The sequence below is a fragment of the Corvus moneduloides genome, chromosome 26, assembly GCF_009650955.1.
Source record: "Corvus moneduloides isolate bCorMon1 chromosome 26, bCorMon1.pri, whole genome shotgun sequence".
NCBI classification, from domain to species: Eukaryota; Metazoa; Chordata; class Aves; order Passeriformes; family Corvidae; genus Corvus; species Corvus moneduloides.
In genome coordinates this window covers 3,079,462-3,188,092 of record NC_045501.1, presented here as the reverse complement: position 1 = coordinate 3,188,092, position 108,631 = coordinate 3,079,462, and the positions used below count along the sequence as shown (strand labels likewise).

The window sequence follows — 108,631 nt, the reverse complement described above, 5'->3', positions numbered from 1 at the left end:
CTCGGGCAGGGGAATAGGTCCTCTCCTGTTCCCAATCTGCAGCCAGCCTGGCCTGAAACCAGAAGGCTTCTGTTCCACAATAGGCGCCCACTGCAGCTCCCCAGCGTTATCAGGGTGACATTTCTGGGCTGCAGGTGCCAGTGCCAGCCTTCACTTTGAGGAACCGCCACAATCAGGGAACATAACCCATTTCTCGCCTACATTTGGCTGCCAGAAAGAATACAGGGGACTGTGTAATCACTTCCCTCAGAATTAGATCACGAATCAAAGCCCTGCTCAGCTCCAGGCTCCGCCAAGCCCTGCCAGGAATTGTCCATTCTGATCCCGGAGCTCGGGGCAGGATCACAGAGGGGCCAGGATGGGTCTGGACAAAGGGGGATGCACAGCTGGGGCAGCACAGCACAGGGTGCCTGTCCCAGGAGGGGTCCAGGGACCCCCAGGTCTTGTTCCACAGCTGGCTTCACCACCCCATACTCATGGGAGCTCCGTGGTGTCTCTCACCTTAACTCACATGAGTTCAGGGAGGCAAAGACGGCACCCAAACCTCAGCTGTGGCTGTAACCCTGGGCAGATCACTGCAAGGATTTCCTCAGCCCAGAGGCACAGATGGGACCCACCTGCACGTTTATCCCAACATATAAATTTATCAAACTGAAACAGTTCTTGCTCCTAAGCAGCTGCATTAAATAAAACATCTCTCGGAATTTTTCCTCCCTGACCAGTGGGATCCGAGTGTGCCTCGCCTGATAGTGCCTTATCTTGGCACCAGCCCCTCTGAGCTCTGCCTCGCCCTGGCCAGCGAGCCCTAATCACCACGGCCAGACGTGGCAAGGGCCTCTGAGGGGCCACAGGCTGGAGGACGGGGCTGCGCCAGCCCCCCCGAAACCACCCTGAGCCACCTCCTCCAGCTCCTCAGAGCTGCGTGGCTGGGCTGGGCAGCACCTCCACAGAGGGACATCTGCTCCCTCCAGGGCAGCAGCACCAGCTGCCAGGACCCATCCCACAGCCTCAGCAGTGACACCTCGCTGCAGTGGCACTGCCCAGCCTGGGGAAGCTGGTCCCACAGGGCCCTCACAGGCACGGCTGGATGCGGCCTCTGGTAACCAGCCCAGAGGGTGTGGAAAAGGAATTTTACACCACATCCATTCTGCAGAGGGGACATACTCTTCCTCCTCCTCCTCCTCCTCCTTCCCCCCCTCACTGAGTAAGCAACTAAATAGGAAGCTGAAAAAGAGACGGGAATTGCTGCCAGGAGTGCCTTGGAATGAAAAGCTGGTTTTAGGCTTATCTAATGTCACATCAGCCATTTCCTAAGAAGGGAGCAAATTTAATTAAGAACACAGACTCCCTCAAGGACAGCCAGGTTACATATGGCACTCCCAGCTTGGAACACAGTGCTGGGAGGTCAGCATCGTGCACACAGGCAGCAAGAACAGACACTCCGGGCCCGGCTGCTGAAGGCTCATTGTTTGGGATCAAATGCAGGAGCCTTCAGGCACAGCACCCCAGCTCTCTGCAGGGGTACAAGAGCAGCAGAGCAGACAGAGCAACCATGGAGGGAAGGGGCAATGTGGGTGGCATGGGGAGGAAAGAGGAGGCAGATCCTGAACACTGAAACAAACCCAGGGCAGACACTTGGTAGCATATGAATCCTATACAGAGATCTTGGTGGCTGCAGACATGAGGGAGGATCCCTGATGGAGCAGTGAGTTTGGGGCTGGGCAGAGCCTGTGCCCGTTGTGGGGACAGAGGCACTGCAGGGCTCATGGCACATGCTGTGGCACAGCCTTTGCTGCTGGGCTTCCTCAGCACCGTCAGTGCACAGCAGGACCATGACAGAGCTGTAGGGATGATGGTCAGAAAGGAGACCACACCAGCCCACTGTGTCAGGGACTTATCACAAGCACTGCTGGTGCCTTTCTTCAGCAGAGAAGTGCTGGCACTCAGGAATTCCTCCACAGCACTGCTGGGCCTGGCACGGGGACCAAGCCTGGGCTCCAGCCACAGCTCCAGAGCAACGTGCCCACACCAGGGCAGCACATCCCACCAAGTTCAGGTCAATGGTCTCCTGCTACAAAACAAATTTTTAAATTTCACAGCCCCTAGACTCCAGCATCTCACCTACACTGAGAATTCCTCAATGCTGACATCAGCTGCCAGCACAGCTGAGCCAGTGCCAGGTTATCCCCAAGGACAGGGAATGCCAGACACACTGCTCAGGGGCAGACAGTGGCAGCCTGTGGGGTGCAAGCACCATCTGCTCCGCTGGACCCCCAGAATGACCACGTTGGTCTGACCAGAGGTCACTCCAGCGCTGCCCCCAACCTCTGCCAGCGACATGCACAGAACAATCAGGGAAAGGTGATCCTGCCCCAGCACAGCCATCTGCTTCCCCAGGACTGACAGGGTCAGGGACTGTACCTGGGCCACACTTTCTGACAAGCTGGGAACTTTGTTATCAGCACTGAGAGCCTAAAGCTGAGTCATCCCTCTCCCAGCCACGGTGGTACAGAGCTTACCCCATCATCTCTGCACACACCCAGGGGCTTCCAGCAGGCTGCACATGCAAAATTAAAGTAAATGTTGTCCTGAGAAGGACAGCGAGGACCCCCACAGGCCACAACTCTGCCAAGTGGAGAAAAGCACTTGTGCTGCTGCTTCGCACCCTGGAACCACGGGATTCCTCTGGGGCAGCAAGGAAATATGACTGAAGGGCAAAAATCTGGTACAGTGCTCTGTTTTGTTTCTGATGGAAAAATAAAGATAGATGAAAACACCCAGGCTGCTCTATAAATACATCTCATTTTAATCACCTGAAATTAGTTCTCTGGCTTCCCCCAGCCTGCTTGGCAGCAAGTGCATTTCCTTCTGCCACTGAGGGCTTCCACAGCGTAGCAATAACGGCCAGTCCCCTGCTCCTGCCTCACCCCCTGGCACCACAGCAGGACTGCAGGACCCAGGCACGTGGCTGGCAGGGATACAGGGGGGCCCTTTGAGGCCAAGCTTGACCAGCCAGCTGGGACTGCTTCGAGGCCATCACAGGAACAGGGACCAGCTGCAGCCCCCAGTTTCACTTCTGGGCGGTCCCTCTCAGAACTGCCTAGAGCAGCTTTAGCCTCTCAAACACATCAACAGGGAGAACAGACAGACAGAGGATCTCGGAATATTCCTAAGTCTTTGGAAGGGTTCGCAGACTCATCTTGCCCCAAGAAATCCCGAGATGCAGCTACTTGCAGTCACAGTTTTGAAGCCAGGCCCAGAGAGCGACTCTTGGCAGCGAAACCTGAGACTGCAGTGGGGAAGGGGAGGAGGCTCCTGTCAGAAGAACTTGACACCTCTGCCGTCATCCAGCGTGATGATTTCAGCCTTGTGCTCCTGCTGCAAGGCTTGCAGGGCACGGAGCAGCATAGCCTCATCCAAGCCGTGAAACTCTAGGGAAGGACAAAGATCCCCATCGAAAAATAAAAATATAATAAATAAATAAAAATAGAAAAATAACATCAGGAAACAAACAGGCTGGTGAGCTCCAGGGACTGGGGTCAGCAATGCTGAGGGCTCTGAAGAGCACCATAACACTACAGCAAACCCAGAGTCATGGCTACACTGACAGGCTCATCTCTACATCGCTGCTTTGGGAACAGAGCCTGAAAGTCATCAGACAGCAGGGATGAATCACAGCAGCCTGTAATGCAGTGCAGGAGCTTGGCTTGAAAACAAAACACCCCTTACCACACCAGGTAAAATGCTGGGCACTGGGGAAGTGAAAATGCAATTACAGAGGGGGACGTTCCTGCGAAGTCATAAAAGCCTTTGGAGCAGCACGTGCTAATGGTGGGAAAAGGTGAGTTTGCATTTGAGACTTCAAAATATTTAATCTACAAAACTGTAATCTGACAATCAAGTGTTTACGTGCTCCAATCCAATGAGCTCCGAAAACCTGCTCCAGAACATGAACTTTACCTTCATTCTCTGTATCATCTCCGCTGGCCAGTTCATACAGTGTGAACACAGAGTTGGTCAGGCCATTCCTCGACACCTGGAAACACGAAGGCAATCTAGCAAATTTCGTCCCTGTGGCTGACCATCCTTGTCCGATCTCTCATACATCCCAGAGCGTGTAACATGGAGTGTGCACAACACTTGATAAGCAGAAGCCCCCTGGACACACACTGGGGGAGAAGGATCAGGAAGTGCAGCCTGAGGGAATGAAGATGGTTCCTCTCCTGCCGCTCTGCTCTTCCTGCCTGTGTGTTTCACAGTGAGGACTCAGGACATAGAGAGGCCAGGCAGCGACGCTGCCCTGTCCTCCCCACGGAACAGCCAATGGCACCGAGGGTGGACAGCAACACCCACCGCTCACACTGCGGCTCACAGCAAGTGACAAGCTGCTAATAAGTCCTCATCTCTCTGCAACAGAGAGAAATGGAAGGAGAAAGGTAAAAGTAGTGAGGAAGCAAGCAGTGGTCTTTCCCAAACGGCAGCCAGGGCCCCCCGTCCTCATGGACACAGCCTGGTCTGGGTGTGCAGCCCCCATGCTCTCACCCATTGATAGATGAGCTTTCCCCATTCTTCTGGTCTCTTCCACATGATCAGAAAGCTGGTTTTGTTCTTATCTAACCATTCCAGGTTCCCTAGAAACAACATGGAACAGGGATTGAAGCAGAGCACAAGTCACAAGTAAGGATCCAACATGCAGATTTCGGTACAAGAGCCAGACACTGCACCCAGAGGAGACCCCACGGACCAGCCCCTCCCCTGCAGTTCGCACCCACTTCAAAAATACTGCTGTGTCTACAGAAAGAGATTTTTCTGTCGAGCCCTCTCTTCCCCACGCAGCCAAATCTGCCTGCAAAGGCAGGGCTGGGTCCCGCGGAGCCGCGAGCAGCCCCGGACGGAGGCACAGCCCACACCCGTGGCATGGGCAAGCCCCGGGCCGGAGCTGCCCCGTGGCTGCTGCCCTCCCTGCCCCGCGGTCTGTGGGTCGGGCACAGGCCGCGGACGGGAGCACGGACGGACGAATGGACGAGGCACCCACCGTTCTTGCGGAGCTCCTCCAACACCACCTGGATGGATTCCAGCGGCAGCTTCCCTGGGCGCGGGTTAAGGAGGCGCTGGTGGAGGCGGGGGGTGGGGGCTAGAGGGGCACGGGCGACGGGGCCGCGGGCAGCGGGCCCAAAGGATACGCTGGAGGCGGTGGTTGGCGAAGAGCGGAATGTCCTGAGCCTCCCGCACCGTCATGGCGGGCAGCCGGTGCTGCTGGCTGTAGGCGAGCGCCAGCGCGCACCAGGCCGAGAGCTGCTTCTGCCGCGTCTCGCCGTTGGGCTGCAGCCTGCGGGGTCGGGTCAGCACGGCGGCGGAGAGACACCGGCAGCCCCGGCCCGCGTCCCGACTCCCGCGCTCCCCGCCCCGACCCTCCCAGCCCCAGCCCCAGCCCCGGCCCCAGCCGCGCTCACGTGAAGAAGGGCGGGAAGCTGTACTGCCAGGGCCACACGAAGCTCATCGCCGCCACCGCCGGAACCGCCGCCACTGCCGCCGCCGCCACTGCCGCCGCCGGAACCACCGCCGCCGCCGCCTTCCGCCCCGCCCCGCTTCCGGCCCGGCCGCGGGCCCCGCCCCGCCACAAGCCCCGCCCGCCACCTTCGGGCCGCGCCCCCCGCGCGCCGCGCCCGCCCCACTCAAGGCCCGCCCCTCCCCATGGCCCCGCCCCCTCCGCCCCTCCCGGACGGCGCCGGCTCCGGTTCTGGTGCCCGGTGCTGGTCCCGGTGTCCCGCCGGGCGCGTTCTCCACGGCAAGAAGCTGCCGCCAGGCCTGTGCCGGAGACCCGGGCCGGGACCATGGAGGGATCGAGCGGCCGAAGAACCAGCGCCAGGCGTGGGGGGAGAAGCGTTTAATCCCGGGCCGCGGGGCGGGGGAAGGCGCAGGGGGAACCGGCCGCCTCAGCAGCGCGGGTTGGTGGCCCCGAGAGCCCACCGGGCGCTTCGGGTGGTCGGGCAGCCCCGCAGCCGGGGGTCCGTGCCCCGACGCGGGACGGGACGGCAGCTTTAGGCCTGTGCCTTGCCGTCCTTGCTGCGCCAGATGACCAGGGTGACGAGGAAGGGGATGAGGCAGATGGGTGCGATGATCATGGCCAGGAGCACATCTTCGGGCGGGTCGAAGTACACTGGGTGCTCCAGGGTGCAGTTGTGGAAGTAGAGATGATGGCTCTGGAAGATGTACTGCTCTGCCAGTGCATTGGGGTAGCTGTAGTTCAGGTGGTCGGCCCAGGACTCCAGGCAGTTCTGCAGCTCGCTGTAGGGCCTGGGAAGAGAGCCGGGACACTGGCAGGGGATGGGACATCAGAGGCACAGATCCCAGACCAGCACTACCCCTCTGGATTGCCCAGCCCCTGCACCCTGCTACTGGTGGGGAAGGTCCTGCTGCCCCATACCTGCTGATGACTTTCCACTCGCACAACTCTGCCGTCGTCACATTCCTCATCAGGTCGACGAAGTAATCCCAGCACTTCTGTGTGATGTAGGTGTAATTCCTCTCTGTGAAGAAAGGGTCTGAGCATGGGCAGCATGCCTCTGCCCGCAGTGCATCCCTGCCTGCCCCTGCTGCCAGGTGATACCTGACATCTGGAGCCCTGCCCAAGCGAGCAGGAGAGACATCAGCACAGTGAGGAATGGACCCTGCAGCAGCCCTGGGGTGCTGCCTGGAGCCTGCAGCAGCACAGAGCAATGCCAGGGGGACAGAGGGAGGGCAAGCTGCTGCTGGCTGCCCCCGCTGTGGGCAGTGGCAGGGAGAGCTTCGTGGCACTGGCCAGCTATTTTTGGGATGACTAGGGGAAAGGAGGGGTCATTCTGTGGCACAGGGGCAGCCCAGGCCAGTTCACCATTTTCCCTACAGTTCTGCCTGGCCCTCGCTGAACCCCAACACTCACCCATGGGCTGGGCTGTCCCATTGGACATGGCTGTGGGTGGGCTTGTCCCAGCATTCTGGCCGAAGCTCGTTGTCACGGCGTCCGTGTGACAAAGGCCGGTCCCCAGGAGCACTGCAGAGGGAGGGACACAGGGTAAGAGGAGACATAGGGTCTGGGGGGTGTAGGAGTGCTGACAGGGCTCCATGCGCAGGAGCTGCCCGGGCAGAGGGTGGGTCTACAGGAGATACCTGCTTTTGGGTGTCCCTCAGGGGACAATGGAGCTGGCATGTGGGGCACAGGGAGCTGCCCAGAGCCTGGCACATGGTGGGGCTAGGGTATCCGGCCCCCCGTATGGCAGGAGCTGTGGGGAGGGGCTAGCCAGGCTGCAGGCAGCTGTCCAAAGGTTTGGAGGGGCTGTTTAGGGGCTATGGACCCTGGGCCATAGTCACAGTACAGGAGCAAACTGGGACCCCCACCCATGGGGAGTCAACGTGGTGCTGTGTTGCAGCCGGACAGGGCTGGGGCAGGAAGAGGAAGCACTGGCCACAGCACAGAACTGCTGAAGAGTCCCTCCGCCTGCCGTCAGTCCCACACCCAGCACAGCTTGCCAAGGGCGTGGGGCACGTCTCGCCTGGCCCACGGGAGCCCCATGGCTCAAGGAAACTGCCCGATCCATCTTCTGCCCTTGGCTGAGGGCCTGCAGCATGGGGCACTGATGCTGGCTCCGCGCTGAACTGCCCGAGTGGGCCCTGCCTGGGCTGCTCATGGAGAGCTCCGGCACAGCTGGGCACTGGCCACGGGGAGCTCCTGGGCTGGTACGCTGGCTGTGGTAAGGGCAGCCCACCCTGTCCCAATCTCTGTCCCTGACGGCCCCATTCGGCCCCTCTGCCTGGACATGTGTGGTGCTACAACTCCTGTCCCAGCCCGGGTCTTTGCAGGGCTCCCTGCCGGATCGTGGATGAGCGTGGTGGGAGCTGCCCCACAGCACCTGGTGCTCAACTGCCGCTGCCCCCGGCCATGCTCGCAATGGCTGCCCCAGCTCAGCCCAGCTGCCGGGCTGGTCCCATGTTGGGGTAGGGCAGTGGGTCGGGCTGAGTCAAGACCCCGGCCTCAGGCCCCACGAGTGGGAGGGCGGCCGTGTGCGGGGTGGTTCGGGGTGCGGAGCCCCCGGGGCGGCCCCCTGCGCACTTACCCCAGAGCAGCAGGAGCCCTTGGGAGAGACGGCCGGAGCTCATGTGCGCGCGCGGTGCCATCCTGCCAAAGCCTGCCGGCTAACGACCGGGACAAGGATTTCAATGGAAATAACAGGAAGCAACTCCTTTCCTCTGACAGGGGCAGTTTGACTACAGGAGACGTGTGAAAAATGAGATTGCTCAGTGCTGTTCTGAAGCGGCTCTCCCGGCGGGACCCTGCGCTGTCCCGTGCGGTGCCGGCCCCCGCGGGCATCGCTCCCGCACCCCGGCACCCACGAAGCCCGCGCCTTACCCACCGGCCTGGAGGATCCACTCCCTGCACGGCACGTCCAGCGTTACGAGGCCGCGATTTGTTTACTTGTGTATTTCTCTTTAATCCTGTCTGGGCTGGGTTGTGAAATCCCTCGTCTCCTGCGTGGAGGGCAGGCAGCCCAGCAGCGGGGGGAGTGGACGGGAAAGCATAATGTCCCCGGACGGGCGCTGCCGCCCGGGAATGGGGGCGGCAGGGGGACCCACGGCCCCAAAACCGCAGTTTCTGGTTCACCCGGGCACCTGCCCCACAGGCAGCACTGCCGGGGCAGCCCCAGCTCCTACCCGCGGCCAAGGAGGGAAGGTTGATGACACAACCTACCCCCAGGCACGAGGCCGAGGAGGTGGGGAGAGGGCAGACACTTGGCCGACTCTGCCAGTCCTTGGCCCCAGTGCCTTCCCCCTGCACTGTCCAGCCTGGCGCCTGCTTTACTCTGCCAGAGCCCCCGTTCCTGGAGCAGTTCCTGCCCAGGGGCCCATGTCCCCCCCACTGAGGGTGACTTCAGCCCGCGGGTCTGCGGCATTCCCACACAGGACCTGGCTGAGGCTGGGTGAGGTCGTCCTTTCACGCCTGGCCGGGGCAGAGCGCAGCCCAAAGCCTCCCCTTTAACAGCTGCCTGCAGACACGCAGAGCAGGGACTGGAGTGCAATCACGGCCAGCTCAGAGGGACCCTCCCTGCTGTGGACCGCACTGGGCTTCAGCTCCCCAGCAAAGGTCCTGGCAGAGCTGTCTGATGCTTCCCGGCCTGCAGCAGCCACCTTCTGCAGGCGAGTGGCCACATCTGGAAGTCATCCCCAGCACTCCAGTGGCTGCAGGGCTGGAGCCCCTGGTCCCTCTTTCTGGTGGAGCCGGCGGAGCCTCCAGCCGGGTGGCAGGAGCCTCTGCCAAGGAGACACCCAATGATCTCAGAGCGGCCCCAGGGTTGGGACGGAGTGGGGCGTCCGGAGGGGATGGGCAGGAACAGGACAGTGGCTGCCTGCCAAGGGCCTGGGCTCCCCACCCAGCCTGGCATCCCCGGCACTCCCTGCCAGCCTCCACCCGGGGTGTTGAGGAAGGGGCTTGGCCCGTGCAGGGTCATTTTCCTGGGACTTTTTTCCCAGTGTTTCTCCCAGGCAAATGCAGGCATCTGGAGCCCTGTGCCCAGCCTCTCCTTGTGCCATGGGACCCACTCCAACCCCAGGGAATCCCAAACTCCCCATCCATGCTCTGCCCTGTCACCCTCACCCTCAGTCCTCTCCTCCCACTCATTAGTTGCCAGGACTGGGAGGGAAGTGGGCTGTCGCTGGTCCCTCACAGACATGGAGGAACGCAGGAGATGGGCAGCTTCTCCCTGGGATTTGAGCCCCTTTCCAGGCTCTGCTGAGTTCCAGGGCAGCTGCAAGGGGAACGAGGCAGCTAAGCCCCAAGGCCACAGCCACAGTGGGCGACCACCTGCCCAGTTCAGGGAGCCTGGCTTCTGTGCAGCTGGTGAAGTATTCAGCATGGACCCGCAGGAAGAAGGTACAGAGGATGGCCCCAGACCAGGGCAGGAGAGCAGCTGGGCCAGCAGCTCGGTGCAGCTGGAGAGCTCGCTGTAGGTGCTGCGGAGGGGACAGCATGAGGCCAGCCTGCAGGGCTAGGGACACATCCCTGTGATGGCCCTGCTCCGAGTGTGCATGTGGCACACTGGGGATGATGCTGACCCACCTGCTGATCTGCTCCCAGTGGCAGTGACTTCCCTTGGGGATGGCCATGAAGGTGGCATGGAAAGGGGCCCAGCAGTAGAGGGAGATCCAGCCCTGGTAGGTGTCCTGGCAGTGGGCTGGCCCCCCCAGCACCTCCAGAAGTCCTGCAGAGCACCAGACAGACCCTGGGATATTGCCCCACTCCCAGCTCTCTCCCTTGGTGTGGTTTCAGGAGGGCTGTTTGGGGTCACCCCTGGACTCTGCCCAGGATGGGGCAGGCACTCAGTTTGTTGTGCAGTTCAACACACAGCCCTGGGGGTCCCACACTAGGGCTGCCAGGGCTGCCTGTGGGGCCCCATGGGCTCAGCCAAGCCAGGAGTGAGCCTCTGAGGCTCTTGTGAGCCCCAGCACAGATTGCATGGGTCTCACCGAGGTCTGCGGCAGATGGGAAGGACAGCCAGGATGGCAAGAGGGAAGCTCTACTCACCATCCTCATTCAGGTACAAGTAGTCACCTGGAAGGACAGACTGTGCCACTGCTGGTGGTAGGACCTGTGGGACCATGTGAGGTCCAAGGGGTGCTGGACATTGCCCTGCCAGTGGTAGAGCCCCCACTATAGCATTGCTGCACAAGCCGGGGCTGGAGCCACACTGGGATATGGCACCAGGGTATTACCTTCATCCTTGAGATCCCCACGCTCAGTGTCCCCGTGCCCTGCAGCAAGGAGACACAGGATGCCAGGGCTGCACAGCCAGGAACAGCCCCAGTGCCCAGTCAGTGGTCCCAGCACAGCAGAGACCCCTCCTCCTCCTCCTCCTCCTCCTCCTCCTCCTCCTCCTCCTCCTCTTCCCAGGCTGAGCTGAGCACAGTAGAGGTGAAAGGGCTAAGGGAGCAGGGGCCTCCTGGCTCTGCCTTGGCCCTTGAAGCCTGGAAGAGAAGTTTCTGAGCCAACACCAGCTCCTGGGCGCAGAGAAGTGTGTGGCAAACCCTGCTCAGAGATCCTCTGAAAGAAGGCCAGGAGGGGCCTGGAGAGCACAGCTGCACTGGGACAGAGGAGAGAAACAGGCCAGGAGCCCTGTGGGGACTCGCTGTCTGCCAGACCCTGTGCCCAACCCCCTGGGGCCTCCGTGCAGCACCCCCAGCTGCCTCTGCCGCACCGCAGCAGTCCCGGCGGCAGGTCGGGCTACCCCCACCCCGCGAGAGCAGAGACAGGAGCAGAGACAGGAGCAGGCAGCAGAGCAGCCATAGCCCGGAGAGCATCCTCATCCTCCCGACAGTGCGACCGCTGCACCCGGGCTGGGGGCCCCCTGGGCATCTATCCCGTACCCCGGCCCGTCCCAGCGCTGTCCGCCCGCTGCCGAGCCAATGCCCGGGAAGGTCGGGGGACGCCGGGCCCCCGCCCCACCTGACTCAGCGGAGCTCCCACATGCAGGCGGGATGCACGGCTGCGGGCGCGGGCCGGCCCTGCTCGTCGCCCGCAGTCACTCGCCGGAGCCGCGGGGAAAGGGTGCCCCGGGGCAGCCGGCGCTCCGCACCGCGGACGAGGGACGGACGGGGCCCCCGCCGGGGCAGGAGCCAGCTCCGTCCGCTCCCCAGCGCCGGGGCCCCCGGGACAGGAAAGCGGCCGCCAGCAGCCGCTTCCTGCCCGGCGCCGCCACAGGGAGGCCCAGCGGTGGGGCCAGAGGGACCCGGGACCACCGGGGCGACTCGTCGGGGAGCGTGGCCACGCCGGGCAAGGCTGTCCCGGGGCCCGGAGGGAGGCGGAACCGGGCGGGAGCGCCGCTGTCCCACCAAGCGCTTCCCGCGGGACCAGGCCGGGCCCGCAATAGGGGCCGGGAGGGCCCGCGGAGAGACAAGACCAGGCACACCGAGAATGGGCGGACACGACACCGAGCCGCCGCCCTTAACCCGATCCCCGCAGCCGACAGGGGCGTTCTCCAGGCCAGAACGGGTCCTCTCCGCCGGGGCAGCCCATGCGGGCCGGCTCCACCGGTACCGGCAGCGGCGGCGCGGGGCGGGTGCTGAGGGCGTGAGGGGCGGGGCGGGCCTGAGGCGGGGCGGGGCCTGAGGCGGGGCGGGCCTGAGGAGGGGCGGGCCTGAGGCGGGGCGGGGCCTGAGGCGGGGCGGGCCTGAGGCGGGGCGGGCCTGAGGCGGGGCGGGGCCTGAGGCGGGGCGGGGCCCGAGGCGGGGCGGGCCTGAGGCGGGGCGGGGCCCGAGGCGGGGCGGGCCTGAGGCGGGGCGGGGCCCGAGGCGGGGCGGGGCCTGAGGCGGGGCGGGCCTGAGGCGGGGCGGGGCGGGCCTGAGGCGGGGCGGGCCTGAGGCGGGGCGGGCCTGAGGCGGGGCGGGGCCCGAGGCGGGGCGGGGCCTGAGGCGGGGCGGGCCTGAGGCGGGGCGGGGCGGGCCTGAGGCGGGGCGGGCCTGAGGCGGGGCGGGCCTGAGGCGGGGCGGGGCGGGGCGCGGGGCGGGCCTGAGGCGGGGCGCGGGGCGGGCCTGAGGCGGGGCGGGGCCTGAGGCGGGGCGGGCCTGAGGCGGGGCGGGCCTGAGGCGGGGCGCGGGGCGGGCCTGAGGCGGGGCGGGCCTGAGGCGGGGCGGGCCTGAGGCGGGGCGCGGGGCGGGCCTGAGGCGGGGCGGGCCTGAGGCGGGGCGGGCCTGAGGCGGGGCGGGCCTGAGGCGGGGCGGGCCTGAGGCGGGGCGGGGCGCGGGGCGGGCCTGGGGCGGGGCGGGGCCTGAGGCGGGGCGGGGCGCGGGGCGGGCCGGCGCGCGCGCAGTGTCGCGGGGGCGCGCGGCCTCCCCCTGTCGCGATGGCCGAGCAGTGAGTGCGGGCGGGGCCGGGGGGTCCCGGGGGGCAGCGGGTCCCCGTGGTACCGGCCGGGCCCCGGGGGGCAGCGGGTCCCCGTGGTACCGGCCGGGCCCCGCGGGCGGGGAGTTGGCGGCTCGGACCCGCTCCCCCGGCCCGGCGGCGCCGCCGGCCTCGGCTCGCTCCGGTTCTTGTCGCCGGGCGCGGGGAGCGCTCGGGCTCGGCCGGAGCGGCAGGGAGGGCGGCTGGAGTGGACCCGCGGCTCTCCGGCGGCGTGTACCGGGAGAGGGCGGGCACCCCAGCAACCCCCGGGCTCAGGTGCTGCGCCGGGGGCTCGGGGGACAGGAGCGGCCGGTTCTGGTCAGCACCACCCCTCGCTGCTGTCCCGGGCCTGTCCGTGCGCTTTGGCTGTGGGTGTTCCGCAGTCAGCAGCGCTGCAGAGCGACGCCGTTATTTTGTTTGGTTTAAGTCTATGATGCATAGAGTGTTTTTCCCATCCACAGGGATGTTATTCTAATATCACTTGTTTTGGGGTTGAGCTCTCCATTATTTAATGTTTATTCTTTCTGTATTGTTATAGAAAAATGGAAATTACCGCTCCTCCGACATCCAAGTGTATCATGTACTGGAAAAGGAAAGTCAAGTCCGAGTACATGCGTCTGCGGCAGCTCAAGAGGTTCCAGGCGAACATGGGAGCAAAGGTACAGCCACAGCAAGGACTGGGCTGAGATGTCCCCAGAAAGGCTTCATTTCAGCTCAGAGTGTCCAAGTTGTGCCAGAGGGTGTCAGCAAGGTGAATTGATAAGCTGTGCTTGACTTGCAAGCTGGATAAATGGGAAGAGATGCCACTTCTCCTCGTGCTCTGTCTTGAGCCGTGTGGGCAGCAGCTGTCACACACACAAAGGCGTTGAACAAGTGCTGGTGTAACTGCAGCAGGAGAGCTCCTTCCCAGTTGGTTTTTACAGGATCTCCCTGCTGAACCCTTTCAGTGCTGTGGGAGTTCTCAATGGGTTTTCTTAAATTTTGAGAGCTCCTTTCTCTCCTTTCAGGCTCTCTTTGTGGCCAACTTTGCAAAGGTTCATGAAAAGACTCAAATCCTTAATGAAGACTGGAAGAAGCTTCGAGTGCAGCCAGTGCAGTTGATGAAGCCAGTCAGCGGGCACCCATTCCTGAAACAGGTGTGCAGAGCAACAGCAAGTGGGGGCTGGAACCAGGACTCTGCAGGGAGCTGTGGGGATATGGGATGAGTTTTTGTCTGTGTTGCCGTAGGTCAGTGTCAGGCCATGCCTCTCGTTTCTGGAATGCAGAAATGGACAAAAAATACCCCCAAGGCATTTTCCTGTGATGGAGTCCACAGAGTGGATGTGGGGCTTCTATGTTTGTCCTGGATTCAGTTTTCCTCAGGCTGTGGCAGCCTCCCAGAGTGGTTCCTCACCGACCTTCTCTGTACTTGTATTCCAGTGCACTGTTGAGAGCATTTTCCCAGGATTTTCAAGTCAGACACTGTACATGAGGACCCTGAACACAGTGGCATTGGTGCCCATCATGTACTCCTGGTCCCCTCTTCAGCAGAATTTCATGGTACGTGGGAAGCGTGGGGTCTCAGTGAGGTCAGTGTCTGACTGTTACACAGTTGGGAAGTGGTTCTTCATCCCAGTTGTTTCAGGCAACATCTGCTTGAGGGATGATGGAAAGTGTTGCTTTAGTTGCTTGTTTTGTAGAATCCCATAAGCCAGCCTTGTGTCCACGCTACCTCACCCAGACAGTCTCCTTTACACGTGACTCCTTGACAGAGTCACCATTTCTTCACAGGATTCAAGGAGTAAATATAGTTTTTGGGGGGGTTTTGTTTGTTTGTGTTTTTTCCTAAGATTTTTATTTCCTTTTATATGAAAAGTTTTATTTCTTAGGCAGGTCCTTTCCTTTGTGAATGGGTTACAGTGGGATAGCACTGATGTGTCAGTGATGAGACATCTGAACCTTTGCTGTGCATGATGTTGTTGGCAGGTCTGAGGGACCAGAGCAGCCTTGGGCACAGCCCTGCTGGGGTCAGCAAACACTGCTTTTTCTGAGTTGTGTCTGATCTCTCTTCAGGTGGAGGATGAAACGGTTCTGTGCAATATCCCTTACATGGGCGACGAGGTGAAGGAAGAAGATGAAACTTTCATCGAAGAACTTATTAATAACTATGATGGGAAAGTTCACGGAGAGGAAGGTAACCTGGGAGCAACTAGCTATGTCCACTCAAGGCCAGGTTGGATGGGACTTGGAGCAACCTGGTCTAGTGGCCTGTCCATGGCAGGGATGGAACAAGATGAGCTTTAAGATCCCTTCCAACCCAAACCTTCCTGTGGTTCTGTGATTCAGTCTCTTGCAAATCACATATCCAAGTAGTTCAGAAGTCAAAAGGTGGCAGCAGTAACCAGCTTTTCTGTGAGAGCTCTCAGAGCAGGGAAACAGGATGGTGTGTGCTGTTCTCCTTTGCATGGGCACATTCCTGCCTTTGGATACCTCACTTCGTTTTAACACCTGGAGTGCTCTGGAGCCAGTGCTCCTGTGTACAGGGATTCACAGGCGTTCTCTGGGATGCTGAAGATGTGCTGGAGGGCAGGAGGAGCTCAGCAACCCTGTTCTGCTTGTTGCCTTAGCCAAGAGTTTAATCAATGAAAAGCGCTGCCTGCCTCATCATAAAATTGCCCAGGAGGAAGACAGGGAAAACTGGTGTGGCCTGTCCCCAGATTGCTGAAAATGATACAACACTACTGACTCCAGTGCTAAAATCCCACCTACCCGAACAAAACTGAGAGAAGGGCACTGGTTGGTAGCAGAGCACATTGGCTTGTGGTTTGCCATGGTGAGAAATGAGAAAGATGGTGGCACTCCCACTTCTGTGTGTTTCAGAAATGATCTCAGGGTCAGTCCTCATCAGTGATGCTGTGTTCCTGGAGCTAGTGAATGCTCTGAATCAGTACTCGGATGAGGAAGAGGAAGGACACAATGATTCTGAGGTGAAACAGGAGGATGGGAAAGAGGAGCTGCCAGTGACAAGGAAAAGAAAGCGAATTGCAGTGGAAGGTGGGTTTGGCCCCCGGAGAAGTGGGGGTTATGTTGGTCATGTTTCCATCCTGCCCTGCCTGAGCACTGGGCACTGCTCTCCTGCCATCAGTGGGTTGTTAATGTGCCGCCAAGAGTAGTTCCAGCTTGACAAGTTCTGTAGCAGAAGGGAAATGGTTTGCTCTCACTGTCCGCTGTGGACAGGAGAAGAAATCACCAGCTTAGAGTGTGGTGAGGAGTAATTTAGATGCGTCATCTGGAAACCCACTTCCTGGTAAGATTAGCAAAGCTGGGTGTTATCTGAGAGGTTGTGGGAACTCTGCTGGTGGAGGTTTTCAAGTGCTGGTCTGGCAAGCACCTGTCAGGGAGGTGTAGGTGGATCTGTTTCTGTGGGAGGCAGGAAGATGGACCTTTTCAAATCCCTTCCAGACCTGCTTTCCATGTATTAGTGTTCCTCTTCCCTCTCCTGTGCCACCTGGAGCTCTTGTTGCTTAGAGGAAGCTCTGGTTTGTGGGATTTTCATGTGTCCTGGATGACCTTCTGAATGCTGATGGGTAATTTTGTCTTTGTCCTTAATCTGTAGGGATGCAGGTGGCACAAACACCAAGACTTTTGTGGATGTAGAAAAGCATTGTCTGCAAGTTCTGTCCTGGCAGAAATAAATAGTAATAGCACTTAAGAAGAGTTGGTACTTCCAGCAGTACATTGTGCTATGCTGAAAGTGGCCTAGCGCTGCTTCTGGAAATGCCTTAGCCTGGTTGCAGGACACAAGGTTTATCTGTTGTGCATGGGATTACATTTCTGTGATAAAATACAATCCTGAGCATCTCTGGAATTGCTCTGTGCAAGAAGGAAAGACCCATTCACATCAGCTTGGGTGAGGAATTGTGTCTTCTTTTTGCAGGTAACAAGAAGTGTTCCAAGAAGAGGTTCCCCAATGACATGATATTCACTGCTATTTCTTCCATGTTTCCTGAGTATGGCTTCCCAGAGGATATGAAAGAAAGGTAGAAAATCCCTGCTCTGGTTGTCTGTTACCTTTCTTAGCAAGATTTAAAATCTTTATTTCTGAGACCATCACTGTGGGCTGGCTGGGCCACAAAGCTCGGTGCCTGCAGGCTCCACAGGCAGAGTGTGTTTTGAGTGTTACAAACTGCAGTTTGGCCTTGAGGTACCTGGGCCAGAGCCCGATGGGCCCAGATAGTGATGTAGGCATGTAAAGCTGTCGCAGGCGGTGGGGAAAGCGTGCACATCCCTGGGTGTTTGTGTTTGTCACCAGGTACCGGGAGCTCACGGAGGTGTCAGACCCGAACGTGCTGCCGCCGCAGTGCACTCCCAACATCGACGGGCCGTGCGCCAAGTCGGTGCAGCGGGAGCAGTCCCTGCACTCCTTCCACACCCTCTTCTGCCGCCGCTGCTTCAAATACGACTGCTTTCTGCATCGTAAGTGCCATCTCAGCCGGACGCTTCCCTAGAGCCCTTTCTCCTCAGTTTTCCTCTGCACACCTTGTTTAGTTCCGTGCTGGAGTCTCTGGAGGGTGGTGCCTCATGAGTTTGCAGTGGGGCCTTAGGAGCTGACAGGTGCCCAGAAGCCTTTTGTACAGACGGCTCCGCTCTTTGCTCCCACGGATGGCAGACCGACACGCGTGGCCGTGCCCTCTCCGCGCTCAGCACGCCGCGTCCGAGCTCCCGGCAGCTTGTGCAGTAGTCCTGCCGCCACCAGACTTTGCTCTTGCTTTGCAGAAGCTCGTCAGTGAAAGGCATGAATGTTTCACTGCCAAAGTCTGGACATGCCCCTGTGTTTTGTTGCCTCACTGGAACTTACGGCTTCGTCTTAGTCATGTTCCTGCGGTTGGCCCCTGCCAAAGCCTTTTGGATACTGATTAGCTGCTGGACCTGCTGTTCTCCAGGTCTAAGGGCTTCTTTGGGAAGTCACAGGACTTTTTCCAGTGAATTATTTATTAAAAGATATAATATTGAGATCACGTGGTCTTTTTGTTTCAGTGTGAAAGCGGATCCTTTTCCTCTGGCCTCTCCTTCCCAAGCTGCCTAGTCCCCGTTGTGGGTTGGAGCAGGGCTACGCCACGGGTCTGGTCGCCTCAGGCCCCACTGCCAGGGGAACCCTCAGGCACACAGGCTCCTGCTTCCTGTCCCTTGCAGAGTGGGGGGAGACTCTTGGAGAATGCTAATAGTAAAGATAATTGTTACTTTTTCAGCTTTTCATGCTACTCCTAATGTGTACAAACGAAAGAATAGAGAGACCAAGATTGAGCCAGATCCTTGCGGCGCAGACTGTTTCCTCTGGCTGGTATGTTTCTGTGTCACTGCTTTAGCAACCATGAGAGAAGTGCCCTGGCCAGCTCTGCTCTGCAGAGCTCTGTGGATCCTTTTCACAACTTGGATGATTTTTTCAGAATTAGTTCTGGTCCTTGTTGGATTCAAAGGAGCATGAATGCAAATGCAGACCTTACCAGATGCATATTATAGTAGATCTCCAACAAAGACTAATTCCAGAGCTAGCAGATGGGAAATTGTGTGACAAATGATTTCTGTAGACTCAATGCAGTGTTAGAGAAATTAAGCCCATGTTAAAAAGGAGCAGAGTGAGAAACCAGGAGTATCCAGAGGAGTGGGCTGGGGTTCAGGGCCAGGGATCCTCTGCTGACCAGGCAGAGATGCCGAAGGGAACAAAGTGGGAATCTGCAGGACAGGCAGCTGGCAGGGTTTGGCACTTGCTGAAGGGACCGCACGTGGCCGGCCTCTTCTACCTGCTCTTGGTGGTGGCAGGACAGGGCTTGTCCCAGGGCCTGTGGAAAAGCCTTCCTGCATTCACTGGTCATCTGCCACCTCTCTTGTCTTCTGCTCTGCTTGCAGGAAGGAGCCAAGGAGTTTGCTGCACTGCACAACCCCCGATCCAAGTGCTCGGGCCGTCGCCGCCGGCGGCACCACGTGGTGGGCGCATCGTGCTCCAACACCCCGGCTGTCACTGAGACCAGGGAGGGCGACAGCGACCGGGACACAGGCAACGAGTGGGCCTCTAGCTCCTCGGGTATGGTGCCAGTCCTGAGACACCCCACTCCTCTCTGTGTGGGCAGTGAGGGCAGGCAGCTCCTCACAGCTGGAGCACTCCCGGGCTCCCCTCTACTTCCTGCACAGCTGGAGAATTTGGAGTTAGCAGTCAGTGTTCCCAGCAAACCTGAGGGACACCGGCTCTGCCCTTGCTGCTGTGGGATTCACTGTCCTCTCCCAGGAAGGAGGAATGTTGCCAGGCAAAGCAAGAGCTTTGCTGGGACCTGCAAAGGCCAGAGCGAGCCCTTGGCTCCTGAGCACCGTGCCTGGCCAGAAGCAGGAGTGTGTGGCTGGGAGTGCAGTGCAGGGTTGCAGGGCACTAGGGGGTGACCACTGCCCCCAGAACCATGATGGCCAGGTGCCTTCTTTCAGGCTTAATATCTGCCTTTCCTGCCAGAGGCCAACTCCCGCTGCCAAACCCCCACTAAGCAGAAGCTGAGCCCGGCCTCCTCCCAGCTGTTTGCGGTGGAGACGCCGCAGGAGCCCGTGGAGTGGACAGGAGCCGAGGAGTCACTGTTCCGCGTCTTCCATGGGACCTACTTCAACAACTTCTGCTCAATTGCCAGGCTGCTGGGGACAAAGACCTGCAAGCAGGTGGGTGCCCAGAGCACGCAATGCAGCAGCAAGAGAGGGGCCCAGGCCAGAGCCAGTGCCTGTTGGTTTTATTTCTCTGCCACAAACCTCCCTTTGGAAAGTGCCACATCTACGCTTCTGGAGTTCAGGGTGTTACTCTGCAGCAGTGCTGCTGTTGGCAGAGTGAGCCGTGTGTGCCTGTGTCCCTCCCATGTGCAGTGTCACACCAGGTGTGCAGGCACTCATTTTTCAGGCAGGAGGAGCAACGGTGCCTGTAGACAGGAAAATGGGCCAGAGATGCTGCTCTCTGGGCCCAGGCCTGGGAGCCTTGCTGTGCTTAGTCACACTCTCCTTATGCTTCTGATAAAACAACATGAGTGCACTGAACTTGTTTCTTACTTTTGCTTGTGTTCTTCACTAGGTCTTTCAGTTTGCAGTAAAGGAATCGCTTATAACAAAACTGCCAACAAACGAGTTAATGAATCCATCCCAGAAGAAGAAAAGGAAGCACAGGCAAGTGTTGGACAAGCTTGTTTTGTTCTTAAAATGCAACCAGATCCGCTGCTTTTTGTGCCAACGCATTCCTGGTAATCCCCATCTGGCTCCCATCTGTGCGCATGTCCTGCTGTCACATGGGGCTGCTGCTGCTGCTGCTGCTGGGCGCTGGCCCTGGCCCAGCTCCAGGGCTGCTGCTCTGGCTGGGGGCTCCGTGGCCCTGCAGCCCCAGGCTCGGCTTGAGGACAGGGCAGCACTGGCTGCTGGTCCCGGTGCCACTTCCCTAACAGCAGCCTCAGCTCCCTGACTTGTCACCTACTTTGTGTGTTGATCCCAATGTGTCCAGTGTTATTCTGGCTCTGGTGTTTGGCTTAAAGAGCTTCTGCTGCAGCTGCATCACTCTCATCTCTCTCTACTCTATGGTGGCTGCTGATCATTAATGCATGAATCTGCCAGGCCCATCTCTGCTGTGCTGGCCGCTGGTGCCGAGCGGCCCTGGCCGGCTCTCCCTGATGGCTAACGCATCCCCTCAACCCTCTCTGCTCCTTTTCCAGGCTGTGGGCTGCACACTGCAGGAAGATCCAGCTGAAGAAAGGTAGCGTTGGCCGTGGCTGTGTCATGGGAGGTTTGCGAGGGTTGAGTTCTCCAGCTCCGACTGCCGCAGCGGGATGGCCACGTCCTGCTCACCAGCCTGGCAGGTCCAGCAGCGTGGAGGGGAGTGACTACCCCTGACCAGGCTCCTTGGGGTGCTGGGGGCATTGTGGCCGTGCCAGTGCCCGCCGAGGCTGCATGTGCAGCGGGGTTTGCTGCAGCCAGGGGAGGCTGAGGGCTGGTGTGCAGCCCTGCAGTGGACTGGGCTGTGGTCAGTGGGCACAGCCATGTGTGTGCCTGTGGGAGCTGGGTGCTGCCAGGCTCCCTGTGCAGTGCAGGCAGATGGGCAGCTTGCACCTTCTCGGCTCCAGCACCCTGCATGTGCTGCCTTGAAAAGGTTCCTGCAACATGCAGCTTTTGATCTTGGCATCTCTCTTCTTGTTCTAGATAATTCACCGACCCAGGTGTACAACTATCAGCCCTGTGACCACCCTGAGCATCCCTGTGACAGCTCCTGCCCTTGCATCATGACTCAGAATTTCTGTGAGAAGTTCTGCCAGTGCAACCCTGACTGTAAGGAGAGGTCAAGGACTATCGGGCAGGAAAGCAGCCAGCTCTCCTGGCACAGAGCACAGGGAGGGTGCAGAGCTGGGGCTTGCTGGAGGCCTGCTTTAATCCTGCACTCGCTGCTCTGTCCGTCTGCAGCTGTTCTGTTAGCAGCCTGCAAAAGTCCAAAGGGAATTGGTTCCGTGCTGCCCTGCAGCTCTTGGCAGCCGAGATGCTCCTGTTAGTGCTTGTCCCTGTGTCTGTATCCTGCAGGTGCTGCTGCTGGTCCCCTGTGAGCAGGATGTGCCTCCAGCAGTTCGGGTGGGCGTTGGTTGGGTCACTGCTCTGCCATGTTTGTTTTTCCTGTCTGGGCTTCCATTCCCAGCTCTGCAATGGAGATAACAGCCAGACGTTCTGTCCCTGCCCAAGGCCTGCCAGGGCGAGATCTGGCTGGGGAGGAGCATCTGGGGCAGAGACCCTGCATGGCCCCTCTGTTCTGTGCCAAACCTCACAGTGCAAACCCATGGTCTGTGTTGCTACAGGTCAGAACCGCTTCCCAGGCTGCCGCTGTAAGACCCAGTGCAACACCAAGCAGTGCCCCTGCTACCTGGCTGTGCGGGAGTGCGACCCAGACCTCTGCCTGACCTGCGGCGCTTCAGAGCACTGGGACTGCAAGGTGGTCTCCTGCAAGAACTGCAGCATCCAGCGAGGCCTCAAAAAGGTATTGACAGCAGTGTGGCGGGGGCTGCCTCAGGGCAGAGCTGATACCCAGCTGCTGCTGCTATGTGGAGGGAGGGGAATAACTTCCCTGCAGCTGCCAAAGTGGAAAAGAATCTGCTCTGCCCCGGGCCTCTGCAGCACTTACTCTGGAGTAGGGATTGTGGATGTGAAAATCAGGAGATGGGAGTTACGTGAGGAATGGTGAGAGCAAGGGAATGTATAAAGTGACTCCAGAGAAAGATTTAGTCTTGGATTCTGCTGGTCAGAGCAAGGAATTGCACATTAAAAAAAAGAGAAATTCAGAGAAAGTTCCAGATTAGTGTGTGTCAAGTCCTGTGCAGCTCCACGTAATGGTGTAAGTCTGTAGGGAGCTGTGTGTCACCATAACAAGGGGATGCTGGGTGGACACCGTCTCCCCTCTGCCCCCATGATCTGTGTGCTGGGAGGTGCTGTACCTGCCAGCTGTCCCCATCTCCTTCCATTTTCATTCCAGCATTTGTTGCTGGCCCCATCAGACGTGGCTGGCTGGGGGACTTTCATCAAGGAGGCTGTGCAGAAGAACGAGTTCATCTCTGAGTACTGTGGGGAGGTCAGTGCTGCTGCCTGTGCTGGGGCTGCACGCCAGGCACACGGGGGCTGCGGGTGCTGGGAGAGCTTCCTTTGCCTGTGCGGTCAGCTGCCTTCCCTGGCTCGGCTGCGCCCGTGGGCTCACTCTGACCACATTTGGAGATCGAGCCCTTTGCTGTCTGGGGACACGTCTCAGTGGCCCTCCAGTGTGGAGGAGCGTGTTGTGTGTGTGCTGCTACCTGAGAGCCCTGCTCTGGCCTCTGCCCCATCCCTGGGAGCCCCGGCAAGCTCCTGCCCATGAGGTGGGAGGGAGAGCAGGAGGGTGTTTCCAGGAGGCAGGTGAGCACCTGGCTCAGCCCTCAGCTGCTGAGTCTCTCAAGGTGTTCTCCCTCCACAGCTCATTTCACAGGATGAGGCTGACAGGCGAGGAAAGGTCTACGACAAGTACATGTCCAGCTTCCTCTTCAACCTCAACAATGGTAACTTCCTGAGGTGTTCAGGGGTGAGAGGCCAGAGCTGCTGGCCAGGTGGGCAGGCTCAGCCCACCTCTTGCCTGGGTGATGGGCCTGGCCTTACATCAGGTTTTGTTTGGGTTTTTGTTTTTTTTTTTTGGTAATAGATTTTGTTGTTGACGCTACTCGCAAAGGAAATAAAATCCGCTTTGCCAACCACTCGGTGAACCCCAATTGCTATGCGAAAGGTGAGGTTCTGCTGCCCAGCCAGGACAGATGGGGCTCAGTGCTGCAAGAGCTCTGGCCCAGGCTGGGGCTGCAAATCTCTGATGTTGCATCTCTGGTTGCAGTTGTGATGGTGAACGGAGACCACCGGATCGGTATCTTCGCCAAGAGAGCCATCCAGGCAGGAGAGGAGCTCTTCTTTGACTACAGGTACCTTGGCCAGCAGGGACTTTGGGCTGCAGGGACCTTGGGCTGCAGGGTCAACCCCACCTTCTGTGTGGGAGGTCATTGCTGCAGCCATGACTTGCTGTCCTGTAGGTACAGCCAGGCAGATGCCCTGAAGTATGTTGGCATAGAGAGGGAGACGGACATCATCTAAGCTCCAGGGTGGTCCTGGCACACCTTGCTGCTGCACCTTGTAAGCAATGCCATGTTTGCTTCACGCTGACATGACTGCTGCTGTTCCTGCTGCTGTGTGTGTCACAAGCGCTACTTTCCATCTAGACACCAGAGAGACTCGGGGCAGGAGTGTACGCAGTCCCTGGGCCATGGCTGCTGTCCCAGGGTGGTTTCTCCTCTGCCCCAGCTGGCTGGGAAACAGGGACTGCCCAGGTGTGGCTGGAGTGGCACCAAGGGATGCCTGGGGATGGGAGAGCAGCACTATGCAACACAATACTTTGAGTAGGGGTGCCACTGAGCTGAGTAGAGGACGATGTTACAGTCACTGCCTGTGGTGACCTAGGGGAGGCTCCGCAGAAACCTTCCTTGGGCTTTGTGACCCCCTGGCCCTGGGAATAAAGAGGAAGTATTCTCTGGCAGGGTGAGGTTTAGCCTTGGCACCCCATGCAAAAAGGAAAGAAAAAAGCACTTTAAACTAATCCTCAGCTGGTGGCTGGGCCCTGTATTTGCGCTGGGGTGGAGGGACTGCAGGCGTCCCAGGTGTCCTGCCTCCATCAGCACCTTTGCTGGGGTGTTGCTCCAGGCCTGGGACACGGCAGGCTGGCTGGGATCTCGAGTGACCTGAAGGTTGGGGCTGTCCCCTGAGAGCCACATATGCCACCAGCTGCCTGCCTGGCCTGGTGCTGGGTGCTGGGCTGTGCTCCCAATGTCCAGGGCTGGGTTCCCAGGATGACAGGGGGAGCTTGGCTGACCCCTGACGTGACTCCAGGGCCCCAGCCCCTTCCCAGCTGTTTAGTCCAGGAACACACAGAGGTGCTGGGTTTGCCTGGGAGCCAGGGCCTCCCTGGCCCAGCCCTCACCACGCTTTCCCAGTCCCCTGCCATGGCAGGCCAGGCTCTCTGTCCTTCCCATTGTCCATGATGGCCCTGTGGAGCCTGGAGGTGTTTAGGTCTGTCTGGAGCAGTGCTTGTATCCCAGCACCTGCCTGAGCCTTGCTCCCTGCCACCTCCATCCACCCAGCTCCTGCCAACCCTGCTCTTGCCTAAGCGTCTTCTGCCACTTTGGCCATATCTGCACTATGCCAGGCTTGTGTCTGTGGTTTGTTGACGGTGAATAATGGTAATAATAATGCACTTTAAATAACATGGCTTGTAGCCTTTGTCATAATAAAGTGGTAGCAAAGACCCTCCCCTGCTTGCTGGCCTCTGTTACCCTGGGGAGCAGCTGGCAGCAGCCTGTTCCCTGACTGTCCCCTGCCTGCTGGGCTCAGCCCAGCTGTCCTCGACAGTCTGGGGGGAATCACGAGTGACCCGGTGCCGCCGGCTGCCTGAATCACACCGGCTCAGGGTGGGAAGGAGGCCGAGGTGCGTGGTGGGGAGAGCAGGACGTGATGTGTGTATGCAGCAGCAGCTGAGCTGCCTCTAGCCCGGGCTCCTACACCCTGCATCTCACTCCGGGACCAGGAATTGCTGTTGTCAGTCTGGTCCCTCCCTTGGTGCAGGCTGAGCCGGGATAGGAGGAGAGGATCTGCCCAGGCTGCCAAGGTGAAGGCTGGGGAGTGTCAAACGCCATCATTCTGCCTTTATTTGATTATCTTCACATCTCATTCAAAAGAACAGGTTTTTTAAAAATAAAGTGCCCAGTGGAGCCAGGCCTTTGGGTAAATAAATGCATATCTGTAACATCGTCTTACCACAACACAGCAAGTGAACAGGAGCTTTCCCTGGGCTGGAGGTAATCGGCAGGACTGGCACTTCGTACAGAGAAGTAGCAAACTACAGACCACGTACCATGACACGCGGGACGTCACGCCCGCGGGAGCTTCCGTTTGGTTTTTTATACAAACCGATAGAATAAAAAAACCGGAGTGTAGTAGAATATCCAGCAACAAAAATGGTAGAAAGGATCTGTACCTGATCTTATGAAAGCAGCATCTCAGCAAGGTGCGGTGGCGGCATGCGCGGCGCCGGAGTGGAGTATTGCTTGGCTCCCCGGCTGTGCGGGGCCGGTGCTCGTGGCTCGGCGTGGTGCTGGCGAAGCGAGCAAAGCAGCGGGTCATCTACGCGGGCAGCACTAACGGGCGGCAGCAGCAGCCGGGTGGCCCCGGCCGCAGGGAGGGTGGGCGCCGGGCCCGGGGCTCCCCGACAGAGGCCAGGCAGGATTTGGCAGCTGTAGAGGCAGCAGCCTGCCTCCGGCATGGGGGCTGTCGGCGTGTCCGGGGCGAGCGAGGCTGGGGCTCGGCGGATCTCGGCCGCACTCCGGGGCCGGTCGGTGGCGGCTCTGGGGAGGAGGTGGCGCTCGGTCCGGTCCGGTCCGGTCAGTCTGAAGGCGGGTGGTGGCAGTTCAGGTGTGCTCGGCCTTTTGGTCCCGCGATGCTTGCTCATTCCCGGGCGGCTCCCGGGGCTGCGGGGGCTGTGAGAGCCCATCCCACCCCCCCGGCCCCGCTAGTCCCCTCTCGGCTCCTCCAGGATCTGGGGCAGGTTCTGGTCCTTGCGTGCCGATGGCGGTTTGGCGGCACCGCCGTAATCCTGGATGGCCTTGGGCTCATTGGTGTGGTAAGAGCCCTTGTAGCGGTGGTGGTAGAAGTAGAGCAGCGCCAGCAGCCCTGCCAGCAGCAGGAGCAGGAAGATCACGACTGCAGGGAAGAGACAGCAGTGAGGGACTGGGGAGGGGCTGCGGGGCCGTGCCAGTGTGGAGTACCAGCCAGAGGCTTCACTTACACCCGATGATGATCCCAATCCAGCCATCGTCGTGCACGTGGGGGAACTCTGCAGAGACAGAGTAGGCAGCTGAGACCAGGCTGCAGCAAAGTCTCATGCCAGAGCTTCCCTTCTGCAGCTGCTGCTTGACGAGGGCTCCATCCCCACCAGGGTCCCACCACAGCACTCACCTGTTGCCATGTACCAGGGGTCCATCTCAGGAGGGATAAGGACTGTGCTGAGGGGGAGCATTGAGGCACAGCTGGACTCCACCAGCTCCCCCCGGATGCTGTAGGGCCGCAGGGCACTGGTAGGGTGGAAGATGGCTTTGAGGGGCACGATGGTGTTGAATTTCACCCCTGAGAGGCAGCCTGAGAAGCCAGGTGTGTTGTAGCGCTGGATCTCGGGGTCAATCACGCCAGTCTCTGTGGGGCCACAGAAGGAGATTACTCTTCCTCCTCAGAGGGCAAGGACCATGCTGTGCAGGGCAGACCCCGGAGACCCCAGCATGGGAGCCCAGCTGAGGGCAGGACCCAGCTCACCCATCACACGCCCCAGGTACAGGTTTTTGGGCGAGTCCAGCTTGCTGTCCACAAACAGGGAAAACTGCTGCTCCATGACGGGGAGATAGTCCACCTGCAAGATAGGTGCACAGCGTCAGTGCCCACAGAGCCACCCTGCCCATGCCCCCTCCCAGCCTGACCTGAAGCCCTCAGACCCTGCTGGGAGGGTGCCCCAGCTCATACCTGGGTGTACAGTGTGCGGTGCAGGCGGGTGATGTTGACACGGTGGGGCCGTCCATCCGTCACTGGCTTGTTGGTGAGAGTGAAGACATAGGGGCTGGTGCCCAGCTGGTAGCGCAGCTGTAGGCTCCCTGTGGGCAGCACAGGGCCGTCAGCAGGGCTGGACCTCTCAGTGGGTACATCCAGCCCGTCTATAGGGTTGGAAAGTGGCATCCACAGAGAAGAGCATCCTATGCAAGGCCCAGCCCGACAGGCTCTGGGTGAGCCCCAGGGCTGGGGGCCCTGCCCTCACCATCATCCTTGATGAGCACGGCCATATAGTCCTTGACAAAGGTGCTGACGTAGAGCAGCACGGCGGGTGCTGAGGTGGTGCTGAAGCTGAAGCTGACCTCCTCGCTGGTGAGGTTGTAGCCAGGCAGGGGCTGCCAGGGGCTGCTCACAATGCTGGCGAACTCGCGGGCGGCGTACAGCGACATGGGCAGGATGTTGTACCGCACCCAGGTGCCCTCCTCGAAGTAGCCACCGATGTCTGTGGGAGGGCTTAAGGTGAGGGAAGCGCCGGCTCCTCGGCCCCTCCCACCCTGCAGGGCACAGCCACTCACCGTGGTTGCAGAAGGGCCCGGTGAAGGCGGAGATGCTGCAGTTGCAGGTGTAGTGGCTGTAGCGCTCGACGCAGAGCCCACTGTTCTGGCAGGGCACCGGCGGGTCCTGGCAGTAGCCGGTGCAGTTGACCCGCACGCCCTCTGTCTCGTTGGCTTTGCCCTCCAGGTTGAGCGTCACCCCGTTCATCCGCAGTGCCCGCAGGCACCCCAGGAACGGGCGCATCTTGTGCTCTGCTGCGCCTGCAGCGGGGCCAAGACTGAGTGCCCTGTGGCACATGGGGATCTGGGGGTGCAGGGACGTGGCCAGGGGCTCTCACCGACGTAGAGGGGCCTGTCAAAGTCCAGGCGGACGAAGCTCTGTGGGGGGAATGGCCGCACCACCCAGGGCAGCTTGTCCACCCGCAGCCGCGCCAGCTTGACGTTGAGCTCCGCCTTCACCTGGTGCCACTCATCGTCATTCCAGGGTACCACCGACCGCACCGTCAGGTTCTCGTCCCCATTCCCAATGTCGAATATAAACACCACGTCCCTAGTGGCTGCAAGGATGTGGTGTTGAGAAGGGGTCCCAGCCCTACTGCCCCTGAGAGCCCTGCACCCTCTGCCCTCCCGTACTGTTGAGCTCAATGCGGATGTAGTGTCGGTAGCCTGGGTTCTCCAGGAAGACTCCAGACAGGGCAGTGGTCTTGAAGTAGAAGGAGATGTCAAGGCTGTAGTTGGCCTGGAAGGTGGGGAAGATCAGGGCTGCGCCCCTGTTGAAGGAGACGGTGTTCCAGGTGTTGCCTGCGGGGAACAGGAGGGGCAGTGAGGGATGGGTGGGGTCCCTCCATATGGGACACCACAGGCTGGTGTAGGCACTCTGCAGTCAGGGGATGTTCTGTGGGGCCGGTCACTTACGGTCTCCATAGCACCGTAGGGGCCCCAGCACGAACTGGGCTTCAGAGCCAGAGCGGTTGGTGTCTCCAACCACAACCTGGGTGACGGGCAGGTGGTCCACAAAGGTCAGCAGACCCTTGTCTGTCCTCCTGCAAATGTGAGTGCATCAGAGGGGCCATGAGGTGTTTCTCTCCCTTTGCCAGCTCGTAGCCCTGTTACCCCCATCTGAGCGCCCCAGAGTCTGTGCCCCCATGACTGCAGCCCCCACCCCACAGCTCCTGTTCCGCAGCCCCAGCCACTGACCAAATTGCATGGTCAGCATCGCAATTGCAGAAGTACTGGGGGTCAGCACAGTTCTTGTCCAGCCCGCAGGCGCAGCGCTGGATGCCCGGTCGTGAGCCCCCCCAGTAGTAGTGCCGCTCATCGTTCCGACCCATCCAGAAGCTGAAGGGCAGCCCAGCTGCAGGCACAGAGGAAGGTCAGGACATGGTCCCACATCACGGACAGCCACGCAGCGCAGCCCCCATTCCCCCGGCACTCACAGGGGGTGTTGAGCAGGCGGGAGTTGTAGCAGTGGAGCTCAATGCGCTGCTCGCAGTACTCAGAGGCATTGGCCAGGGCTGAGACCTCGGCCCAGGAGGCGTTCCAGTAGTCCACGGCCCCCAGGTAGGGCTGGTCCACACTGGAGCCCGTCACCCGTGTAGCGTAGTGACGGTTGTGCCGGATGATGGTCCATGCTCGGTCCTCTGCAGTGAAAGGGGAGCTTTAGGACTTGTCCCCTAGGACACCCCTGCTCCCTCTATCCTGTTCCAGCTCCAATACACAGGCAAGGACTGGTTCCCAGGGGTACCAGGCAGAGGGACCCCCCTGCCCTCCTGCTACCCCCACCTCGGATGTCACAGTACACCGTGAAGGGCTTGAGCGGCCCACTGCCATCTGGGTCAATGGTGTAGTTGCCCGAGGTCTTCCCGCTGACCCGGTAAGCATCACATGTTTCCTTGTAAAGGGCTGGAAGAGAAGAGCCAGGTGGAGGTCAGTGCAAGGCAGGCACCAGGCAGCAGTAGGGGCCACAGGTGCCCATATTGTCCCTGACCCATGAGGCTCCAGGCTCACATTTGTGGCAGGTCTCCCCCTTGTACCCCGTCAGGTCACAGATGCACATGAAGTCATCCCAGGATTGGATACAGCGGCTGTCATGCTCACACAGGTTGGGGGTGCACCTGAGGGTACAGACGGCTCCTGTCCCAGCACCAGCACAGCCCCCCCGTGCCCCCCACTCCCAGGCAGCACCCTTGTCCCAGTCAATACCTGTCCGTGATCCCACAGACATTGAAGAACACGTTGTGGTACTGCGCCAGCCGGTGCTGTGCCAGCAGCTCCACGTCCACAGGCTGCATGTCTACGTTCAGCATCTGCAGGCAGCCGTGGAAAGCCGTCTGGTTTGACCGGCAGCCAGTGATTGAGGCCGGCTTGGGGCAGCCTGTAAGACAGATCAGGGTGAGCAGCCCTCAGGCACCCAGTGCCCCCCAACCCTGCCCTGCTGCCCACCTCCAAAGAAGTACTGGCTGCCAGTGCGTAGCTGGAAGGGGTGCACCACCCGAAACTCAGAGCCATCATCATCATCAATGGTCACCACAGCTGAACCCTCCCGTGCCACCAGGTGCACCGAGTGCCAGAAGCCATCATTCAGGTGATGCCCTGTGTGGAGAGGAAGGTGCATGGGGAGGCTCTGCTGCCAGATTGGCCCCCCGCCCTGTTCTGGCTCCCAGCCCACCTGCAGCAAACTCCAGCTTCTTCTTGCCAGGCTGGGCAATGGAGACATTGACCTGCCCCTCACTCAGCACCATCTCGAGGGAGCCCAGGCGGTCAGCAAAGCCGGTGTAGAGCAGGAGGCCAACAGTGTCCCAGGAGCGGAAGCGGAAGCTGACAGCCAGGCGGTTCCTCCGTGGGATCCCCGGCACTCGCACGTAGTTATTGATGCCAGCGAAGGTGATGGGGGTGTTCAGCTGGTCCTGGCAGTAGTGGCCCACATTGCCCTGGGAGTGACCATGGGAAGGGGTGAGGAAGGGAATGTTCCCATGGAGGGGAGGCCCTCTCATCCCCACAGTCCTGACCTCAATTATGCCCAATTGATCCCAATGCCTGGCAGAGCCAGGCGGGCGCCCCAGGCCAGGGACAACCTTGCATGGTCAATCCGGCGCCGCTTGGCTGAGCAAGGCCCCTGCCTGGCCCTGCATCACCCCGCAGTGGGCAGGGAACCTGACCCCAGGGAAGGGGTCACCCCGCAGTGGGGCTAAGGACCCACAGGAAAGGGGTTCCCCCACAGCAGGCAGAGGACTCCCAGAGAAGGGGCCACCCCCCAGGCTGGACCTCAAAGCGAATGTTGGGTCTCCGGTGCCGGGCCAGGTCGGCGATGTTGACCCCGTTGAACATGATGTTCTCCACGCAGCCCCGGAAGTTCTGCCGGTAGGTCAGGTGCTGCTTGTCGTGGTCAATCACACCTCCAAAGAATACCTGGGAGGCAGAAGGACGGTGTCGGCCCCTCTCTGGAGGACACCGCAGCTCAACATCCTGGCAGCCCCCTGCCCACTGCACCCACCTCAGTTTCGAGGTCAAGCTGGTCAAAGGTGCCACGGCAGCGGAAGCGCTTGACCTCCCCGTCCAGTGTCAGGTTGATGTAGTGGCCGAGACGCTCAATGTGCAATGAGTGCCAGTGCTGGTCATCCAGGAGGCTGCCCACCGCCACCGTTGTGTGGCCCTCACTGGCGTGCAGTGGGCTGCTGCCTGGGGAGGACCAGCATCAGCCGGTGGCCCCCTGGCCCCACGCGCCCGGCCCCTGGCCCCGGCTCACCTAAGCTGATGTGCAGGAGGAGCTGGGCCTGTTTGAGCTCCACTGTGATGTAGTCACCCTGTGAGCCCTCCCCATGCATCAGCACTCCATCCTGCTCCAGCGTCTTGAAGTTGAAGGAGATGTCATCCTCAAAGGTACTGACCCTCTTGGCTCGGAAACGGTAGGAGATGGCATCATCCCCATCAAAGTAGAGCACGTGGGACCCTGGGGAAAGCAGAGCAGCCCCAGCCATGTCACTGCCTGCAGCAGCAGGTGCCCTGGCACAGGGAACACTCCCTTCTGCTATGGTCTATGCCATGGCTGCAGACTGCTTGGGCACAACACCCTCTGAGAGAGTTTTCCAGGTGTGCCAGAGCCAGGATCCCGCCACGCAGGGCTGGTGGAGCCCCTGGCCAGGTACTCACGGTAGGGACAGCCATAGAGGCCCAGGCGCAGTCCAATCTTCCCGCGTGGGTTCCAGGCCACCGGAATGATGCGAATGTATCGTGCCAGGATGGGGTAATGCAGGTCATGCCGCACCACCCCGCTCTCATTCACGTTCCCAAAGAATGTCTGGGGATGAAGGGTCACCGTCAACCCCTTGCTCCAGGCCAGGGGTCTCTACTCCCCTCAGAGGAGCCCCCTCTCACAGGGAACCCCGGGCTCCCCCCTACCCAGTTGCTGCCCTGCTGGAAGAAGGGTTTCCAGCTCGTAGGGTGGTCTCCATAGAGCACAATGTAGCGTGTAAGCCAGTCATAGGTGTTGAAGGTTCCCTGCGTGGCCACTGCGTTGATCCGGTGCTTTTGCATCAGGTCGATCTGGAGCCAGGGCTGCTTGTCCCGGGGGTCGGGGGACCAGCCGCTGGTGCCTGCGGGGGGAGCGGCTCAGCTGGCCCCACAGCCCGACACCCATCGGCTCCCGACCGGGCGGCGGCTGCTTTCTCGGCCCCACCACAGCACCTGACTGGACCCCTCAGCCTCGCGAGAGGCAAAACCCGGCCGGGGACACCCCCAGCCCACGTCCCCTGCCCCGCCTGCATCCCAGTTCCGCGGGGGGACTCACTGTGCAGACGGGCGAAGCTGGCCGAGTAGAAGATGTTGTATCTGGAGGAGGCACCGATGGAGTAGGAGTAAAGGGGAGCAACGAGCTCATCATAGCAGGGTCCTGAGGGGAGAACGGAGCTGGGGGCGGCCTCGGGGAACTGAGCTGGGCAGTGTCTCTGTGGGAGCTCCCCCGTCCCAGCCCTGCAGACCCTGAGGGTTCTGGGCACCCCGCGGCTCCCTCGGGCCGGCGGAGCGGCGGGCCCACTTTGCTCTCCCCTCCCACTGCAGCGGAGCTGACACACCTCTGCGGGCCCCGGCGCCGGCACCAGCCGCCTCCGCACTGACGTGGGCGACGGGACCCCCCGCTCTGCCCCGCCCCGGCGGGGAAAGATCCCGCGTGGGAGCCCGGGGGATCCCGTGCAAACCCTCGCGGCACCGGCAAAAGACCCTCCAGAGGGGCCGGGGTCTCGAATCTCTTGAAGGGTCCCCTACTGGGTCGGACGGAGTCCGGGGAACCCAGAAGCATCCCCAGCTCTCACTGCAGGAACCGTGCTGCATCACCCCCCGGTCCACCGCCTCCCGACTCTACCACCCCCGGTCCCACCGCCCCCCGCCTCGATGCTACTTTGCCCCGGCCCTGGGGAAGGGGCCCCGGCTCAGGGGGTCGCGGGGAGCTGCCCGGTGCGACCAGGGCCTCGGCGATTCCCGTTCCCGAGCGGCTGCCCCCAGCCCCGGTACCGGGTCGGGCCCGGTGCAGCCCCGCGGCGGGGCCAGCCCGGCGGGTGGCGGCGCTGGCCGAGGTGCTGGCGGAGCCCGGCCGGTCCCGCGGGGCGGCCCCGCTCTCCTCGGCATTCCCGGGTATTCCAGATTCTCGGGGCGTCCCGGTTCCCTCGGGTCCCCAGAGGCTGCGGCCGGGCGCGGGGCCGCCGGCGGCGGGGGGGGGGGGGGCTGCGGCGGGGCCGCCCCGGGCGGGGCGCGGTCGCGGGGAGAGCCCGGACGCCCGTGTCCGGCAGTGACCTTGGGAACGATGCGAACAGGGGCAGCGGAGGATACCGAGGGATGCCGGGGGATGCCCGGGGGAGAAGGGGGGATGCCCGAGAGAACGGAGGATGCGGGGACCGCTCGGGGATGCGGGGACGGGGCGGCGGGCGCGGTCCCGCAGTGCGGAGCGGCCGCTCCCGGGACTGCGGCCCCACTTACGTGCGAGGCAGCCGGGGCCGGGGCACAGGAAGCCGGCGCAGGCAGCGAGCAGGAGCCCGAGGAGGCGGCGGGCGCCCATGCTGCGCGCCCCGAGCGCCCTCGGCGCCGCCGCTCCCGATGCTGCAGCCGCGCGGCGGAGCGGGGCCGGCGGCTCCGCCCACAGGGCGGGGGGGAAGCCGGGCCGGGCCGGGCCGGGCGCGGCGCAGAGCCCCGGCCAGCCCCCGCGGCACCCGCTGCCGCGCCCCTGGGAGATGCTCCGGCCGTGCGCCCGATTCCCCCGGTCCTCGGCACGGCGAGTTGTCGGTCGCCCCGGGCTGCACCGGGACGCGGCTCTTGGGGGTGCGGGTACGGGGGCACAGTGAGGCCGTGCAGGAGCTCCCCGGGCACACCCGGTCGGTTCCTATGCGTTGCCTGGTCCTCGCCGAACGCCGAGCCTCCGCCGTCCCTGCCGCTCTGCAGCCCCCGTGCAGGGAGGGTCGGAGCGGTGCCCGCAGCCCCCCCGCAGCAGATGTGGCGGCGGTTTGTAATCAAGCCGTGGATTAAGGCCTGCGGGTCTCGGGGTTGCTGCTCTCTCCAGTGGTGCAGAAGAAGGGATTTAGCTTATATCTGTTCTCAGCCACCCCCAGATGCCCACAGAGGGGCTTGGGGGGCTAGCGCCTGCGTGCCCTACATACACCTACAGACCCGCGATGCCCCTTGTCCCCTGGCTCTGCAAGAGCAGGAGACCTGCTCTCCCAGGGGCCTCGAGCAGTCCCGAGAGACGGGGATGCCCCAGCAGCGGCTCGGTCCAGGCTGGCTCCAAGCGAAGAGCAGGAGCCCGGCCAGGCTGTGCCCGGTGCAGGCAGCTCCACACCGGTGGCTCTAGACCCGTGCCGGGCCTGGCTGCCGCGGGCAGGGCAGCACAGCCGTCACTGCAGGCAGCCGGTGCTAAACCTGCTCCCTGCCCAGGCAGAGCCCAGACCGCGGCTGGGGAGTGAAAGAGCGAACAGAAAGCCCCAGGTGTGGCAGGGACGCCTGGCAGTGCACCAGGAGTTCTGCTACCAGGAGCTGGAACCACATGCTGAGGACATTGGCACCCGCCCTCCTGTCCCCCAGACCCTGGCAGTGCCTGCAGGTCCATCCCCAGGAGAGGCACAGCCCACCTGACCGTATCCTGACACCCCGGGGGTGCTGCCTGCTCTGGCCACAGCCGCACGTCCTGAGCCTGTGTGGGGTCAGATCTATGACAGCCCCAAAGGGGACATGCAGAGTCCCTGCTCTGCACCCACAGTTGGCTGTAGGGCCAGCATTGGCCCCAGAACCCTCCTCCCTTCCCTTCCCCCAGGATGCAGGGTGCAGGAAGGCACCCCCAGAGCCAGCACAGGGCAGAGATCTGCAGCTAGCATCCCTGCACTGCAGAAAGACCAGGAGAAGGGGAAGAGACCCTCCAGCTAAGAACCCTGGGGACTCCGTGGAGGCTGGGGGGCATCTGTCCCACTGTTCTTCATCCAGGGTGCGGCAGCCCCACAGCCCCACAGCGAGCACCCAGGATCCTGTCCCCGTCTGGAGGCAGCAGGAGGGCCGAGGGCAGAGCTGAGATAAGCCACGGCAAAGACAGCTGTAGCTGGGAGAAAGGGGGATTGAGGGATTATGGCCAGGAGCCCGTTAAAGCTAGGGATCAATTTTCTCCCCCCTGGAGAGAGGAAAGTGGGGCCTCTGCCCCACAGGAACTAATCTGCTTCTTAGTGAGAAGCTGGGAATTTTGTTGTCAACAACCAGCAACACGCGTGCCCAGCACTGTGGGGATGCAGCGCCGGGTTGGGGCCCCTGGGTGAGGGGTATGCCCTGCACCAGCAGCCACCCCAACTTCTGGAACCACCATGTCTGCCATCGGGAAAAGACAATCCTAGACCAGACAGGGCTTTGCATCCTGCCTGTGCCCAGCTCAGTGCCAGCCCACAGCAGCCCCTACTCCATTCCTTGGCCCCATTCCCTCTGGTCCTTCAGGAGCCAACAGTAGCCCTGGAGAGGGCTGGGGTTTCCTGCATGTGCTGGATGCCCTCGCCAGACTCTGCTCCGCTGGCTGGATGTTCCTGGGTTTGGCCTGCACACCCGCATGACAGAGACTGAGCAGAGCTGCTATTTCTGTCCCCAGCATGCAGATGTAAAAGATGGACCAAATAAAAGATTCAGGACAGGCTCCAAAGTGGGGTCACACCTGCCACCTTGCCTTCCTCCCCGGGGCTGGGCCTGTGCTCTGCACCGTTTTCAGTATCAGGAGCAGCACGTGGTCAAACCACAAGTAACAGCATTGAGACACCAACAGCTTCAGACCCACCAGCCAGGGGAAAGGCTCTGCTGTGCAATGACGGAGCAGGTGAGGGGGCTGCAGGGTGAGGGGTTTGCTGGGAGCCAGGCAGGACCCTCCATCACTGGCTTTTCTTAGCTTTTTAGGTCGTTTTCTTGTGAGCTCTGTGGGTTTGGGCTGAAAGGCCAAAACCCTGGGGAATCAGAGCAGTGCCTGGTGGTCCAGGGCCCGGGGGGCCGGAGCAGGAAAGGGGCTAGAGGAACTGCTGGAGAGTCAACCTGCCGTGGCACTGGGTTCTGATCCCACCTGTGGCCCCGGAGCACCTGGGGGTCTCAGGCCCAATTGTCTGGGCTTGCTGACAGGGACCAGAGTGAAATTGCTGTTGTGAAGCTGCTCTGAGTCAGAGCATGTCAGATCCTGGTCTCCAGGGCAGTGGGGTCCTGACTGAGCAGTACTAGGCTGCAGCACTGTCCTGCTGTCCCAGAGCAGGGCTGAGCAGCTGGGAGGTGGGAGCACTGTGCTCAGCTGCCTGCAACCTGTGTGAGGCAGCAGGATGTCCCAGGACTTTCCTATCTGGGAGCAGGACCAGGCAGTGCAAGGCTGTACCCATACTGGCGTCCCCAGGGTGGTGCATGGGTGTGTGGGTGCTTTGGGCACCCGGGGATGCTGGTGTGGAGACCCAAAACTCGATTGCCCAGGGCGGCTGGGGCGGTAGGCTGGGTGCTGAGCCCCAGAGCAGCTCCGCTGGCAGGTGCAGGGTTAGTTCGTGGGACACGGTGCTGTGCTAGGGACGCCGTGACTGGGGTCATGTCCCTCCACCAGCTCTGCATTGCAGGCGGCTGCACGGGAAGTGTGTGGTCACTCTTGCAATGACTGAGCACAGTTAACATCCCGCTGCTGCGGGATGGGTGTGAGATGGAAACAACCCCGCACGTGGGGACAGGGACCGGTGGCTGCGGCACACGCGGGCTCCCAGAGGCGGGGCTGGGTGGAGAAGGGCTGCCCTGGGTGTGGTTCTCCATCCCGTGGCTGGGCCACCACTGCTAAGCCGTTCTCACTCAGCCTCCCTCTGCACAGGTGACCCCCAGCCCCATCTCAACAGAGCTGATGGCCACCACTGACTTCTACCCCTGGGAGGATGGGTACTCGGGCGAGGCTGGCATGTTGCCTGAGCTCTGTGAGAAGCAGGCAGTACAGGGTTTCGCCCGCACCTTCCAGCCTGCAGTGTATCTGCTGCTCTCACTGCTGGGCACAGTGGGGAATGGGCTGGTGCTGCTCACGCACACCCGCTACCGCCAGGCACACAGTGTCACCGATGTCTGCCTCCTGCACCTCGCCCTATCCGACCTCCTGCTGCTCCTGACGCTGCCCTTCGCCATCACCGACACGCTGCAGGGCTGGTCCCCAGGCACAGCCGCCTGCAAAGTGGTGCAGGGCCTCTACGCCCTCAATTTCTACAGCGGCTTCCTCTTCCTCACCTGCATCAGCGTGGATCGCTATGTGGCCATCGTGCAGGTGCCGGCTGCCTGCCGCCGGCGCCCACGAGCTCGCCGCCACGGTTGGCTGACGGCGGGGCTGGCCTGGCTGCTGGCCATGCTGCTAGCACTGCCCCAGTTCATCTACAGCCAGGCAGAGCAGCACCAGGATCTCTGGCTCTGTCGTGTCGTCTTCCCCCGTGTGGTCTCACGGGCAGCACGGGGGGCCACCAACCTGGTGCAGGTGGTGCTTGGCTTCGCGGTGCCCTTCCTGGTGATGGCAAGCTGCTACGCAGCTGTGGCACGGACACTGCTGGCGGCCCGCGGTGCCCAGCCCCACCGGGCGCTGCGAGTGCTGCTGGCCCTCGTGCTGGTGTTTGTGGCCCTGCAGCTGCCCCACAGCCTGATGGTGCTGCTGGACGCGGCCGAGCTGCTGGCCAGCTGGGAGATGAGCTGCGCCCAGAGCCGCCGCAAGGACCTGGCACTGCTGGTCACCGGCGGGCTGGCGTACCTGCGCTGCTGCCTCAACCCCCTGCTCTACGCCTTCCTCGGCCAGCGCTTCCGCCGGGAGCTGTGGCTGCTCGCCAGCGACGCCGGCTGCGTGGGGTCCCTCGACCCGCGCTGCCCCGGCTGCCCCAGTCCCCGCCGGCGGACATCGCTCTCCAGCTGCATGGACGTGATGTAGGAGCACAGTGCCCGCGGCCGGGGCAGGGACCTGCGCCCTGGGGTTCGGTCCCTCCGCGACTCCCCGGGGACAGCCCCATCCGTGCATGGACCTGCCCCAGTGAGCAGCTGGGCACGGGCAGCACCAGACAATCCGCACGGCGCCTGCACACGCCTGGGCAGAGGGAAGAGCAGCCCCACAGCGCCTGCTTGCCCTGCGAGTGCCTTCACTGCCCGGCGATCTGCCGGGCTGGGGTTCCCGCAATGTCACGCGTGTTGCAGGGGAACCCTGCAATGTCACGCGCGTCGCGGGGCGTGCAAAGTTACGCGTGCTCTGGGGATCCGTGCGGTGCCGGTGAGCCGGCTCGGTGGGTGCAACAGGCAGCTGGTTCCTATTCTCACAATAAACCCCGAACGAGTCCCGGTGGGCGAGAGCAGTCTCCGTCCTGGCCGGCGCTGCCCCGGGGGGTTTGTGGGGCCGGGGGCGGCTCCTTGGCCACCGGCGCTGGCGGGCGTTGCCTGCAGGAGGCAGCAGAACCTCGCGCTTCCTGGCCGCCCTCTGCTCGTCCCCGCCGCTGGAGGGACAGGGAGCTCCCGGACTGGGGACAGCAGAGACGCTCCGGAAAAACCCTCCTTGGGTCCTTCCCCGTAGGGCGGGGGCAGAGGGACGTTTCTCTCCCCTTCTTACTCCTCCCACGAGCTCCTCTGCCACGGCACATCCCGGCCCGGAGGCTCCCCGGCACCAGGGTGCTGCGCTGGGGCTGGCCCGGCCCGGACACGTGGCGACCGACACATGACCACGGGCTGGGACATGGCGACCGACACATGTCCCGCGGGCTGCCACACGGTGCCACGGGCCCGCAGCGCCGGGGCCGTGCGGTGTCCCACTCACCAGGCCTGGCTAAAGCGCTGCACAGTGCCGGGAACAGGATTGGGCTTGACTGTGGTGCAGCTGGTCATGGAGTCTCCCAGTGGAGCTGGGCATGCAGAGAAGCACCTCCCGGTCCTGCCGGGGCTGGAGGCTACCTCCCGTTCACCCCTGCTCTGCTGGGGATTAGCCCAGGGCTCGACTGGAAGAAGCCATTCCAGAACATTCACCTACTGCTGGGCCAGAAACAGGTTATTGCTGACTCAGCAGCCGCAGAGGCACGGTGATGGGTCTCTGTCCCCCGCAGCCCTCAGTGAGGATCAAGGGCCAGATTCGCGCAGTTCTTGGCCAGACAGCACAGCTGCCCCCGCTGCCCACCCAGCCTGTGGTCTCGGGTGGTCCCGCTCCAGTCCTCCACTGCCTCCATAGCTGGTCGGCTCTGCTCGATGCCCGTGACTGCCCTGGCTGCACAGCCGGCCCCACACCGGCGGCTCAGCCCCAGGCACAATCCGGAGCAGGCTGCGTGGGAGGGGAACTGGCAGCCGGAGCTTCCTGCCTGCGCATCCCAGCACCCAGGCTCCCAGGGACGGCGGTGACCCAACAGCTGTAGCAAAGGCAGAGCCTTAACTCCTGGGGCTTCCGGAGTGGGGCCAGGGCCTGGACGCTGCCGCGGCACCCACGGCTCGAGGGTGCCGCAGACCCTCTGCCACTGGGCAGAGCCCGGGGCTGAGCTGAGCCACATAGTTGTGGCAGCGGGTGTGACCGCACCACGAACGCCCTTCACCAGCTCCTTTGGGGAAAAGCGCTATGAGGGCCTGCAGGACAGGCCTGCCCGGGCACGGTGTCCTCCTGCCCACGGTGCCCTCCTGCCCAAGCACAGAGCCCATGAAGCTGCCCGCTGGAACACACTTGGCACCGCACCGGGCTGAGTCGCCATGCTGGGACAGGCGCCAGCGTTGCCGCACGCAGGAGCCAGGGCAGCACATGATGCGGGTGCCGCGGGGCAGGGCAGGGGCCCGTCCCCGGTGTCGGTGCCCACACCGGGTGCGGGCACTGCTCAGTGACGGTGCCCCGTCAGGTGCCGGGCGTACCCGGTGCACCCCAGGTACCGCGGCGGCTCCGGGAGCACCGGCCCTACCGCAGCCCGGCCCCGCGCTGCCCCCGCCCCGCAGCTGACGCAGCGGCGGCCCCGCCGCCCCGGGCAGGAGCTCCGCCCCGGGCCGCGCGCGGCGATTGGCGGCGGCCGGTGACGCGCAGCCCGGCCCGCCCGGGGCGGCGGCGGGGCCGGCGGCCGGTGCGCGGGGCTGGGCGGCGGGCCGGTCCCGTCGCGTCCCGGTGCCGTCCCGTCGGTGTCGGCGGGGCGATGCCGTTCCCGGGCGGGCTGTGGTGGTTGCTGTGCTGTCGACGGGGCTTCACGCTGCTGCGGCGGGACTACGGCGAGGCGGAGCGGGAAGCGGACGGCGAGGCCGAAGAGGAGGAGGAGGCGTCCTTCGAGCTCCGCGCCCAGGGAGACCAGGTGGGGCCGGCACCGGCTCTGGGACAGCCACCGGGACGAGCACAGACGCCGCTGCCCGGGCGGTCCCGCTCCGGGGTGGGTTGTTCCGGCGGGTGCGGGAGAGCTGCAGCTCAGGGAAGCCTCCGGGCGGGCGCGGAGGTCCCGGGCCCGTGGGGCAGGGCCGGCCGTCGCGGGAGCCGCTGCCGGCTGGGTGCAGCCGGAGCCGGGCTCTGCCTGCTCCTGCCTGCTTCGGCCCGCGCTGCCCGCTCCTTAGGACAGGGGCCGCGGGGCTACCGTGCCGGACCCGCGGCGGCCCGGTGCGCGGAGGGGCCCCGGACTGCCCCGCCGGAGCGGGCCGGGACTGTCCCGGGAGCACGTGCCGGGCGCGGAGAGCGGGCCTGGATCTCCCCTCTCCGGCTGCTTCCTCTCTGGAGGGAAACGGAGTGGCGGAAACCGGTGCTTCCTCTGGCCGGGCTGCTTTTGCGACGGCTGATAGCGCGGGGTGCGGGGGGAACCCCGGCTCCCGGGGGCCTCCTGGCTGTCCCGGCGGTCTCCTGCACCGAGGGCCGTGGGGCCGAGTCCCAGCCCGGACTCAGTGGGTGGTGACAGCCTGGTCCCGCTTGCTGTGGCCCCTCTCCCCTGCCCACTGTGGGGGCTGCAGCACGGCCCTGGCTGCGCAGGGCTGGAGGCAACCTGAGCCCCCTACGCTGTCAATCCCGTAGCATCAGGTCCCCTTTCCCAGCAGTGCCAGCCCCCTGGGACGGTGGGAAGTGGGGACAGTGACAGGGCTGGAGCTGGGCCCTCTGGGAATTGGTGGCAGTGCCAAGGGCACAATTATGTCAGGAACCGTCTTTGGGCTTCCCGCATCCCGTGGGCCACACTGGCTCCGGGCTGGCGTGGGCGGCTGGTGACGCCAGCTCCCCTGAGAGCCTTTTGCTGTGGCCAGGGGGGTCCTTGGAAACCCACAGCGTCGACTACCCCTTCGTGGGAACATGGGAGCAGCTACCCTGGCCCTGCCACCACAGCTCCTCTCCTGTTTATTTATATCCCTGAGAAGGAGCCGGCTGCCACCGCTGCCTCCTCTGGACTGCCCATGAGAAACTGGGCACTGCCTCCATGCCTGCAGCCCTGACGAGCATGTGAGGCCCTCCCCAGTCTCGGCAGTGGGACAGTGTCTGGAGGTGCTGGCCCTGTGCACGGGTACCAGCACTATGTGACAGGTGCCCTTAATGCCACAGGTCAGTGGTGCCCGGCCCTGCCCCACAGCACAACCATACCTGCAGCGGCTCCCCCCTCCCTGTCACTATTTTTAGCATCTGTCTCTTTTTCTTGGCGTTGCGTGCTCTGGCCTGTCATGCCTCTGGCTGCCCTGTTGGGCTGCAGCTGGCAGGAGCTGCCGTGCATCTCCCAGGACAGCATTGCCGGTGCTTCCATGTCCCCGCACCCCACTCTGCTGGGCGCCCTGCCCGACCCGGTGCCTGCCTGTGCCTGGGCTCTGCCTCGTGTCCCAGCATGTGTGCCAGGGTTATCACGTGAGCAGCACTGTCCATGTCAAGTTGTGCTGCGTGAGGAGGAACTGACCCTGTCCTACTGCAGGGCCAGGGACTTCCCAGTGCTGCGTCCCACCGCCGCGGGCAGGAAGTCAGCGGCCCCATTACAATGGGACTTTGTGCCGTAAGCGTATTACTCAGCACTGACCTTGTGCAATTCTGCACGGTATTCAGCCAGCCGGGTCAGCTGAGGACACATGGCCAGCGCTCCCGCCGGCTGCCCCCGCACCCGGGGTGCCCCAGCTGCAGCCGTGGCTCCTGCCGTGGCCTTGCGGGTGCCAGGGCTCTTCTGCCCCATGGCAGCAGGATGGGAGCCTGTCTCTCTGGGCCCAGAGCTGGGTTGACGAGGAGGCATACAGTAATGGGGTGATGGCGAGGGTGCCAGCTAATGATCGTGGGGCTGAGATGTCTCCTTCCTCCCCAGGGATCCCTGGAGGTGAGCCTGAGCCAGCCCACCCGCAGCAGCAGCGGCTCAGAGCGGTGAGTGATCTGCTGCCTCCGGTTTGCGTTGTGTCCCTTGTGTGGTGCTGTAGGAGCTGGGGACTGGCATGTTGTGGGAGGTTGCCCTGGTGCTGGCATGTGCCGAACTGTCCTGCACACAGAGCTAGCACCAGGCTGTGCTGCTCTGTCGGGTAGAGCAGGGAGTGGCAGAGCCGGGACTGCTCTGCTTGTCCCCATGCCTGGCGCATCCTCAGGCATGTCTCCATCCCTCTGCCATGCCAGATAGCTTGACTGCTGCAGGCTTAGCTGATGGGGCTGTGCATGACTCCTCCTGTACCAGGAGGTTCTGCCAGGCTGTGTCCATCAGCAGAGGCTGTGCCCTGCAGCGGTCAGTGCTGAGGAAGACAGGGTGCTGGGGCACGGGGGCCTGCTCGCTCCCTGTACTCACAGTACTGACGCTGCTGCCAACATTCCTTCCTGGTTGTTCATTTTCCGAATTCCTTGGCAGGGCCAAGACTGCAAACAGCTTATTTTTAGCCGGGGTCATTTGCACCCAGCGACTCTGCCATGTTCCCACCGCAGGGCTGTGGGGTGCCCAGAGCCCCTTGGGACCTAGCTCACCCCAGCCCCGAGGCCAGCTCCCTGCTCAGGGGCTGTGGGAGACACCCACGGGCAGCTGAGCTCAGCCCCGTGTTGTCCTCAGGTCCCTGCTTGTTGCGGAGGAGATGCGCAGCCTCATCGTGGAGAAGGGCCCAGGGCCAGTGGAGGATGACCCTGATGCTCTTGTGAAAGGTGGGATTGTGCCCCAGCTGTGGCTGATCCCATCCCAGAGGGACGGTCAGACCTGCACAGACCCTTCCCTGTGCCGAGAAGCCCGTGGGGCGGGTGGTGCCGTCAGTGGGGCTGAGGGTTCCCCTTTCCAGGCTGGCTGCAGCGGGAGATGCGGGGCTGCATGAAGACCCCCTGGATCCGTCCTCGGAAGTACTGGTTTGTGCTAACACCTGACTCCCTGGACTACTACAGCAGCAACGAGAAGGGGGCCAGGAGGCTGGGCTCCCTTGTGCTCACCAGCCTCTGCTCTGTGCTCTGGCCGGACAAGCAGCTCTACAAGGAGACTGGTGAGGTGCCCACACCCCTTGGCTGGGCCACATCTTCCCAGCCCCTTGTGCCCTGTGTTACCCTCCCAGCCCTTAGGGCCCCTTTTGCCCAGAGGAGAGGCTGTGCTGAGCCCTGGGGCGCTGAGCTGGCCTGGCTGGGATGCTGGTGGACAGGGGCTGAGTGAGTCTGTCCCTCGCAGGCTACTGGAGTGTGACGGTGTTTGGCAGGAAGCATTGCTACCGCCTGTACACGGAGCACCTGAACGAGGCTGTGCGCTGGGTGTGCGCCGTGCAGAAGGTCATTGACAGCAAAGCGCCTGTCCAAACGCCCACCCAGCTGCTCATTCGTGATGTGGAGGTGAGCCCATGGCACCGGGCTGCCCATGGCTGCAGCCGTAGGCAGCACTGGGATGAATGTTTGGGGCCTTGCATGCCCCAGGGTGGCGGTGGGGGTCTGTGCCAGGCACTCAGCCAGGTGAGCCCTCTGCAGCTGCTGCCATTGCTTTGCCCCCACAGGAGCACAGAGACAGCCCTGAGGTTCTGAAGCAGATCTATTGCTGCAACCCCATCCTGCGCTACACCAGTGGCCCCCTCTACGCTCCCCTGCTGCCCTTCCCCTATGGCAGCCTGGACCAAAGCGGTGAGGGGCGGTGGGGGGCACGGAGCTGGGTCCTACACTCCAGGCTGGTGGCACCGATGGCTGGGCTGGCTGCTCTGCGGGGCAGGCAGGCACTGGACTGGGGCCTGGCTGGCTCTGGGTGTGAGGACAGTGCCCAGCTGCTGGCTGGGGGTCCTGGGGAGGACCACGGGGCTGTTAACCCTCATCCCATCCCACAGCCCCTGGCCCCCGCAGCTACACCACGCTGCGCGACGAGGCTGTGAAGCTCTTCAACTCGCTGCAGCAGCTGGAGTCAGAGCGGGACCCAGTGCCGCTGATGCAGGGTGTCCTGCAGACCTGCCTGGACCTGCCGCCGCTGGTGGATGAGATCTACTGCCAGCTGGTGAAGCAGACTACGGAGCCGCCGGCGCCGGGCGGGCAGGGCGACCTGCACTACTGGCAGCTCCTCACCTGCATGAGCTGCACCTTCCTGCCCTCCCCGCCTGTCCTGCGCTTCCTGCGCTTCCACCTGGACAGGTGAGTGCCAGGGTGCCAGCTGCCATCAGGGAGCTCGCCAGGTGCCTGGTGCCTCTCAGATCAGTGCCACCCTCACCCTCCTGGCATTTCTTGCAGGACAGAGAACCGTTTCCCTGCCTCGGAGATGGCCAAGTACGCCTGCTTCATCCGGGAGGCGCTGGGAAAGACGAAGGGGAGAGAGTGCGTGCCCTCTCTGGAGGAGATCCTGGTGCTGATGCAGCGGCAAGAGATGATCTGCACAGTGCACTGCCCTGGGGCGCCCGCCTGCAGTGTGGCCATCAGTTCCCACACCACAGCCGAGGAGGTGAGGGGTTACAGCTGTGCCAGGCAGGGGGCTGGGGACATTTTGGCGCTGAGGGCTGGGTGGGCAGTGTGCCACAGCAGGTGAGCAGGGTCTCTCCTAGCTGAGCCATGGTGGAGAGGGGCCAGGGGCTGTCTGCCTTTGCCCACCGTGACCTGTCTGTGTCCCTTTGCAGCCCTGAGTGCCGTGGCCAGGGACACGTGGTCACCATCGGTTGCCTTTGTCTCGCCCAGGTGGCCCAGGAGCTTGTGTCACGCCTGGGGCTGTCCCAGAGCCCCAACCTCTTTGCGCTCTACGAGCAGTCCCGGCGACGGGAGCAGCCAGTGGGCAGTGCCACACTGCTGGCTGATGTCCTCACCAGGTTTGAAAAGTAAATGTCCTATTCTGCTGCCTATGGAGGAGAGGGGCTGGGGGAGCCACGGGTGGGGGGGACACACAATGTGGGGCATGTCCACAAGCTGATGGAGCCGGTCCTGTCTGCTGCAGCCTGGCTGGAGAGGACCGGGAGCAAGACCCACCGTGCCGGCTCTGCTTCAAGCACTACGGCTTCCTGGACACGGACAACGTCCCACGGGACAGCCTGGAGTTTGCCCTCCTCTTTGAGCAGGTGAGCGGCACACTGGGGTGCTGTGCTGTGCCGTGGTGGCCATGCCGTGCCGGCTCACCCTGCTCTCTCACAGGCGCACGAGATGGTGCTGCGGGGCTACGTGCCCACATCAGAGGAGACGCTGCAGACACTGGCGGCCCTGCGCCTGCAGAGTCTCAACAGTGACTTCTCCACCCACGCACCCTTCCCGCGCCTGGAGGAGCTCTTCCCGCCCCATGTGCTGCATGCCCGGTTGCCGCCCCCGCCCCACCGGCCCCCCAGCAAGTGCCGGGGGGCCCGGCTGCGCGCAGGGCTGCTGGCCAGCGGGCTCTGGGGTCAGGCGCTGGCCAAGCAACGGGCAGAGCGGGACCAGCGCCTGCGGGGTCGCCTGCGTGAGGAGGGGGCCAGCACCATGGCTGCCATTGTGGAGAAGTGGAAGCTGCTGCAGGGCATGGGCCGGCCCGAGGCCATGGCCGCCTACGTGGCCTTGGTGCGGGAGTGGCCTGGCTTCGGCTCCACACTCTTCGATGTCGACCTGCATGCGGTGAGGCCCCGGCTGGGTGTGGGGCAGGGGCAGCCCTGGCAGTGGGCAACGCTGACACCCCTCTCCTCGCAGAGCCCGGTGGGCTCTGGGCCCCAGCGCCTGTGGCTGGGCATCGGGGCCAAGGCCGTCTCGCTCTACAAGCCGGGAGAGCCCGAGCCCTTGGACAGCTTCTGCTATGGCCGCATCTCCTCCTTCGGTGCCTCTGACAGCAGCACCTTCCGCCTCTCTGTGGAGGATCGAGACCTGCTCTTTGAGACCTCCCAGGTAAGGGGCTACCGTCCCTCCACCCTCCCCCTCTCAGCAAAGGTGCCCCGGACTGACCCCTTATGCCCCCTCTAACTGCAGGTGGATGAGATCGCCCAGCTCCTCAACACGTACCTCGCCTCTGCGGGTGCCCAGCGGCTGCCCCGGCCCCAGGAGCCTCCCACCAGTCCCCCCACCTCGGAGCCCACTGTGCTGCCGCAGGGGCTCTGCCCTGGGGCCGGGCCCTGGCAGCACCAGCCACCAGTGGGTTCCTCCCACAGCTAGCCCAGCAGCTGGTGTGGCCATGCAGGTGCTCTGATGGCTAGCGTGAGAGGGCAGCCAGCCCAGCAGCAAGTGGCAGGTCTGTGCTGGCCCCCAGCTGCTCCGCAGAGCAGGGGGCCAGGGGGTCATGCTCCCCCCACTGCCATTGCCTTTCTGGCTATTCCCTTAATTTATTTTGAGACGCCTGCGCGCCCCACGTCTCCCAGCACTTTCCCTGGTGGGCAGTGGGGCCGCCCCGCTGCGGTCCCCCCACGCTGCCCCCAGGCCTGTCCCTGTCCCTTATACCCTGGTGCCTTTGCCTCCAGCACTTGTGTTGCCTGGCCACTCTGCTCGTGCCCCGAGGGCTTTGCCTAGAGCAGAGGGTACCAGGCAGTAGTGCTGTGCCATCATCTGTCTGTCCGTCCTCTGGACCCACCCCTTCTGGAAAGCTGCGGGCAGCTTTTGGCCAAGCTGCCCCGGGGACCCGTGGGCTCCTCCTAGATGAGTGGCTGGGCTCTGCGGTGGCCCTGTGGCCAGGCTTATGTCACAGGGGTGGCTGGTGGAGCAGCAGCTGGTACGGCTGGGGCTTGGCCCCTCAGTGTTGCCTCTGTAGAGTTTGTTGGTTCTGTCTTGGGATGGGGGGGTTGGTTGGTTGTTTTTCTAAATAAATGCACAAAGGAAAGGCTGGGCCTCCTGTCCTGGAGCGTGGGTTGACAGCAGGAGGCTGGGACAGTCAGATCCCTGGAGCAGCAAGGGCAGCGGGGCCTGGGACAGGCAGCGGGGAGGAGCAGCACAGCGTGTCCCTCTGGTCATTGCCAGGCGACCTTTGGCATTTCACCAAGAGCACAGGCAGCTCCAGCTCCCCGGCAGCCCCTGGCACTGGCTGCCCCGGCGGGGGGAACTGCCTCAGCCACGGGGGCTGCTGCCAAAGAGGGCATGGGAGCCCATGCTGCCATGGTGGCTGTATTTTTAGTCTCCTGCTTTGTGCCCCGAAGAGCAAGAGGAAAATGCTCATTTTCACCTTGGGCTGCCTGAGCTTGGGATGGCGCCAGCACTGCCCCTTCTCCCCAGCCCAGCTCCCACAGGTCAGGCCTAGAGCTGCTGTGTCCATATCCCCTGACACTGTACGGCCTCAAGCCCATGTCCTCCCTGGTGTTGCTGTCCCCTGCCTCAGATCCTGAGTGCTGAGGGCACCCCCAGCCTTTCATGGCCCATCCCTGCACGGGGCCTCACTCCTGCAGAATATCCATGTGGGTGCCGTGTGCTCTGCGGGCAGGGCGGTGCCGCTCCCGGCCCTGGTCAGCCGTGCCAGCAGGTCCTGCCAGTATTTCTGGCTCTGCTGCAGCAGTTGCCCAGTGCTGCCTGGGCCCCATGGCACTGCCAGCCAGGGCAGAGCTGTCCCTGCACACCCCAGGACGTGCTGGTGAGCAGTGGTCGCGGCGCTCCCGTGCAATGGGGCTGGCCGGCCGACCAGACAAGGCCAGCACCAGCCCCAGTCTCTGCAGCTGGCTTCCCTGGAGCCTGGCTGTTCCATCTGGAGTCATGCAGGCAGCATCAGTGCAGGAACAGCCTTTATTAAAGCAAAATAACCTACAAAAATATAGATACAGCCCGTGCCCCAGGCCTGATCTGGCCAAGGAGGAACAAGGCTCCTGCCCAGGGCAAGGACTAGCTCAGCCACACGGAGCCTTTGGCCACGGGGGTCATGTGCACCCAACTCAGGGGGCCAGGCCTGTTCCCAGCCTCAGGGTCACTCTCCTCCTCCTCACAGCAACTGTTGCTCCCACTGGCAGAGGTTCCCTCCCAGCATAGGGCGCAGCTGCCCCAGTCCTGTCCTGGGCCAGGGTACACAGTGGGCTGGGGGCTGTCCCCCGCCGAGGAGCTGCAGGCGCAGTGCTGCTCCCCGCAGAGGGCCTTCCGCAGGGGAGCACCGCGAGTGTGCGGCCGGCATGAGGGCTCTGCCGCGCCAGGCAGCGCTGGGGGGTGATAAATGTGGGCACGGCAGAGATGAGCCCTGCCGGCGTGCGTGGGGGTGGCCATGGGACCTTCCTGTCTCCTGGCAGGGCACTCACTGTTCCTGCGTGCCCCAGGAGATGTAGTCAGGGCGTGTGGCTGCATGATACTCATCGATCAGCTGCTGCACGATCTCCCGGGAGTTGTCCAGCTCGTCGAAGTTGTCCTTGAAGATGTCCTCCTTGCGGAACTGCTCCAGGAAGGCCTCCCGCTTGCGCAGTTTGTCGTACTGCCGGCACGTCCGCTCGAAGAGCTGGAGAGCAGCGCAGGGTCAGGGGGGTCAGAGCTCCCCAGAGACCCTTCCCAAGAGAAGGGCACCTTGGTCAGCAGGATTGATGGGACTCTGGACCAGCCCTGAGCCCTGCTGGGAGCCACCCACCCCATCCCTGTCAAGGTATGCCCTGGCTTCGTGACAAGCCCAGACTGAAGAGACACGAGGTCCGGGGCTGCAGGGCCCGGCAAGGCGAGGGAAGGCACTCACCGAGGAGATGTTGGTGTGGTTTGCCATCATGAGCCCACTGACGCGGTGAGCAGACGGCAGGTAAGGGGACTTGCGGGACAAAGCCACCTGGATGCTGGCAGGGCCCCAGGGGATGAAGTTTGCCAACTTCCTCTCCCGGATCCGCTGCAGACTCTTGTGAACCTGGTGGGATGAGAATGGTGAGGGGGAGCAGGGTGAGGGACAAACAGCTTGGCTCTTGGCTGCAGCAGACCCAGGAGCTGCTCCTCACAGGAGGCACAGCCACGGGAAGGTGGATTTTAGCAGGACTGCAGCCTTTCCATGAGGTCAGAGCCCAAACAGGAGCAATCTGAGGCCAGCTCTCAGGTACTGCCTAGTTCCACCCCAGGATCCCTGCATGGACAGTGACCATGTTCTTCCCTGGGCCATGCCATGGCCATCAGTACCTGAGCAGCCGTGGGAACTCACCTGTGTAGGATCCACCTCCCCCTGGATGATGTTGAGGATGGCGATGTAGCAGTGGTTGGTCTGCCTGTCTCGCCCTGTGGACACCATCACGTTTTTAGGCTGCAGCAACCTTCTCATCACGTCCAGGACTGTGGTTTTCCTCACACTGGCCACCTGCACAGGCCAGCCAGGGGTCAGAGGGAGCAGGCGTGCTACTCCCTGCTCTCCTGCTGCCAGGAGCAGGGGGCAGCTGGACAGAGATGCCCTGACCCCGGGGATGAAGCCACATGCAAAGCCACATGCAGGACAGGAAAATCTCAACACCGCACAACAGGCACAGCCAGGCCGAGAAACAGAGTGGAGGCTCCAGCCTGGGGGCTGTCTGGCCCCCCCTGCAGCACAGCAGGGGCTGGGGGGTGAAGCTCAGCTGAGAACAGAGGGACAGGGACCCGTTTAATGTTGCTGTCAAACATGGGTCCTGTCCCACTGCCAGGCAGGGAGCAGTGGGGGTTCAACAGGAAAGGGGTTGTTCCCCACTGCATCCCCTCCCCGCCTTGCCCAGCTCTGAGCCATGGGCAGCCTGGCCACTGCCCTCCCCGAGTGCTGTTGGGGCTTGGCCCAGCTGCTACTGGCCAGGGGGGCCACAGCCAGGGTCAGCTGGGTGACGTGGCAGCCCCCTCCTGCTCTGGTTGAGCCACTGGCTGAGCCCTGCCCACACTCCTCCCTTGGAGGACAGATCACACACGGATACCCTTTTCAGAGCCAGCAGTTTTTCAGATTTGCTTCTCTGAGAAACATCCTGAGGAAATGCACACAGGGAGAGAAGAGCAGCTGTTAGTTCCTGCTGAACCGTGGTGGGCCAGTGCAGGTGAACACCTCCCAAAACAGAACTGCCCCACTGGCATGGGGGAACTGGGGGGCACTAGCTAGGGTCAAGCCAAACGCAAGCAGCATCATCTGAAATGCTGAGGGATGGCAAATTCCCTCTCAGGCACAGACTGAGCTTCAGGAAGGGGCTGACACATGGCACCCACCATCAGTGACAATGAGCACTAGTGTTTGGACCCAAATTGCCCAAGCCGATGGCTCACAGGGGTGGCAGGGCCACTCTCCTGGCCTTGCTCTGATCACTGCTAAGGGTGGCTTTTGCCAGTCCTGACCCCGATGATCTTGACAGCCGCCCTGATGCATGCAGCAGGTAGCCTGGCACAAGCACAACTGCCTGCTCACGTCTGATTCACTGCACACGCAGCCGTCACGTGGTGTGAGCACATGGGCCTGGGATTTGGGACATGCAGTGACAGCTCACACCGGGACGGGGCTGAAAGATGCTGCAAGGTGAGCGTGGCAGCTTCTCTGCCCTTGGGGATGGGAAGGAGTGCCTGGGGCTGCCTTACCGACTGGTCGGTGGTGAGTGGCGTGTACCCCGTCATGAGGAAGTGCAGCCGGGGCGTGGGGATCAGTGAGGCGATCAGCCCGATGAGGTCGTTGTTCATGTACCCAGGATACCTGAGCGTGGTGGTGCTGGCAGACATGATGGTGGAGACCTAGGGGAGAGGGTCGCAGAGCGTGTCAAAACCTGCCTCCTGCAGACATGCCAAGGGAAGCTGGGGCGCCTGGAAGGGCACAGCAGCCTCGCTCACAGCTCCAGGCTGCCCACCCCTGAGCCCAGCCCATGAAACAGGTTCAGACTGAACTGAACACAGCAGGGAAACCCCATGTTGGCTTCTCCTGAAGGAAGCCCTTCTCACCAGCTGGTTGATCTGCGAGAACGACGGGTTCTGAATGTGCAGCCGGTCTGTCGCGATCCGATTCAAGGCTGTGTTGTCCAGAACCACCTGCAACAGAAACCTGGCTCTGTGAAGGGCCCCTGAGGCAGCTGAGGAAGGACAGTCCTGGCCATGCGTCCCAGGGCACTGGTGGTCCAGCACAGGCCCTGAGTGGAGCCCTCTGCACAAGTGGCAGACACTCGAAACCACAAGCTGACTCATCTGTGGCACGTAACCGACACCGTCAATGGAACCTCTTCCCTCCCTCCCGGCTGTGCTCCCCGTGCTCTCCCAAAGAGCTCTGCCCCTGGGCCAGCGCTGCACAGCAGTGTCAGTTCCAGCAGCTCTGGTGCAACTGCTCCTCCACTGCCACATGCAGGGATCAGCTGTGGGGGATGAGCAGCGTCTCGGTCAGACCTGACCGAAGGCCCCGGTGCAGGTTCAAGGTGCTGCCCGGCTGCGGATGTTGTGGGTGCTGCAAATGACACAGGGATTGAGTGCAGGCAGAGGGTGCAGCACAGCTACACACAGGAAGCACAGCCAGCCCTCACTACCTTGGGAAGATGTGCTGGATCCAAGGCAGAAATGCCAGGCAGCTCTGCAGGGGTTAGCACCAATGAGGGTCCCTGGGGCCACAGCTGCTTGGCCCTTCTGTTCCAGGCGTGCTCATTGCTGCACCTGGGGCTCACGGGCGCTGCCACAGTGCTGCCCCCAGGATGGGCTGCAGTTCTGAGCTGTGGGGACAGGGCTGTCTCCTCGGGGCTGGCTGCACCATGGGCCTCTTACCACACAGTCAGCGTTCTGAGTCAGCCTCTTCAGTGTCAGCAGAGAGTTGTATGGCTGGACTACAACATCGCTCATCTCATCCTGGTTTGGGAACACTGAGTAGGTCTCCACCAGTTTCTTGGGATACCTGGTGAGAAGTACAGCACCTCAAGGGTTAACACCATCAAGCTGCACTCTCCCCTTCCACAAGCTGCCTTAGCAGTCTCCAGGGCTCAGGACAGAGTGAGTCACCAGAGCTGCAGCCAGAGTGGCTCCCAGGGAGGGAGAGAATGTGTCCCAGCAATGCCTACCCCAGCAGCACAGGAGCCGGCTGCCAGAGGAGCTACAGGGAGGCTGAGCCATCCACAGGCTGATTAAGCAGCTGCTCACAAGTCTTTTCAAGAAGATGCAAGTTGGAACAGGCCAGGATGGCAGCCCACAGCCTTCAGCCAGAGCCTCCCACCCTCCCCTGAACTATCAGGGTGTCCGCAGGCAGCTGCCTGATAAGAACGGCCGAAGGAAGACAGAGCTTGGACAGAACAAGTTCAGTTTCAGAGCCTCTGAAGTCCCCAGGCATATCAGGAGCCGTCCCTCCGCAGGCAGCATGCCAGGGATTGCACAAGGCAGTGTTTGGGTGGGGGTGGTGGCTCTGAGTCAGCGCTCTCCAGCTCCCGCTCTGGGCAGGCTGCCCAGGCCAGGCCAGGCACTGTGGTGTGGGGACAGGGCTGTGCTCACCTGTCATTGAGTCTCTCCAGGAGGTACGAGCCCAGCCCAGAGCCTGTTCCACCAGCAATGGAGTGGCAAAGCACAAACCCCTGGAAGGAAGCAGAAGGCAGGTGCTGAAGGTGAAGCTCAGCCCCAGAGCAGGCAGACAATGTGTCACCTCCATAACCTCCAGCAGAGTCCTGCCAGACAGGGACAGAGCTCCCTGTGTCAGCTGGGAGCAGGGATGCAGCAGAGACTGACCCCAGCTCCCCCAGGCTGCTCGGGAACATTCAGGATTCCTCCCATCCAGAAAAGGATTTGGAATAGCTCCAATGTCACCTCCAGGGTCCAGTCCATCACAGGAAATGGAGGTGCACGTTCTCAGCCCTTTCCTGGGTCCTCCACACCCCTCCCTCCTTCTAGAGTCACTGAGCTCCCAAGCTCCCACTGTCTGACACCAGGGCAGCTCCCACCTGCTCAGCTCCCACAACAGGCGCTTGAATCTCCTGCCAGCTTGTTTTGGTGACGTTCTCCCTTCTGCTGCTGCCACGTGACAGCCTGACATCAACACCCAGCAGCCCTGTCTGTCTGCACACAGGGTACAGGTTCACATGGACAGTGTAAAGAAAAATGCCCCACAAGCAAACAGTGAAAGAACTTCTGGGGCAGGCTGGCAGGTGGAGTGGGGATAGATAGACCTCCTGTCCCTAGATCCCCTCTCTACATGTTCTGTGCTCAGTCCCACAAGCACACTGAGCAAGTCTGTGCCCATTACAGTGCTGAGCTCAACATTACAAAGAGCAACCTGGCTGGGAAAACACCAGGCAGAGCCACCAGATCCAAATCCCTTGTTTACTTACTTCCAAACTGTCACTCCCATCAGCCTCTCTGTCTATTATGTCAAAAATATCTTCATGAATCTTTTCTCCCTGCAAGAGAGATCAGGACTGGTTTTGTTCCTTTCCAACAGAACACACAGAAGAGCTGCTCAAGCTCAGTGTGAAGTCAAGCCAGACTGGCAGTTTGGTCCTGTGCCCAGGGTGCCACAGGGCACCCAGCATCAGTCCCTGCCACTGACGAGGTGTTCTTCAGACACTGGGACTGAGCTGACATGAGGGAGCCAGGACAAAGCCCCAGGCCTGATGAGCTGCCCTGTGTCTCACCCAGCAGCACTAGAGCTGGTACCTGCGAGAAGCCACTGGCCCAGTTGTTCCCAGCTCCCCCTCCGTGCTCGGACAGGTAGATGTTTTCTGGGTTGTAAAGGTTGGCATAAGGGGAGTTGAGGATGGAGTGGATGACGCGGGGCTCCAGGTCCAGCAGCACAGCCCGGGGGATGTAGTGCTCATCATCTGCCTACAACGAGAGCAAGAGGATCTCGATGCTGCTGCAGCTCGGTGCCACTTCCACTGCGAGGGTGTGAGCTACCCCCTGGCTGCAGGTGAGCCCCACATGGCCAGGCTGTTGAGGGGAAGGAGGGAGGGAGACAGGCTGGTCCTGTGCAGCCCAGCCTCAGTGCAGCATCTCTGTGCCCCAGAGCACTCCCAGCGTGGGAGCAGGGGGCTCTTCGTGCTTACATAAGACACTATCTATGGCAGCCACAGCCGCGTGCCTCTGCTCCGCCTCCACAACGCTCCACTAACAGACCGGGAGCGCAGGCGGGAGCCCGGAGCAGGCTATAAACAGGAGCCCGGGCTGAGCCTCGGCTCCCGTCTGCGCGGTCAGCGCCCGACCAGCCGTCGCTGCGCCTGCGGGGGCTGTGGGGAGGGCTGTGCACAGGGCTGTGGGGAGGGCTGTGGGGAAGGCTGTGCACAGGGCTGTGGGGAGGGCTGTGGAGAGGGCTGTGGGGAGGGCTGTGGGGAGGGCTGTGGAGAGGGCTGTGCACAGGGCTGTGGAGAGGGCTGTGGGGAGGGCTGTGGAGAGGGCTGTGGGGAGGGCTGTGCACAGGGCTGTGGGGAGGGCTGCATGGGCACACACAGCCCGGCTGCACCTGCCCGGGCACGGAGCCCCGCAGGGACTAGGGAAGCACACCTAGCGCGGTGTGCCCGCTCCACGGCCTGGGGCCGCCGGTACCTGGTAAAAGAAGACGTCCTTGCGGTCGGTGCCCTCAGTGGCGAACTCTTCCACGATGCCCTCGGGGCTGATGCCGTGCTCGGCGCAGAGCTGCTTCCAGAACTCGAACCCGACTGCGGGAAGGCGCGGTCAGACGGGCCGGGCAGCGGGACCGGGGCCGCAACCGGGACGGGGGCAGGGCCCGGAGCGCCCCGGTCCACAGGCCCCGCCCCACTCGCCTGAAGCCCCGCCCTGTCCGTCCCGCCAGGCCCCGCTAACTAGCCCCCCCCCACCAGCATCCCGACCACGCCCGGTGCACGCTCCTCCGGGCCCGCCACGGGGCGTGGCGCGCTCACTCTGGTTGCCGCACTGGCCCAGCTGCAGGGTGATGATCTCCCGCGGCATCGCGGCCGAGGCTCCGCTCCGCCGCCCCGCCCGACTCCGGTACCGCCGCGTCTCTCGCCGGCGCCAACGGCAGCGCGCCTGCGCACTGCTCACTTCCGGGGCAGCGCCGCGCACCTCCGCCCGTGACGGCGCCCTAGCAACGCGCGTGCGTCCCGGCAGGGGGTGCAGGATGCGCCTGCGCCAAGATGGCGGCGCCCAGGACGGAGTTGCGGTCGGTGGCGGGGGCCGCCATGCCTGCGGCGGGCGCGCGCGCGCGGCGGGCGGGCGGATGTTGACGCCGTGAGGGAGCGATGGCGGCGGCGGCGGCGGGGTCCGGGCTTGGGCCCGGGCCCGGCGAGCGGCAGCGGCGGGTGCAGGCGCTGAGCGCGGCACTGCGCTGCCGCCTCGGGCCCTACGAGCCACTGCTAGGCGCCGTGCAGGCCGCGCTGGTGTGGGAGCGACCGGGCCGCAGCGCGCTGTGCTGGGCGGCGGTGCACGGCCTGTTCTGGTGAGCGGCGGGGCTGGGACCGGCACCGGCACCGGGACTGGGAACGGGCCGCGCAGGGCGGGCGGCGCAGCGGCCCCGCCGAGCCCCTATCGCCAGGGCTGCGGGGGCGGGGGTTTGGGGGAGCTGCCCCCGGGTCCGTCAGGGGCCGCGGGTTTGGTCCGTGTCCCGCTCCGGGCAGGAGGGACCTGGGAGCGCTGGGTCTGCTGCAGCCCCGTCCGCGTGCTCTCCGTGTACCTGAGAGCATCACAGTAGCTGGGAAAACTCAGCCTGCTGTGTGCCAGTGGAGGGAGGGCAGCTTGCCTGGGACAGGAGCTGTACAGCAGGGCCGGCCCGGGAGAATTTACACGAGTAGACCAGGGTCACCCGGCAGCTGCCCTCGGGGCATGGTGTGTGTTGACTCAGTAGTAGGTGCTGAGTTTTCTCTCTGAGCGGCTGGTTTTAGGTTGGTTTGTGTTCCCTCTTCGTGTCTCACACAGATCTGGCCAGCACCGACTCGTTGGTTTCTTCCCCACAGGTTCTTTGCTCTGACTTCCCTTCGTTTGCTGTTCCTGATTGCACTTACCCTCATAGTAGTAGTGTGTCTAGACCAGTGGAAGCACAAAATCTGGCCAGAAATTGGCGGTAAGTTTTTGAGCTCATAGCAGCAAATCAAGCCCTGTTTCCAGCCCCACAGGTACAGGCTCTGCACTGCCTGCAGTTAAATTGTTAAAACCTGAGCCTTTTGCTTTAAGGGTCTAGAAGCTGGCAAGAGTACTGCAGGCATGCTCGTTCCAGAGCTGGAAAATTCTAACCTGTGTAAACATAAGTCCTTTTTGTGCTTGTGACACTGGTATTTGTCTTGTAATCCTGAACCACAGGGTGTACGTGACCTAGTGCAGGTTTGAGACAGTGATTCACTTTCTGAGCATTCAGTACCAGAGAAATTGAAGCATATGTGGAACTCATCTGGATTCCTCCTCAGAATCCATAATAATCCAGTTTAGGATGAAGACAAGTCCCAGCCTTGCTGTTGATCAGAGATTTCTTTGGGAGAAGAGGCATCTGAACAGCTGTTAATGAAGTTAGTTTTCAGCTTTCAGTAACCAAAGCAGTTGTGTCCCTCCTTTGTGACATTAATACACTGATGAACACCCCCATTCCGAGCAGCTCGGGGTCCCTTGGCTTCGCATGGACAGGTTAGTTTGGAGCAGTGTGAGGGTCTGCATGTTCCCAGGGCTGGTTCCCTGACTAACCAGCAAGTTCGGCTCCCAGCTTTCTGCTTCAATCCATGTTCTCTGTAGTTCCTGGGAAGACATTAAAGCTTTCCTCGGTTTCAAAGCTTGGCTCAGGCTCCTTCTTAGGAGACAGTGTCTGTCCAACTCCCTCATCCCTCTGATTCGATCTCTCAGGGTGGCTGGTACGTCCCTTTCAAGTCCCAGCCTGGGTGAGAAAGTATCAAAAGACTTAAATCCCTGATGCCTCCAGTCTGCAGGCTGTTCCTGCTGCCCAGCTGGTGTGTGCAGGAGTTGGGGAGAGGGAAGTGGGCAGCCTCTAGTGTCCAACAAACACCGAGGAGCAACAGGAAGACTCTTGCAGTCCTGTGCTGTCACACGTACACACTCAAGATTTTGTTATGGAGTGATGCATCTCCATCCTGTAATTACAGTTAATGTCTTATCCAGGTGTTCCCCAGCTCATTAAAGCTTTACTTAAATCCCAAGAGCTAAGCGTTCCCATGGCGAATTCCTTGCAACTAATGTAGTGTCTGTTCTTAATATTTTAGTGGCAAGACCTGATGAATTAGACAATGAGAGGTAGGAAACTAATTGACTCCTCTGCTGTGATACTTTGCTGTGATACTGTGTTGTTACCTGCACATGCTTGGGATGATGGCTCCTTCGGGTGAGGAGGAGGGGGAGAAGGGAGGAGGGAGCTGGGAGCTGCTCTGTGAAGGGCAGATGGAGACCCAGATGCAGTCAGGTGGTTGTGAGAAGTTTTTAACTTGCCCAAGCCATTTTTATTATACTTTGCCTTCACACCAGCCTCCAGATACATGTGCTCGATTCCCTGCCCCCTGCCTTAAGAGCAATTCCTCTTGTATGGGCCTCCAGTAGGAGGAAAACAGCATTTCTGTGGGAATTAATGAAGTCTTCTGAGACTTGATAGGGAATATTTAACAGGCTTGTTCCAGCAGTTGTTCCTGCATAGTTATGATCTGACTGCAGCATTAATAATGGGTTGAGAAACTTTGAGGTGTTGCCTCACTGCTCACACCTGCCTCTCTGGGCACACCTTCCTGCCACCACTGCCAGGCTCTGCTGGATGTCAGCTCCTGATTAAATCACCTGAGCTGGTGCCAAAGGACAATTGTCTTTATTCATTTTTTTTAAGAGGCCCAAGCACAAAAGGAATTGCTCTTTCTAACCTTCAGGTACTCGTGACTAGCAGTTAAGCAGCACTAACAAAACTGACCAATTCAAGGCCTCTCGAGTAACTGAGTATATGAGGTGAGGTGCAAGGCTGCTTCTAGACCTCATGCTGAACACTTAGAGGCTGCAGTTGACCAGATAAACACAGAAAAAGTAAATGGATTCACTTGATTTGCCTCTGCACTGCACACTCCCTCCAGCAGTATGGAAACTAGTCCAGGCTCTTGACTGAAATTCCTGCTCTTCAGCTGCTGTGGGAGCACGGGGATGCTGTATAGGCTGCTAAGGGCTGTAGATGAACTGCTTTGGGCAGGCCACTGCTTGGAGGGCCGGTGACCCTCATCTCTAGAGCTCCATGCTGGGCTGGGAACAGAAGGAAGCACTGAGACAAGTATTTGTAACAAGGGTCTTCAACACTGACACTGATGCAGCAATATCTGTTCCCAAATTCTGCCTTCACTGCAGCTGGGGATACGTCCACCCTCGGCTGCTCGGAGTGCCGGAGCTCTGTCATCATTTGGCTGAAGGATGGGTGGCTGGGACCAACTTCTTAAGTAATCTCTTCGTTTTCAAGAGGCAAAGTCCTGGCAAGGTAAGAACATAGAGACTTCAGAAATAACCTGTTTGGTGTGGAGCCTCTGCTGACCACGAGGATCCTCCTGTGCTGGCATCCAGCACTGGCTGAACACGTTCCTGGATGGGAGGTTGCCACGGGATGTCTCCCACAACACCGTGCCTATTAGGTGGTGGGGAAGAATGGAAAGCACAGTCAGAATAACCAGGTTGTGGAGGAGGGAGGAGAAAGTGAACGTTAGTGTGTGGATTGCACCACTGAAGTGAGGGTGTGGCTGCTCCTTCTGTAGGTTTCTGGCTTTTCAAGTGCCCGTCAAACTTGTCTCCTCACTGGGTTTTAGCAGCTTGAGAAAGTGTGTCAAGCTTTTTCTTTATTTTATTGAGTTCATGGAAAGAGAAACCTGTAGCACAGTGATACTGTCCTTGTCCTCTTCACCTTGAAGAGCTCTCTTGTTTAGCCTCTTCCTTGCTTTTGGTGTCCCTGCTTTAGGAAGCTCCTCTTGCCCTCAGGCAGGAGGCCTTGGCTGCCTGTGGCTCTGAGGGCAGATGTGCCTGTGTCTGTGCCCATGCTGGAGCACATGGTAGGATGCTGTGAAGGCTTCACCCTCCTTGGAACGATGACTTGACCCAGAATTTGCAGAGACTGAGATGGTCAAGAAGTGAGTGAACCTACTGCTTAACCCTGGAAACTCACTGTCTCCCATGTTCAGTTTTGCCTTCTAGTGTGTGGAGTGTTCACTTTCCTGGCTGTCCTGGGCCGGTATATCCCTGGGCTCTTGCTCTCATACTTGCTGTGTAAGTAAATCTCTGTGCCAATACAGACTTCCATGTGAAAAGAGATGAGTGGGTGCCAAATGTCCAAGGAATGGGGCTCAAGAGGAAAGCTTGTGTGAATGGCTTTAAAATTTAAAATAATACATTCTGCCAGGAATGTGGTGGTTCTTGACCAGGACTCAAAGTCTGCTCTGGAGAGAACATGTTTTGAGTGCTTGGTAACTACAGATCTGAGCACTAACAGGTTGGCCTCTCAATTTTGTTAAACTGGCAGAGGTGATGGCACCAGTTCTAACGGCCTCCCACAGCACTGCCCTCAGTGCTCAGATCTGCCGTGCTCTGTGTGTTGTGCTGCGTCACAAAACGGGCAGGATGTTTGCCAAGCAGCATCCTGAACAACCTTCTAACCCGCATTCCCACTCACTGCAGTGCTCTTCGTCCTGCTGTGGCCCCTCGCCGTGTACCACAGGCTGGGGCAGCGCATGTACCTGCGGCTGGAGCCGCTGCTGCAGCGGCTGGATTTCAGCGTCCGGGGATACATGATAGCGAGGCAGCGGGAGAGGCAACGTGAGTTCTGTGCTGTTTCTGGCCCCAGGGTTTCAAACCTTGATCTTTGGTACCTGAAACGGGCTATGAACAGAAGCCCCCATCTTTGTGGGCGGTTGGGCTGCATGTCTGGCATGGCAAATTCTTGGAACTGCCTTGGGAAGAGAGAGAGGCAGCTCTGCCTCTGCAGCCATCTCCTAGGAAGCAGCTGCTGTGGGCTTTTCACAGCACTGAGCTGCTCCAGTTCTTGGCTGCCAGAACTGTGTGTTCTCTATTATGGAAAAAGGAGGAAAGGTTCTGTGCGAGGGAGTTCTAAACATGTTCATCTCAGCAAAAAACCTGCTACAGCCGCAGTCAGAAATGATCACGGCTCTGCTGTGGAACAGAGCTGGCTCTGCTCTGTTACATTCAGTTTGGGGTTTTCTGGTTCTGCAGAGCCTTGTCCCAGCAGCAGTAACAGCTTTGTGTCTGGTTTCTAACAGTGCGTGGCCGGGCCCTTGGTCAGGAGGCCACGGACGACGGGAGTGACAGCGAAGAGGAGCTGGCTGCATTCTGCCCCAAGGTAACCGACCCTCGGGGAGAGGGAAGAGCTCAGCTGGAAAGAACAAACCACGCTGTGGGGACATGCAGCATCTGGCTGTGTGTCAGCACAGTGTAGCTGAGAGTGATGGGAGAGCAGATGAGGGCACTATCCTTTCAGATAGGTCTTTCCCATTCTGTCCCACTAAAGAATGTCCAAAGCTGCTTGTGCCAGCTGCAGTCTCCTAGACTGCACAGTAAATGTGAATGAGACTCAGGTACCAGTCTCCTGTGAAGACCAGGTTTAGCTGGAGGCCACTCTATCATCTGTTTTGTCTTGAGGCATGGGGATAAGCTTTCTAGTGCTGATATTTTCAATTTTATCTTTTATTTCAAAGCTGGATGACTCCATGGTCGCCAAGGAACTGACCATCTCTGACTCAGAGCATTCAGATGCTGAGGTTTCCTATACTGAAAATGGGATGTTTAACCTTTCAAGGGGCCAGACTCCCCTGACAGAGGGATCAGAAGGTGAGAGGAAACAGGCAGCTTCTGGAAGGTGTGGAATACCAAGCAGGCACCAGTGTGATGGGTCGGAGGGAGGATGTGTTACCTCCCGTCATTGAAGTCTGGCTGTTTGATGTCGGCCTTGCTGCTGGAAATGAGCTGCAACTGCCCGTTCTGTTCAGAACTGAAGCTTCCTCCTTCATTCGTGTGGTGCTTGAGTGGAGCGATGGCAGCAGCTCTGCAAAGGCAGATCCAGCTCTGCCAGCCTGGCTGTGGGTGCGGGTGCAGCGCAGTTGGGGGTTCGGGTGCTCCCCTCTAGCAGGTGGCTGGTTCAGCACTGGGATTCCTTGTGAGTGAGCTGGGAGGTCAATGGGATATGAACAGTTGGGATGGGAGGGAGGGAGAGGTTGAAGACAGTGTGGTCTGTGAGCTCCCAACAGTCCGTCCAGGGGAGGTGCTGGCCCAGCTCCTGCCTGGGCCTGTGGGTGCTGGGTGGGTGCTGGCAATTAAAGCACTTTCTCCTCTTCCAGACTTGGATGGTCACAGTGACCCAGAAGAATCTTTTGCCAGGGATCTCCCTGACTTCCCCTCCATAAACCCAGAAGCAATCGGCATAGATGATGAAGATGACACCAGCATTGGGATCCCGAGCCTGGCATACCGCCCACAAGGGACAGAGGATCTGCAGCTCCCATACGAGCAGGAGGAATTTGGCACACTGCCGTCAGTGCAGAATCTCACCAACAACATCACTGGCTTTGTCACCAGGGGTATGATCCAGCTGGCACTGTCAGGAGCCCCTCAGGCAGGCTCCTCACGCAGCACCAATCCCCAGAGAGGGGCAAAGACTCACCTCAGAGCGGCCAGTTCGGACTTGGACACTGATGCCGAAGGGGATGACTTTGAACTGCTGGATCAGTCTGAGCTGAACCAGCTGGATCCCACTGGCTCCCGGGGCCAGTAAGCCATCCTGTCACTTCCCTCTGGTTTTGTATTGCGCATCATGGAGGGAATCCTAGAAGGAAAAGCCTTGCACAGTTCTCTCAATTGTCTCCCGTGAGTCTGAGTGATGTGACAGCCAGTCCTGGCTGGGTACACCACTGTGACTTGTGACTCTGTAGCCTCGCTTGGATTTTAAAATAAAGGACGCTGGCAATCTGTAGGGAAGAGGCATTGATGGGATAGCTCCACAATCACCCTGCGCTGTCTGACAGGATACCTGCTCCAAACTTTCTCTAAGACAATAAATCTGGTGTCTGCAGCTCTCAAGTCCAGTGGGACTGACAGCATCGCCAGGGACAATTGTGCACTGAATTCTGGCGCTGATGTGTAACCAGGGGAACAGGACAGAGCCCCTTAGACGTGGTGTCTGGGACTCAGTGCTGTTCTGTCTCAGACAGCTGTTCCTCGCTCCTCATGTGTGCACAAATCCAAGTCTTCTCTCCCAGCAATATCCAACTCCAGGTGGAACCAAGCCCCTTGCTCCATTGTGGATGTTGTGCAGCCGCAATGTTTTCCTTGCACTGGCTGCTCCCTCGGTTCCAGCTCCTTGTGATGCTGTTTTGTAAGAGCCCAATGGCAATAAGACACCTGCTGTGACCACCAGACCACCCGCAAGAACATCCACGTGTAGCCCCTGCTCTTGTGTTGCTTTTCTGAACTAACAGCCTTTGTTAACAGCCAACTAACACTTTGCTAGAAACCCCTGTGCTGCTCCAGTGCGTTCCCGTGGGCAGGGCTGAGGCTGCACATCCCCCGGCAGTTTTCCTGGAGGAAGGAGGAGGTGGAGCAGGGCTGCCAGGGCGGTGGTGTGTCCCCTGGGCGCACCTTGCTACCTCCAGCCTTGTGCAGGCAGAGCCCAGCAGTGGGAACCGGACGGGGGACAGCAGCCCAGACCGCCAGTGACTGAGGAGCTCGCACCTACCGCGGTCCTGTGAACAAACCAGCAAACCCCAGGGAGAGCCACCCCCACTCTGCCCACCGAGCGGCCCCATTATTTTTCCTAAGCCATAGACCCGGTTCTGATCACGTTTGTGCAGCCAAGAACGTACCTCGTCAGGGACCCTGTTACCGGCTGCTGTTTGTCTGACTCTGCCTAACCGACTGCGTCGGCCGTGCCGGGGCTGCGGTTGGGGGCGGGGGAGCGGCCTCAGCCGGGAAGGGGAAGTCGGTAACGGGTTATTCCATACGGGTTCGAGCCCCTTCGCTGGCCGCGTCCGGTGCAGAGGTGGGGGGGCGAGGGGGCTGCGCTTCTCACCCCGCGGCGGGAGCGCCGGGCCCGGGTCCGGTCGGTGAGTGCCTGCCCGGGGGCGCGGAGCCTCCTCGCCGACCCAACCCCGCCCGGCGCTCTGCGGCCGACGTTTCGCCCCTCGCCGTGCGGCGCACGGGCCCGCCCCGCTCCCGCCCCGCCCCGCCCGTGCGCGCCCTGTTCCGCGGGGCCGGGGCGGCACCGGAGCGGCGAACGTTCGGCGGCGCTTTGGGGGCGCGGCTCCGCCGGCCCCGCCAATCACAGTCCGCCCGTGCCCTCTCCGCCAGTGGCGGGGAGCAGGCGGCGCGCCGGAAGTGCGCGAACGGCGGCAACCGGGAGCGGAGCGGGGCTGGAGGGCCGGGGCCGCGGGATGAGTAAAGGGCGCGAGGCCGCGGCGGGCGGTGAGTGCGGGAGTGGCGGGGGAGCACCGGGCGGTGAGTGCGGGAGTGGCGGGGGAGCACCGGGCGGCCTCTGCGGTCCCAGGAGGCCGCGGTGACCGGGGCTGGTCCCGCAGGAGGCGCCACCGCTGTCCTGCTGCGGTACCTGCGGGAGCAGAACCGCCCGTACAGCGCCCAGGATGCCTTCGGGAACCTGCAGCGGGAGCACGGGCTGGGCAAGGCGGTGAGCAGGGCCGGACCGGGCCGGGCTGGGGCGAGGAGCGCCCGGCCCCGGGCTGACGCCGCGTCCCGCAGGCCGTGGTGAAGGCGCTGGAGCAGCTGGCGCAGCAGGGCCGCGTGCGTGAGAAGGTTTACGGGAAACAGAAGATCTACTTCGCTGACCAGGTGAGCCCCGGCCGCCGCCGCTCGCTGGCCCCGCTTACCCCGCACCCCTGACCCGCCGCTCCCCGCAGGAGCAGCTCCCGGCCGCCAGCGATGCGGAGCTCCGCGAGCTGGACGGGGAAATCGCCGCGCGCTCCTCCCAGCTGCAAGCGCTGCAGCAGAGCTGCCGGCACATGGAGGCGGGTGAGTGTGCCTGGCCGGGCAGCCCCGAGGCACCGGGGGGTCTCCGAGGGCACGGGTAGCTGTGCCCTGGTGCCGGCTGGCAGCCCGGCCGGTGATCGGTGCCGCCTTCCCAGAGCTGAAGGACTTGAACAGCTCCATGACAACCCCTGAGATTGGCGGGGAGATCGAGGCACTGAGGAAGGACTGTGCCAGTTACACGGAGAAACTGGAGAGGATTAAGTCTGCTACCAACCACGTGACTCCAGAGGAAAAAGAGAAGGTGAACAGCTGCTGTGTGTGAACCCGGGGCCAGTCTGGGCTGGGCCTCTGCCAGGACCCAGCACTTCCCTTACAGGCATTGCTTGCCCGGGGCTCATGAGAGCCCCACGGGGCGGCTCTGACCTGGTGCTGTTGGCAGGTGTGCCGGGAGCAGCAGCTGTACCGCCGGGAGTGGCGCCGGAGGAAGCGGATGGTACCGGCTGTGGTGCGGGTGGGCGGTGACGGCCCCGCTGGGACCGCTGCCCACAGCCCTCACGTGCCCTGTCTCACCAGGCCACCGAGCTGCTGGATGCCATCCTGGAGGGGTACCCCAAGAGCAAGAAGCAATTCTTTGTAAGTACAAAGGCTGGGCCCTGCCCAGGGCTGCTGAGCCAAAACCTAAGCCTGTTCTGATCTGCTCGGTGCCATGCAGGAGGAGGTTGGGATAGAGACGGATGAGGACCACGGCGTCGTGCTGCCAGCGACTGTGTGAGGTGCTGGGGGAGCCTTTTTTCTAGGGAGAAGCTGCTGCAGAGCTGCCTCTGAAACTCAAGCTGTTGGGCTGTTCTTTTTCTCTTTTTGCAGGACTGGGGCTTGTCCTGTGTATTTATTTGTTTTTGTTTTAAAATGTTTTGCAGTTGGAAGGGTGGTGGGTGGGAGTGACTCCGCACTGGCCCTCTCCTTGTAGTGGAATGTTGTTTTTTTCCTGCCCTGCAGTGCATGCAGCTGCCTGGCTGGGGTCTGAGGGTGCTGAGTGTGGGGGCACTGGTGCTGTATCCCTGGTGTTCTGGTAAGGAAAGGGAGCAAGGGACTGTCTGGGCTGCAGAGCTCTGTATGTGTTCTAGCTGCTTCCTCCTGTGTGCCTGAGTGGTCACATGAGAATCTGATCTATTAAACACCAGGATTTTGGTTCAGGCGCACATCCTTGTGGTGTTTGTCTCTTCAGAGGGTGTCAGGGCAGGGTTTAGGCTCTGAGGAGCGGAGAAGGCAGGAGCCAGGAGAGGGTAACCTGAGCCACAGGGGCTGGAAGGGGCTTCTGGAAACTACCAGCTCTAGGGCACAGCTCCAGGAACTCAGCATCAGAAAAATCGTTAAAACATTCAGCGAAATTTATTTAATTACTTTTCACAATAGAAAAATACATCACTTTCACTTGTGAGGTCTGTAAAATTCCACGTCCTCTTCCCAAGGCAGCGCTCCCTCCTCAGCGCTGGAAAAACTGCCTGAAATAAACATTCCCTGGATGTGCCCCTGGAGCAGGAGCACAGACATGGTTATGGAGAACAAACCCTGCTGCTGGCAGCACCCTGGTCTCATCACTCTGGACAGTGACCAACCCTCAACCAGGCAGAGCTGTGACCCAGCTGGGCATGGGACAGGGTCAAACATGTCCAAACCCAGGCTTGTACAGCTGGCACAGGCAGTGCTTTGGGACCATTTCAAAATTTACAAAAATAAAAATCAAATTGAGGCTGGTCAGGTCTGTGTGTGGAGGAGCAGCAAGCGCACCTGGGCACGTTGTGCTACAGCTGAAGAACTTTCCTGTGCAGTACAGCCACAGTTTCTGAAAAGGAGATGTGTTCCAGCGCTCGCAGGAACCTCCTGTGCTCCTTCCCAGGGATCCACGGCTGCAGCAGTGCTTGGGGTTCATCAGGGCCCTAGCATGTGCTGCCAGGGGTACAGCTCCCAGCTCTTGATGGGCTCATCGTGCTGCCAGCACTGCCAGGCTCCCCCAAAACACAATAGCTGACTCCAAACAGCTGCCTCAGAGGGGCAGGGGACAGCCCAGTGGGTACTGGGGAGAACCATTCCCATTGCTATTCCAGAAACCCATCATTTTTAATATGCATTTGTTGCATTTCCCCACCCCAGGGAGAGCAGGGCTGTCACAGGCCTGAGAGCACAGGATGGAACTGCTCTGGGATCAGCTCTGCAAGGAGAGTCAGTGGCACAGGCAAACCCAGGGCACTGCCTGAGCCAGAGACTCTGCCCCCCACCTTCTCCTCCATACCACCTTTCCCTCCCCTCTTGCCCAGTCCCTACAAAGATTCAGTGGCACTGAGTGGAGCAGCAGTGTCTGCACAGCCACCGTTGGGCTTCAGAAGGAATACAATAAATAATTCAGAGAACCTTAAAAACAGCCACAAGGGAGAGGGCCCAGGGTGGTGCCCATCACCCAGGCCCCTGGGCAGGAAGTGCCCCATCCCCACGGGCGCAGAAGTGGCGCAGGAGGCTCAGTAGAGCTGGCTCTTCACCTTGTGCAGGACCCTGATGACAACATCCCGCAGCGTCTGTGGCAGAGAGGGGACATGGTCAGATGGTCTGGGGAGGAACAGCCACCCCTGTGCCACTGTCTCTGCCCCCTTGGCCATGGCACCACCCCCCCTGCAGTCCTGCATTCACCTGGGGCTTGCACTGCTCCTCAATCCAGCTGAAGACACATGCCGAGAGCTCCTGGAAACTCGTTACAGAGATTGAGGCATTGAAGGACTGGAACAGGGAGTCCATGATGCCTTGGAAAACATTGAACTTCACCTCGTCAGAGACCTGGTTCTTCCCCTCGTTCGGGTTGTCCTGATGAGCTTTCACGATCTGCTCATAGTTCCTGAAACAAGCACAGCACACCAAGGGCAGCAGTGAGGCCTCCACACTTGACTCTGAGCTGCCACTCCCAGCTCCTGCTCCCGGCTCTGAATTCCCACACCCAGCTCCTGCTCCTGGTTCCAAGCTCCAGGCCTGTCCCCGGATGGAGAACCACTGCAGAGCCCTGCAAGGATGTGAGGGAACAACAGGAAGTAGAGGGCATGACCCCAACAGCTCTTCCCTTACACTTTCATGATCTTCAAGGCCATCACATCTTTCCTGAGGGTAGAAACTTCCTCCTCCTGCTTTTTCTTTTCCTTGTGCAGGAACTGGATGTAGTCGATGGCTGAGCATGAAGACACGGAGTGAGGATTTGGGAGCACACATGGACCCCTGAGATCCCCATGGGAGGTGCCTGAGCCAGGGCACCATCAGCTGCCACTGACCCAATTCCCCTGGGAAGGTGGGTGAGTGTGGGTGAGCAGCACCTGAGCTCCCCAGAGCCTCATCACACCAGAAGGTTCTACGGTGCTGAACTTTGCCCTGCACAGCTCTAGGGAGGAGGTTTGGGGGTTGATAGCACCTCCTTCCCTCCCACCCTTGGGACTCACTTTTCTGGAGGACGATGGCCTTGCTCAGCTTCTGCGAGCCGATGGAGAAATCCTGCTGCTCACAGGTGGGGACGATGGCCTGCAAGTCATTGTAGCCTTTCTGCAGGGAAGTAGAGCCACAGAGTTTGGGCTCATCCTGTGAGACCAGGTCCACACCCAGCTCCCACAACACAGCCCATCAGAGCCAGGGCAGCTCCCAGCACACACACATATGCAGGAAGGGCACATCCAGCAGCAAAACAGAGAAGTGCTGGAAGAGCCGGGTGCTGGAGCAGCCTAGGAGCAGTGCTCCAGCAGTGCCTGCTGCCTCTTGCCTCACCTTGATGGCATCTCGGCGCTTCTGCTCAGCCTGGGTGTGCGCCCGGCGGCGCTGGTCCTTGTATGACTCCTTGTAGGACTCCTGATGGTAGTCACTGTCCTCATCATCTGTGGGGACAGAGTGTGGCTGTGGGTGAGGAGTCAAGAGGCACGAGGAAGGGCACAAGACAGCTCAAGGGATCACTACAGCTGCAGCCAGGCCCAGCATAGCCCCCGCCACAGTCAGCTACAGCAGGCTGGGCCAAAGAAAAGCCTTCCAAGGGGCCCCAGCAACCCTTTCCCTCATCTTGGGGAGCTGGGCAGGAGGAAGATGCTGGCAGCTCCCTTGGGAAGGTGTCAAAAACAGTGATTCTCGACTCCAAACCCTGCTGGAAACCACAGAACCCTGATGTTGTTCCCAACACCTTCCTGCTCCTCTTTCTCGTCAGGATAGGAATCCTGCCCAGCCACGCTCACCCCCCCCTCGGTGCAAGGCAGACCTGGAACCCGGCACATACCGGATTCCCCAGCGAGCAGAAACACCCGGTCACGGAGGACAAACCCCACCTGTGTTGGGGACAGAAGAGGCACTGGTGGAGCCGATGCTGTTGGCCCGGGACACTATGCTGCCTTTCCGGGCATTTTCCATGAAGAGTGCTGGAAGAAGAGCGTCCCAGGGTCAGTGCCCAACGCGGGGTGTCACCGGGCGCAGGGACGTGAGAGGCGTCCCCGGGCAGCCGCTGCCACCCACGAACGGGAGCGGCGCGGGCCGGGCACCTACCGGAGTCCAGGCCATTGTCGCCGTAGGCCGCGTCCACCTGCGCGGGGCCGGCGGGCGGAGGAGACACGTCAGCGGGGCTGGGGCGGCGACCGCGGCCCGCGCCCCGGAGCCCCCCGGCCCCAGGAGCTTGGTCGGCCCGAGGAGCACCCGCCAGCCCCGAGCGGCGGCTCCGCCGGGGCCTTTGGCCGCCGCCCCTCGCCCAGGCACTGATTCCTGTGCGCTCCCCGCCCCAGTACCCCCAGCCCGGCGCTCACCCCGCCCGACCGCCGTGAGTACCCCGTCCCGGCGCGTCGCCCCGCGGCACCCGGCGGCCCGGCCCGCCGCGACCCCGGTCCCACCTTCCCCCACGAGTCCTCGGCCGCGCCGCCCGGCGGCTCCGCCATCTTCCGCCCGCCCGCTCACGTGACCGCCGCGGCGACCGCGCTCCGCTCCGCGCCGCCAGGGGGCGCCTGCGCCCAACCCCGCACGGGTGTGACGTCATCTCCGCCGCGCGCCCCCGGTGCGGAACCCCGCCCGGAGGATCCCCGGGGGCACCGGGAGCCCCACACCGAGCCGGGGCCGCAGCGGGAGCTGGGCGGGGCCGGGGGCACCGGAGCCCCTGCGGGGGCGGGCGAGGGAACGGGACCGGCGCACGGACACGCACTGCGGGAGCAGCCTCTTTACTGTCACCCTGCTCAGCCCTGCAGGGCTCCCCCTCACCGGGGGACGGCAGGACGCCCCGGACCCTCGCCGGAGCCGGACGGGGCCGGTGGTCTCGGTCCCACGCTGCTCCACCGGCCGGCTGATGGCGGGCAGTGCTGGCAGGACACGGACCTTCACGGGACCGTGCGGGACAGGGCCTCACGGGCCGCGCTCCGGGCTCAGGCGCTGCTGCAGCAGGTCCCAGGCCTTCTGCACCTGCCGGAGAACCATCCGGGGCGACACCTCAGAGCCCACGGGTAAGGCGAGCAGCACCCCGGCTCGGGGCAGGAACCGGCTGAATTTACACCCCCAAACCCACCCCTTGTGGCCGTGTCCGGAGGCAGCCTCGATGGTGAGCAGCGCACCCAGGCATGGCCTGAGCACAGCACTGAGCCCTGCGGTTCCTGTCCCAGTCACCCAGAACACCCCTGGAGCTGCAGCAGCCCCAGGCTCACCTGCTGGCGGGTGATGTCCGGCTCCCAGAGGGTGCAGAGCACCACCTGGGACTGCTCTACCCGTTGCCTGTTGGTCATCTGGCTCTGCAGCCGGCGGCGAGCGGCCTCCTCGCTCAGCCCATCCCTGGCCACAATACGCCTCACGGCCTGGCAGGGACACGGGGGACACTCAGGTGCTTTGGGAGAGGCTGAGGACCAGCCCTGGCAGCAAGTGAGGAGCCCAGGGCATGGCCCACCTCCTCCTCCGGGATGATGGCTGTCCACACTTCATGGACCATGTCCTGCCAGCCGGCCTCCAGCAGCACAGCAGCGTCCAGCACACACACGGCCTTCCCTAGGGAACAAGGGCATTCCTCAGTGCCCAGCCATGGACAGCAGCAGCCTGGGCTCAGTCCCACCTTCCTGCAGTGCAGACGCTTCACTGCTGAGCTGAGGCTGCCACGGAGCTGCCCCCGTTACCTTGAGCATCAGCCTCCCTGACCCTCTCTTTTGCCATCTGGGCTATTTCGGGCCACACAATGTCCGTCAGGCTCTTCAGCCGCTCCTAGAAAGGACCACAGTGGGATTTGAGATTCGGTCCCTTGCCCTCAGAACCTCTGGGTAGCCAACCAGGAGAGTGGGGTTGTAAGCAGTCAGGGGACACCCAGGAAGGACCCACTGAAGCTCAGGAGGTGGGTCTGGCCCATCACCAAGCACCCGGAAGGAAAGCTTTCACACTGGCTGGAGGCTTCCATTCCTGCTGCCAGGGTCAGGGTGTTTTTTCCTGTTATTTCCCTTGCCCTGCCATTAGGGCCCTGCCTTTAGCAGAGACCTGAGTCTCTGCTGTGAGAGGTGCTTCGCTCCACAGCACAGCAAGCTCCCCATCCAGCAGGTCCCACATAAGACCTGTCCATCCAGGGAACCCCTTGAGCTGCCTCCACCTTGGCCTGGGGCAGCAGCAGAGCAACAGGATGAGCACCTGTAAAGGCCAGGTGACACTGAGCCCTGCTGGGTACAAGGGGCAGAGAGCACTGGCTCTGTGTGTGTCAGGTCTGTTGCTCCGAGCTGAGTGAAGGAAAAGCATGGTACAGAGGAGATGGGGATGGCAATGGGGACAGGGATGGGAACAGGGAGGCAGCAGCAGCTGCAGGACAAGAGGAATGTATTCAGCACAGCTGCTGATTCAGCTACAGAGATGTGATCTGTCCCACCCTGTCCCCATGCCACTGTCAGGAAATACAGCCAGGAAGATGTCATCATCTCAAAAGGGCTAAAAACTAAAAATCCCTGGCATAAGAGGAGAACAGCCCCCACTCACAGATTAAATATTTACAATAAATCTGCTTTTACCTGGTTTCCAAACACTTTAGCCCCAAGGACTTTCCTGTTAATTGTTCCATCTTTGTTCAGGATCTCTGCAAGGCAGAAGCACAACAGGTTTGGGAGGGACAACTCCCATCCCTGTGGCAAGCCTGGGTTGGGGAAAGGACTTTGGCAAAGGGCTCTCAACAGCACGTAGAAAAGGGCTGTAACACCTAACCTGGCAGCTCTTCACCTTCAGACTCCTGAAAAGGACAGGCAAAAGCTTTTTCCAGGCAAACAGGAGCCTGGTTCATCCTTCCCCACCAGCAGCTCTGACATGGGACACACAACACTTGGGGAGCCCAAAACCCATGGGGTGGGAGGGGGACACGGGCCAGGGCTCTCAGGGATGCTGGGACACCCGTCCCTCCCCTTCTTCCTCCCTGCAGCCTCCAGTGACTCTACCTGCCCCAAAGGCCGCCACCACCGGCTCGTAGGCCGGGCCACCGGGGACATAGACGGCATGGCCCAGCTTGTCAGCGTCGATGACGAACGCGCCCAGGTGCCCCAGGAGTTTGGCGATGGAGGTTTTCCCACTCCCAGTTCCCCCAGTCAGGCCAATCACATACGGGCGCAACGGCAGAGCTGGGTCTTGCTAAGGGAAAGAGGAAAGCTGTGGCAGCAGGTGGAGAACTGGGCTTTGCTGGAGAAGGATCCTGACACCCCGGCCTGGAGATGGCCATGAAAGGCCCTCGGCTGCAGAGCAGCAGGCAGCCTTTCCAAACTCTTCGGCTCCCGAGGCTCCCACTCCTCCTCCCGGGCACACCACTCCCATTGCAGCTGTGGCTCTGCAGGCCCTCCTCACCCGTGGGGGCTGCAGCAGTGTCCCCAGCAGCCTCTGCCGGAGGCTGGAGGAGCTGATCTTCTCCTCCTCGTTCTGACTGCGGTCGGGGTCCTTCATCAATTGGATTTCATGGAGAGCCAGCTCGGGGAGCCCCTGACGAGAGAAGGGAGCCCCGAGGGCTGTCAGCCATGAGAATACAGCAGAGGGAAGGGGCAAATCAGACCAAATTTGTCCCCAGGCAGCATCAGGCAGGGCCAGAGGGCAGGCAGGGGTAGCCCACGGGGCTTCAGCATGCGAATTACATTTTCAAGTCTCTTCCTGTTCACAGCCTCCCCTCCCCGGCGGGTCTCCTCGCTGACCACCAGGCACTGCAGGTCGGGGTCTGTGACTGAGGGGCCGAAGGGGTCGGCCAGAGGCACGATGTCGTAGCACAGTGAGGGCTTCACGTCCTCCAAGAACTCACGCAGCTTCGCTGCCCGCAGCTCGTACGGCTCGATCAGCTCCGGCAGGACCTTGTCTGCCGGATGCCAGGAGGGCAGAGAAGCACAAGAGTGACGGAAAAGCAAGACCAGGAGACGGGAGAAAACACCCAGCTGGGACTTTGAGCGCTGCCTCCCGCTCCCCTTGCCCTCTCTGCACCTGTACACCTTGCTGGTTGTGGACAGGACACTAGGTCCCCACTGGATCCCCAGTGACACTCTGCCTGGATGGCACCGCCTTGGGTGGGTGGCTGCCAGGACTTCACGGGTCACTGGGCCCCAAGACCACTGCCCTGCCCCGGGGAGCACCGGGCTGACCCCTCGTCCCCACGCAGAGCCACGGCCGCCCCGGACTCACGGCGGAGCAGGTCTCCGTCGGCCACCCCGGCCAGGAGCCGCCGCCGGGCCAGGAGGCAGCAGGCGCTGAGCAGGAGCCGGTGGGCGCCGTGGAGCCGGTCGAAGGTGCCGCCAACCGCCACGTCCAAGAATTCGGGGAGCGTCGCGTCAGGATCCTGCTCGGGATCCCCCTCGGGATCCCCCCCGGCGTCCCCCGCGGTGTCCTCGCCCAGCAGCAGCGCGGGCAGGCTCGGCGGGCAGCCGTACACAGCCGCGGCCAGGCGCTGCAGCCCGAGCTGCACCGGCTCCGGCGGCCCCGGCGCCTCGGCAGCGGCCGCCAGCAGCACGCGGGGCGCCCGTGCCAGGCGGCGGCCGGGCCCGAGCAGGACGCGCAGGTCCAGCCCCCGCCGCGCCGCCGCCGCCGTGTACAGCGCGGCCAGAGCCCGCAGCAGCGCGGGGCCCGCGGGCGGCGCGGCGGGGCCGGTGGCGGGGCCGCCCAGCCGCAGCCCCGGCTGCAGGTGCACGTACAGCGGCCCCGCCACCAGCCCCGCCGCCGCCGCCACCAGCCCCGCCGCCCGCCGGGGCAGCGCGGGCAGCGGCGCCGTCAGCACCAGCAGCCCCGAGGCGAAGGGCGGCATCACCCCGCCGGAAGCGCTGCCGACCGGAACGGGAGCGGCACCGGAACAGCACCGCCTCCCGGGCAGCCCCGCCGCGGGCGGGAGGAGCGCCCGGCTCCGCCCGCGGGGGGAGGGGACCGGCAGGCCCGGGTACTTTGCAGCCCCGCCCGCCCCGCAGCGCGGCAGGAGCCCGGGGGACCCGCGGGACCGCGGCGTGAGGGGGACGGAGCCGGAGCCGTGCGGCTGCAAAGGGCTTTATTGGGGACACGGCGGGACCGAGTACGCGACCGGCTCCGGGTCCGGGCTGGGGGTTCGCATGGGCAGCGGGTTCCGGGGTTCCGGTGGCTCCGCTCAGGGCTGGTCCCCGCCGGCCTCGCTGCCGCCGAACACGAAGTCGTGCATGGCGCGGACGTACGCGGAGCCGTCGGGGCTGCTCAGCCGCAGGGGCCAGAGCGGAGCAAGGAGCTGGGTGCTGGCACAGCGGAGGGGTGGGCAGGGGCTGCCGATGGCCTCCAGGAACACCTGGCACCGCAGACGGGTCAGAGCCGTCCCGGGCACGGCCCCACGGCCACCCCCGCCCCGCGGTGACTGACCGGCAGGACCTCCTCCACCTCCTGGGCCGCGTCGCGGAAGATGCTCTGGCAGTGCCACAGGTACCGGCGGTACAGCCCCTGTGTCGCGGCGTCCAGGCCCCGCATCTCGCTGCCCTCAGGGTCGGGGCGCTGCAGGTTGGCCAGGAAGCTGGTGTGGACGGGCCCGCACTCCACCAGCGTCAGGCTGCGGGAGGGAGCGCATGAGCTGCCACCGTACCCCCGCCCTGGCATTCCCCCATGCTGGTGGGCAGGATCCAGCCCTCGTGGCATCACCGGCACTCACTGGATGTTGAAGGGGCGCAGGACGATGGCCAGACTCTCGCACAGCCCCTCCACTGCAAACTTGCTGGCACAGTACACAGCATTGAAGGGCAGCCCTGGGGCAGAGCCACACCCTGAGCACCAGAACTCTTCCCCACAGCTCCCTGTACTACAGGATGCTGGGGGTCCCACCTTGCAGCCCCCCAATGCTGCTGGAGACAATGATCCGCCCGGCCCTGCGGCTTTTCATGGCAGGCAGGAATGCCTGGATGGTGCGGACAGTCCCAAAGAGGTTCACGTCGAAGAGAGTTTTCATGGCCTGGTCGGAGCAGGTCTCCAGCGGTCCCATCAGTCCCACCCCTGCATTGCAGACTGCCAGGCATGGTGCAGTCAGCCGGGCACAGCGCAGTCAGCCAGTCACTGTAGCCCTGCACACCACTGAGTGCCAGAAGGCAGAAATGGGGGGCCTTTCCCTGTTGATGGGCCCTTGGCACCCCCAAATCCATCTCCTGCACCTCTGCCCTGCTAAACACATCCTGTCCCAGCCCTAGGACTGCCTGCACCTCCCATGGTTTAACATCTGCTCCCGGTGCCCTGGGGAGGGTTGTGACCCCAGAGAGGTCCCCTCAGCCACCCCAGGGACACTGGGGCCAGCAGGAAGAGCCATACCCAGCACATCCAGGCGCTGTCCCTGCACCCGCTGTGCAGCAGCTGCCAGTGAGCGTGGGTCAGTGACATCAAGCTGCAGGACCTCCAGCGTGTCAGGGCAGCAGCCCCCCAGGCGCTCCAGCAGCCGCTCACCCTTGGCCAGGTCGCGCATGGTGGCATAAACTGGGGAGAGAGTGTGGCCACCAAGCTGTGCGGCCAGCACCAACCCCAGCCCACCCCCACGCTCTGTTTTCCTTGGTGAGGCGCTGCCTGGTCCAGCCCAGAGACCAGCTGGGGCTGTTGGACCCCCCGGGGCAGCATCGACCCTTTACCTTTGAAGCGGCGAGTGGTGTCGGCCGCCAGGCGTGCAGCCAGCCCCAGGCCGATGCCTGAGGAGCAGCCTGTGATCAGCACTGTGGTTCTCTCCATGGCTGGGCAGTGCTGGCCAACGGGGCCAGGCCATTTAAGAGGGCTGGGAAGAGGGTCCCCCCGCCCCACGCCACTGTGTTGTGTCTGCTGCCTTATCTCAAGGCCCCTCCACCCACCTCCCTGTGCATGCCTGGTGCTCCCTGTGCCTTGATCCTCGTGCAGGTGCTGTGATAAAGACTCCGCTGAGCCAGGACCTCCCTGCCGGAGGAGGTTCTGGGGCACAAGGGGAGCCGCAGCCCTTGGGGATCTGCACCAGACGTGCTTTGCTGTGCCAGGCATCCCGGCTGCCAGGACACATCTGGCAGTGCGTTGTTCTTGCTATGCAGGCTCAGGGCTGAGCTGCTCCTCTGCCCCTGCCATGTTCCACACAGCCCTGTACTAGCAAAAGGAGTTGGACACACATAGGAGAAGAGAGTCTGTATTTGCTCTGCAGCTGGGCTCTGCCCAAGCCCCAGCTGTGGAAAAGGCCTCAAAAACTCTGTCCTGGGGAGCACAGCCCCAGCAACACTGCAGGCAATGCTGCCAAGTATTGTATGATACAAAAGGCACCAAATGTGGACAAGGCCATGCAGTGCCACGTCCCCACAGGCACTGGGGTCCAGGGCTGCTCTGCCCCCCGCCCAATGCCACCTCCCTGTCTGCTTGTCCCCCATCACTGCCCCTGCTAGCCAGCCAAGGCCCCACAGCAGGGACACATTTGTCCTGTCCCTCTGCAGTGTCCCACCAAGCTTCCAGCTGAGAGCACTGGGACAGCCCAGCTTTCCTGGAACAGGCTCAGGGCAGCTAGGCAGTGCTGAGCACAAAGCGCTGTGCGGGATGGGTCCCTGGGACACAGCCTGGTCCCCATCCATCTGCCAGCCCCTTGTCCACGTGCCAGCCCCTCTTGGGGCACGTCCTGCCCATGTGGGGGAAGTGGGGGGTCCAGGCTGGCTGGGGGCCACCAGGGCTCTGTGCCCCTCTTCCAGTACAGCCAGGACAGCCATCAGGCCAGAAGTCCAGATGGGGGAGGGTGCAGGGGCTCTGTCCACCCTCTCTGGGGGAGGCTCCGGAGGCAGAACCCAAAGTCACGCAGGCCCAGCCAGACTGCGCTGCAGGGCGCTGGGGTAGTATTTGAGGAACAGCTTCCTGGAGATCTCCATCGTATCCCCAGCTGGCACAGCTGGGTAGCGCTTCTTGTTGTAGATGAAGCCTCTCTCCACTTGGAAGACAGCCTGGTTGAACTGGTCCTGGTGGAAGGGGCGGCCTGAGTTGAGGCTCTCCACCAGCACAGAGATGAAGAGGCTCCAGCGCACGCTGTAGTAGTCCAGCACCAGCCCCCCCAGCTGCTTGTTGGCGTAGTCCAGAATGTTCCCGCTGGGCCCCCAGAGCGTCACCTGGTTCCGGGCATTCAGCTCATACTGCTCAGCCTCCTGGTCACTGGTGGCCATGGCACGGGCGTTCTCCAGCCAGCGGCCGAGGAGGAAGAGGCTGTGGCTGGAGAGGAGGCTGTCCAGCTCTGGCAGCAGGTCGTACACCAGCACGCCGCCGGCCGTCAGCAGCTCCGGCAGCGCGTGGCTCTGGAAGGCCTGGCGGATGCTCAGGTAGTAGTCGCCGACCAGCTGCTGGGCCGCCTGCCGCGTCACGTCCACCAGGTCGTAGAGGAAGGTGGGGCTGGAGCCCAGCTCGGTGCCAGCGCTCAGCAGCAGGCGCCAGGCTTCGTACACGTCGCTGGCGTTGTACCAGAGCTCTGTGTCCATGTGCAGTGAGGGCCGGCGCACCAGCGGGCTGCGGTTGTGGTTGACACAGACGCCGGTGCAGTTATACACACTGCGGAGGAGCAGGCGCCAGGCGCTGGCTGCGGCCGCATTTGGGGCACCGTAGCGGCGCTCGGCGTAGCGCGTCACCCAGCTGGGGAGGTCGAGGGGCTCCTGACGCCAGCCCAGCTCGTTCATCAGCTCGTACACCATGTCGTTCTGCTCAATGCCCTCGGGCACCAGCCCCGTGCCCACCATGGTGGAGTTGGGGAAGCGTCGGGCTGTGAATGGGCCATGGTTGATGGCCTCCACTGTGCCAAAGAGGCCGTGGTTGCCCCCGAAGTTGTGCAACATACACCAGATGAAGGGCTGCCCATAGAAGGACTCTGTCCACTGGTAGACGGGCTTGGACTCAGCAAAGAGGTCGAGAACAATCATCCTGCCAAGGGGCACACCATGCAGCAGGGCCCGCACCTGCGCTGGCTGCCAGAAGTCAGGCTGGTGCTGGAAGAGCCAGCCCTGCATCAGCCACAGCGCCTTGGGGTCAGCTGGGGATACAAGAGCACCAGGTGAGATCCTCTCCAGGCAGGGCCCACAGGTGTCTCACAAGGGGGTTTTGAGGGTCTGGCACCAGTGGATTCTGCACTTGCATGGGGCCCGCAGCCACCTCCCCCAGCCCCTGCTATGCCACCTGGACCCCTGTGGCCAGGCCAGCACTGCACACTGACCCACCTCCAGTCATCGACCTGAAAATGGCATTGCTGACTCTCGAGAGATAGGCAGGGTCAGAGGAGAGGGGGGTCATCTCGTTGAAGGTGTCTGCGCTGTAGACGTGGTCTGTGCCAAACTCCTTGATCAGCTCCTTCAGGAAGAGGGTCCCGATCACCTGGAACATGGGGTCCTCTGGGTCCAGCAGGTAGGTGCATGAGTAGGTGCAGTCGAAGTGGCTCCAGTGCCCCAGGTGAGTGGCATTCACGCGTGGGAAGACCCTGGGCCGGAGGGCAGAGATGGGGATCAGAACAGGACAGGACCACTGTGCCCATGGCACAGGGCAGCCTCCCGGGGAAGTCGCAGTGGGAGGTGCTGCTGGACATGAGACCCCGGGGCGGGGACTGCACCTACCGAAGGATCCCCTGCGGCACGTGGCCCGCGAAGGCCGGCAGCACCGTGGTCATCCCCAGCGAGCGCATCCGCTCCACGATCCGGTACTGGGAGAGAGAAGGGAGGAAGCAGAGGGAGAGAGAGAAGCCCCCACCTTCCCGCGAGGGGACCCCGGGGGCTGCCGCAGCTCGGGATGGGGTGGGGGGATGCCCGAGGCTCCGCGAGGACAGCCTCGGCCAGGAGGACCAGAGGGTGACAGGGATTTGCCCCGGGCGGGCGGGGCCGTCCCCGGTACCTGCAGGTAGAGCTGCTTGAGGTGCCAGGCGGGCGGCAGCGGCCCGGCCCAGCGGCGGAGATTCCCCATCCGGTTCCAGGCCAGGAACGCGGGGCCCGTGAAGTACTTATCGATCTCTGACTGGTTCAGCCCCAGGTTACGGTAAACCTGCACCGGGCGCCGGGGGTCAGCCGGCCCTACGGCTCCCGGTTCCAGAGGTCCCGCCACCGCCACCCTGTCGGTTCCGGTTCCGACGCCCTCCCGGTCCCCGTCGCCCTCGGCCCCAGTCCTCACCCGCTGCCAGACCGCCTCCTGCCCCGCGAAAGCCGGCGCCAGGTTGATGCCGCTCAGCGCCATCCAGTCGATCTCCCGCTCCCAGCGCGCCCAGTCCCACCAGACGAAGGAGTAGCTCTGGGCGCAGACGTTCTGGTAGTACCGGTACCTGCGGGAGCGGCGGAGGCTGCGCCCGGGCCCCCCGCGCCCCCCGGGCCCCCATTACATAACAGCGCCTTGTCCCGCGCTAAGGATGCGTGAGCCGCACCCGGCCCCGCGTCCCCGTTACCTGCCGGGGGCGGCGGCGCGGATCTCGGCCCGCAGCCGCGGCAGCGGGTCTGGCAGGCGGAGCTGCGCCCCGGACCACGACAGGTGGCAGCCGCAGAAGTCTCGCAGGTAGCGGTAGAGGCCGGCGGCCGCCGCCACGCCGCTTGAGCCCGTTACGGCGACGGCCACGGCGGCGCCGGGAGGTGACCACAGCCGGTAGATGTCAGGCCCGCCAGCCGCCAGCGCCGGGTCCACCGACAGCGACACGGCGGCGGCCCGTGGGCCGAGCAGGCGCCGCGCCAGCGCCCGCACCGCCTCCTCCTGCCGCGCGTCCCCCGCTCGCGCCGCCGTCGCCGCCAGCAGCAGCAGCAGCAGAAACGGCAGCGCCAGCCCCGGTCCCGGTTCAGATCCCGGTTCCGGTCCCCTCCGCACCGCCATCGCCGCCTCCTACCCCTGCGCCGGGCCCGCCTCTCCCGGTACCGTCCCGCCCCCCGCCGGTCCCGCCTCTCACGGTCCCGCGGCGCTGGGCGGTCCCGGCGGCCGGGGCGGGCCTGGTTTGTTACTGGCCGCCGAGCGGAGCGGGCCTGGTTTGTTACCGGCCTCTCGGAGCAGGGATGTCCCGGGCCGGCCGGTTCCGGCAGCCGGGGCGGGTTGGGGCTGCGGACGGGGACAGGCGCTCCCAGAGCCGCGGAGCCACCGCGGCCCCTTCCTCGCCCGCTCCGGGTGCCCGAGCAGGGGCCGGGTTTGCAACTCCTGCCCGGGGCAGCGGGATCCCCACGGCTCCGGGCTGTTTTCAGTCCCGCGTTTTCCACCCGTGACGGTTCCGCACTAGCGGGGCAACCGGGCCGCGGCGGCCCCGTCCATCCGTCAGCCCGGGGGCTGCCGGGGCTGACCCGGACCCGCTCCGGCCGGCGGGAGGCGCTGCGAGACCGGGCAGCGCCGGTGCCTCGGGGCTGGGGAGCGCCCCGGCAGCCCCAGCACCAGCCGGAGCGGCCCCGTCCCTGGCCGCCGAGGCGAACCCCAACGGGGAACGGGAAACGGGGAACGGGGCGGGCTCAGGCTGCCCGGGGTTTCTCTCAGCTCCAGGGAGAATTCGTAGACACTTCCAGGACAGAGCCCGGCTGCGGGGCGGTCCGGGGGAGGGACGGGGGAACTCGGGGCTCCCCGAGCACCCCCCAGCGCAGCCCACGGGGGGCCGCCGGGGTCTCCTGCCAGCACCAGGGCTGCGCCTGTGACCCCAGAGCCACGGAAACGGGCAGAAATGTTGTGATTGCACGGGAGAGTGGTGAAAGAGGAGAGAGAACATCCCCCCGGCCATCTAGTACCTACAGCTGCAGGAAAAAGCATCCCCCGGACCAGCGGGAAGCCGGTTCCTCGTCCAAGAGGTGCGGGAGGCCGGTGGCGCAGTTCAGCGCGGCTTCTCGCCCTCCCGGAGAGATCAGGAGATGGGAAACATACCGACATCAGCTACACAATCGCCAAAACCCTGCAGAACCCTCCCTTCCGCTGCTCCCGCACATGTGGAAATACCCTCTCCGGCAGGAAGGGCCTGAGTAAACACGGCCGTCCGCGGGGAGCGGGGTCCCTGCGGCTGGGGAAAGCAGGAGCAGGGCACAGCCCCGGGCAGGCAGAGCATGCTGCCCCACTCCCCATCCAAGGGTACCCACAGCACCCGGGTTAAGCACTCCAGAACTTTTCCTCCTACACAACTCCTCGTTCCACCCCGTTACGGGGTCTATCAGGGTGAGCAGGAAGCCCTGGGACAAATGGCTCTGACCCGGCCTTCGCTCAGGATGTCGCTGGGGCTCGATAAGCACAGACACATCGCAGCCCAGGCAGGGTCACGCCGGTCTTGCTGTACAAACCAGCCCTTCCCACCCCATGGTTCTGGCCATGGAGGTGACACGATCCTGAGCAGAAATGCCCAAGGTCCCAGCTGCTCCCAGCAGCTCTGGGGGTTGTGTTCAGTATAGGTCAGGGATGAATGGCTGCCCCTGAGCCCCCTCAGCGAGCACTGGGGAAGCAGAAAACAGGCCACAGTGCTTGTTTTGGAGTTCATTTAATTTATACAGTGACTGTCAGCAACATGTTTCACCCAGGCAGCAGAACATAGCAGGACTCATGGCAAAGCTCCACCTGCAGCTATGCTTTGATTTCATCCTTCAGTCTGCAAACACCTCTGTGAATACCCACCACGTCCACCTGTAACACAGTGAGTACCCAGGGCCTGCCCAGGTGCAGCACAAGGGTCCCTGTGCCCCACGCACGTGCCCATTGCAGTGTGCAAGGTACATGTAACTTTCTCACCTAATTTTAAGCAGCCTGGCACCTCGAGGCATTTCCTCCTTGCTTCCAGGTTAATGAGTCTCGTTATTGTTCTAATCTGTTCATACACAAATACTCGGCTCCACTGCGAGAATCAAACACGACAGTCACACACAGCACTAACACACACCACACTGCTGCTACAGCTACATCGAGTTGAGGAGTGCAAGGAAATATTGACAGCTCAGACAGGAAAGAAAGCAACAGCTAATGCAGGGACACACCACAGAGATCCCCCTGCCATAGAGCTATTTTAGTAAGATTGGGCCACTGCTCTCTCTGAAAGGGCTCCTCAGACCCTGAGTGTACAGAACAACGTGAGTCACTGGTACATCCACCTGTGCAAAAGCTGCCTCCACTGATGCCAAGCCCACACAGACACTATCTGATGTGCCTCAAAGGCTTTGGTTTTAAACCAGAAACCCCAGAAGTTCCACTGCCAGTGGCAATACCTGCAGTGACCAGTGACAGACTGCACCAAGGCTCATCCCTCCCCATCCTGCCCCCAGGCCACAGTCAGGCAGCTGAGTCCCAGCGAATGAGGACTCCCCACCACTGCCTCCAGCAATAAGAGGGAGAACAGCCCTCACTATTCCCGAGCTGAGGTCTTTGGGCCTTTTCTCCATGTCCCCTCAGCACAGCTGCATTTCTTTTCTGCCCTGATCAGCTGCCAAGGAATGCACAATACAGGGAGCACACGACTGCACACCAGACACCTCATGCACTTGGTACCTTTGGGAGTAAACTTAAGGAACAAAAAGTTTCTGTGATCCAGTGTCGTTACCCCAGAACGTCAAAGCTTTTGGCTTGGGGATGCCATGGTAACGCTCAAGGGTGCTGCAATAAGTTATTGTCACTACACATGTGACTCAGACACACGGGGAGGGGTCAGTCACACCCTTGGTGTTGGGGAGGGTCTCACACACACACACACAACGTTTAACACTGCTGGTGGGGGGAGGACTCAGTCGTCAAACCTCCCCTCACGGATGATGTCAAAGGAGAAAGGGAGAAACTTGAACCCAGTGCCAGTGTAGAACTTGTTCTGGAACTCAATCCTGCAAGAGATAGAAGAGTGATTACTCATTAAAATCAATAGGAACAATTTGCAAGTACTCCATTAAAAGTAGGATTATTGACTATAAGAAAGCAAGCTTTAAAGAGAAAAAGAGGTATTGTAACATAATGTATCTTCTGGCATAACCCCCCCATCCATGTGTGATGCTTCTGTGTGGAGCAGAGAGCTGCCCAGAGACTTTGATCCCACCCTCAGAGACAATAAAAGGGCAACAGGAGGAGGAGACTGGCCCTGACCACCGTGTCCTGTGAAGCACAGGGAGCAGACACAGCATTTTTTACACCAGCTGCTAAAGTTCCCTTTTTCATTACCACAAGCCTCAGCCACGTGACACTGAGCTCAGACTCCCCCACCAGCCACTTCTGTTTATTCCCTGCAGCACATTTGCACTGGGACGTGCCCGCCAGCTCCAGCCGAGCGTTAGCTCAGCCCCATTTGCTGCTGCCCCTAATGAACTCGAGTAAAGAAAGGAATTATTCTAGAGAACTGCCCAATAGTCAGCGACAGCCAAATAGGGACAGGGAAAACTAATCCCCTGACTCCCAGCAAAAACAAGCCCAGGCTTCACAGACACTTTCCCCTGCACAATCTGCTGGAAAACAAAGTCTCTGCAGGCAGCAAGTGACAGCAAACTGGGGAGCATTTAACACAGCTCAGGAGAAGGGTTTTTTCAGCAAAAAAGGACAAACTTGAATTATTTTTCTCCAAGTGGGGAATCATGGCAAACTCCAGAGCTGCTGGATTCAGCTAGCAAAAAGTGATTTCCCCAGAGAGCCCAGGAGGGAAATGCTCAGGAAAACCAGCTTTAGCTTGTATCTGCTGCTGCCTCGCAGGCCAAGGGATCCCCAGGATGAGCAGGATTTTCCGTGTGGGAGGAAGGGCTCCTTGCCAGTGTGCTCCAGTTTTTCAGGAACCCTGATAATCTCTGTAAGTATCCTGTGACTAAGTAACTGTTCTGTAAGCAAAGGGAAATGAGAGGCAGAGGGCTGGCTATCTGAGTCACCCAAGCTCACTGTGACTGACATGTTAACCCTGATGATTCACAATTCCAGCTGGCCCCAGCATCCAAATGCTCCCTTTGGACATTCCTTTACAACTGGCCACAACTGGAGGCCTGACAGTGGAAGAGAGGCTGCTCTAAGGTTAGAGAACTAGCGAGAACAGTGTATTTAACCAAATAACAGTAAACAGTCAGTGGGGTTTTCTGCAGGTGTCTCCAGGAACACCCAGAACCCAGCAAGAGGCACTGCTGTTGCCAGGCTCACTGCCTGTCACGTGCCCCAGTTTACTGCTAAACCCTCCATGTGTCTCCCATCAGTGACCAAGTTCTGCACAGAATTTATAGACAGTAGCACTATCAGCAAACAGCCCAGGAGTCCTCTGGCAGCAGCAGTGCTCCAGGAAACCCACTCTGCAGCTTTCTGCATTAACAGTTACTGTCAGTGTTTGTCAGAGTGTAGCTCTGGGGTGGGTTTTCCAACCCCACAGAGTCAGGGTACGGACACTGGAAAACCAGGCAGCTCCAGTCCCATGAGCAGGAGGCAATGGGAACCCCGACTGTCACTCGGTACAACTGCAAACTCCCACTCTATGTTTGTGTTCCTAAAGACAGAGCCTGGGGTCAGGTGTAAACCAGGCACACCTCAAGGACAGCACACCAGACAGACAGAAGCCACTGGGGTGTCTGTACAGAGACTGCTGCAGCTACTCCTTCCCAAAAAGGACAGAGGTACCATATCTGTCACCATGGGATATTCCATCCTGCCAGGATGGACAGGAGACTGTGGCTGCCCCTTGGAGCAGTAGCTCCTGTGGCCACACTGCAGGCAAGTGCTGGCTTGTGACCTTTACAAAGGAAAATCAGATCCTGCAGGTGAGTGAGCACCTGGACTCCACCATTCCCACTCTCTGGACTGGGAGTGGGATGCAGCTCCAACACACCCACGCCTCTCGGGATGCAGCACTCTGAATCCAGTTACAAACTTTTTCTTTTGGGCACAGTCTGTTTTGGCTCACACCAGAAGAGGTGACTATCTTAAAAAGGGGGAAGCTGCTTTAATCTGAACATTCAAACTGCATCACTGAAAAGCAATATATGGAAAGGTTAAATATTTCAGAAGAGTTACAGCAAAAGAAGCTGACAGTACCACAGCTCAGACACATACAGAGCTGCAGTGGAGCCCTGATTCACACCCTGCAATCCTGGCAGCAATCCAGAGTGCTGCCTCCACCCCAGAATGGCCTGAAAAGCCCAACCTGCTCAAAGAATGCACACGGAAAAAGCACAAAATAAACCTCCCTCATTTGGGACTGCCAGGCACAGCATATGGAACAACCTGTGAATTCCCTGACCAGTAAAACACATCCTCAATTCCTCCTCCTTTCCAGGAAGGTTGAACCACCCACTCCTCAAATTCCTGATAGGTGACTCTTCTCCCATAGCCAGAGAATCCCATCTGCTCCTCCCAGGACAGCTGTATTTGACCTCCACTCTCCCTTCCCTCTTCCTAAAAAGGGAACACCTGCCATTGGAACACCCTGTTTTTGGTTCAGGAGCAAAAAGGAATGTGAACAGTGTGCTCTTTGGAACCACTGCAGGTGCCTCCCTGTGATAAGCAACACGCAGCAACCCCAAAATCATTTTAGCAGATCACTTGCAGTCTGAAATAGAACCTCAAACTAGCTTTATGGGCTCGGAGCCTGAACAGATTTTTTCTCAGAGCCTGTGCATGGAGGGCTTGCAAGTATGAAACACATGTTTAGGGAAAACAGCATTTTGTTAAGCACTCCAGTTCCACAACTGCCCTGCACTGGTCTGCATGGCCGGAGTGATCCGTGCACTCACTGCTGCTGCCCCTGGGTTTGCCTGTTTGCCATTTCACTGACCATATACAGATGGTTTCTTAATGGCCCTTTAGGGAAAGCCTAGCATTGTGAACCATGACCTCCAGCTCACACCTGCTCCAGGTGTCTGAGCCATATCTGGAGGTGCAGTTTGTGATTATTAACACAAGACAGGTCCCCCCCAAAAATGTACATTCTGCTCCATGGAGCCTGTCTAGAGAGCTGCTCAGGGCTGTTCCCCTGCTGCTGCTTAGAAACGGCCATGCAGCTCCACAGCCCGGAGAGGCCAGACCCTGGAAATCCTCTAATCCTCAAGGAATTGCAGAGCAAATCTGCCACATCTGGAGTTACAGCACTGCTGCCCTCTGCTCCTCTTGGACTGCTCTCAGTGCCCAGCAGGGTCTGCAGGGCTCCTGATGTCACTGCTGGAGTGGCCCAGCACGGCGACAGCAGGGAGAGGATGAGGGAGCTCTGGCCAGCCAGCAAGGAGCTCTCGAGTGAGAGCTCCAAGCAACTGCTATGCAGGGTTCAGGCTGGATGCCAGGAAAAACAGAGGCACTGTCCAGCAGCCATTTCCAGGAGTGCCCCCCCGGCTCCCTCGGCACAAGATGGCTTCGCCCCAGGATGCCAGGATCAGCTTGGCTCCCTCAGCTGCAGAGACACAGGTGGACCAGGACACTCCAGCCTGCACCTCACCAGCTGCCAAGGGAGAGGGTAAAAGGCCAAAGGTTTCCTTCCCCACAAGCAGGGGAAAAGTACAAAAAGGCTGATTTTATTCTGGGGTTGTTTTTAGAGGCACTGGCTTCCTTTTGCACTTACAGAACTACTTTCAGAGAGTGCTCCCAACCTTTTTTTCCCATATAAGCAAGACAGAATATTTATTGTGATCTTCAGGGACTTCCCTTTGCTCTAATGACCCCCCCTGCCCAGGAAATCAGCAGCCTGAGGAGGTGGCAGCAGCCTGAACCCCACAGAGGCACAGACTCTCCTACACTTCAGGCTGAGAAAATCCCACTGCCAGTTGCTCCTCTGATCCCACCAGTGCACTAACAAGGGAACCTGAAGTGGAACAATGAACATTCTTAAACATGGATTAGAGAAAGCTCTTGAACACTTGGGAGCAGAGTAATTCCTTCTGCTTTGTTGGCTGCATACACAGGAGCTTCATGATCACAGGAAAGGGACTGCAAAAGCAGCTTCCAAAAGTAAGACCAGCAAAAATTCGCTGCCATCCCAAAGTACCTCAAATGCAGAAGGCAAAGCCACTCCTGTCCAAGGTAAGGTTTTACAGCGATGAACAAGAGCATGAGAAGGAACCTGCAGTCAGTGGCTATTGCACACAAAGGACAACAAACACGGGAACCAGGGAAAAGACCAAGAGATGGAACGACAAAGTCCTGCTGAAAGCCACAAAGCACACTGCTCCAGCCAGCACAGCCTCCCCAGTCCCTGGTCCCAAAGCTGTGGTACTACAGCTTTAGTCCTTTAGTGCTTATTTCTAAGCAGAGCTCCACAACTTAAAGCAACAATCAGGGAGAGGTGTTTTACTACAAACAGGATTGATATCTCTGACCCTTTTAAAGACTTTCTGCCTTCTAGAAGACGGCATTTCTGCACAGTCTAAATGACATCAAATTTCTTGTTATGAAGAGCTCTCCAAGTTTCTGGATGTTCCAGTAACTCACCAGTGCAAACGCAGAGCGTGGAGGAAGGCCGAGAGCCCCTCCATGACCAGCAGAATGGCCACTGTCAGGGTGGCAAAAGCAGCAAAGATGAAGAAGAGGCCCAAGCCTCCCCCCAGGCTCCTCACGCTGAGGCCGATGTGGATCACCATGGTCCAGAGCACCTCCGAGAGCTCTGCCAAGAGAAAGGGGAGAAGACTCGTGTCAGCAGAACAGGGAGTTGTTTACTTATAAAGCAAAATCTAAAGTCAAGCAAACTCCTGCTACAATGAGATGGAAACTGAAGAGGAACAAGAGCTTTCACAGCCAAGTGTGTCAGGACATTGCCTCCAGCTGTCACATAGGCAGGGCAGAGTCCTTGCTCAGCAGCTCTTTGCTTTATTCTGTGATTTTGACTCCATTCCTCCCATTCAGCAGAGCTGTGGGAGCAGAGCCTGGTGCGTGGAGCTCACTGCTCCCAGGTAATGCACACACAGCACTGTCCTGTGCCAGCTGGGCCCCGAGAGGCCTCTTGTGTTCCTGCCTCCCACCTGCCCGGGCTGAGCAGGCACAGGACCCAGGGCTCAGCTCCCTGAGGGTCACTCACGTGCGTGGGCCAAGCTGAGGGCCCAGAGCCTCAGATAGGACGCGGTGTTGGAGATGCAGCCCAGGCAGTACTCGATGGTGTGGATGGCCTGGTACACCACGGTGTCCCCAAAGTCGAACTGCAAAGGGAACAGAGGATGAGGGGAGCTGGGAGCGTGGCGTGGGGCGGCCAGGCAGGGGCACAGGCAGGGGAACTGCTGCTATCACCAGGGACACTGTGTGTGACGCTGCACACTGACACTGTCTTCTCCTGGTTTAGCGCGCCAGCTTCACAAATGAAAACTGAATCTTGTCTTGACAGGTTTTGCAGAATGACAAATGCTGTGATGTGAATACTGTTTTCTCATTCTGGCGTGTGAAAGTCAGATATTCCAAATTCATCCATGGGCTTAGCCAGGAAAAGACTGTTCAGCAGAAGGTGGTGGTGGTGTGCACTGCCCGGTAACCTGGAGGTGCTGCTATGGGAAGGAGGCAGTGCTCCAAGCTGTGTGTGCCTTTGCTACAGGAGCATTTTGCAAGACATGAACCTGCCCTTTTTGAAAGCAAAAATAATGCATTAAGCTATCCTGAAAAAGTCACCTCTGTGCACCATTCACTGGCAAAGTCTCTGTGTCTTGGTAATTTTCTGCAATAATAAAAGAAGAACGTACAAGGAAGTCTGCCATGTAAGGCAGTTTCTTATTCTGTAGCTTGGGAAAGCATTCCCTGCATTTTAGATTTAATCCGTGCTTCAGAAACTGCTCAGATTTAAGTGAACATGATGTTTTAAATACATCCAGTGACTAATGCTCTAGGCATGCACACAAAGCTATTTATATTCTTAATTCTTCCCTAGCATATCCAAGGCAATAAATATTTCAAACAATTCAGTTAAATTAGCTGTCAAAAGCCTAATCCTTTCTCCACAGAACATGAGCTGTGAAGTTCTTCACTAAAGGCTGCCCTAGCCAACAGTTCCAGCTCTGGACACACGAGCTGACCGGCAGGACTGGGAATCTGGGAATTGTTGAAACAAAGACCTTTCAAAGCTGAGTGCAACTGCCAGAGAGAGCGACCACTGTGCCAGGAGCAGGAGCATCGGGATTGCTGTGGCATAGTCCCTGTGGATTTACACATTTTCCCCAGGTTCAGTGAGACATCAGGTACACCAGAAGAGGACCCCCGTGCCCCCTCCCTTCCCCCAGTTCCACACAGGCCTGTGCACAGCAGAGCTCTGAGCAAACCACTCTCAGCACAATTTTCAGCAGCAGTGGCCTGGTCAAGCTGTTCTGATTTCATGCCATTTGTATTTTTTTGTAGTAAAATTGGTTACCTGATAGTGCTGAAACCTACACTCAATCCCGCATCAGTATTAAAGCCCCCATTTTACAAGTGCTTATGGATGAGCAGTTTCTAAGAACGGAGCTTCTCTTTTACACAAAGCCTCTGGCCAGTTCAGTTCTTGAACTACATGAAACTGGACTGGCCGTGCTGTGTTTGTTCTGGGTCAACCAGCATCATCCTTAACATGGCAGATAGTTTGTGGGAAGAAATCTCTTTACACATTTTGCTGCAGCACAGAATTAAGAAAGGCACAACATCAAAAACCTGAGATTTCTTTGGAGGCTCAAAAGTGAAAACTTTTCAATTTCAGACCTCCAGCTGAACAGTTTCCCAGGTAACTGGGAACAATCTGCAGACAGGGGATCAGACAGACAAGCTGTATAGATGAAGTAATTAAAAGTGTGTTGATATATGTATGTATGTATGAATTAAAAATGGCCTTTAACATGAAAACAGCGAGATCTTTTGGAAAACAAAATGCTGTGACATAACAAGTTCCATTCAGCACGTTGTACACCGATGGGAAATGGCCCAGGTACACATGAATGCAAAGCTGCTGTGCTCTTACCACCTCGTCCTCTGTAGGCTTGAAAACATAAATTTACATTTAGTGCAGTGTTTTGATCACATTAATCATGAACACATTCAGCAATTCCCTCCTACGCACGCCACGGAAAGCAGTAACACATCCCATGCACTACAGAGGCAGGATCTGCTGCAGTCGTTCAGAGCATCAGAAAACTCCCCAGCTACGTGAGACTGACTGTTTTTCTCCTCTCCCGGAGGAAAGGGAAGTAATTAATATTACCCCCATCAGTCAAAATGAATATATAAACAAAATTTCAGTGCTGCAGAAACACAGCCCCTGAATTTCCACTGGCACGGGAGAAGCAGGTAACATGTGGCACATGGGAGTGCTGTGCACCCCTGAGATGGTGGCTCTTTGGGGACAAATAGAGCCACATCTCCCAGGATATACAAATGCTGCTTTTTCTGGATTCCTGGGAGTAACCAAGAGACAGTCAGTGAGAAAACTGCTAGGAAAACACTTCACTGGGAATGTTGCTGTTTAAACAGCCTGGAAATGAGTAACTACAGTCCCAGTGAGCTCATCCTGCTGCCGAGTGCAGTGCCCTGAGAGCGAGGATGCTCAGGTGCTTACCTCTTCCCCCTCCTCAGAATGGGTAGATAACTGGTCATGTTGAATGATCTCAGCATCCTCCTCCGTTGGGCCATTGCCCACCCGGATCCCACCAAAGTTGTGCGTGCCCTGACACATGCAGAAAAGAAAGAGCAAAGTGTTGTTTGGGTTTTAGTGCAAAAGTGCAGGTTTCTCATACTCCATGTGCAGCAGCAGCTCACAGAGGAAAACAAAATATTAAATATTAAGGCCCAGATTAAGGCAGGTACAATTCTATTTCCCAGCTTGGATGGGAAAGGTGCTGATTCCTGCTGGGGCTGGGGAAAAAAAAAAAGTCTGTCTGAGTGAATCCTTGGTACATTTCTACAGTGTAACTGCAATCATGAGGACAATAAAGGCACACCTCTCAGAGGACATTTGCTGGCTCTGACATTCAACAGCCCCACGTCCTGCCCAGCACGGCTGGACAAGCACCGACACCACTGCTGGGTACTGGATCAGGTCATGGAGCAGAACACAGACACATACACGCTTGCTCCCACCAGCCTCAGGCACACCGACATCGCGCAGAAAACCAGATCTTCCCCTGCTTGGGAACTCTACGTTGTGCAAGCAGGTCCTTTTAGAGACATTTGTGCTGACATTCAGCATCTGACCCTCAGCTGCACCTCCAGGATTCCAAAGGCAAAAGAACAACACACAGACTGAGCTGAAATGCTGAAATCGGGAGCAGTTCCCCACCTGACCCCTGAGTCTGAGCTCTAGACAGGCAAACGACAACACCATAAATATAAATAAACCCTGTGTCCAGCTTCAGCACTGTCTTGGGTCACCTGAGACACAGGATGTGACCAGGCTGACTTGCCACATCCAGACTGCAGAAGTCCAGGGATGCCCATGCAGACGAAAAGAGGCTGAAGGTCCCGTGACCTGGCGCTTGCAGAGACCAGCAGAACAGCTGCTCTGAGTTCTTCTACCTCCTTTGTCCTTAGAAGCCTGCTTTTATTTCAGGCTGAACTGTAAATTTGCCCAAAATGCCAGATATGAATTAGAGATTTTGTCAGGTTTCTAAAAACAAATTAGGTAGGTGTTTATGCTCTGAAAATAGAAATACAATTTTAAAACCCCCCATATTTACAACAAAGACAATGCTTTTATTAGGACTCTCAGTATCTCTGACACACCACAAGTCACTGATGACTCCTGTCAATATTCTATTTATATATTTCTAGTCTGTGTGAACTTGCACTTGAGCAGCTTTTCCTCGCATCCACTCAGATCCATTCCCTGTAAACCATCCTAAACACAGCTCCAACAGCTCCAATTGTTTACTTGATCCTTCTAAGCACACTTCACACAAGACCTCCCCTCGCAGCTTCCCGATGGAGATGCATTTCATACGCTGGATGGATCATACACAAAAGATCCATTTTCATTTCTGACATTTCCGTGAGGAGACTAAAATGTCATGAGAGAACCAGCTGACATGTCCCTCCCAGCACCTGTGGCACCTGGAGAGCAGGATGTGCTTCACACTGTCGGTGAGATTCACACCTCCCAGTCAGCCAGGCAGATTCAGAACTAAAATCGAGCTGAAATAGGCAGCACTGGGGAAGGGACTAAGTTCTGGGGGCTGCCACAATCCTCACCAGAAAGCTCTGGCAGCAAAGGGCCATCTGTAGGCTTAGAAACACGTAAGTCAAAACAACCGCCACTGAGAAGCTTTTTGTGCACAGCCATTTTACAATAATTTCAGGCCGAAGTGTGTACAAGACAGATGTGTCACAAATCCACATGATTACTGACATGGAGTTGCTGGAGGCCATCACATCACTGTGTGTTTGGGAACATGTAATGCAAACAGAAATGCTGCACTGAGAAGAATCCTAATCTATCTTAAACAAATACACAAGCCAAAGAAAAAAAGGGAATTTAACATGGGGGGATGTGGTAGCAGGAAATCCTGTGCTGCTCTGCAGGTTGGATTCAGCAGCACTCCTGCAAGGAAGTGTCTCTGTGCACACACAACTACCATCCTCCAGCCTGGGTGTTCATCCAGAATGTATCAATTTGGCTAAACTTTGCTCTTTCCAAGAGAAAGTGTTTTTCACCCTAAAGGTGCACTTGCCATTCCCTTATGAAATTCAGATACATTCCATGCTCCCTCGATAATCAGACACAAAGCCAACTCCCATCTGTAATGCATCAGGCGAGTTTGAAGTGCACTCACTGTTGCAGCCGCTGCTGCCTCGAGCGCCTGCGTGTTCGTGCTGCCCTGGGCCTCCTCGGGCTGCCCCTCCTGGGGGTGGACGGAAGAAGAGAAAGGGAGGAGGAAGAAAACAGAAAGAGAAAGGGAGACGAATGGAGGGGACATGGGAAGATGAAAGATGGTCAGAGAAGGGAGAGGGAGTGTCTGTAACTGAACTGATCTTTGACTCGCTGCACATCCTCACAGCGCTGCCACACGTGCAGGGAGAACTCGCGCGTCTCCGCATCTCACACACGGGTACTTTACAGTGCAGCTGGGAACCTACAGAGCACCCCAGAGCAGACAACCTCTACAAGAGTCTGTAAGTCTCTTTTTCCTTTTAACTGTTATTTTTTACCATCCAAGCTGCTTTAACAAAGATAGCTGAGAAGTCTGCCAGCCAATTCCATCTCTGTTTCCCACTGCCAGCCTAGCCCAGCCACAGAAGTGCATCCAGCAGCCAGTGAGACTGTTCCTAAACCAGCTGCCAAAGCCTGAGCCAGAGACACTGTTCTGATCATTACCAACATAAGGGGTTTTTAAAAGCAGGTTTGATGCTGGATCCAGATCTGGGAAGCAGGCAGGCCACACTCTGTCTCCAGTAACACCCACCTGGTATGCCCAGGAATATGCAAAAACACTTTACAGGTTTCAATGCAGTGTGAACCCATGAATCCAAGCTCAGGATGGAGAACACAGCTTTTCAACCAAAAACAGTTTTCACGTGTAAAATATAAAAGGGAGTCACCCACCAAGTGTTTTCTCCTTAAATACTGCTGGCGAAGGACCAGGGGTTTGGCTACCAGCATCCACGGCACACACAGCAACGCTACCACCACGAGGAAGCACTGGAGCCCTTTCTGCAAAAGAAACAAGTCTCAGGTAATTCCGTTGCAGCCCCTGCTCAAACACATGCAGAACCCAGCAAGAATGGCTGAATTCCCAGTATGTGGATGCTTCACTACCTCTCTCTCTTCTGGGAACAGCAATTAAGTACTTAACGCCTGCAGCTGCCACCTCTGACTGAGCACAGCATTTAATGCTGAGACTGGGTGAGATTAGGGAAAAATTCAAAAGATTCTGCAGGGAATGAGAATTTGGCAGATGTCTGATACTGCTGCGAGGAAACAGCGTTGGTGTCTGCGCCAAGCGGAGAGGGATCACACTGTAGACATGGGACAATATTCCTAATTGCTTTCCACTATTAATCAGGATCCACGTGTTCTGAAGCCACAGATGACTTACGGTCAGACAGATAAAATTCCTGGTATAGAGATTATTCCTTCCTTCTTCAACATTACACAGTATCAACTTTCAGAAATGCTCTGTCACAGTGGAAGAACGTTTCATGCTTGATTTCACAATTATGACAAGGTTAATGAAACACTCCAGTATCATGAAGCATCTCTGATTCTGTTCTAGCAAGAGCACGCACCTGCCCACTATAAAGCATCTTATTACTGGTGTCCTCATAGGAGAACAGAAACATGTTGATAAAGTGTATTAAGAGGCTCGGTGCTTCCTTGGATGTGTGAGCATCGTACGCTGTCCACTTGTAAAAGATGAGAATAACAAGGTATCCAAAGAGGGAGGACATGAAAATCATTTCTGGAATAAATCCGAGGTATATGTTCAGTGGCTTCTTAAAATAGCTACAGGGGAAAAAAAAAAAAAAAAAAAGAAAATTTATATTACATTTGGTTAGAATTAGGGCAAAAGCTTTTAATAAGAGTCTTTGGACAGTGCAGGGGCTCAGCAGCTCAACAACTGCTGGGCCTGGAGCACAGGAACTGCCTGACAGGCACAGCTCCACACACAGCCAGAGACAACTGCACTGCACCTTCCATCAGGAGGTGAGGGCTGACGGGCATCTGAAACCAACACACACGCGACACACGAAGACATTCCACTGCCCCCACCGTGAGAAAACCAAAACAAAGCACTCACATGTGGTTGAGGAGACTCAATGCAACACCAAAGAGCATCTGGAAAATGCCAAGAATCACAGACATCTTCATCTTAAAGGAATTGAGGAAGGCCAGCTTATTGCTGGCAATATTCCAGATCTGTGAAAAACAACACCTAGTCAGACACCAGGGAAAGGAAAACAGGAGAAGGAAAACACTCCCTTCAAGCTAAGCAGTGTGAACCAGTCAGGAAGTGTGAGGCTGAAAAAGCAGGTTTTTAAAGATGTGTTTGTCCCACGGGTATCTTTTGGGGAAATGAGCAGACAAGTTTTCAGCTGGGAACAGTCTTACAGCAACTGAGCCCACCATTGAGCAGGAATCAAATGTGTTTTCATGGTACCTCAAAGGTGCAGGAGAAAAGAGGCTGTATCCTTAACTGTAAGAATATGATAATCTATCCTTAACTGTAAGAATATGATAATCCATCTAAAGGAACAATTACACACAGCTCTGATTTCCTGCATTTCCTCTTTATGTGGAACCCACACAAGGTTTGTTATATTTTACAAGCAGGGTTAAGAGCAGAGCTGTTGATGCAGGCAGGTACAAAGTGACAGGATTACTGGGAAGTGTACATTTCCAAGAGTGACTGAAATAAGAGATTAACAGCTTTCCCCAGGGTAAAAAAGGAACTTCAGAAAGTGATTTTCAAGTCTAATCAGATTTGATTAAAGCACTGCAGGTTAGAAAGGGTGAGAAAGCAGCCTTTAATGGAGCTCTAAACAAGGGTCTCTATCCCAAATCTAGCATCTCAGTAGGAATTCTATCATTCAGGAGTATTCCCACCATTGATGGACTTGCTAAGGGAATGGCTGGGCTGGGGAATCTTTCACAGAACTGTGAACAGAACAGGTACTTCTCTTTCTGCTGACACAGAGGATTCTGCCCAAAAGATGCAGAGGAAGGATGAGCTCTTACCGGGTCAATGCCAAACGGGTAAGGCCCACCAAACACCCCCGGGACAGCAGGATCCAGCTGCAGCAGGGGGGTGGTCTCCAGCAGAGCATCTCTGTTTGGGAATAAGATTATATAAACATTAACAAAAGCAATGCCACCCTCCTTCTGTAAAAACTAACAACACTCCTCCCTTTTGAGAGCAAGGAATAGCTCAAATTGAGAGAACATTAAGGTTCTAGAACCTGGATGGTTCTAGATTTTCCCAAATTAATAAAACCCTGTTTCTTGACCTTTTACTCAGCATCAAAAGAAGACAGGTGCAGGGGACAGGAATCTTGAAATGTCTATGGGGAAATAGGTGAGAAACTGCAACTTTGTAAGTTTTCTGGGGGAAAAAAAAAGGCTGTTTTGAATCTTGGCACATTTCATCCCATTTACACCCCTCTTCTGAATCTACCTGAGAGAGAGTTCAGAAGTTTTTCTTTTCCTGAGTTGGGAGGACAATGGGGAAGGACAAGTCACCTGCTTCTCACTGTCTCTACAAAGTTACCAAGAGTTTACTCACGACCAGTTGGCTTTATTGAACATTGGCCGGACGCTCCAGGAGGAACCGAACATGTTGAGGGACTTGGAGAAGCAGTCGTTGTAGATGAGGCCTGTGTACGTGGAGAACAGCCCCATCAGCAGGATGATGTATCGACCACTGAACACCATGTTGAACATCTGGTGTGAAAACCCAAAAAGCAACAAAGAAAGTCCATGAGAACAGGGAAGGTCCCTCCTAAAGCCAAACCAGGGGAATCAGTCTGTTGTAGGACAAACATTGGCCATATCAACCGAGAGCCCAAAGTCTCTGTTCCCCCTTGGCAGGGGTTAAGGGTGCATGAGGGAGCATGGCAGCACAGATAACGAGGATAAAGGGGCAGTGCAGCTCTCCATAGGGAACTTGGGATTAGCTAGAGAGGACAAACTGCACTGCACAGGCTGATGCAACTCCCAGCTGGCAGCATGAGTTTGGAACCAGGAGCACAGACCCTGGCAGCCTTCTCCAGCTCTGCCAGTGTATCTTAACTCCGGTTCAGCTCCTGTCAGCCCTGAGCTAGCAAAACCCACCTTGAGTAGCAGATAGGAAAAATGCTGGGGATAGGATAATTACATACAGAAACTGGGAGGTTTGAAGTGACTGAACCCCAGTATGATCCAGCTAAATTTGGGGTGATTTGTTTACACTAACTGACCTACTACACTTGATAATTTCATTCAGAAAACTGAAATTAATAATTTCCTATAAATATCCAAATGGAAAACCAAGGGAACTCAATACTATTATGAAACTACACTACTCAGTGTGTGTGTGCTCTTCAGGCTTCCCAGCCTGTCCATGTGCTTCCAAAAATTCCAAAGGAGGAGTAATGGGCATTGTCAACTCAAGGGCAAAAGGATGGGAGTAAACAAAGCTCCAAGGTTTTGTTTGAAATGCAAAGCTTCACCTCATTGTCACTCTTCTGGGACAGAATCCGGCTTTCCCTCACCACCATCCAGACAGCAATCAGAGTCATCAGGATTCCATGGCCAAAATCCCCAAACATCACAGCAAACAGGAACGGGAAGGTGATGATGGTATAGGGCGCTGTAAGGGAAGACACAACACTCCCAGGGCACTGTGTGTGAGTCAGCCCAGATTCACCACGGTACAATTCAGGCAATACAGCAAATATAATTCCCCAGCTTCCCCTCTGCTACTGAAAGCTGCTGAGTCTCTACTAGAATTCTCCATTAGAAACTTCCACACAGGACGGGCAATACAGATAAACATCATGACTAAAAAATTTGAGACAGAAGTCTTGGACTTATCCAAGTGTGAATTTACCTGGATTTATTTCCCGATATGTCCCAATGCCGTAAGCATCAACAATGTTTTGAAAGCCAGAAGTAAACTTGTTGGTTTTGTTGTACGTGGGTGGGGTCTGATTGGTTTGCATCCTGTTTAAAATAGATGGGACAGTGGATCCACTGTGCTCCTGTTTGAGAAAAACAAAGGGAAGATCAGCAAACCCACCCTTGGAGCACTGGAGGACAAAGTACAACACAGCTGTCCCGTTGGCATTTGGAAAACTGCAAGCTTGAGTGTTTGCAGTGTGCTTGCACAATGAGACACTGGAGCAGCTGAAGAAGGCTGCCAGGATTCCACTGCCCTCCACTTTGTGTAGCAGGAGTAAAGGTGAACATTGTCTCCGTAGGACAGACAAGAAAACAAAAAGCAAGTGGAAGGACTTAAAGAAATCCAACTCTCTTGTCTATCTGAGCAGAGGGTGAGTTTGCCAACATCCTGGAGAGCTCCTGCATCCAGACACTAGAACTACAGAGCACAGCCAGGGTAACTAAATGTTCCAAAGGACTCACACATGGGAAAATCCTCACCATTCCAGCATTCACCTGAGCTTTAAGCTTCACACAACACATTTGTTACTACTTTTATCTCGAAGTCATCATTCCTGCACGCTAAATAAACTGTCCTTTGTGAGGGCTGATTCCAACAGCCCAGGGGGATGGTGTTCAGAGGCTCACAACACAGAAAAGGCAATGAATCCATGCGGTGATGCCACAGCTGACTGGCACAGCAGCCACTCACAGTGCCTCTCCTGAGAGCAAACTGGATGGAATCGAGGTCAGCAACAGGACACCACACTTCAGCAATCAAGCACTTCTGTGTCACGTCGATGTTGCACAGGTTCAGGGTGTGGTAAATCGCCTTCATCTTCCGCACTTTGATGAACCAGACACGGATGTTTTTAGCAGCCGCCTGCAAAACCCTCTGGCGATGATCCTCAGTTTGGTTCAGCACCTTTCAGAGAAGCAGGAGAAAGACAAGACCAAGTCATGGACCAAAGCTCAAGGTGCACCAACAAAGCTTTACCCAGAGGATGAACGAGCAGCCTGCTCCCCCCACCAGGCATAGGCTGCCCCATGCCTGCAGTCTACGCCGTAGCCCCCATATTAATTAGTTCTGCTGAAAGGCTTAAGGGCTTTTTCCAGGGACGCTTTCTGATTATTAACCTCCTCCAGCTCCAAGGTCAGTGGTTGTTTCAAACAATGAACTGTGCCAAGACCACAGGGAACAGTTTTACCTCCACCCAGGTTAAAAGAGCAGAGAGGAGTTCTGCAACTAACAGGTTTGCTGCCTTGAGAAAACACACAAATTACCCTGAAAGACTTGTTTACTGAAGGGAAATGGAGAAAGTGTTTCCTACTGAGGGTGTTTTCCAACTGGAACATATCAAACTCAGGCCAAGTCAGATTTCCAGAGTGGAAAGTCTTAGACTGCAGGGAAAGTGAGGACACAAGGCACATGCAGATTACAGCAGTTACATTGCTTTTGAGTTCTTGTCTACTTTAAACTATGTTTTGAGCTACACTGCACAACTCACAGCTTGAGACAGTTTCTGTATCAAATAAGCAGGTCAATTCAACCCTCTTTCCTTTTAGTTTCTGAACCTTAATTAATTTTTTCTTGATTTTTGTCTCAAATCCCTTAAATCTTTCTACATTATCACATACTGCCTTTCTTCCTTGAAGCAAGCACCAGGTATTTCAGAGGTGGCACCCACAACATCTGGGTGCTAATTACTTTTTACCAACACTCAGGCTGCTGCACAAGAGATTAGCTGTAAAGCAGAAGCTCTTCAGGACAGCACAACATTAAAATATAAAGACAGGCAGGAAAAAAAAGAGCTAAGTTAATGTTAGCATTGTTATCTCAGCTTGGAAAAATGTTTAAATGTTTCTAAAGTACTTTCAGATGACATAGGCAATTACACAACATGCTCTCAAGAGCCGGAACACACAGGATATCCCTACACGTGTGAGTTCCTCTTTGCTCCCTGGTATGGAGTTCTCTGTACTTTCTTGTATATAATGAACTGCTCAGCCTTCCAGAAAGATCAAACCACCCCATCCCAAACCCTGACACAGAAACAACTGAGCAGTCTCCAAATATCTCTCTTGCACTGCTGATCTCAAGCTATGCAAAGCTGAAAACATGGTCATCTAATAGGGGCAAAAATCCTCCTGTTTTAACAGGATCCAAATATACTTTTCAACCATATTATTAAAGAAAAAACCAAATAAAGGTCATTGAGCCCAGTTATTTTACCATCTGAAGATCATCAATTCTGGTATTGACACCAGAAGCCATTTCCTTCCGCTCCTGGGGTGTTTCTGGGCATGGGTAGAGGGAGGCCCGGAACCTGGAAGACAGGGAAGCACCTCAGTGACAGAGATGGAAAGAAGATCAGTTGGTCAGGGGTGAGCCAGAGGCACTTTAAGAGAAGTTTCTGATCAGCAGAGACTGCCAAGCAGAGCTCCAGCCTCTACATCAAAGGGATGCAGAAGTTTGCTTTAGGCCAAAGCAGAAGCTGAGTACTAAAGAAAACAGAAGTGGGAGAGAATCCTCTGCTCCCTATGCTGCCAGTGTCTCCAGGCACTGTCACGAGGTTGGTCAGCCATCCAGCTGAGGGGGGATGCTGTCATGCCAGCGCAACTGCTGACAGAAGCAGTCACTGTTGTCTCCCCTGTGAGAATATCCCATTGATGTCCCATCAGGCCTGCCCCACAAATCAACACTCCCTTGGTTTTTTGCATTCCCTAGCACAGCAGTTGTGTACTTTGAGCATTACAGGCTGGAGAGTGGTGAGTGTGACTGTAAAACATGTTTCAGTTACTTATGGCACATTTTGTTTGCTGTCTAAATATGTGCTCCTGCAGCCACTGCAAAACAGGGAGTTGAGAAATATCGGTATTAAATCATGTCAGTGTGTTTCAAATAATTGAGAGCTGCCCAGCTGTCAGACTTTCATACCCTTCACAGATCTTCTTGACTCTGTTCTTCAGCTGGTCACCTTGGAAGAAGATGATAAATACAGACTTGTGCACGTAATCCCCCTAGAACAATAGAAAGAATTGTAGAAATTAGCATTAGATAATTACCAGAGTTCTACTTTTCCTTTCTCTGGGTCTGCACATCAGAGCTCAGATCTGCACAGTGGGTCAAGAATGTACCTGAGTCACCTGAGTCACAAAGAGAGCAATTTTCTCAGCCTCAGTACAGAATACCTGCACTGTATTTGTGTTTACTGAAGCAAAATGCCCCAGATTATCCAGTAGTGATTCTATGCAATACAGCACATGGGAAAACCTGTTAAGATCTCCAAAAATAATGAAGATGCAACGAAGTATTTATCAGCACTTAGCACAGTCAGCTCACCTACAGAATCAAGCCAAAAGAGTGAATGAAGATAAAACAAAGTGGAGTTTAACTAGTGTGGTTCCCAGGGAGGCCAGAGGCACATTCCTTGCACAGCTGTGTCCGTGGGGGCAGTCAGGGCCCCTTTCCTGCATTTGTTGACAAGTTATTGTTCTACCTTACTTAGGAAATTTTAACATAATGTTTCAAGAATAATTACATTAGGTGTAACCTCAATTTAAGGAAGTTCTGCACAATAAGAACAAAGTCTCTCCTAGCTGACAGATGATTCCACAGGTCAGCTACCAGTGGTTGGTGGGACAAGGGAATGCATCAGCCTCACATGAGAAAGAGAGGCTGTTACTGAGCTTCACCTCCCGGGTCTGTGTTCCTGGGTCTGTGTTCCACAGCCTTTACTAGCTAAGAGCAAGGGTGCCCCAAGTTTGGGCAGTGCCCACTGGTTTGAGCACAGAGGACACTGGGGGTAACACCAGGCCAAATCACAACATTTACTGTTTATATCTGTACTAATGCAAACAGTTCTAAGGTGTATGTTTAAACTATTGATTAGTGAATTAAGAAAAAAACGAAAGGTTTGAGTTCAGAGAAATGAACTTCAGATGTTACACAATGCCCATGTCCCAAGAGCCTCTTCCAAGGAGGATCATTAATTATTCAGAACTGCACTTGTAGTTTGGGCCAGAGAAACCCCTAAGCCCTGCCACAGTCTGTGTTTTGAGTTGTTTTCCCCCTTCCAACAACATTCCCCATCCGGCCTCCTGATTTTGTATTAATTAAACAGGAAAACATTTATTGATGAAGCTCAGAGGTTGCAGCAGGTGCTGGGATGGACCTCACTGAGGGACAGAGGCTTCGATCTATAGATCCACAGCTCTTAGATCCTGCTACACACCGGAGGCTTCTGCTGCTGTACCCAAGAGTCCCTTTACCGTGACAGGGTCCTCCAGCGGGTTCTCGATCTCTGCCTGGCGCAGGAAGACGTTCCCGCGGCACACGCGCCACAGCATCCGCTCGAACGTGGGGATGCGCTCGCGGTTGATCACACCAGCCACGAACCTGCAAGGGGACAGCACGGCCTGAAGGGCTGCACCTGAACCACCTGAACCACCTGAACCACCTGAACCACCCCAGGGCCTCGCACCCAGCACACGACGGCAACCGGGGGTCAGCGCCACAGCGAAAGCTACAAAAATCTGGTTTTAACATTAGTTCTTCAAGCAAAATGCAAGGTCCTCTAAATACATGGAGGTAACACACAACAAAACAACTGCACCATAGCACAGGCTCTGTTTTTTAACAGAATGAAATAATCTTTAAAAAATCACTGCTTATAGAAGAAACAAACGCATTTAGATACACAGTTTCTAGCCTTCATTTCCCTACAGTCCTGGTACATTGGCTGCAAGGGTTAGAGCAGCCACGGCTGCCAGTGACTATGTCCTGGGCTCATGCTTCAGACCTCACTGAACCAAACCCCCACATCCAGATAAAGAATTGCACACACACAGGGAAGCCTGGAAGCAGCTGATAAAGAGGATGTAGAACTATACAGTTATTTCAGACCATTATGTGCCCACAGTAGCTACAACTTTCAACAAAGCTGTGAGATCCCAGAATGTCTGAGGAAAGCACCAGACAGACTTACACAGAACAAACTGGGTTAATTCTTTGGTGCAAAGAGAAACGTGTGAAGCATAAACATGAAATGGGAAGTTAATATGGGCAGGAAAAGAACAGAGAGCTGGTTTTAGATCAGCTTTCAGCTGCTTGGTGTGGAAAGTTCCACAACTGTGCTCAAATCATTGTGGCTTCCACAGGCTGATAATCCCAAATCCAGGAATCCCAAACTGCAATTACCCGAGTCGGAGTGGGGCACCTCTTCCCATCTCGCTCGGCTCCAGCAGTGAAGAGGATTCCTCCAACAGGTCTGGATCCGCCATCTGCTGATGATGCAATTCAGCCTGAATTCACAAATCAATTAATATCTAATGAAACCAGTTAGTGGCATGCAGGGAATGAGGAGCCAGGAGATAGTTGGGGGAGACATAGAAAGAAAGGAAGAAAGGAAAGGAAAGGAAAGAAAAGGAAGAGCAAACATAAGACAGCAAAAAGAGGAACGAGATGACAGAAAAGACAGCAAGAATCACACACGGAAGGAGAAAAACAAGAGGAAAAATGGAATGGCTCAGCAGGCTTCCATACAAGAAAGGTTTGAGGATTGTTGCAACAAAGGGGCTGAGAGATATATAAGTCTGAAGAAAGGCAGAATTCAAAAAAAAATTCCAAGTTTTAAATACAAGTGATGTTCCCAAGAATTATTTTTAATGGCACAAACCAGAGAAACACACTTGAGTCATGTATTTCCCCAGATATTAAATTAATTTATCCTTATTCATCGTATGGTTCACCACCAGGCACACACACTGCTTAGGGCAGGCTGGCAACATGGCTCATCTCTTGGCCAGCCAGGCATTAAAACAGGACAGTTTTACACTGTCCTTCTTTGCAACTCATTTGCAGGCTAAAATTCTTAGTAATATGGCTTGTAAGTGTCGGAAATTCAGGTCAAGGATGCTCAGATCACATCCTCTTGTGCACCATCTTCACACTTGTTCAACCCCGCCTCACACTTAGTTCTACCTCTGCAGCTTATATAATGAAATGCCAAAAATTACAGTTCCTGAGAACAACCAGAGGGCCAAAGTCTACCCTCTGTGGTATGCTCGAGGTCTTTCCCACAAAGCCATCAAGGGAACTTGCTAAATCACACTGGAAGGCAGAGTTTGACCCAAGGACACTTCATATCCACACACACACACAGCACAGCCTTGCAAAATCTGTGGCAAGTGCAGTAACAGCCCCAGTCTCTGTATTTGGGCAGTAGTTGTGTCAGAATGAAAATCTCTCCAACACTTTACCTGCTTGTCAAATAAAAGTGTTTGCCATATACAAGAGAGTTTTTGCAAGGCTGACACCAAATGCAGCTCAACTGCTTGTACACACACTTGCTGCAGCTTAGGATGTAACATGAGGGAGGAAGCTCTTCATTCAGCTTGGAAAGGCACCACAGGGAATCCCTGATCCTTTCAGCTCTAAGGCAACTTGTTGCAACATCAAAAACTGAATGAAAATTCAGTTCATAGAGAACACAACTAAAATAAGAAAGTTTGGTATCTGAAAACGAAACACACAGACCAAACATCCCAGCAACTGTTTGACATCTCAATTTCAGGATGTTGAAGAACACTAAGTTACCATTTTAAGAGGCTTGTATTGTATTTCCAGTAATCAAGACTCTGTCTGCAGTAATTTTTTGTGACGTGCTGCACATTTTAGCAGATGACTCATGAAAAAGGAAGGACAGCACATGTGACACCTTTGGATTTGCCCCACCTGAGAGATAATTTGTTATATATGTTTAATACTAGCTTGGCCCATTTGTGTCCTTTATTCAGGACAAGTCCTGCTTAGAATTACAAAACGTAACAGTTTAGAATAAATGTGGATTAAACCAGTTTTACTAAAAGAGAATGTTCTTTTGCAGGGATTATTTGCATTACGAATTCCATGTTCCTTAAATTCATTTCTCAACCATTCTGCTTTGATGAGCACACGCTTTCTAGAAAGGAAAAGGCACAGCAGCAGCAGCTCTGCAGCTGGAAGGATAACTAGAGCACTGCTGGGGGATTTAATAGAAATAAAAAATTGAGACTATGTGGAAATGGAGGAGCTATCCAGTTCCAGTGCAGGAAAACAGGATTCTGGGAAATTTACTTCGAAAATGAGTTTTCACCAGCAGTGAGTGAAATGTCAGAGTTATTGTGGAGTATTTTTTACTACATGAGGTCATTCAGGATTGGAATCCCCCAAGCATTTCCATGTCAGTAATCAAGAAGCAGAGTTTTCACTATTAAACATTTTTAAATTGCTTATTGATCCCCTGATCAGCATCCAGATCAGCACCTTTCATCTCAAAAGAGGTTCATTTCCTCCACTCATGATTCCAGTCCTGCCCAGGGATGGTTCTTGCCCAGTGCAACACCATACAATTCAAGCCCCTTCCAGGTCACAAACAGGACAAAAATCAATGTTCACAAGAACTAAAAAAAGATTCATGTCACCACCTAACTATTAACCCAGAGCCAGACAGAAGTGACAGATGTAAAGCAAACAGAGAAAAGCAGATGGCAGAAGAGTCAGAGGGAGGAAGAAGGGACTGCATGCCATTAACCGTTACTTTTCCAGTCTTCTTTTACGCTCAGACTCTAGGCAAAGCTCTCAGAGAAATCTCTCCAGCTCATATCGCTCTTCATAAGCAAGGACAAGAAGACTGAGAAAAGGAGCATAATCATCAACATGGTGTGTTGGAACAAGAAATGGCTGCTTGGGCTGGAATGGTCACAGGAGGAACAAGAGGACATTTTGCCACCCTCCCTCCCCCCATATTCGAACTCTGGAGAGTAAACGTCAAGCACGAAGGAATTGGAGAGTCAGCCATTTCTTGTGCAACTCATTACTATGAATAACATAATCTTAATTACAAGTTATTGTAGTCTTCAAGTGTTGAAAGTGCTGTGCAATGGCAGCATGGAGAAGAGGAGCATTGGCCACTCCAGGATGATGAGCAGAGGCAGTTCTGGGCTGCTCGGGGCTCGCCCCGGCTGTTTGCTGAGCACAGCATGAACTGAGACAGGTTTAAATTGTCCACACTTACGTTTCACTGAACATCACCTGTGAGCTGTTCCGTTTGCTTTTACATAGAGCAGCACATGTTATTTGGTGTATTTTGTTTTATTACTACAGAAAACAGTAATCAAAGAGAAGCAGAACACATCTAAGCTTTCTGTGGCTGGTTTGTGTAAGGCTGTGGGTGACCTGACATGGACTGTTTAGAAAATTGATTTTAATCTTTAAATTTAGTTTGATCCCACTGCAGCTGAAGAAGAGGAGTGGGCAGCCCTCACTAGAGAGGACAGTAATTAACAAGGCCAAGTTGGATGGGACTTGGAGGAACCTGACCCAGTAGAAGGTGTCCCTGCCCATGGCAGGAGGGTGGATGGGGATGAGCTTTAAGGTCCTTCCCAACCCAAACCAGTCTGGGATTCATTCTCAATACAAAAATGCTCAGGACTTGGGTTTACATGATACTCAGAACAGGCAGTACTACTTTAACACAGTAAAGTAATGGATTATCAGGTTAATCCTGTTTGTCCAAGGGACACTTTGAAGTGAACATTCAACACTCGAAGACAAGGGGTTTTTTGTACTGAAATCAACCCCACAACCCAGCAGGCCTCACACCAACAGCAGTATCTGTGTCAGCAGTGACTATGACTGGCACAGGACCAACCTTGGTGCCTGAACAGGCAACACCTCGTGCCAAAACAACAACAAAAAAACCCGGTTAGATAAACGGCCTGAAGTGTGCAGGAGTCCAGCTCCACTTGACAATAGCCCTTGTAAATACCAGGAGCCATTTCCGTTAAGAATTCTTTGATCAAATCCTGAGATTAGAGGAAACAGGACATCTACTCGGCAAAAACACGTCCTGAAAAACATATGGGAGCTCTTTGAGAGAACTGCCAAGACTCTTGAGATACTTGGGCTTTACAAGGAAGGGTTATGTCTTCTCCCAGGCAGGATTTATGTCAGTGCCATGAACGACATCGGAGAAGCTCCTCTCAGGTCTAGTGAAAGTTGCCAGTTCCTGGCCCAGATGGTATTTGACAAAATGTCGAAGACTTTAAATGTCAGCTCTGCTCCACAACTGACCTCTGAGAGCTTCAGGGTTTGATCAAAGGCTCAATTCAATAATTAATTAATCTATTACTTCAGTGGACTTTTTATTATGACCCTGATCAGTCTCCACACAACACTTTAAAGGCTGAAGAGAATTCAGCTCGATCGTAACTCCTCTGCACATGCACCGAAGAGACTCTTACCCATTCGGGACACTGCTTGCTGTAGCACCAAATTTTGGGGCTGTTGATGTGCTTTCAGAACTACTCACACCTTAATTATTTTACACAATTTTTAGACAAACCATTGCTTAACTAGAACAAGCCCAAATCAGCATCGTAGGAGGTAAATCATGGGTGTGTACTGCATGAAAAATGGAAAACAATTTGTGCGGCTTTCTTAAATGAAGCATAAAATGACCCTGCTGTCCAAAACAGCAACTAAAATATATTTGAGAATAAAAATGGTAATTTCTATGAGAAGAGCCAGCTCCCCAAGTGTTAAACCCCACTGGTATTCTGACCTCATCAAAAAACTGCTGAGTTTTACGCAGTATAAATTTTAATTCTGTCAGCTCCAGGAAGTTTCTCTTCAGAGCCTCCTGGTTGGTGTTGATTTCTTTAAGCTCATTTTCAATTTTCTCAAAGTTTGCCTGGAAGATGTGAAAAGGAGAAAGAAAAAGGACTTTAAGCAATTCCATAAGTAAGTACTGCTCAGTCTATCAACCCACAGAAGCAGGTGAGATGCTTCACATCCCCACCTAACTTGCATGGATTTACAGGTGCATCTCCAGCCTGCTGTGGCACAGATCCAGATCTGCCACATCTACAGGCAACTGCAGACTTCTCACACTCAGCCAGATTTTTATGGACTGGATTGATAAGAGTTTTATGACTCACCACCATAAATCATGTAGTTCCATCAGTTTTTGGCTCATTTCAATGGTGAAATTCCTATTGAGTACTCTCACCTCTGTATTTGGACAAACACAGCCAGCCCACTGTGTGCTGGCAGAACTGCTTCCAGGGACAGCTGGAGACTGAGCTAATGCCCTCCTGCCACTAAATTCTGCAGGCATTGACTAACAGAGACAATTTTCCCTGTTTCCGTCCAGAGTCCAACATTAGTTGAGTCTTAACACATCATTACCTCCAGGTCAATCATGTCACGTGGAAAAGGCACCTCCGGGTTTTCACCGGTGTCCATGATAGGAATGTTTGCCTTTTTAATCTCCTTCTCCACAAACCCTGCAGAGACAGCATTAAAAGTGTTAATTACAAACACTTCAGTGTCAAACAGTTACCCCAACCTGCACCTGGCCCCAGCAGCAGCTGATTCCTTCACCTCCTATTCCAAGATTGTCTAACTTGGCCAGTTATCTTCCGAGGGGGAGGTGAATCCCTGGAGGCAGCGAGCCGTGCCCCTGCCCCCACCCCTCTGCTCGGATCCTAACGCTGCCCTGCAGCTTCAGCCTGCCTTGACTGGGTTTTTTTTTAAGCAAAACCTGCAGAGTCAGAGCCACATCAACCCTAGTGGGAACGTACGGAGCTTTCGGTCCATCTCCTCGCACCTCCGGACCTCATTGACGAATTTACGGTGGAACACGTTCACGTCGGGGTTCAGCTGCAGGGAGAGACACGGGACTCAGCAAACCCCCTACCCCCGGGGCCGAGCCTCCCGGCAGCGGGGCCGGTGCTGCTGAGCCCCAGCGGGGCCGGCCGGGCTCCCGGTGCTCCCGATCGCCCCGGTCCCGCGGGCCGCGCAGGGAACACTCACGTCGCGGAACTGGACCTTGCCCAGCTCGCCCAGCTCGCTGACACAGCAGTACGCTGCCTCGGACTGCAGGAAGAGCTGGGCCAGGGTCATCTCCTCGCTGCGGAACAGCTCCCCCATGGCGGCGCCGCTCCCGCCGCGGCCTCTGCGGAGAAGGGCCGTGAGAACCGGGAGGGGGCAGGGACTGAGGCCTTCCCGCCCCGTCACAGCCCGGCTGCACCTGGACCCCACCCCGGCCCGGTGTCCCCGTCCCCATCCCATCCCATCCCATCCAGCCCCGTTCCGTTCTGTTCCCCCCCATTACCGGCCGCTGACACTGCTGACACTGCCGCCGCCGCCGCCTGGCCCGAGCCGGCTCCCGTCCGCGGCGTCACCGTCCGCGCGGGGCGGCGTCACGCGCACGTCTCCTGGCGACCGCGCACGGCCCCGCCCCGGAAGTGATGGTAGGGGCGGCCCCGCGCGGTGACGTCATGAGCGGGGTCATGACGTCATGTGACGTCACCGGGAGCATGTCCAGCGCAGTGACGTCCGTGGCACAGCGTGAGCGAGGAGCAGCCCCAGATCCAGCCGCTGCTCCCACTGGGAGAGATCGACTCCAGACTGAGTCTCCAGAGGGGAGGCTGCAAATTCCCACCCGTTGGCTGCTCCGGGTGTGTCTCTGCAGCAGAAAAGGGGCTGAACTGGAGTTAATCCAAACACAGAAAATGATTCCTGGCATTCCAGCCCGGGGCAATTGCTGTGGGCACAGAGGCACCGAATGGGGATCTTCATCTCGCTGAGCCCCAGGCACAGATGTAAATCCCTGTCCTGTTGGTTTATCTGGGTCTATCCAGACTGACCTACTCAGGCAGAGTTT

General features: G+C 58.5%; 14 protein-coding genes across 37 annotated transcripts; 5 read left to right on the top strand and 9 right to left on the bottom strand.

The window, feature by feature from the left end:
• Positions 1 to 2,783: 2,783 nt before the first annotated feature.
• Positions 2,784 to 5,574, bottom strand: VPS25 (vacuolar protein sorting 25 homolog). The gene is made up of 6 exons (XM_032091679.1): positions 5,454 to 5,574; positions 5,184 to 5,329; positions 5,036 to 5,089; positions 4,543 to 4,631; positions 3,961 to 4,036; positions 2,784 to 3,431 (listed from the first exon to the last, which is right to left on the bottom strand). Exons 1-6 carry the CDS (start codon positions 5,498 to 5,500, stop codon positions 3,319 to 3,321), a joined length of 525 nt encoding a protein of 174 aa, XP_031947570.1. The 5' UTR covers positions 5,501 to 5,574; the 3' UTR covers positions 2,784 to 3,318.
• Positions 5,575 to 5,872: 298 nt separating this feature from the next.
• On the bottom strand, positions 5,873 to 11,646 carry RAMP2 (receptor activity modifying protein 2). 9 transcript variants are annotated; one of them, XM_032134396.1, is made up of 8 exons: positions 10,744 to 11,646; positions 10,556 to 10,660; positions 10,091 to 10,232; positions 8,387 to 9,984; positions 8,094 to 8,244; positions 6,923 to 7,033; positions 6,428 to 6,530; positions 5,873 to 6,297 (listed from the first exon to the last, which is right to left on the bottom strand). In XM_032134396.1, exons 5-8 carry the CDS (start codon positions 8,152 to 8,154, stop codon positions 6,042 to 6,044), a joined length of 531 nt encoding a protein of 176 aa, XP_031990287.1. In that variant the 5' UTR covers positions 8,155 to 8,244; positions 8,387 to 9,984; positions 10,091 to 10,232; positions 10,556 to 10,660; positions 10,744 to 11,646; the 3' UTR covers positions 5,873 to 6,041. The 9 variants fall into 9 exon arrangements, 1 of the variants encoding a protein (XP_031990287.1); XR_004244510.1 differs by lacking the exons at positions 5,873 to 6,297; positions 6,428 to 6,530; positions 6,923 to 7,033 and having other exon boundaries at positions 8,156 to 8,244; positions 8,387 to 9,020; positions 9,163 to 9,285; positions 9,629 to 9,984; XR_004244508.1 differs by lacking the exons at positions 5,873 to 6,297; positions 6,428 to 6,530; positions 6,923 to 7,033 and having other exon boundaries at positions 8,156 to 8,244; positions 8,387 to 9,020; positions 9,163 to 9,984.
• Positions 11,647 to 11,917: 271 nt separating this feature from the next.
• On the top strand, positions 11,918 to 24,745 carry EZH1 (enhancer of zeste 1 polycomb repressive complex 2 subunit). 3 transcript variants are annotated; one of them, XM_032134393.1, is made up of 20 exons: positions 11,918 to 12,060; positions 13,446 to 13,566; positions 13,915 to 14,043; positions 14,327 to 14,446; positions 14,960 to 15,080; positions 15,767 to 15,940; positions 16,824 to 16,926; positions 17,199 to 17,362; positions 18,136 to 18,227; positions 18,794 to 18,968; positions 19,386 to 19,582; positions 19,983 to 20,074; positions 20,611 to 20,651; positions 21,095 to 21,220; positions 21,736 to 21,914; positions 22,407 to 22,502; positions 22,878 to 22,959; positions 23,100 to 23,180; positions 23,283 to 23,367; positions 23,476 to 24,745. In XM_032134393.1, the coding sequence occupies exons 1-20, from the start codon at positions 11,942 to 11,944 to the stop codon at positions 23,534 to 23,536; spliced, it is 2,358 nt and encodes a 785-aa protein (XP_031990284.1). In that variant the 5' UTR covers positions 11,918 to 11,941; the 3' UTR covers positions 23,537 to 24,745. The 3 variants fall into 3 exon arrangements, with proteins under 3 accessions (XP_031990284.1, XP_031990285.1, XP_031990286.1); XM_032134394.1 differs by lacking the exon at positions 11,918 to 12,060 and adding an exon at positions 12,812 to 12,880; XM_032134395.1 differs by lacking the exon at positions 11,918 to 12,060 and adding an exon at positions 12,839 to 12,884.
• Positions 24,746 to 25,112: 367 nt separating this feature from the next.
• Positions 25,113 to 33,683, bottom strand: CNTNAP1 (contactin associated protein 1). The gene is made up of 24 exons (XM_032134392.1): positions 33,547 to 33,683; positions 32,366 to 32,467; positions 31,978 to 32,171; positions 31,729 to 31,876; positions 31,325 to 31,528; positions 31,073 to 31,257; positions 30,844 to 30,987; positions 30,248 to 30,509; positions 30,022 to 30,171; positions 29,782 to 29,953; positions 29,587 to 29,693; positions 29,362 to 29,481; positions 29,016 to 29,219; positions 28,777 to 28,933; positions 28,495 to 28,622; positions 28,213 to 28,380; positions 27,918 to 28,136; positions 27,601 to 27,840; positions 27,291 to 27,527; positions 27,002 to 27,129; positions 26,798 to 26,891; positions 26,447 to 26,680; positions 26,277 to 26,324; positions 25,113 to 26,191 (listed from the first exon to the last, which is right to left on the bottom strand). Exons 1-24 carry the CDS (start codon positions 33,623 to 33,625, stop codon positions 26,001 to 26,003), a joined length of 3,915 nt encoding a protein of 1,304 aa, XP_031990283.1. The 5' UTR covers positions 33,626 to 33,683; the 3' UTR covers positions 25,113 to 26,000.
• A 2,154-nt stretch (positions 33,684 to 35,837) lies between these two features.
• On the top strand, positions 35,838 to 38,389 carry CCR10 (C-C motif chemokine receptor 10). Its single transcript, XM_032091766.1, has 2 exons — positions 35,838 to 35,902; positions 36,911 to 38,389. The coding sequence occupies exons 1-2, from the start codon at positions 35,891 to 35,893 to the stop codon at positions 37,991 to 37,993; spliced, it is 1,095 nt and encodes a 364-aa protein (XP_031947657.1). The 5' UTR covers positions 35,838 to 35,890; the 3' UTR covers positions 37,994 to 38,389.
• Positions 38,390 to 40,118: 1,729 nt separating this feature from the next.
• Positions 40,119 to 47,174, top strand: PLEKHH3 (pleckstrin homology, MyTH4 and FERM domain containing H3). 3 transcript variants are annotated; one of them, XM_032091663.1, is made up of 13 exons: positions 40,119 to 40,355; positions 42,309 to 42,364; positions 43,029 to 43,117; positions 43,249 to 43,443; positions 43,623 to 43,780; positions 43,939 to 44,062; positions 44,260 to 44,557; positions 44,654 to 44,861; positions 45,092 to 45,228; positions 45,345 to 45,465; positions 45,539 to 45,988; positions 46,061 to 46,252; positions 46,334 to 47,174. In XM_032091663.1, the coding sequence occupies exons 1-13, from the start codon at positions 40,203 to 40,205 to the stop codon at positions 46,514 to 46,516; spliced, it is 2,364 nt and encodes a 787-aa protein (XP_031947554.1). In that variant the 5' UTR covers positions 40,119 to 40,202; the 3' UTR covers positions 46,517 to 47,174. The 3 variants fall into 3 exon arrangements, with proteins under 3 accessions (XP_031947554.1, XP_031947553.1, XP_031947552.1); XM_032091662.1 differs by having other exon boundaries at positions 45,092 to 45,219; positions 45,539 to 46,252; XM_032091661.1 differs by having other exon boundaries at positions 45,539 to 46,252.
• An 872-nt stretch (positions 47,175 to 48,046) lies between these two features.
• On the bottom strand, positions 48,047 to 55,196 carry TUBG1 (tubulin gamma 1). The gene is made up of 11 exons (XM_032134290.1): positions 55,057 to 55,196; positions 54,722 to 54,834; positions 53,837 to 54,004; positions 53,512 to 53,580; positions 52,682 to 52,761; positions 51,968 to 52,094; positions 51,164 to 51,250; positions 50,810 to 50,959; positions 49,434 to 49,586; positions 48,987 to 49,148; positions 48,047 to 48,758 (listed from the first exon to the last, which is right to left on the bottom strand). The coding sequence occupies exons 1-11, from the start codon at positions 55,103 to 55,105 to the stop codon at positions 48,561 to 48,563; spliced, it is 1,356 nt and encodes a 451-aa protein (XP_031990181.1). The 5' UTR covers positions 55,106 to 55,196; the 3' UTR covers positions 48,047 to 48,560.
• A 184-nt stretch (positions 55,197 to 55,380) lies between these two features.
• Positions 55,381 to 62,989, top strand: RETREG3 (reticulophagy regulator family member 3). The gene is made up of 9 exons (XM_032134291.1): positions 55,381 to 55,592; positions 56,107 to 56,213; positions 57,355 to 57,385; positions 58,466 to 58,592; positions 59,284 to 59,368; positions 59,777 to 59,914; positions 60,376 to 60,455; positions 60,811 to 60,943; positions 61,450 to 62,989. Exons 1-9 carry the CDS (start codon positions 55,396 to 55,398, stop codon positions 61,881 to 61,883), a joined length of 1,332 nt encoding a protein of 443 aa, XP_031990182.1. The 5' UTR covers positions 55,381 to 55,395; the 3' UTR covers positions 61,884 to 62,989.
• Positions 62,990 to 63,355: 366 nt separating this feature from the next.
• Positions 63,356 to 65,286, top strand: PSMC3IP (PSMC3 interacting protein). The gene is made up of 8 exons (XM_032134296.1): positions 63,356 to 63,568; positions 63,682 to 63,788; positions 63,860 to 63,949; positions 64,018 to 64,129; positions 64,243 to 64,388; positions 64,527 to 64,580; positions 64,661 to 64,720; positions 64,800 to 65,286. Exons 1-8 carry the CDS (start codon positions 63,538 to 63,540, stop codon positions 64,857 to 64,859), a joined length of 660 nt encoding a protein of 219 aa, XP_031990187.1. The 5' UTR covers positions 63,356 to 63,537; the 3' UTR covers positions 64,860 to 65,286.
• Positions 65,287 to 65,457: 171 nt separating this feature from the next.
• MLX (MAX dimerization protein MLX) lies at positions 65,458 to 69,075 on the bottom strand. Of its 3 annotated transcripts, XM_032134292.1 has the most exons (8): positions 68,977 to 69,074; positions 68,639 to 68,675; positions 68,425 to 68,514; positions 67,880 to 67,986; positions 67,561 to 67,660; positions 67,196 to 67,295; positions 66,770 to 66,971; positions 65,458 to 66,657 (listed from the first exon to the last, which is right to left on the bottom strand). In XM_032134292.1, the coding sequence occupies exons 1-8, from the start codon at positions 69,019 to 69,021 to the stop codon at positions 66,601 to 66,603; spliced, it is 738 nt and encodes a 245-aa protein (XP_031990183.1). In that variant the 5' UTR covers positions 69,022 to 69,074; the 3' UTR covers positions 65,458 to 66,600. The 3 variants fall into 3 exon arrangements, with proteins under 3 accessions (XP_031990183.1, XP_031990186.1, XP_031990184.1); XM_032134295.1 differs by lacking the exon at positions 68,639 to 68,675 and having other exon boundaries at positions 68,977 to 69,075; XM_032134293.1 differs by lacking the exons at positions 68,425 to 68,514; positions 68,639 to 68,675 and adding an exon at positions 68,376 to 68,424 and having other exon boundaries at positions 68,977 to 69,036.
• A 206-nt stretch (positions 69,076 to 69,281) lies between these two features.
• COASY (Coenzyme A synthase) lies at positions 69,282 to 73,352 on the bottom strand. The gene is made up of 10 exons (XM_032134090.1): positions 73,326 to 73,352; positions 72,737 to 73,226; positions 72,202 to 72,416; positions 71,921 to 72,052; positions 71,521 to 71,710; positions 71,104 to 71,168; positions 70,234 to 70,318; positions 70,011 to 70,108; positions 69,775 to 69,921; positions 69,282 to 69,535 (listed from the first exon to the last, which is right to left on the bottom strand). The coding sequence occupies exons 1-10, from the start codon at positions 73,350 to 73,352 to the stop codon at positions 69,479 to 69,481; spliced, it is 1,506 nt and encodes a 501-aa protein (XP_031989981.1). The 3' UTR covers positions 69,282 to 69,478.
• Positions 73,353 to 73,569: 217 nt separating this feature from the next.
• Positions 73,570 to 75,347, bottom strand: HSD17B1 (hydroxysteroid 17-beta dehydrogenase 1). The gene is made up of 6 exons (XM_032091731.1): positions 75,166 to 75,347; positions 74,855 to 75,016; positions 74,378 to 74,557; positions 74,208 to 74,301; positions 73,925 to 74,108; positions 73,570 to 73,853 (listed from the first exon to the last, which is right to left on the bottom strand). The coding sequence occupies exons 1-6, from the start codon at positions 75,260 to 75,262 to the stop codon at positions 73,683 to 73,685; spliced, it is 888 nt and encodes a 295-aa protein (XP_031947622.1). The 5' UTR covers positions 75,263 to 75,347; the 3' UTR covers positions 73,570 to 73,682.
• A 317-nt stretch (positions 75,348 to 75,664) lies between these two features.
• On the bottom strand, positions 75,665 to 79,392 carry NAGLU (N-acetyl-alpha-glucosaminidase). The gene is made up of 6 exons (XM_032091730.1): positions 78,933 to 79,392; positions 78,665 to 78,812; positions 78,392 to 78,538; positions 78,118 to 78,203; positions 77,728 to 77,984; positions 75,665 to 77,543 (listed from the first exon to the last, which is right to left on the bottom strand). The coding sequence occupies exons 1-6, from the start codon at positions 79,346 to 79,348 to the stop codon at positions 76,327 to 76,329; spliced, it is 2,271 nt and encodes a 756-aa protein (XP_031947621.1). The 5' UTR covers positions 79,349 to 79,392; the 3' UTR covers positions 75,665 to 76,326.
• A 1,558-nt stretch (positions 79,393 to 80,950) lies between these two features.
• On the bottom strand, positions 80,951 to 108,184 carry ATP6V0A1 (ATPase H+ transporting V0 subunit a1). 10 transcript variants are annotated; one of them, XM_032091720.1, is made up of 23 exons: positions 108,080 to 108,184; positions 107,779 to 107,920; positions 107,547 to 107,625; positions 107,152 to 107,249; positions 106,526 to 106,654; positions 102,121 to 102,206; positions 101,193 to 101,319; positions 99,859 to 99,941; positions 99,154 to 99,247; positions 97,633 to 97,845; positions 96,871 to 97,021; positions 96,491 to 96,630; positions 95,566 to 95,723; positions 95,022 to 95,112; positions 94,084 to 94,202; positions 93,572 to 93,788; positions 92,889 to 92,996; positions 92,119 to 92,187; positions 89,910 to 90,017; positions 89,316 to 89,333; positions 87,426 to 87,543; positions 86,843 to 87,014; positions 80,951 to 82,293 (listed from the first exon to the last, which is right to left on the bottom strand). In XM_032091720.1, exons 2-23 carry the CDS (start codon positions 107,893 to 107,895, stop codon positions 82,200 to 82,202), a joined length of 2,589 nt encoding a protein of 862 aa, XP_031947611.1. In that variant the 5' UTR covers positions 107,896 to 107,920; positions 108,080 to 108,184; the 3' UTR covers positions 80,951 to 82,199. The 10 variants fall into 10 exon arrangements, with proteins under 10 accessions (XP_031947611.1, XP_031947613.1, XP_031947612.1 ...); XM_032091722.1 differs by having other exon boundaries at positions 102,121 to 102,203; XM_032091719.1 differs by having other exon boundaries at positions 82,200 to 82,293; positions 102,121 to 102,224.
• Positions 108,185 to 108,631: the final 447 nt, after the last annotated feature.

What these genes read in the sequence shown, in the direction of transcription:
- VPS25 (XM_032091679.1), bottom strand. Translation starts at nt 5,500, where the DNA reads ATGAGCTTCGTGTGGCCCTGGCAGTACAGCTTCCCGCCCTTCTTCAC. An exon ending in CGCCAACCACCGCCTCCAGC is followed by an intron (nt 5,090 to 5,183) that starts GTATCCTTTGGG and finishes ACCCGCGCCCAG; the next exon opens with GGAAGCTGCCGCTGGAATCC. An exon ending in GGAGGAGCTCCGCAAGAACG is followed by an intron (nt 4,632 to 5,035) that starts GTGGGTGCCTCG and finishes TGTTGTTTCTAG; the next exon opens with GGAACCTGGAATGGTTAGAT.
- RAMP2 (XM_032134396.1), bottom strand. Translation starts at nt 8,154, where the DNA reads ATGGCACCGCGCGCGCACATGAGCTCCGGCCGTCTCTCCCAAGGGCTC. An exon ending in AGGGCTCCTGCTGCTCTGGG is followed by an intron (nt 7,034 to 8,093) that starts GTAAGTGCGCAG and finishes CTCCCTCTGCAG; the next exon opens with TGCTCCTGGGGACCGGCCTT. An exon ending in GAGTGGAAAGTCATCAGCAG is followed by an intron (nt 6,298 to 6,427) that starts GTATGGGGCAGC and finishes CTCTCTTCCCAG; the next exon opens with GCCCTACAGCGAGCTGCAGA.
- EZH1 (XM_032134393.1), top strand. Translation starts at nt 11,942, where the DNA reads ATGGGCGGACACGACACCGAGCCGCCGCCCTTAACCCGATCCCCGCAG. An exon ending in GAAGATCCAGCTGAAGAAAG is followed by an intron (nt 20,652 to 21,094) that starts GTAGCGTTGGCC and finishes TTCTTGTTCTAG; the next exon opens with ATAATTCACCGACCCAGGTG. An exon ending in GAGCTCTTCTTTGACTACAG is followed by an intron (nt 23,368 to 23,475) that starts GTACCTTGGCCA and finishes GCTGTCCTGTAG; the next exon opens with GTACAGCCAGGCAGATGCCC.
- CNTNAP1 (XM_032134392.1), bottom strand. Translation starts at nt 33,625, where the DNA reads ATGGGCGCCCGCCGCCTCCTCGGGCTCCTGCTCGCTGCCTGCGCCGGC. An exon ending in CCTCTATGGCTGTCCCTACC is followed by an intron (nt 31,529 to 31,728) that starts GTGAGTACCTGG and finishes TGCTTTCCCCAG; the next exon opens with GGTCCCACGTGCTCTACTTT. An exon ending in CATCCGCATTGAGCTCAACA is followed by an intron (nt 28,137 to 28,212) that starts GTACGGGAGGGC and finishes ACATCCTTGCAG; the next exon opens with CCACTAGGGACGTGGTGTTT.
- PLEKHH3 (XM_032091661.1), top strand. Translation starts at nt 40,203, where the DNA reads ATGCCGTTCCCGGGCGGGCTGTGGTGGTTGCTGTGCTGTCGACGGGGC. An exon ending in AGCAGCAGCGGCTCAGAGCG is followed by an intron (nt 42,365 to 43,028) that starts GTGAGTGATCTG and finishes TGTTGTCCTCAG; the next exon opens with GTCCCTGCTTGTTGCGGAGG. An exon ending in TGCTCTTTGAGACCTCCCAG is followed by an intron (nt 46,253 to 46,333) that starts GTAAGGGGCTAC and finishes CTCTAACTGCAG; the next exon opens with GTGGATGAGATCGCCCAGCT.
- TUBG1 (XM_032134290.1), bottom strand. Translation starts at nt 55,105, where the DNA reads ATGCCGCGGGAGATCATCACCCTGCAGCTGGGCCAGTGCGGCAACCAG. An exon ending in GGGCCAGTGCGGCAACCAGA is followed by an intron (nt 54,835 to 55,056) that starts GTGAGCGCGCCA and finishes GCCTTCCCGCAG; the next exon opens with TCGGGTTCGAGTTCTGGAAG. An exon ending in CTGGAGAGACTCAATGACAG is followed by an intron (nt 52,095 to 52,681) that starts GTGAGCACAGCC and finishes ACTTCTCACCAG; the next exon opens with GTATCCCAAGAAACTGGTGG.
- RETREG3 (XM_032134291.1), top strand. Translation starts at nt 55,396, where the DNA reads ATGGCGGCGGCGGCGGCGGGGTCCGGGCTTGGGCCCGGGCCCGGCGAG. An exon ending in TGGCTGCATTCTGCCCCAAG is followed by an intron (nt 60,456 to 60,810) that starts GTAACCGACCCT and finishes TTTATTTCAAAG; the next exon opens with CTGGATGACTCCATGGTCGC. An exon ending in CCTGACAGAGGGATCAGAAG is followed by an intron (nt 60,944 to 61,449) that starts GTGAGAGGAAAC and finishes CTCCTCTTCCAG; the next exon opens with ACTTGGATGGTCACAGTGAC.
- PSMC3IP (XM_032134296.1), top strand. Translation starts at nt 63,538, where the DNA reads ATGAGTAAAGGGCGCGAGGCCGCGGCGGGCG. An exon ending in AGATCTACTTCGCTGACCAG is followed by an intron (nt 63,950 to 64,017) that starts GTGAGCCCCGGC and finishes CGCTCCCCGCAG; the next exon opens with GAGCAGCTCCCGGCCGCCAG. An exon ending in AGAGCAAGAAGCAATTCTTT is followed by an intron (nt 64,721 to 64,799) that starts GTAAGTACAAAG and finishes GGTGCCATGCAG; the next exon opens with GAGGAGGTTGGGATAGAGAC.
- MLX (XM_032134292.1), bottom strand. Translation starts at nt 69,021, where the DNA reads ATGGCGGAGCCGCCGGGCGGCGCGGCCGAGGACTCGTGGGGGAAG. An exon ending in CTCTTCTGTCCCCAACACAG is followed by an intron (nt 67,987 to 68,424) that starts GTGGGGTTTGTC and finishes CTGTCCCCACAG; the next exon opens with ATGATGAGGACAGTGACTAC. An exon ending in GGCCATCGTCCTCCAGAAAA is followed by an intron (nt 67,296 to 67,560) that starts GTGAGTCCCAAG and finishes CTTCATGCTCAG; the next exon opens with CCATCGACTACATCCAGTTC.
- COASY (XM_032134090.1), bottom strand. Translation starts at nt 73,352, where the DNA reads ATGCCGCCCTTCGCCTCGGGGCTGCTG. An exon ending in ACAGGAAGAGACTTGAAAAT is followed by an intron (nt 72,053 to 72,201) that starts GTAATTCGCATG and finishes TTCTCTCGTCAG; the next exon opens with GGGCTCCCCGAGCTGGCTCT. An exon ending in CCATCATCCCGGAGGAGGAG is followed by an intron (nt 69,922 to 70,010) that starts GTGGGCCATGCC and finishes TGTCCCTGCCAG; the next exon opens with GCCGTGAGGCGTATTGTGGC.
- HSD17B1 (XM_032091731.1), bottom strand. Translation starts at nt 75,262, where the DNA reads ATGGAGAGAACCACAGTGCTGATCACAGGCTGCTCCTCAGGCATCGGC. An exon ending in ACAGCGCCTGGATGTGCTGG is followed by an intron (nt 74,558 to 74,854) that starts GTATGGCTCTTC and finishes CATGCCTGGCAG; the next exon opens with TCTGCAATGCAGGGGTGGGA. An exon ending in CAGCATTGGGGGGCTGCAAG is followed by an intron (nt 74,302 to 74,377) that starts GTGGGACCCCCA and finishes GCTCTGCCCCAG; the next exon opens with GGCTGCCCTTCAATGCTGTG.
- NAGLU (XM_032091730.1), bottom strand. Translation starts at nt 79,348, where the DNA reads ATGGCGGTGCGGAGGGGACCGGAACCGGGATCTGAACCGGGACCGGGG. An exon ending in GTGCCGCAGGGGATCCTTCG is followed by an intron (nt 77,985 to 78,117) that starts GTAGGTGCAGTC and finishes CCTCCGGCCCAG; the next exon opens with GGTCTTCCCACGCGTGAATG. An exon ending in TTTCAGGTCGATGACTGGAG is followed by an intron (nt 77,544 to 77,727) that starts GTGGGTCAGTGT and finishes TTGTATCCCCAG; the next exon opens with CTGACCCCAAGGCGCTGTGG.
- ATP6V0A1 (XM_032091719.1), bottom strand. Translation starts at nt 107,895, where the DNA reads ATGGGGGAGCTGTTCCGCAGCGAGGAGATGACCCTGGCCCAGCTCTTC. An exon ending in GTGACATGATTGACCTGGAG is followed by an intron (nt 106,655 to 107,151) that starts GTAATGATGTGT and finishes CACATCTTCCAG; the next exon opens with GCAAACTTTGAGAAAATTGA. An exon ending in CGCTGGAGGACCCTGTCACG is followed by an intron (nt 99,942 to 101,192) that starts GTAAAGGGACTC and finishes CTATTGTTCTAG; the next exon opens with GGGGATTACGTGCACAAGTC.